Source organism: Archocentrus centrarchus, chromosome 5 (assembly GCF_007364275.1).
Source record: "Archocentrus centrarchus isolate MPI-CPG fArcCen1 chromosome 5, fArcCen1, whole genome shotgun sequence".
In the NCBI taxonomy this organism is placed as follows: domain Eukaryota; kingdom Metazoa; phylum Chordata; class Actinopteri; order Cichliformes; family Cichlidae; genus Archocentrus; species Archocentrus centrarchus.
In genome coordinates this window covers 12314200-12437842 of record NC_044350.1, presented here as the reverse complement: position 1 = coordinate 12437842, position 123643 = coordinate 12314200, and the positions used below count along the sequence as shown (strand labels likewise).

General features: G+C 40.9%; 5 protein-coding genes across 12 annotated transcripts; 4 read left to right on the top strand and 1 right to left on the bottom strand.

Annotated features, from left to right (window-relative positions):
- Positions 1 to 2232: 2232 nt before the first annotated feature.
- On the bottom strand, positions 2233 to 12930 carry myl9b (myosin, light chain 9b, regulatory). Of its 3 annotated transcripts, none has more exons than XM_030730029.1 (4): positions 12773 to 12930; positions 5114 to 5317; positions 3258 to 3419; positions 2972 to 3147 (listed from the first exon to the last, which is right to left on the bottom strand). In XM_030730029.1, the coding sequence occupies exons 2-4, from the start codon at positions 5295 to 5297 to the stop codon at positions 2972 to 2974; spliced, it is 522 nt and encodes a 173-aa protein (XP_030585889.1). In that variant the 5' UTR covers positions 5298 to 5317; positions 12773 to 12930. The 3 variants fall into 3 exon arrangements, with proteins under 3 accessions (XP_030585890.1, XP_030585889.1, XP_030585888.1); XM_030730028.1 differs by lacking the exon at positions 12773 to 12930 and adding an exon at positions 8461 to 8600; XM_030730030.1 differs by lacking the exon at positions 12773 to 12930 and having other exon boundaries at positions 2233 to 3147; positions 5114 to 5297.
- LOC115780688 (phosphatidate phosphatase LPIN2) lies at positions 11399 to 24389 on the top strand. 4 transcript variants are annotated; one of them, XM_030730025.1, is made up of 20 exons: positions 11399 to 11449; positions 14874 to 15074; positions 15176 to 15271; positions 15365 to 15606; positions 16409 to 16516; positions 16649 to 16757; positions 16873 to 17638; positions 17754 to 17847; positions 18184 to 18371; positions 18464 to 18557; positions 18707 to 18776; positions 18956 to 19048; positions 19228 to 19286; positions 19788 to 19938; positions 20054 to 20202; positions 20351 to 20437; positions 20617 to 20769; positions 21002 to 21116; positions 21506 to 21609; positions 23119 to 24389. In XM_030730025.1, exons 2-20 carry the CDS (start codon positions 14883 to 14885, stop codon positions 23267 to 23269), a joined length of 3021 nt encoding a protein of 1006 aa, XP_030585885.1. In that variant the 5' UTR covers positions 11399 to 11449; positions 14874 to 14882; the 3' UTR covers positions 23270 to 24389. The 4 variants fall into 4 exon arrangements, with proteins under 4 accessions (XP_030585885.1, XP_030585886.1, XP_030585884.1 ...); XM_030730026.1 differs by lacking the exon at positions 11399 to 11449 and adding an exon at positions 13377 to 13439; XM_030730024.1 differs by lacking the exon at positions 11399 to 11449 and adding an exon at positions 13454 to 13568 and having other exon boundaries at positions 19231 to 19286.
- An 80-nt stretch (positions 24390 to 24469) lies between these two features.
- trim107 (tripartite motif containing 107) lies at positions 24470 to 28354 on the top strand. The gene is made up of 2 exons (XM_030728666.1): positions 24470 to 24585; positions 26405 to 28354. Exon 2 carries the CDS (start codon positions 26416 to 26418, stop codon positions 27961 to 27963), a length of 1548 nt encoding a protein of 515 aa, XP_030584526.1. The 5' UTR covers positions 24470 to 24585; positions 26405 to 26415; the 3' UTR covers positions 27964 to 28354.
- Positions 28355 to 28489: 135 nt separating this feature from the next.
- tpra1 (transmembrane protein, adipocyte asscociated 1) lies at positions 28490 to 36230 on the top strand. Its single transcript, XM_030728667.1, has 11 exons — positions 28490 to 28678; positions 29436 to 29619; positions 29814 to 29946; positions 30242 to 30328; positions 31078 to 31150; positions 31337 to 31416; positions 31505 to 31615; positions 31701 to 31761; positions 33006 to 33108; positions 33530 to 33610; positions 34278 to 36230. The coding sequence occupies exons 2-11, from the start codon at positions 29447 to 29449 to the stop codon at positions 34546 to 34548; spliced, it is 1173 nt and encodes a 390-aa protein (XP_030584527.1). The 5' UTR covers positions 28490 to 28678; positions 29436 to 29446; the 3' UTR covers positions 34549 to 36230.
- Positions 36231 to 36372: 142 nt separating this feature from the next.
- Positions 36373 to 92346, top strand: chchd6b (coiled-coil-helix-coiled-coil-helix domain containing 6b). 3 transcript variants are annotated; one of them, XM_030728668.1, is made up of 9 exons: positions 36373 to 36599; positions 37292 to 37388; positions 37626 to 37680; positions 38540 to 38696; positions 52657 to 52677; positions 57851 to 57934; positions 66311 to 66381; positions 77669 to 77804; positions 92114 to 92346. In XM_030728668.1, the coding sequence occupies exons 1-9, from the start codon at positions 36516 to 36518 to the stop codon at positions 92135 to 92137; spliced, it is 729 nt and encodes a 242-aa protein (XP_030584528.1). In that variant the 5' UTR covers positions 36373 to 36515; the 3' UTR covers positions 92138 to 92346. The 3 variants fall into 3 exon arrangements, with proteins under 3 accessions (XP_030584528.1, XP_030584529.1, XP_030584530.1); XM_030728669.1 differs by lacking the exon at positions 52657 to 52677 and having other exon boundaries at positions 92114 to 92345; XM_030728670.1 differs by lacking the exons at positions 52657 to 52677; positions 57851 to 57934 and having other exon boundaries at positions 92114 to 92345.
- Positions 92347 to 123643: the final 31297 nt, after the last annotated feature.

The following is a 123643-nucleotide window of genomic DNA, read 5'->3' as shown; positions in this document are numbered from 1 at the left end:
TTCTTTCTCCTTTTTTTTTTTTTTTTTTTTTTTTTTTTTCCCCTTCTTTTTTGTGTTTGTGTTTTTTCACACTGCCTGTTGTTGTTGTTGTTGTTGTTGTTGTTGTTGTTGTTGTGTATCAGAGGATTTTGATTTTTGAGGCTTTATTTTGTTCAGGTACTCAGTAGTCTGATGTGCATTTATACCTCAATTTACAAAAGTCATGTCAGGCTTATGTCATGTCTTGGTAATTAAGTATTAATTGTGATATTTTTATCATCCGTACTAAATCATGCCACTGTGACTACACCTTAATGGTTGTAATACTGGACGGACAGCTAAGGTGGTTTTATTGTTTTGTCTCTTAATTTTTAAATGGCAGTGTTTTTATATTTGGTTGGTAAGTTGCATACTGACACTACTGTCAGAACATATGTATTTTTTTTTTCCCTCTTTTATGACTTTTAATGTATTTGCATAAGCTTTATATCAAACTGTGTGGCCTCTGTACAGCTACATGCATTCAAAATGTGATCATTCAAGTTCATGTGAATCACAAGTGACTGTTGGTAGTATGGCTGACTGTTGTGCCTTAAACCTACAACTGAGGGAAGATGTCCTTTTTATCTAAGACTGTGCAATATATGCCTTAAATTTAAAATGTCTTAAAATGTTTTTTTCTTTTCTTTTTTTTTTTGTCTTGTTTTGTTTTTGTATGAGCCTTTCAAAGAAATAAAATTTCAAAAAAATACTTCATAAATTTGGTTTCATTTGTCTCATTGTTTATGGTCATGAAAGGAAAAGATTTTTGTGAAGGTAGCCAAATGTATCATTTGGGGAAGTGTTTTTCTTCTTTTAGTAGTGGGGTTGAACTTGATGTCTTCCAAAATTCAAATAACTTTTTAGTAACGTTTAGACTGGCTTTTTAAAAGCTTTTTACATCTGCTTTTCAAGTTGTAAATATCTATTAGTTTTTAACTCTGTAGCAAATCTGTAAAAGAATAAAACATTTAGTGGGATGTAGCTGATGTTTCTTTGAAAAGCTGGTAAGTGGACTAGTTCTTATATGGTGTTTTTTCTACTCTGAGCACTCAAAGTTGCTTATGCATGTTTGCTTTCACCTGTTCACACAAGCACTTCCATCTATAGCTAAGTGCTTACGGTCTACCATTCACACACATTCACACTTGGGGTTCAGTATCTTGCCAAAGGATAGAGAGAGAAATCAAACCGCCAACCTTCCAATTGATAGGTGACCCGCTCTACCTCCTGAGCCACAGCCACCCCTGAAAGATCCGGGAACTTTTTTTTTTAACGATATACTGATTACAAAATTTTATAGGTCAATATTTAAAAGGTCTTGAAACTGTACTGTGTATTTTAGCCCACCTACTACAAAGTGTATGCAAATTATCCCATTAATTTTTTATTCAAATGATTAAAGGTTTCTTTAGAGCAGGTGTAGGATTCCATTTATGGAGGAACCTTTTGTGTCTTCATATACAGAATAGATCTGAGAAGTTTTATAATTTGTGAAGTGAATTTCTGATTAAAATGGGAAAAAGATTTTTGCTCTTGAGGAAAATCTCATTGGTGGGACCCATAGTAAATGAGCTAAGACACCTCTACTGGCCTGATGTTGTAAACAAAAATTGTGGAACTGGTGCATATAGATTTTTGTACTTTTATCTGATATGAGATGTTTAAAAATGCGTATAAGCAGCTAGAAGCTGACAAAAAAAAGCAAGCAGCTCAAGTTTTCTGTTAAACATGTAAGCCTTGCAAACATAACCGATCTCGTTCTGCTTCTCATTAAATAAATGTAGTCTTTTCTAAGCTCTCATTACAGTCAAAACTGAAAAATAAACATTTGTCCCACTCACAAGACTCAACAAGCAAAACTTTTTGATTTACATTTTAATCACAAATTTAATGTGCACTTAAAAAAAAAAAAGTGCAGTGTACCCACTGTCTTCAATTCCCTGCTAAAGACACAAAAATAACTGCAAACCATTACTGTCAGTGAAATGTAAATAAAACCTGTCAGTGACTGTGTACTTTAGTCATTGCTGCAAAGTGATGTGGCTAAAAGGAAATATTTATTGGCTGCATTCCAGCTCTGTTATTCAGGTATTTGGTAGTTACGTAAAGCGCTGAAACACTGGAGGTAATTTGCACATGTGAATAAAATGTGAGACACATTTCAGTGGTCTGGTGCAGGCACAGTACAACATTTTAAACTCACCCCAAACACACATATCCACTTACTTTATTTGCCTGAGAGGTTTCCAGACTGAATTCCTTCAAACAACACAGACATTCCTGATCCTTCAACAAATACACACAACCAGCTGACAGGAGGATGACCTCACTTTAGTCAATTCTAGTAACAATTTCATCAAGAGGAAACAGTTGCACCACATTTGATTGTCCAAACCAAATAAAAATGAAGAACGGCCAATTTCTTTATCCATTTTCATCATCACAAGGATGCATATATTACAGAGGAGAAGACATGTTGCAGCGGTTGCGCAGGCGTGGTCGCTAACTGGCAGGAAGAGGTAAACATGGCTGATAATGTAAGAAGCACTTCAAACAGCCCCTGCACACACAGATCTGCGCTTAATGCATCTCCAAAGTCCAACCAGGCTGTCGACAAATGCCAGACAAACTGCAGTCAAGGCAGATAAAGCCACAGTAGAGTTGTAAATATAAGGTGCAATATATAAATCTTGAATGATGATTTAAATAAAAAAAAAAAGAGTGGATCCCAAATTACTCCGGAGATGCTACCTTTGATAAACATGTACGTATCTAAATGTACAATAACTTATTTCTGCATTTTATAAAAGAAAAATCTTTGATTTACTGCATTTGTAAATGAATTCCTATTTTTTTCCCTCAGATCTGCAAGGTTCACAAAGACCGGACCTAGAGATAGATTTGTGGTGCAGTATGTGTGCAGGGGGCCAGAGGCAGTCGTTTTCTCCCTCTACTCATCATCCTTGTCTTTGGCACCATGTTTGAGGATGCGGGTGAACTCTGCGTAGTTGAAGTTGCCCTTCTTGTCAATGGGAGCCTCCCGAAATAGCTCGTCCACTTCTTCATCCGTGAAGCGGTCACCCATGGTGGTCAGCAGGTCTCTCAAATGGTCCTCATGGATCACACCTTGGACATGGATAATTGAGAGGGGAGGTTAATGATCCAAGCTCTGACAGAGTGAACCATGATCTGTGTGTGTGTGTGTGTGTGTATACACAACATGTGTATTGACCCACCAGATCCCTCCTCATCAAAGCAGGCAAAGGCATTGCGGATGACATCCTCAGGGTCTGTTCCATTGAGCCTCTCTCCAAACATGGTAAGGAACATGGTGAAGTTAATGGGCCCTGGTGCTTCACTCATCATCCCCTCCAGATATTCATCAGAGGGGTTCTTACCTGAGGAAGAACATTGTCACATGCATCTGTCACCTCTGGAGCTGCAGAATGCAAGCATGCGCTGCTTATGATTATTGTCTTGCTCTTTTATAATAAATAATAGGATCAAGCCTGCAAGTCTGGATGAACATTTAGGTGCCACATATAGTGAGTTTGTTTATTCTCTATTAGCATCGGCCTCGGCTTTAGCTGTTCTTCCTTACATTACAATTCATTCTTATACTTTACATTACCAAAAAAAGCACAACAGCATCACCGCAGTCATATTCTGAGTAAACACAATATTTTGAATTTTGAAAATTTGGTAATGCACTCAAATATTTGCTTACTTTTTAAAAATTATTCACAGCATTGCCCCTCCTCCTTTAAAAGAATCTGCATTTCTAAGGTCTGCAAAAGCAACACAAGCCACTCAGTTACGAGAGGAGCACGCAGTATTCAAAATGCAGGACTTCATTTGGGAAATCTTTTCCTTTTGTGGCCATACATCTGTGGAATTCAACGGAGCTGCTAACATGTACGAACTGTCATATGCTCTATACAACAATTGAAGGGCTGGCATGTTGTTGGGTCTTTAGGATCTGGGATTTGATAATTGACAATTTAGTAACTGTCATAATTTAGTCAGGTAGGGATGGATGTGGATGTGTGAACCTCCTTTCTGTTGCAAATTGTGTTTGATAAGTATATTGACTAAAATAGGAAAACAGCCTTCAATATAACACATTTGGCAATCTTTCCATGAGTGCATTTCTAATTAAGCCTAATAGAGTAAAGGCTGATCTCTGCACTTGGCCAGCCAAGATTACCACGTATCTCATTTACATGAGTTTAATAAGAGCACTGCAATGTACAGCATGCCGCTTTACTTTGAGCTAATTGTAACTTTCTTTCTTTTGTTGAAGCACTCGACCCAATTATACTGCAATAATCAAGCTGTGTCTGAACTAATGCATTTAGAACCTGTTTTATAACCTCAGGTGTCATTCATTTTAAACCTCTTCTCACCACTGACAGACCACCACTTTACTTGCAATACTGTCAATATGTTTGGACCATATTTATTTACAATCCACATTATCCCTTATATATTTATCTCCTGCATCTGTCCAATAAGAATATTATTAACAGTCAGTCTAAGCATTTGTTTCCTTCTTTGTTGATTCCTTGCTCATATCACTATACATGTTGTTTTAATAACATTTAGAATATTTTATTTTGAATTAAAAAAGGCACATTTCATTAACTAAACCCAGTCTTATACTACAGGCTGTTCCAGTGACTTGGTATTGCACTTCCGCAGTGCTGAAGAATCTATGTAACATCTTTCATTATTGCATCTCCATGCCATGTCTTTCAAACACTTTATTCCTAATTTGTTATTTGTTTCTCTCTCCTCTTTTCTTTCTGGTCTCCCTGCCTAACAGAAGTACCCCTGATGACAGCATCATCATCATCATCATCATCATCATCATCATCATCATCATCATCATCATCATCATCATCATCAGCTCTGGCCAATATCAGAAATACAGTTCTGCAAACCCTGCAGCTACAGCTTTATAATGTGGAAGAAACAGCTCCCTTAACTGAGTGAAAGTTACTCTTGGTAAACTAAAATGTCCTCTGTTTAAAAGGAGGAGTGGTGCACATTTGGTCATGAGCTACACGTCTACAGACGCAATGCTGTTTACCCAGAGAGGCCAGCATGTCATGCAGATCCTCCTTGTCGATGAAGCCGTCTCTGTTCTGGTCGATCATGTTGAAAGCCTCTTTAAACTCCTGAATCTGAGACTGGTCAAACATAGCGAAGACATTGGAGGTGGCTCTCTGTGGGCGCTTCTTGGTGGTCTTTCCCTTGGCACGTTTGCTCGACATGGTGACTTCTGGATGTGGCCCTGTGCATATTCATAGGTTAGATAAGGCTGTGGTTATGGCACGCTGTGATCAAGGAGAGTCATGGCTCCCACCCCAAAAAACATATTATGAAAAGGGAGTGCAGTATTTCTGCAGTGAATGAATTGTGAATTAGTGACACACTATTCAAGTCACCTTAGTGCTACTCACAGAACAAGATGTCGTACATCTTTGTGACTCACCAACCATTTATCTGCTCCCTTCCTGCACAAACCTGCCTGTCCCTCTATTCTCTGCGTCCTATTGCCCGCTGGGTCTGACACAATCAAACAATTGAACGCACGCGTACACAGACAAATGACAAACCCTTGCGGAATTTAATTCTGGAAGGAGATTGAGTTAGCTGCCACTTGTACTGTGAAGACATGTCATTTCACACTCATCTCAGCACCTGACATTTAGCGAGACTGTGTTTCCCTCTCTAGAGGAAGGGAGAGAAAGAAATTCAGCAGCATGGCACAAGCAAAGAAGAAGAAAGAGTGCACACTACCTAACACACATAATGCTGCAGCGTTGTTCTCAACGCTATAATCCAAAAGCTATTTCTTCATATGGTTTCCGGATGATGTGGATGATGGTGCGGAACACCATATAATTTGCATATAATTTGCATCATTTTTTAGACTCAAAGTATTTATTGACCTCTTGTGCCTTATGGATGGAGCCACTGTCATCCTGGAAGAGGCTGCTCCTTTATGATTAGAAGTGTTTCATCACAGAAGGCAAAATTCAACAGCGTTGTTGTCCTTTCCTCTGAGTTCAGGGTTCTCAGAGTGCAGCGAGCCCGTGACAGCTCTTTGTAACCTTTTGTGCAGCCCGTTAAAACAGAATGTAGCGCTGTGCATTTGATTCATCCACGTCATGTAGCTCAGAACAAGAGCAAGGGAGCATTTCTTCTGTTCTCGGTTTTATAGCAGACTAAATTTTCCTAACATTAACAAACACAATGCAAAAAAGAAAAAAGTCCTAAGTTTCAATCTTTTTTTTCTTTTAATTTCTCCTCACATGAATCTGTCATTAAGTTGGCAAAATTACTTTAACATTCAGTTTAATGTCTGTATTTAGCAACTCTCTCTCTCTCCTCTCTTTTCTAATACATGATAAAATACAATTGAAGAGATACATTGTTTGACTGGAAAAAGCACAAAATAAAGATTTTTCTGTTTATTACCAAAAAAGTGAACACAAGTCTGTATTTTTCAGACAAAATACACTACAATCCCTTTGTTACCTTGCACACTGCAATAAGGGCTATATGCCTTCTTCACTGTTCTATTTTCACAAAAACGACCGCCGCTGTAACACTGTCATCATATTTAATAGGCTTAAACTTGTGTGTCTGCTGCCTCTTTTGCCTGTGTGACTCATAAAGAGCTTCACAGAAAAGCGAGTGAAGGCAGGTTTGCCTATCTAAATGGCCCTTTATCTCCTTTTACTGAATATAAAGGTTCTTCCTCTGTTGATTTCTACACAAATGAATGCAGTAAAGTAGAATTTGGACTTTTATTGACAGTGCAAATCAGGAAGGCCAACCTAGGCTCTGCCTCAAGTTTCCAAGTAGCTAAATGGCTTGGTTGTCCTCAGTAGCATTTACATAAAGACTTAAAATCCAGATATGGATCTGCATGCTTGGGTTCTCAGTATAAATGGCACAGGAAGGGTGTTTGTGTAGCTGTGTGCCAAGTGAAGCATAGACAAGCAGTTTCTCTCATCCCTTCTTTCATCGCAGACACATGATGGATTTGTCTTTCCTTTCATTTGGCTAATGTTTGGCTGCTTCAGTCTCTTTATCTGCCAGCAAAATGAAGAAATCTGGAAGGTGTGCGCAGTTGGCCCAAAGCCATCCCATTCTCCATCTCACAGTCACTGAGGAAGCTGGAAACAAAACAGTGTATAGCTCTACATTAAGGTTTCAGGAACAGAGGAATTCCTCAGTCGATTACAGCTTCTCCACCCGGCCTAGATGGTAAAGTCCTCACACAAAACGTCTGGATTATGCAGACACTTTTTGTTAGGTCTCAAATGAAGTGGCTCGAGCGTAAATGGGCCAATGGGAGGCATGCAGTGGAATTAAGTTATCTGTATTGTGGATTCTTGTTTGGCTCCACCGATAGAGTGCACGCTGTCTAACGAGAGAGGTTGATTGGTGCTTATCTCTACATCAATATCGTGCTGAAATGAGATCTATGTAGACTTCTGACAGAGTCTCTGATAGTGTGATTATGTCACAGCTTACATTTTCAAGCTGCAAGAAGAGAGAGAATCTGATTTCAAGAACCAATGAATCTGGTGCTGTAGCAACAGCTAAAATCTCCCACATTCTGCGCAGAGTGAATCAACAATGATTCACAAAGAAGCTCAGAACACCTATTTTTGACAGCAACGTAAGCATTTGGCTGACACTGTCTCAGCTCAGCTTGTGCTAACAATTGTATTTGTTCTCCGGCTGCCTCAGCTCCTCCGTGGACCCTTTTATCCACCAGGGAATGGACAAAGCTTCTCTGTCCCTCTGCCCAATGAGGACAGACACCCACGCTCACACTCTGATATCATCAAACATTCAGGCTGTCATCCCGCAGCCTTACAGCAGGTCATGTAGGTCAATATCACTGAAGCGCAGACCAAGAGGCCAGTGGTCAGGAATTCCAAAAACAAACAGAGTGAAGAGAAATCTCATCGCCTATAAAAAGACATCATCAGGATTGTGTGTGTGTGTGTGTGTGTGTAAGAGGGTGTGAATGAGACGGCTCTAAATGGGTCAGCTACATTCAGAAATTCCTGTTTAATGTGCCGTGCTGATGAGATGGAAGTAAACACACATCCATACAGCTCATGTATACTGTTCATGCACAAATTCAGACACAACTCCAAGATAAAGATCATCTTCAGGTTTCTCCTGTATCATCAACGGATGAAAAAGTCTGTGCCGCTTCAGCTTTTTCTTAGTTCCCCATTTCAGCAGCTCCCTGTAACTGTATCCTCACTTTCACCGTCACCACTGACAGTTGAGTACTGAACCCAAAATTTACACATCAAATCCACTTAAAACCCACCAAACAGCAGCTCTAAAACCATACATTCTCCATTTGATCAAACCAGTGTTAAAAACAGCTTTTATTCTCACCTTGGCTTCAGGTAGAAATATTTGGGAGTACTTCAAACTCCTTTGATCTGGACCCGAAACAGCAGTGGGAAGAGAAGCAGGCACTGAAAAGTTTGCTGAAAGAATCACACTCCCAGTGGGTCCCTCCCCTTTCTATCCCGGCCAATGGAGAGACTGTTCTGTCCTGTACAAAGACATCCCAGGCCAAGCCATTTCTCCATACAAGGCAAAAGAATGCACAAGCTGCAGCTTGCTACTGCTACAGACGCTGTTCGGGATGTTTGGGGGAAAAGGGAGAAATGACAGGAACTACGATAAGGCTGCCTTATTTAGAGAAAAGGGCCTAAACAGTTGGAGGCTCTGTATGGTGGAGCGGTGGAAACATGGGGGAAGAGAGTTGTGAGCAGATGCAGAGCAGTCTGGGAAGAAGGGAGCGTTTCTGCTGAAAGACTATGGGTTTCCTTAAATAGGCAGTGTGGCTGGTCACTACAGAGGTTTGAATGCAAGAGAAACACTTTGAATGATGTCATTAAGGCAACGTCTGTTTTGTGGTTGCGCACCCTTGTCCCTGTCATCCGTGAACAATGTCTACTCTGATGACTATTTAGTCTGACAACCCCTTTTTCTCACTTTTTGACTTGCCAGAAAATTTTCAGCTCATTTTTCTACCAGGCTGTTGTCAGAGAACTCTATAAATCTATATGTCTATGTGTAGCATCTTAATGTTCCTTATTTGGTGGTGCATAATGCATTATATCTTAACTGCAATAAAAATTTTAAGCTTTGTTCATTATGAGGATTAATAAATCAGAGGTTTAAAGGATGATTTTGCCTTTTTAGTGTTGCTGCAGTGAAGATAAAGCTCTTTGACACAGTCAGGTTGGATAAGGGTTACAGCAGCCAAAACATTAAACACAGCCTAGCTTATAAAAGGAGAATAGCTCCATAAACTACAAAGCAACTAAAACAAAATAACAAATAAAATGCAATGGAATGCTATTTAAAATGCTGAATATAATAAGAAGCTCAGTAAGTGTAAATCTTAATAACATTCTTTTGCTTTACAGTTACTGTCTACTTTTGGGAATTTCACTATTTTTGTCTGTTTGTTTTTATGTATATTTTATGTTGTTATATATTTTAGAATATATTTCTTTATTTAGGATAAAACTACAGAGGGGGTCATTTGAGAGCCTGAATGCATGAATGATTTCAGGCAGAGCGAGGCTCTTCAATGAATCTCTGTTCAGGTGCATTGATGTCCTCTGCTGGACCAATCCAGTCATGATCAATGATAAAAATGAGTGTGTTCATTCACAGTGTTTGTATGTAACCGTGCTGAACTTGGCCGTGTATTAATTCAGCTCGGTCCAAATAATCATAACCCAGTTCTGTGTTTCCATTCGTCGTATAGTTTGTGTCTGCGTTGTGTTCAATGACAATCAGGAGACAGGATGAGATGAATGCTGACTTTATCTGCCTGCATGAAACGGAACATGTACTGGTCAGAATCATGGGCTCATCATCGGGTACAGCACCTCGTGCTCTTCTCCCATACACTGGCGACGAGGTCTAATACATTTATATTGAAATAAAATACAATATCATGAAATAAATACCTGCATGAAACGGAACATGTACTGGTCAGAATCATGGGCTCATCATCGGGTACAGCACCTTACAAGGAATAGCATTTTCCATTAACATCAGGCTAGCGAACTTTTCTAACTGTGTGTTATAATGTTATTAATCTCATCAAAGGTACAATATGCAACTCATTAGTGTCCTGGTTGCTATAAGTACATATTACAGTTAGCCAGTGATCATATATGAACATACAGCAATAATACACAACATTTTCCACAGTGCTAATATCAGCGAACCCACCTCGTGCTCTTCTCCCATACACTGGCAACGAGGTTCCTGTGTCCACTACCCTTATCGCGGCTAACCACCAAGAGATGGCGCCGTTTCACCCGCTATGCATAAACCCAAAATGAAAAATAATGACAAGTGGAATCCAATACAATATTAACTGTTACATGTACATAAAGATGTCAGCAATACACATGGCAGTTAAGGAACTAATTTATTGTACAAATGAAAATATAAAGTTAAAAAACAGTCATGTCATGTCTCCACCCATCCATCCATGTTCTTAGCCACTTATTAGGAGAGGGCTGGAGCCCATCCCCAGATGGAAAGGTCGCCAGTCTATGGTCATCTCAAAGTCATATATCAATATTTAAAAAAAAAAAAAAAAAAAACTTAAACACGTGCTGTTCACTGGCATAATCTTTTCAATTCTGTAAATTTTCAGGGCCTTAACTTCAGTAAAGTAGCAGTTTTATGAGCATCTAAGAGATATTTAGGCTACACAGCTGTACACCAAGCATTTCATGAATGCATCCGCGTGTATCTGCTTTCATGTGTCACCATCCCAGTCTTTTCCGGTTAAAGTCAAAGCTGCAATCCTAAGTGGGAATTTACACCTAAATCGACTCAAGGAAAACTGGAAGCCATAGGATGGAGCTGTTCAGCATCTGGCATACAGTTGAATAACGGAAGTCAGTGCAACTACCCAGATAGTAAGAAGTAAGTTTATATAACTGTATAAACGTAAAATTTGATCGTTTTGGCACGGACTTTGCACAGCTTCCAAGGCTTTGTAACTTTGTTAGACTGATCTTAGAGCTTGTGTCAACCAACACTCAAAATCAGCGTTTGCCATTAAGCAGCGAGGTAATAATGGAGTATTTACAGATTCTATCACTTTGATAAATTATTCAACATACATAGATACCTGTTCATTTCTTATTACGCTGAGAAATGAAATCTCCAAAGTAGTATCCAACAAACGGTGAAGGCTTTGTTTACTATTTAAAATTGGAGGCGGGTCATGTTTTATTTTCCAGATTTCTCATTGGCTGTTCCATTGCTTGATTTGTGCATGCGCAGGCGCAGAGATGGCTGGTCGGATGGCTTGTCAATCTGAAAGGCAACACGAAAGGTAAGCTGTTGTCTGTAATGCTCTCTTACTTCCAATACAGAACGAATAAACCGCCTGTAACCAATTTAGCTGTCGCGGGAGATGTTAAATAGTCAGCGAAGCAGAGTTATTTATTTAATTTGTGAGAATGTTTTGTGTTTTGTGCTGTAACTTAGACACATCGGTTCACAAGATGAGTGGTAAAGATGGTTCAGTGCTTAATTTCCGGTCAAGTTTAGGTGGGTTTAGAACTTAACAGTAACGTTAAGAGTAAGTGTATCTCTTTTTTTGTATTAGCACCTTTGAATTATGAGGAAACGTGTTTCTCAAGAGTTTGTGTGGCTATTGGCTGGACCGTACCTGACACCTTTGCGGAAGTTGTTTGACTTAGAGGTGTATCTCCAACTAACTAAATAAATACGCAGCTCAGCCTATACAAACTCAGTAAGAGCGTCTTTAAAATCTGTTTTTTTTGTTTTTTGTTTTGCTTTAGAAGACAAATAAATCTCTCCCTATGGCAGCTTGGATAGTTTCCAGCCTCCCTCCCATCCCGTAGGATCCACTTCCCCCAGGAATGGGATAAGCAGAATAAAATGGATAGATGAATAAATCCAACTTTCAACTATCTTAAGGTTTTCCTGCACCTTAGGTGACTGAATTTCTCATTTCAGTCAGTAGATATTATGTAATCATAAAATCTGACGTAATAGACGTCTCACTGTTTTTTGTTTAATGCAACACTGTTTAAAAAAAGATGACACATATGTGGAAACAAGTAGCAATAGGGTGAGGCAACCTGCGTGTCTGTGGGTCAGAGGTAGCAAAGGTCATTAAAAGCTCAAAAAAAAAAAAAGCAACTGATGAAATCATGTGCAAACAGCTGTGGTTTTGCAAATGTCAGAATTTGTTGTCTTGTTCTGTTAAATATACCTTTAAACAGTGTATCTTCTGCCTTTTGGACTCATGGTCAAACAAATCAAGACATTAGAGAAGTAATCATTGGCTTTTATGAACTGATCACAGTTTTTGTGCATGTAAAAGTGACCACAATAATAGATAACATTTAAGTTATTCAGTAACAAGAAGTTAATGCCAGTGATCTTTGGAAATATGCAATTTTGCCCCTGAGGGATAAGAACAGAAAGCTTTCGAATGAATTAGAAGCACCGTGAGCTGCAGATCAAGTGTATCTATTATTGCCGCTGAAGGCTTTAGTTCTTCCTCAGTGTGATGCCAGTTTTAGTTTTAAAGCATTAAGTAGTACAGGAAAAAAAAAAAGGGCAGTGTTAGTACACATTAGAATTATAGAATTATTTTGAATTAACATTTTCCCCGTAGGCCTACCTTTCTGTAATCTTTCCCTCCATAGGGAGCAAAGGCAGTGATGTCCACCCAAAGTCACACGTTATTTGCTTCAGTTCCTCCAAAGGCAGCTGGGATTATGAAGGGTTTTCCAGTGCTGTCAGAGCATGGCTGCTGGATAGTCCCCCTCATCTCTGATGGACCAGAGTGCCGTGGTCATGCCCAGAAACTGTGTGGCCAAACAGTTCGTGCGCGTGTGCGTTTTCATGCCAAGCGTGTGTGAATAGCCTGTCCGAGCCTTTTAGAAAGTGCTGGTCTGGCTGTCATGTGCACAGCCAGTGGGGAAGTATGAATTCGGTGTGAGAGGAGGGGCTGTGCGTTGTAGTGTGTGCTTGGGAAATTGTATAAGATAGCGGAAACAATAGTGTGTGAGTGAATATACTAGGACTCTCGCATAGATTGCTATATTTTGCTTTCAACCTCAGAACAGTGAGGACTTGATTGCTTTCATCTTTAATGATTATTGATAGAATCAGAGAGTCTGAGTCTACTTTGCAGTCATAATTGACTGTACAAACTTTAAGTAGTTACAAAGCTTAAAAAAATGTAGCCTGACATCCACAGGCAGATATGGGGTGGACAGCAGCCTCAAGAGGCAGTCGAGCACTGTGGGGAACAGAGCTGACAGGTTGCTCAGGTGGATGTGGAGGTAAACTGTCTTGACAAATTTTCTCAGTTCCTGGTGTTGTAAAAGTAATTGTTGCGGTGCCGTATGGCGGACGGGAGCTCAGGGAAACACAGCCTCGTGTTGAGGGGTCATCTGCATCCTTCTCTGTGGGTAAGACATGAGATTTGCCTAATGTGAAATTCAGATAAGTAATAGACAGGTGCAGGTGTTTGCTAGATGATAAAGTGGTGTTTTGTGGAATTTTTGTCTCTGGTATTTTATTGTTTTTCAATGTTTAAAACCAGGGAAAACTTTTAGATCATATTCAAAACTCTCTGAGCCGTGTGAGTCCGATGGATCTTGACACATCGTGGCTGTTGTGATCTATTTGTTACTTTGTTAACATAACGTAAAGTATCACAAGTTGTACAGAGTTGCATTATGTTATATAACACTAGGCATTGTATCAGCTTTTTCAAAAAGCTAATATTTTTGTCATTTTTGCCCTTCATTTTATTAGTTAATTACTTTGTTGCAGGTTCAAATTCAGCACTTCAGAGATTATTAAAACGGGGCAGGAAATGAATTACAAAGTGAACGGGCTTTAATGTCTTCCTTTGAAGTACTGCATTGACATTATCAGTGCTTTTAAGGCCAATTCAGGTAGAATTCCTGTTTACAAATCCCTACACAAGCTAATTTCCCAGCTCAGCGATGTTGATGCTGGCAGAAACAAAGCCAAAAGTGCTGTTTAAGTAGCTCTTGGCAAAGTTTGGATACCTTTCCACTTGTTGTCAAACATGTTTGAACCTGTTGCAAAGAGAATCATGTACAATGGAAGTCATTTTTTTAATATGTGATCATAATGACTGGACATAAAAAAGACTCCAGTGGTTCCCTTTTCTCACAGCGGCTTCTGCTTCTACAGTCATGGAACAAAGAAAGTAGTTTCAGGATGTAATGAAAATAATCTGGTCCTTTAGTTGGTCTTAAAATTAGGTAAATACAACCTCAGATAAACTGCAAAACATGACATGTTACACTGTGTCGTTATTTATTCAACAATTCAGAAGCAGTGTGTGAAACTAAGAACACCCCATGATACAATAGCTTGTACAACCACCTTTAGCAGCAATAATGAATAAGTAATAGATTTCTGTATGACTTTATCAGTCTCCCACATCATTGTGAAGGAATTTTGGTGCGCTCTTCTTTAAAACATTACTTCAGCTCATTGAGATTTGAGGGCATTCGTTTATGCACAGCTCTCTTAAGGTCCCACCACAGTATTTTAGTGTTTTGTTCTTTTTTTGTTTTTTCCCCCTGCTATACCTGGACTATACTGCTGAAAAACAAAACAAGAATTAAGGGTCAAAGTGCAGACCACAGATAGTTCCAAATGCGTAGTCAACAGTTTACTTGCAGTGCTATGACACATGGTCTCCCTAGTTCTCACTTCTTCCTTTTTGTTTCTAGTCCCAAACCATGAATATTGTGGGCCAGCTAGCAGAGACGGTGTTTGTGACGGTAAAGGAGCTGTACCGCGGTCTCAACCCCGCCACTCTCACAGGAGGGATTGATGTCGTCGTGGTGCGACAGCCTGACGGGTCTTTCCAGTGTTCCCCTTTTCATGTCCGCTTTGGCAAGCTTGGTGTGCTGCGCTCCAAGGAGAAAATTGTTAGTGTATTGGAATATTTGTGCTGTTTCAGTTTCAGTATTGTAGCCTTCATGCTCTCTCTGAAAATGATAAGTCCATTAATTCATAATTGTGACTGTAGGTGGACATTGAGATAAATGGAGAATCTGTTGACCTGCACATGAAACTGGGCGACAATGGAGAAGCATTTTTTGTGGAAGAAAATGAAAATATGGAGGTAATGGCCAACATTACTGGTTTCTTATTTAAACTCAGCAAATCACTTTTTATATTCATTTAAGTTTTTCTGTTGTTTCTCGTTCTGTCACAGGTCCCAGCCCATTTGTGCACCTCCCCGATACCCGTTGAGGTCGCAGAGGAAATGGAGGAGACCACTGAGGGGTCCTCCATCAGTGGGTCTTGTTCCCGCAGGAAGAAGCGGCGGCGGAAACGCATCCGCTCTGATTGTCACCTCAAAGAAGAGGCCAGCTCCTCATCGGATGAGAGAGAAAGTGATCATACTCAACAAGAGAGTATTCTATCAGAAGAGCTTGCCACACCACTGCAGCTCAGGTAGGTCATCAAAAAACAAATACAGTGTGGTATTTTTTTTTTTTTTTTAAGATGAATTGAGTATTTAAGACTAAGCTTTTTACAGCTTTTTACAAATGGCAAAGGGTTTTTCTCTTTCTTATAGGCAGTAAAATTTCAGTACTTTTAGATCTTCCAAGTGGGTGGTTAGTGAGATGGATTTTAGGACTGTTTACCTTTAAGATGCTTTTGGAAAAGGGACTCTTCCTAGATTCATCTGTAAGATGAGTCATATTAGCTTGAATGGTAATTTACTGATTGAGGTAAAGTCACCATTTAACACCCAAACTTATATTCTGTCTCTTGAAACAGAGGCATCTTATTAATGATGTAATTTTTTCTTTTCCTGACACATACCTGTTATCAAGCGGATTATTTCTCTTAAGTTGTAGTTGTGAATTTAAGGCTGCATGCTGTTTTGTTAAAGCTGATATGGAATTTGAGCATGCCATCCATCTTTAAACTCTGTGCAAGACCAAACCTGCCAAAAAAAAAAAGCACAAAGCAGCTGGAAACTCCACAGAGCTGTGAGGTGGATTTTTAGTATAACTGTCAATACAAGAAACCCAAAAGAGTAATTTAGTTCAAGATTTGTCTAAAACAAGAGTGTACTGGAGCTGTAATGACAGTCGAAGATGAAACAGTATTTTAAGTTAATTTTGCGTGTGTTTGCGTGTGTTTGCGCGTGTGTGTGTGTGTGTGTGTGTGTGTGTGTGTGTGTGTGTGTGTGTGTGTGTGTGTGTGTGTGTGTGTGTGTGTGTGTGTGTGTGTGTGTGTGTGAAAGTAAATCGGTGTACTATTCATTGTGTGAGGACCCAAGTGAGGAAGTGGGGGCCACACAGACCAGAGAGACTCATCCTCATTCAGATGGAGAGCAATCATCCTCAGAAAAGTGAGAAAACTCTATTATCATATTAATTTGTTTGCATCAAGCAGCTTGTTTTTCTTTTATATTTTTAGTGTTTTCTGTCTGTACAGTTATTGATCCTTTCCCTTTTTCCTCTGTCTTTGTGCTTCCCTGCAGCGTGTTCTTCAGTCGGTCGTCTTCTCCTAAGAGCGACTCCGAGCTCCTGGTTAAAACTCAGGAGTCACCTGGTCCTCAGATACAGTGGAACTGGGGAGGCTTTCCCACGGTAGGGCAACATGCACTTACACATGCAGATGTCCAGTATGTGCTCTTAAGCCATACCTGCGCCTGTCATGCCCACAGCCCGTCTCATATTTCTCATTCTGCTCTCCCTCTCATAGCTGTGCCAACCAGAGAAGACAGTAGTGGATTTGCAGGGTGGTTCGTCTTCTGACAGCTTTCATTTCCGCACCATTAAAAGACAAAACTCCTTTGACATGGCCTGTGATCCTGTGATCAGTTGTGGAACAGTAGGCAGTGTCACTGTGGTCAAACCACAACCTCTGACTCACTCACTTGATTTAGGTAGCCACTCCACGCAAACCACTGCTTTAGCCAAGGAAAACACTCACAATGCCATTTCTGCCTCTAGCGACATCTCCAGGTCTTCTTCATTATCAGTGAATATGCCTCTTACTCTTGGGGCTACACTGGAATGGGAGGGGAACAAAGACTTGTCTTCTAATTCAGTCAGTAATTGCACTGATTCCCCTACTACTACAGAAAGTGTTGTTAGCCCTGAAAATGAAAATAGTGTGGTTTATGTGGAACCACCAAATGATGCACAAAAACAACTCAATAAAGACAGCGATGACCACAGGGCCCTGGAGGCAAGTCCAAATAGTACAAAATCTTTTAATGTGCAACATCAGGAAGTCTTATCTGACACCAATAGTGCCCCTGTGAGTGAAGGTGACAGTGGAATAGATCCTTTTTCTGAGGGAGGGGAAGAGAATGGTGCATCTGGAGGGACTGAGGGGTCAGCAGGAGGTTCTGTTGTTGAAACAACTGCTCCAGGAACTGAAATAAGAGATGGTGGTGTCAGCCTGCCGGCTGCAGATGTCTCTGCAGCATCTTCCAAAGTGGAGCAACAAGACAAGAAGAAAGGTGAAGCATTTCTCTAAGCATTTATGCCGCTGATTTAGCACTGTAGGCATGATTCCAGCTACATTTTGTACTCTGTGTACAGCGTGTGATTGTTACTATTATCAACTGGCCACAGGTAAACGTAATCACCATCTAGGACCAACAGATATTTACTTGGATGATCTGACCACACTGGACCCTGAGGTGGCTGCACTTTATTTCCCAAAAAGGTAGGATGCCACATTATGGCTAATTTTTAATGATCACTGAGATTGTTGTTGTAATCTTCATTATTGAAAATGACAAACCAAAATTTGTGTGATTTTCAACACTTCTAAAGAAATTGAAAGGAACATGTTTAGCAGTTGCTGGTAGTGATGTGCCATTGTTACCTGTGTATGACTATAATAAACTAAACTAAATAGTAATGCCTCTGATTCCCACTGGGTCCTCAGTTATCACATGGAAACAGTCCAGCCATCCACTAGTCATGCTCTAGTATTGATTAAGTGTTGCCCTTTTATAAAGAACAGTTAAATTACTTAAACTGCTTGTGTTGCCTGAAGTGAGGCAGAGGGAGCATTTCACAATGGGGCAGAGCAGGGCTCCTGCTCAGGAAGCCAGTCGCCTCAGTCAGTGGGCAGTGGGGCGATGGACAGTGGGACTGAGTATCTGTCAGATACCACCTCCTACAGCATGGATGTCAGCATGTCCCTTTGCGGGCGAGAGGGCAACACCAGCCAGATCACCAAAGGTCAGTGTGGTTAAATTGGTGCTGTCGTCTGCAGCGTGTGCTACTAAGAGTCTTCCAGTCAAGTTAAATTAGTTTGTTTCCTTTTCCTCCAGAAAGGTTTATGGAGCACCTTGTGACATACCAGGATTTTGCCAAGAATCCAGGAATCATTGAGGATCCAAGTCTAGTCATCTGCATAAACTCTAAGTATGATTTAAAAATATATATAATAATGTATTTCTATAGTTACAATTAATTAATAACATCACAACATGGGCTTCTGGAGTTGCTCCAGTTGTTATTCTCAGTAAGTTTATGTACATGACACTTCATCAGCTGTTCTTTATTTTTCACAGTTATTACAACTGGGCAGTGGCTGCTCCAATGGTCTTGTCAATGGTGTCCTTTCAGAAAAACCTACCCAAGGTATTTAATTGTATTAAAACTAAACTGCAAAAATGTTACCTAAGGTTTTTATATCTCGGTACAAACTTTAACCAAGCTTATTGCTAAGCTGTTCTATAAATTCTAAAGCAATGTGATGCTATAAAACAGATAATCCCAACAGGAGGAATATATTTGTTGGCTTTTTTTTTTTTTTTAAGAGTACAGTAGAGTGTCTGGTGAAAGACAAGATGCCCAAAAAGTCTGGACGGTGGTGGTTTACTTGGAGAAGGAGGGACATGGACAGCAGCCAGGTAGATGCTCAGAAACCCATAATGGTTATTCATTAGGTTTTGACAGTGTGCCCAGAAGAAAAGGAGTGTTACATGTTTGGACCTGTAGAAGTTACACATAATAACTTGTCAGCCATGATTGTTTTTATGCTCAGCTCAGATAGACTGTTGCTGATAAGCTACGCTCGTGCTTCTTTCAGCAGAAACACTCAAAGGAGGAACAAGAGGAGCCACTGCCAAGTGTTTCTCCCACAGTAAAGTAAGCCACCTCTCTAACTACAATAACTACTATTGTCCTATTAACCGCTGTCTTTAAGAGTTCTCCCTATTTTGCTGGATTTTAAGTAAATAATAAAATTTAAAAATGGCAGAAATATCCTAGTGGAATATAATATTTTTGACAGTTTTATTCAAGAACAAAAACGTAAATAAATCAAGGAGTATAGGACAAAATAGATGGTTATCTAGTTAGAGTTGTTAGATTTTTCTCAAACTCAGTGACCTTATATTTCTAGCATGAAATTTCATTCATAAGTCACAAATTTTGACAGTTTGGTTGCAGAAAGCAAGCGAGGAATTGACTCTAGACTGTGGCAACAGCACAGGTGCTGTTTTATGTTAAATACATCAGTACATGTTTACTAGTTTCTCACATCAAAATCAAAGTAATCAGAGGATGGTTGTCTGTAAAACAGCCTCTGCATATCCTCCATGTCTTGCCAGTAAATTCAGACACTACATATTACTATTGTTTCTTCAGAGCCACGTTGGATGACATGGACAGTGATGAGGCAGCAGGCCTTGGGCGAACAGCTGTCATTCCTTCCAGTCTATCAGCAGAAGCCTTCTACACGGCTCAGTCTTTCAGCCAGGTGTACCGTAAATCATTGCGTCTGACTTCTAAACAAATAGTAAGAGAAATTCACATACATGTTCAAACCCCCCCCAAAAAAATCTAATGGTTCTGTAGATGATGAACAAGCAGTTTGCGTTAGGATGTATTTAACTGTTGTCTTCCACAACCAGGAGCGTTTAAACCTGCATGAAGGAGCTAACAAGGTGGTGTTTAGTGTGACCACACAATACCAGGGCACCTGTCGCTGCGAGGCTGCTATCTACCTGTGGAACTGGAACGATCATGTGATCATATCTGACATAGATGGCACCATCACCAAGTAAGAACAAACATCTTTTTGTACAAAATTGTAGTGTCTAGATTGACAAACCTTTTTTTTGTTGTTGTTGTTGTTGTTGTTTTCTTTTTTTTTAATGAGCCTCATTCTTTTGCGTTTTGAGTAGTCTTGTCTTTTTGGTCTCCTGCAGATCTGATGCTCTTGGTCATATCCTACCTCAGTTTGGAAAAGACTGGACACACAAAGGCATTGCCAAACTCTACCACAAAATACACCAGTATGTGAAATTGAAATACTGTCTCCAGTCAAATACAGAGTGATCACATTCAAAGAATGAAACGGTCTTGTGTATTAGTTTAACTTCCCTTTTTAAACTTTAGTACAAATCACTCAAACATAGATAAATTGTTCTTGCATTAAAGTGAAATCCTAACATGACTCTCCCTTTCCTCACAGAAATGGCTACAAGTTCCTGTATTGTTCAGCACGAGCTATAGGTATGGCTGCTATTACCAAAGACTACCTACAGTGGGTCAACGACAAAGGCATCGTCCTCCCCAAGGGCCCTGTACTGCTGGCTCCCAGCAGCCTTTTTTCAGCACTACACAGGTATCACATTTTCTATTTGTTAATACATAATGCATATCTTTTTTTCACAAGTCTTACTTAACTGATGTGAAAAGAAATGCATGATGAGGCTGTGTAAAATAAAATTCTTTGTGTGCTGATGACCCCTAGTGGCCACATCGCCTCAAGTAAATGTTGCCAAGAATTTACACACGTATGCAAGGGGACGATCATCTGAATGGATGTGTGTTTTAACTGTGAACCATCTGTGCAGAGAGGTGATTGAGAAGAAACCAGAAGTGTTTAAAGTTGCTTGCCTCGGTGACATCAGGGACTTGTTCAACCCACGCAGACAACCTTTCTATGCAGCCTTTGGCAACAGGACTAATGTAAGCAATGCTACAGGGTTGCTTTTAACACAGTAATATATTAAACCAACAAGTATATATTAAATTTCCCAGTGTTAAGCTGCATGTCTGGTAGTTATTTTAACCCCCGGGACAAGCCTGTATTTGTACATCATTATAAGATGCCATGCCTTTCAGTAACAGGGCAGAGCACACTAATGTGGACTTCGAATGAAATATAGTAATATACTCTAGCACATAGAAATGAATCATGGGAAATGTAGAAGTGGAGTTTTGCTTGTGGGGATGAATACAATATTGGTTTTTGATTTATAATTATTGATTTGTGTTCCAACAGCACAGTTTAGTGCACATAAATACTGCAGAGGTTAACCTGAAGCTCCTCTCTGTTACTGCCTTCACTTTTACAGGATGCATATGCCTATAAGCAGGTTGGAGTGTCTGAAACCAGGATATTTACTGTCAATCCAAAAGGAGAGCTCATCCAGGAGAAGACTAAAGGCAACAAGTCTTCGTAAGTATGCAGGAGAAAAGTCTGTTTTTGAAAAGGCAAAAAACTAAATACAACCAAAGAACTGTGCCTCTGATTGGTTGAGAATATCTTGGTGCATTCACCCCCCCCTTTCCAGCACACGCTGGATTGTTTAAGAATGTTTATGATGCATCTCATCATATTTTCCCAGCTTAAGACAAACAGCTTGTTTTCCTACCTCTCCATTGACATTACAGCTGATTTTAAGAACTGTTGTTTAAAAAAAAAAAAAAAAACAAATTCTAGTAGTGGAAGAAATCAGTGACCCCCCCCCCCCCCCCCCCCCCCCCCGCTCCTGTGAGAATTAATACACAAATGGGAACAAACTGCTTTAATGTTATATCCATCCATCCATCCATCCATCCATCCATCCATTTTCTTCCACTTATCTGGAGCCAGGTCACAGGGGCAGCAACCTAAGCAGAGAAACCCAGACCTCCCTCTCCCCAGCGACGTCCTTCAGCTTATCCGAGGGAACGCAGAGGTGTTCCCAGGCCAGTCGAGACACATAATCTCTCCAGCATGTCCTGGATCTTCCCAGGGGCCTCCTCATTATAGGACATGCCCGGAACACCTCACTCAAGAAGTGCCCAGGAGGCATCCTAGTCAGATGCTCAAACCACCTCAACTGGTTCCTTTTGATGTGGAGGAGCAGCAGCACTACTCTGAGTCCCTCCCGGATGGCTGCACTCTTCACCCTATCTCTAAGGGAGAGGCCAGCCACTCTTTGAGGAAGTTTATTTCTGACGCTTGTATCTGCGATCTTGTTCTTTCAGTCACTACCCAAAGCTCATGACCATAGGTGAGGGTGGGGATGTACACTGAATAAATGGACAACTTCGCTTTTATACTCGGCTCTCTTCACCATGAGAGACTGGTGCAGCGTCCACATCACTGCAGCCCCAGCCCCAATCCTTCTGTCAGTCTCCTGCTTTGCTCTTCTCCCACTTGTGAACAAGACCCCAAGATACTAAATGTCCTCCACTTGGGGCAGCAACTTGTCCCTGCCCTCACGTGAGCACTCAGTCCTTTCCCAGCTGAGGACCATGGCCTCAGAGGTGCTAATTCCCATGCCTGCCACTCAGCTGTAGCTCCAGCGTGAGCTGCAGGCTACCACCCGATGAAGCCAACAGGACTGCATCATTCACAAAAAGCAGAGATGAGATTCTGAGGCCACCACAGCGGAAGCCTTCCACCACTTGGCGACGCCAAGAAATTCTGTCCATAAAAAATATGAACGGAATTGATGACGAAGGGCAGCCTTGGAGTAATCTGACTTATTACCGGCCTACCAAGCTCTTGTTGCTAGCTCTAATGTTATGTATTTTATTTTAAGCCTATAATTGAAGGCTAAACAAATAACATGACAGTTCCCTATACAGGATTAGAATATGACTGTAATCTGTAATGAGAATATTTTCAGATTCCTCATCTTTCATAAATATTAATGGTGTTCTAATTCATGTTTGTACAATCCTGTGTGTTTTGCAGGTACAGTCGCCTCAGTGAGATGGTGGAGCATTTTTTCCCCTTGCTCACTGCTGAGGGCAGCACGTCCTCTGTTCTCGACTGTCCTGATTTTAGTAGTTTTTCCTATTGGAAGGAGCCTCTGCCGAAACTGGACCTGGATGCACTACTGTAGACACACAGTGCCAAACCCATTCAAAGCATACACAAATTAAGGCAAGCACATATATTCCCAGATTCTTCCCAGCTTGAGTGACTTTGACAAAGCTGCCAACTGGAGTGCCTGTTTATGAGCCGCTGAATAAACTGAAACGTAAAGAGGCTGCTCTCTCTCCTGCTGCACTCAAAGGTGGAGCCAAAGCAATGCACTGCTGACTGCGGCCGTTATATTTTGCTGTTTGTGTATTCAAATCCTACCATTAATATGCCAGAAGTGCAAAAAAAAAAAAAAAAAAAAAAGCCTTTGAACTGTTTTTTTGTACCACTGTTACAGCTGTTCAGAAATATAATTTTTAAACATAACCTGACAACTCGCATATCAGCCATGAACATTTACTGAAATGAACTTGATGCCGAAACGCTCCAAATGCCAAAATATTCAGTGCCCCGCTGGAAGCTGATGGCAGTGATATGACCAAGTAAAACAGATAGAGGCACACGTAGCAACAGATTAAACGTGTTGTCCTTTATTCCAAGAAGAGTAGACAGAATTTATGCCTGTGTGTTGCTGACAGAAAATGCAGACCTGAGTGTATAGATTTTGAACATGTTCAAAATGCTTTGGTTTATTTTAGAGTGAGTTTCCATCCCTTTGGATGGAATTGGTGAGGTGTAGCCTGATCTGTGATGACTGTTAATGGAGTGTTTCAAGTCAAAGCTGACAAAGGTGAATGCAAACCCTTTGGATGGGAATCTGTACTTGTATCTGTGTCAAGTCTAAATACAAAATAAGTAATTGGGTTAAAGGGTATAATAGCATTGTATTTGTTGTAATACATGAACACTGCACTATGACGTTTGATAATGTTTGTACACTATATGAGTGAGAGGACCTCAGACCTGTAAACATGGAGCTGGTTAAGCAGGCAGCTGCTCCGTTTTATGACACTCATATTTGTTTTTGCACATCTCTTGTCGTTAGGTTGTGCGGCAGTGCATTGAAGCTGAAGATATGGCTGTTACTTTGTAGACCAAGTATACAAAAATATACATGAATTTTTAAACAGTGCGTGTTATCTTTCATTTTGAATGATGTGCGTGATTCCAGTTTTAAACATACATTATGGCAAGAGTGAGTGCGCTGCCGTACAATACAATCTAATAAAGAGTTAACGCATACATTGGTAGCTGCGGTTTTATTAGCTCCACGTGGGTAGGTGAAGGCGTCAGTGTTTACTGAAGGCGTAGAAGATCACAGGACGTCTACTTACAGCGTTTTTACTGACGCACCTGATCAGGAAGACTCGACACAAAACGTTACGGTTGCTTGAGGTAAGTCTTTAAAGTTGGATCGTATCTTTTCTGTGCTGGTAGGTCTTTTTAAACATTAGTAATAATAATTACATGTTTGTGAATGAGCGCTTGTACGCGGTGCACCAGAAGTTTGCGCAGACATGCTTTTGAATCATGCAATATGGAAAAGCAAAGCCAAGTTAAGTTAGATCAGTTTATTTTTCAAGCACGATTCGTCCATCGACGCACATTTTGTAAACTAATGTGAAGGAAAGCAACCTTTTGGATTTCGCCCATGTCCGTGCTGTTCTCTGGAAATGGAAACTCAACAGACAGGTTAACAGCTTCCTGCTAGTTACCGTATCTGTAGACCTTTGTTTGCCCTTTAGAGCCATTACTGCAAGTTTCCATTTATAGTAGTATCCTGTCTATTCTGTGAAGCTGTTGGCATCTGATCTTACTTTCTTTTAAATGCACTTAAACTTTTAAGTTGTCTGGTTGTGCTTAGTCACTTATGCTAATAACTTCCGTGTTTTTTTGTTTTTTTTAACTCCTGCAAGAATTAATCTTTTTTTTTTTTTATATCTGGACTGTGTGAGACGTGGAGGAGAATGCAGACATTAACAGTTATGGGGAAATGGCTAATTATCATTTCATTGTAATGCGTTTGAGACAACGGTACTGTACTAAATAGCCTAATTCGGTTTGTCGAAATGTGGCATCATCTGTACACTTAGTTTGTTGTGTTTTATACTCAGCGCAACCCTGTTTGCAAATCTCTAGAAAAGGAGTTTGTTTTAAAGGTGATATTGCTCGAATAAAAATTAACCATTTGGAAGACGGGGAAATCAATATTATTTTATTATACATGAAATAGTTCAGTGAATACATGAGTGTTGTTTTTTTTTTATTATTGTAGATTATGACAAAAACATTGCAGCGGTATAGAGAACAGCTGCAACTCAATGTTATACTTTTCTGACAGTGATTCTAACTGAAAAAGTATCACTAGGTCATGGATAAAGTTCTATAAATAAACACAGGATTTGGTCCTTGATCTGATATCAGCAGTGGCCTCACTGGTGTCCTTTCTTCTGTGTTATGTTTTTATAGCTGTTTTTCTCCTCTGCCAGGTGAAATAGATTTTGGTACCAGGGTTACACACCTACCAGCACAGCTTAGTGCATTATAAAGCACGTGTAAAAGTTAAATTGTCCTGATTGGCTAGTTGCTGGTTGGTCATTACGAAGAGAAAAAAGAGAAAAATGTATTTTTAGGGAATGCTCCAGCTCTTGGTATGAGATCATTATAAACTATTTTTTTCTTGTTACTGTGCGTAGAATTAGGAAATGAGTGTATTTGTAAAAACAAAACCAAAAAAAACAAACAACAACTTGGGATTCTATGTAAAATGTAATAAAAAGATAAACGCAAATAATTTTACAATTTGTGCAAATGTACAAGTCATCTAAAAACTATATTTAAAATGGTGCAGAATCAGTGTTAAAACCAAGTAGTTCCACTGTTTCATGAAAAATCTGTGTGCCTCTCTTTCTGTGTAACCATACTGTTGTAACACGTGCACAATGCGTTTTGGCATTTTCTTGCTGAAATCATCATTTAAAAAGTGCATTTTGGATTTACTCGGTTTTCTTTGTCTGATATTAAAATTTGTTTGATGGTCTGAAACATGCAAGTGTGACAAATATGCAAAAAAAAGTAAGAAATCAGGAAAGGGGGAAATACTTTTTCACAGTACTGTATATTCATATTAATTTGTAATATTTAGATCTTAATGCAAACCCTGGCAAATAATTATATTAACTTTATATTATGCATTACTTGTCTTTTTTTTCAGCATCTGCCATCATGTCTGAGAGTGAGAATGAAGAGGCTTTCTCTTTGGAGCTTACATGTCCCATTTGCCTACAGCTATACTCTGAGCCAGTTTCTCTTCCCTGCGGTCATATCTACTGCTTTTCCTGTCTTGAGACCATGGGAGAAGGACTCGATCAACACAACTGCCCTGAGTGCCATTCTGAGTACCAGGGACCCAATGCCCTTGTGAAAAGCTTCAAAATGTGTAATACTGTAGAAGCCGACAAAGCCCCTACTGGGAAAATCATCCTTCCTGCAAGCCCTTCTGATGTCAGTCATGTAACAGTCAAAAGTGATCATAGCTCTGTCACGGAGGAGTCCAACGCGAAATACCACCAAGACCAAGCAACAGCTGGAGAGATCCAAGAGGAGAGTGGAGACTGCAAAGCAAAGGATGGTTTTCAGATTGGGTCTGGGTCCACAGAGCATCCCTTTTCTGTGGATCAGGAAAAAGGTGATGCCAGAGGCAAAATGGATCTGGATGAACCTAAGTTTAAACTGGCATCTCAAGTCACTGAGCTGAACCTGAAGTTAGAGGTGGCAGAGGGCGTCCTTAGGAAAGAAAAGGAATTGGAGTTCGAGGTAACCACTGCTAATGCCCAGCTGAGAGACAAAGCTTCCAGTCTGTTAGGGAAGATAAAGGAGTTGTCGCAGAACTACATTGAGGGAGTGACACAGATGATTGAAGAAGAGTTAGGTCCAGGTGAGGCCATCATATGCTCTCGGGTCAGTCAGGCCTCTGAGCTGACTGAGCAGCTGAGGCAGGCTTTGCAAAGAGCTGAATCCCTTCTCAAAGAAGAAGATGGGGCAGCATTTAGTGAAGAGCTCCAACGTTTGCAACCACAAATTGCGGGTTTGATTGCAACACAAGTGGAAGAAGGGGAAGGTTTTGTTGACACAAAAGTCAACCTTGCACAGACTTGCCCCAAGCTGGAAAACATGAATGCCGAGCTGAGGGAAAGACTCGGAGAAATTCAGCGCTCTCTTCGAAACACCCTCAACCCTTCTGAGATCACCTTTGATCCAGAAACAGCCCATCCTAACCTTGTTCTCTCAGAGGACTTGAAAACGGTCACTTTCAGTGCCGTCAAACAGAACTACCCATCCTCTCCTAAGAGGTTCACCAGCTTCTTCCAGGTCCTCAGCAACCAAAGCTTCTCTGAAGGTGATCATTGCTGGGAAGTGGAGCTGGAAGGAGCACCTTGGATCATTGGTGTGTGCTACAGTGGGAAACTAGAACGCAGCGGGGTGCCATCTGCTCTGGAAAGCAGCCAAAACTCTTGGTGTCTGATGTGGTTCAACAACCTGCTAACAGCCTTTGAGAAGAGTCACAGTGTGCCTCTGAAGAGGACAACAGTGTCACGCAGACTTGAGATCAAGCTGAGCTTCAAGACCCACAGGCTGAGCTTCTACAACATTAGCCCTACCAGTGGAAAAACTCACGTGTATACATTTAAAGCTAACCTGACTGAACCAGTGCACCTAGCCTACAGGATGATGTCAGGTCACCCAAAAGGCCGTGTCACAATTTATTCATAATTGTAACAACAATTTTACAAACTGTACATATAAAAAAGGAGTTGAGCGTTCAAGTTAAGACTCGTACATTAAAACAGTTTTGCCTTCCTATGATGACATAGGGATGCTTCTCAATTCAGTATTGATGTAAAATCATTGATATGAATGAAATACTTGTTGCAGAATGACTGAAACAGTGCACAAGTGCAGAGCTCAGAAGTATATGTGGAGAAATATATTCTTTACTCTAGGATAATGCATGGCTAATGTAATCTAAACAAGGAAAAAACGCTTTGAAATGAAAATGTGTTTTCAAAGATGTTTTTCACTTTAACATGACAAATAAACACCTTACAAAAATCGCCATCATTCCAGGTTTCATAATATATTATCATATAATTAGTGTTCACAGCCATACGCATTTGTGAGAGATTACTCTTTAGTACTTTGTGTTTATTTGCTTAACCCTCTAGTAAACAAACCGCCCTACTACCGCATTCATTTGATTCGTCAGTATGAGATCTCGCGAGACTTGCTCGTTTTGTTTGGTGGGTGAGAGTGTCAGCTGATCAGACGGGAAATTTGTTAACGAAAGTATCCGGCATAGCCATGTCCCGTGTTAGAGACCAGGGTCTCGGTCGATTACTACGCGTATGACAACTCATCTGCTCAAATTACATTACTGAATAATATATTTTACAGCAGTTGTATCCTTGATTCCGAGTCTTCTAAAAAGGTAAGATATCAGTATTTACTATTTCAGGTGGGTCGGCGTCGGTAACAGTGCCACCAGTTTGTTTTGTTGCTAACGCTAGTCCATCGGCTTTTAAGCTGTGGTGCTTCGTTAATTAAGCGAGCCGTATGTACCGTCGGTACTATCGTCATTCATGAATTTGTTTCTAAGGAATGCGCAAGGAGTGTCGTTTAATAAACTGCACAAATCCCGACGGGAGCCAACGAGCTAGCAGCTTAGCTAACGCCTGAAATTCCCCTTCACGGTAACTGAAAGTATTCTGATAAATAATACGTAGGAGCCCTGCTTCGGCGGGATTGACTGCACGTCTTCAGCTTTAGCCGACTCCAGCAAAAACTATTGTTTTTAGGCTTAGCGCTTGACATTTCTGTAAGCCGTGGACAAGTTTGGAAAGCTAGTGTAACTTGTTTCTTGTCCAGTTGTTGAGTAGGCGTTAAGTAAATGTTAACGAGATTAGTGTTACTGTTTGGCACGTCTGATTTCTCATTATGTAACGTTTAAGTAGAGAGATGTGCCTACTTGATACTCGACAGCAGTGCCTCCTAAAAAAGCGTTCCCACATATATATATATATATATATGACTTTATCTAGATGACCACCTGTAAATTCTCTCAAGGAGGATACAGCTATCTTCATCTGAAGCAACCCCCACAGTGAAGATCTTAAATATTTAACAATGCCCAACCATGTCTGCCTCACTTAATATTAGCTGACATAATCAGATATGTTTTTCCTCAGGCTCTGACACCATGCTAGCCACAGTGACAGCTGTGGTTAGTTTTTCTCAGTACAATGGCAGTGTTTCACCTACGCCGCTGGGAAACACAACAGCATTCTCCACCTGGCAACCTGATACCCAAAACAACATCACAAAGCCTCACAAATGCCTGCAAGTTCTGTATGAGGACATTGGACAATCCAGGTAATCGGCAGCCCTGATTGTGGAAAATACTGTTAAACTACTGAGCTGCTGTCCTTTAACGTACTAGAGATGCAAAACAAAGACTGTTCAAAATAGAAATCCAACAGATTATTGAGAAATGTTTATAAATGTACGGTCTCTGCTGAAGGACTTAACCTCTTCATTTATCCTTAACATTGACCTTTCTGCTTTAGGGTACGGTTCTGGGACATTTTACTGCTTGTGCCTAATGTGGCCTTCTTTGTATTCCTGATGTGGAAGCTGCCCTCAGCCAGGGCAAAGATCCGTCTCACCTCTAGCCCCATCTTCGTCACCTTTTACCTGCTGGTAGGATACAAACTGTTCAATCAATGCACCTGCTGGTATAATAAAACGTTTAATATATGAAGTGATATATGAATTTGTCAAAGAATATACGAATACAGCTTACTAAGCCATCTCAGCCGTGTGTTGCCTGGCAAAGCCATAAAGGAACTCTGTTGGTCAGTAGTGTTATCCAGTGCAGGATCATTATCAGCTGTACTTTGGCCTAATTTTGCCCCAGTAAATGACTTTATTATAACCATGTTATGTTGACGGGCTGTGTCATGTAGTTTAACATGTTGTATTCTGCGCTTCGTAGGTTTTTGTTGTTGCAGCAGTTGGAATCACCCGGGCTATAGTGTCCATGACTGTCAGTGCATCCAGCGCTGCCACCATTGTAGACAAAGTAAGGAAGCACGTGATCCACAAGCAAAAGTTGGCAGGGTTATTGTTACAAGTTATAATGGGAAGTAAAGTAAACAGATATTCTCTGATTGAAATGAAACCTGTTACGTAGCCACACCACAACCAAAAAGATCAGAATGATCAAAAAAGAAAACTTTTTTTTTTTTCTTCAAAAAATGTTACACAACAGAGCAGAATTTCTGCTGATTATCGCCTGGTTATATTTAATAAGAGAGTTTTCCCCATTTCTAAGGCTAATGCATTGCATATAGGAGCACACCTGGCATTTGTTAAAAACATCTTTTAATTATAGGCTCACATCTGTATAAGACAGACTCAAATATGCTTTTGTTTCCCCTAATTCTGTTGTGTACAAAAACACTTTGGGTTTCTATCAGTATAAATACTTGACTCATATTGAAATTGCAGGGACAATATCCTACCAGAGATGTCTTATTAAGTGTCCCAAAAAAAAAAAAAATGGCCTTTCACATTAATAAAAAAAAAAAAGGCATAGCTAACATTCCACACATACCAGGCAGATCCCTGTGGAGTTCAGAGTTATGGATTTGCTATTTCCATTGCACATTGTCGTGACTGTACTGTTAGAGGGGGGAAAAAAAGGATGAATGATTATATAACTCATTGGTGTGTCTGCTGACCTGTAAAGCTATGCACTTTAAGGTGGGTCGACATGTGTAAAAACACAGCTGCCACAGGAATTTCTCCTAATGTTTGCTGTCTCTTTAGGTGCTGTGGGAAATCACTCGTTTCTTCTTGCTGGCTATTGAGCTCAGTGTCATCATCTTGGGACTGGCTTTTGGTTAGTTTGCTCTCTTGGTTTCACTTCTCATTTTTTACTATGCTTTGCATTTTAAGATGTCTGGTGTTTTTGTCTTATGTGACAAATGTGTTTCAGGTGTTATTTTGATGTCCTTTTCAGTGCTGAATGCAGTTTGGTGAAAACAGTTGTTTTCCTGTTAAGCTTAATTCTTTATCTGTTCATTAGGCCACCTGGAGAGCAAGTCCAGCATAAAGCGCGTGCTGGCTATTACTGCTGTGCTCGCTCTGGCGTACTCCATCACACAGGTAACGGCAGCTGAGAGGTTAAATATTGTTTAAAATGATGGAAATGGAAATTCTGCATGCAGTTGAACTAAATAATACATTGTCTCAGGGTACGTTAGAGATACTGTATCCTGACAGTCATCTGTCAGCTGAGGACTTCAACATCTATGGTCACGGCGGACGACACTTCTGGTTGGCAAGCTCCACCTTCTTCTTTCTGGTCAGTAACCTGTAGCTCCAATAGCAGCATGAGCAAAAAGATATTCAACCTTATCTAATTTTTGTCTGGTTATACTTTTTAATAGGTGTACTCTTTGATTGTGATCTTGCCTAAAACTCCGATAAGGGAGAGGATACCTCTGCCGTGTAAGTTAAAAGTTTCATTGCGTTAAATACCAAAATGAAGATTTGAGATGTAAAATGATACAATTTTTCTTTACTTTTCACCCGATAAAAAGTAAATGTCAATGCACTTAATTTTTTTCAGTGACAGAAATATGTTAAACTGTGATGGTCTATGCAAACTGCGTTTTGGTATGGTTGTTCCCCTCCAAACATCAAGTCGTGTCTGCGTTGCCTGTTATCGTTAACTCTCTGAAACCGCATTGACACTTCCCTCATGCAATTGTGCTTCCCCTGCTGTGTCGGCATCGGCTTCATTTTCCTCAGTTGATTAGAAGAGCCGCTGTTGTTGATCTTTACTACAAAGTTGGAGGAGTTGGCGGATTTATCAGCTGACAGGTTCTAATTGTAGCTGCTAACAAGTTAAAGGGTTAGTTCAGTTTCTTTTTCTTTTTTTTTTTAAGTCAAGTTCCATAAAGGTTCTTATCCATCGTGAGTGCGTTATCTGCAGTAGATGGCTGTAGGGGAAGGTAACAAAATCTATTTTACCCACCAAAAAAAAAAAAAAGTTTGATTGCACATAATATTTTCATGTCATTGCTATTAGAAACTGGGGGCATTACTTTGCTCATCTACCATGCTCCATTGACAAAAGTAGTGTTTTATTTTTATTTTTTTGTCCTCCACTGGTGTATATTTATATTAGTTCATATGTGAAGTATCCAATAGCTAAAATGCACTAACATAGAGTTTTACTTTACATGAATGTTTTATGCTGTATAAATGTAAAAAAATTCATTGAATTCCAACTGACTGGGGCAGTGGTAGAACAGCAGTGTCCATATGCTGCCAGTTAAAATGACTGTTTTTGTTTACAAAGAGTATAGATCATTTTAATAGCTCCAGCTGCCTGACAGACAGGGCAGTCAAATTTTTTAATTATAGTCAAGCTTTTGCATATGCTGCTGGTTTTATTTCTTATTTTTTCGTGAAAAGTAACAGTGCATAACAATTGGAAGAAAACACTATTTTTATGCACATTTGCTATATTTTAATTAACTTCTTTTCACTGTAAAAGTAAACATGTATAAAATATTTAACATTGAACCCAATGTTCCCTAATTCAGATATTGTTACAGCCAACCATAGTACTTTTTTTTTCCCACCTATACGAATGTGGAAAGGTTTTAAATTGTATTTATGATGTATTTAATGTCTGAAGTTTACGTACAAAATCCTGATTGATCTGTTTGGCTTCCTTTGTCCAGCTAAGAGGAGTTTCTACGTCTATGCTGCCATCCTGTCGTTGCTGAACCTCGTTCAGGGCCTGGGCAGTGCTCTGTTGTGTGCTGAAGTCATCGAGGGACTCTGGTCAGTATTTTGTCTTGAGCAGCATTTTTTGCTTACTTTTACAGTATACAGATTTAAAAATCAATTTGGATTTTTGTGATTAAAATAAGCAAATCGAATCTCATATTTTATGCTTATGAGAAGAAACGATATCTACATTCAAAACAGCTGTGGCTCTAATGCTTTGTAAGCCTATTAGAAAATGCCCTTGATATGGAGCTGGGTGTCTGTGTTTAAACCTCTTAGCAATTTAATTTTGTTGGCTTAGTTGCACCCGCTGGGATGACTCACTGTTTTGCTGGCTCCTCCAGAGTTCAATGGAGTTTGTACGGGCAGATCGGAACATAATAGCCATAGCAGCAATCTGTTGGTCATGCTTTTTTGTGAAGCTGAAAGCTGAAAAAGCTCACTGAGGCCGTTTGCTTTCTCTCTTCTGAACCAGCTGTGTGGATGTCACAACGTTCCTGTACTTCTCTGCCTTTGCTCCGCTCATTTATGTCACATTCCTCAAAGGCTTCTTTGGGTATGTAGTCACACAAAATGTAGAGAGTAAGAGAGTGAAATCAGTGCTCTTAAGATCTCCGAAGGTAAGTGTCACATTTTCATTACATAGGTGTTTGAATGCTTGCTGACCTGGTTTAAAACAGTTGTGATGTTAATTAGAACCTAATCCATTTTTACTTACTATGGCAACCAGAACTGCAAAAAGTATGTAAGAAAGATAAATATCAAGTGTTAAAATATCAAGACTACTAAGAATAACTAAAGGCCATTAAAAACATATACATCGTAAGAGCTTTCTTAAGTGTAATAATGGCTTAACATTTGATTGTGAGAGGAAGGCCAATGAACCAGCACAGTCCCCTTTACCCTAACAGCTGAATGCAGTCAAACAGAGGCTCTTGGGGAACTAGTAGAGTAGCAGAGGTTTTCTAAAATATACCTATTGACCATCCATGGCATGATCATCGACCGTGCCAGGCTTTATAAATGGTCTTAAACAGGATAATTAGAGCCTGGAAGTACTGATATAAATGTTAATTAATGTACTGTACTGGTTGTCTGTCGATGTGACATCAGTTGTTTGATTTATTTGATGAATACTACAGGAACTTTCAGATTAAAAAAAAAAAAAAAAGCTGACTTTTTTCCACTCTTCTTTATGGCCAAACGTTTTCTCCCCTCTGCAGTTCAGAGCCCAAGATCCTGTTCTCCTACAAGTCACAGGTAGATGAGCCAGATGAAACTGACGTCCACCTTCCTCCAACCATCGCTGCAAACCTTGCCCGTAAAGAGCTGACCGACCAGGGCCTGTACTATTCCTCCACCCAGATTGATGGCTCTGGTCCGAGCAGTACTCGCATGGTTGGAGCGTACCTGGATGATGTTGCCTCCGGACCCTATGGGTCCAGCAGCATTAACAGCGTTGAAGCTGACCGCTGGAGACCTATCATTGTGTGAAAGGGTGGAGAATTGTACAGCTGGACTTAAAGTGTTGTGCATGTGTAGTGTTTTAAGCAATTTGCGGATCAGCGAAATCGGTGCAGTACAAAGCAGTTGGACACCAAGGAAGGTGATATTGGTCTTTTTTTGGAGGCCAGAAAGAGTGAACACTTAAAAACAAGCTTTTGCTAGCTTATTTCTGGAGGACTGTGAATTTAGCATTTGTAACATTGTCCAGAGTGCATTGCTGCTGCTGCTGCTGCTCCACACTGGGATTACTGCCCCTCATTGTGGCCCCAACAGGCTCGATATTCATTCTGCGCCACAGGCTCTTATTTCTGGGAGTTTATTGACTCGTCTCACCATATTTCCTGTCATTCCAGCGCTGAATGCAACAATGAATATTTCAGATCACACTGATGGTGTTTTAAACCTATTTTAAGTACAAAAGTTCGTCAAGTTGATCAAACGTTCTTGTGATGAAAACTTTACATCTGTACATTCCCACTGAATACTTTTCAGTAACAGCATCTCACCTGACTTCAGATTTGTGACCGATCAGGCTGATCAGTCCGTATTTGTCCCTTTGCTTTTCGGAACACTGCAAAGACTTGTGCTGATACATTTGGTGTGTTGACAAGTAAAACAGTGTTGTCATGATGTATGTCACTGCATTAAAATAGGGAACTGCTAAATACAGGCAATACATTAGTGTTAAGATCTCTGACATTTTAACCTTTAACAATTGAAGCCAAAACTTGTGCATAAGCGCTTCTCATTTTGTTTCATTTTATTTTGTGCTTTTTACTTTAATTTCTGATTAATCATTCCTGCCATCAACAGGCTTGACATTCATTAAGCAAGTTATGTGTTTCTGTGTGATTTGAACAAAAGATATGCACAAACCTGTTTGTGTATTCCACTTCAATCATGCATTTATAAGCAGCAGTTTTCCAGGTTTGCTTGCTGCCAAATGCTGCTGTTGCAGATTTAATTTTATTTTTTTCTGTGTTCAAAGTTTTCACAAATGTTACAATAAGTGATGAGATCAGATCGGAAACAATTGTTTATTTTTGTAGTATCCAATGGGAGTATTGATGCAGTTTCATTGCATCGTTTCAACTTTTGACTTCCTTCTGAGAAACAAGATCAGACATTAAAGGTGGATAATTTTATACAGTGATGAGTATAAAGCATACTGTTGCCAAGGAATAATTCTGGAGGAATTTTTATTCTTCCTCTATTATAATAAAACAATATTTGGTATGAGTTGATTCCTGTGTTTAAGCTATCGGTATTCATTGGTGTAGTGTTGTGACCTGTATGCAGAAAATAGAGGGTTGCGTTTTTTTTTTCATCATATTTCAAAAACAAATAATTATTGTGATTCATTTGCATTTTCCTCCTGACTTTGAAATATTTTATCCTCAAATGTGAGTGCTGGTGAAAATTGTGTTATTTGGGGTGATGGATTGGAATATTCTTTTTCATGACATGAGTTCACAAGTTGCATCACAACATAATTCCACTTTCCTAAAAAAAAAAAAAAAAAATGTATTTAATGGTGAAATCATTTGCAAATGTTGCTTAAAATTGCCTTTTTTTTTTAAGTGCATTTATTGTACAGCATTCCAGCCATGTTAATGCGATGTGTTGAGCGCTCCATGAACTAAAGAATAAACCGTGGACTCTTTGATTTATATGTGTGCGACACTGTTCCGTCGGAGTACAGTTGAACTACAATTCCCATCAACCCTTCGTCCATTGACGATAAGCTACCGCTACCCATTGGATCCGTAGGATAACATCTGACCAATGAGCTGTCAGGATACTGCAGCACTAAAATGACCTTTATTGGAGTATTTTGACCATCAGTCGCTGTGGCGGCGACTCGAGCCGCTCTCCAATTTATGTCTACTTTAGATAACAGTGGACTTGGCTTATATTTCTGCCTCTAACTGAGTGGGAACGGACAGCTGGTCAAAATGGGAGGAAATGGGAGCACGGCGAGGAAAGTGTCATTCGGACTAGACGAAGACGAGAAGGTCACAGTAATTGAAGGAGTGAAGGTATATAGTATAACGGTATCGCTATGGGGATAATTCATAACCACAGTTTGCGTTATTATTATTATGATATAGCGACTAATGCCAGAGACGGTAGTGGGATTTTGTGGTGGGATCCGTCTGTGCGCTGAAAGCCTGACAGGTCCGATGTCCTTAAATGAACCCCGGTCATAACTTCTTTCTCCACTCATGTCCAGATACTGTTTGCCCTCTTTCTGTGGTTATTAGGTTATTCGTTTAATAGTTTAATAATTGAAGTGATAAAATGTTAGCATAGCAGACATTTACGCAGTATTAAGGTACACGCTGGGGTGATATTTCCACAGCATTTTAGCTAAGACCCTATGCCAACAACAACAAACACGTTAATACCAACGCTTTGCTGTGCTAGTCGTCATTGTATTTGATGGCTTAGTTGCAGTAAGCGATATGAAACATGGGAATATTCATAAACATATATATTTGCCATTGTAAATCTGCAAATGGTACAGCAGGAGTACATGCTGTGATGTTTTCATCCATACAGGCAAATGGCTAGCTAGCCTTTGTTCCAGTATTTAGGGTGGCCAGAGAGGTGAGGTGCAGCTGTACAGCATCACATGATGTAGAGCTGGTAGGCTGAATAGGCTGGGTGATGGACTTCTTAACCGCTTAGCCTGTAATCTGCTAAAAATTTACAACACATTCCTGTCCAGCTCTCAGAGGATGTGCTCCGGAGGATGAGGGAGTCTCGGGGGTCTGACAGCAGCAAGCCGCCGCAGTCTCTGCCGGACAGTCAAAAACCACCACCAAGTATGTCCCGGTCAAAGGCCTTTCCTGTCTCACAAACTTCACATTGTAACCACACCAAAGATGTTCCCATGCACTGATTATTGAGCGCAGCATCAAAATATAGTATACTTGCAATAGATTGCCTCCCCATGATTAATGCCTGCAGGGATTTTGTTAGGGCACAGCCTTAACCCTGCTGCAAATCCTGAAAACTATTGTCTTATATGTATTAATAATTCTTACCCCATTGTGTGTTAGGTGCAAAACCATCAGGACCGTCTACTAAAGAAATGCAGGAAGAAATGCGCAAAAAGTAGGTGCTCATAATGTAAAGGACACTGTTCCCTTTTGTTCAGTCATGCTTGTTGAGAGGTTTATAATTCACCATGTAAATTTACTATGTTGCTCTATTTTGTACACACTATCTGTTTGTCTGTAGAGGGGTCCCTCCTCCTCTGATGCTCTTCCTGAGGTTCCTTCCATTTTTCACACTTACTGAGGAGGGCATTTTTAAAAAAAATCATGTTCACAGGTCTAGAGACGGGGATACTGCATGCCACAGATCGTTAAACTGCTTGAGACAAATTGAATGGAAATAATTAATATTACATCAGCTTGGTCAGCTGTAAAGAGTTGATCATAACTTTTATTCTTATAGGTTTATGCTGAACCGTCTGTGTTGACACAGTCAGCTTATAGCTAGTGGAGGTGACAGATATTTGAGATGGTGTGCACTCAGTGTACAGTGTTGTGCAAACATGCACATGCTGAGTGACCTATTGACACTGCCTGTGCTGGTTTACTTTGTGTAGCAGGCATGTTTCTGTGCTGTTGGAATGCTTACATACTATGCTGAGCCTCTGAAGAGTTACATATTGACATGTCCAGCAGGTCTCTCTCATGCTCACTGCAATGCCATTTCCTTCTGTGAGCAATAATATACATATATTTTTTTAAATTTTCCAGGGCATGACTATCACATTACAGTGAAAAACTATGCATAACATTCTGGAAGTGACTTCTGTGGGCTTTTTCCACATAATACAGTCATTTGTAGTTCTTTACATAAAGAACATCTGTAAAACCTCAGTGGCTAACTTCCTATGTGAAACTTAAGCAGACTTTCAGTGGCAAAAGAAAGTGTCAAAGGTTAACATCTTCCATTACTTTAGCTTTGAACGTCAACAGGCCATGGTGAAGGAGCAGTTGGCCAGACTGGCCCAGAGGGAGACAGAGACTGCAGCAGTCACTGGCCTGGATGAGCTGACCTCTGCCCTCATCACAGAGAAAGGCAGATCCTTTGAAGAGCAAGAAAAGGCCAAGATACTGGTGAGTGATGTTTTCTAGATTTATGCCAGGGGGTGCACGTTTATTTGCATCTTAATTTCCTGGATAATTACACTAGACCTGTCTTGATAAAATAATACTTTATTTACTTAGGCTTAAACTTGGCAATGCTCTAATATGAAGGTAAAGATGTGGGAAAACCTGTTTGCATTTGTTTTGATAGAAAGTTTCAGACTGTTAAAAAGATATTGGTGTTATCTTGCAGAAATATTTTAAGGTAATCACTGTTTTAACCACAATATGACATAATGGCACAGTTTACCATACCTGATTAAATTAGAAATGAGATTTCTGTTTCCTCACGTGTGATGTAGTGATAAACAGCGCCCTCTACTGCTTTGACTTTGAATACTGAAGCTTTGGTGAAGGGTGGGCTGTCATGTGTCTCCCTGTTTTTTGCACTGTGATGAATGAATAACACACTTTTTTGTTTGTTTGTTTGCCAAATCAAACATTAGGATAAAATTGATTCAAAATCAGATTTTCTTCTTGTTGTTCAGTTAGTAACATTTGAGTCTTATTTGTCATAGTTGGTACGCCAAAGAAAAAAAGGGGGAAAAACATGAAACAATTTTAATTCACTATATTGCAAAACTCAGTGGTCACAGGTGTTACTGTACTTTTTATGTACTCCACATTAAGGTCCTGGTGTTTATTTAAATTTAAGTAATCACTCTCACCTTTCATCAGTGGCCTGGTTTTAAAAGCATCATGGCAGCAAGAGACTTGAAAATTAGACTGATTGTTTGCATGTAGAACCTGTGATGGTTCAGCATTATACTGGTTCACAGCAGGCTTTCTGAAACAAACTGCTGTCAATGTTTAGAATTTGATAATCAGACAAGCCCTCTAAGGCACGGTGGGCACCTTATGCTCCCTCAAGGGGTGTTGGAGGACGCCCTATGGGGCTGGATTGTCCTGCGCCGCTGGGGCTATGCTCAGGTGCTGTCTGGTGTCCTTCCTGGGCTTTGGGTCTGTTCGCTGTCCCTCGGCTCGTGCGGTGCTCGCCCTGGTCGCCGGTGCTGCCTGGCCTCTGTTGGGTCTCGGCAGGGGCCTCAGGCACTGTTTCTGCGCTCGTGTAGGTTCTCATCACCTCCCTGTGTTTTCATGTTTGGATTCTGGTGATTCGGGTGACCTAGATGGGAGTGGGGGCGTCCTCACAACATATATCACCACACTGTCTGCTGTTGTTTCTGCTTGTTTCTTTATCCTCGCTTGAGTATTTGGTTTCTGGGTTTCATTGTGGTGCATTTTGCGCTCTTTAAATGGATATTAGGGATAGGATATCGGGGAAGATCACATGCACATGTTCACAATTTTTTTTTTTTTTAAAAAGGCCCTAGGAAGGAAAAAGAGAGTCAAGGCAACAGTGTGGTGAGTGTGTAGGGTTTCAGACATTAGTGAGTCAGATGTGTGAGGATTTTGATGTAAAATGGAAAAAAATGTTTAAGGCAGTATGCTTGACTCAAAGGCTGGAAACATTCGTGTGTGTGTGTGTGTGTGTGTGTGTGTGTGTGTGTGTGTGTGTGTGTGTGTGTGTGTGTGTGTGTGTGTGTGTGTGTGTGTGTGTATTTTAACCTTGGATGGAGTGTTTCTCTTCTTAGTGACATCTTTGTATAATTATGAGCAATGAACTACTGATGATTAATAAGCAATTCTCTCCCTGGTGGCTTAACTTGGCTTTGCTAAAGTTAAACATTGTGGATTTCCTACCACCCCGTCTCTCCCATTTTTCTCTCTCCCCTCCAACTGATTTGTCCTGCAGTGTCTTTTCAGTGCGCCAGCCAGCTGTAATGAATACTGAATGAAGCTGCCAGCTTAGCTTACGCTGATATGGGCTCCAAACATTTAATAATGTTGCATTGCAATGAGAAACTGAGCACTCTCCCCTCAAATCCTTGTTTTCTGCTTTTTCTGTCAGGACAAGTCAATACAGCCTGTCAGTGTATGTGCAGCTGTGTGTTTGCGTAGCAGCAGAGATGCACTAAAAGTGTTTTGTGTTGTAACGAGCAGAAAATAAGTGTAGAGCTGACTCTGTCATTGCCGATCGTGTGTTTGACAAGTCTGAGCATCACAGGTACAGGTGCAAAGCATTTAAGCGGAAGGAAAGGGGATGTTTTTGTTGCTTTTAGGTGATGATAGAGTTGCAGTAGATGCCTGTACAGCGAGTGAGAAGTCTAGAGAGCATGTGACTAGGTTCCCACCTTTTCCTCTTTCACACCTGTCTTTCTTTTTCAGTCTCACCTCTTAACTCTCCCTTGTTTCTGGTCAGCTGTCTAACATATTCATTATCCCTGAGCTTGATTTCTGTCCTGCTTGAAATGTAGTCCATCCTTAACTGAGACAAAACCTAGAAGAACTTATTTCTGAGCTAATAAAGAGAGATTTACCTGCTTGTATTGTATTTCTTCAGCATTTTAGCACAGTCAAACAACTGATTTATAAGCTCCTCGAGTAACAAATCTCTCTTCTTAGCAGGTGGGCATCCCCCTCTTCTTTGCATTTTCCATCAACCTTGCACTGACCGGCAAAAAACACAGCCGGAGGCTCAAAGAACAACTTTCTCAAGCCCTCTGTCTTTCCCCATTACACCTTCAAATGCTCCACTTTGAGTAGTTTATGAGCCTCCTGTCTTCCTTAAAGATAGATGCAGTCTCACACTCCTGTAACGCTCATCATGGTATATAGCCAACGCCTCTAGCCTGTTTTCCCCCCGGTGCACTTTTGGCTCCCCAGCATGCAGGCTGTGTGTTATGTGGAAATTATAGTTCAGCAGTGGCAGCCAGTGGACAGCTATGGGCTGCCCATCCACCTGTAGAGAGCATCTATTGTCAGATGGGGGCAGTGTCAAAAATATGTGGTACAACCGGTCTGTGGCTACTCTTGCTTGTGCTGTTATTGGTCCTTCAGCTAGCCACAGAGGAGAGCACAGTTATAACATACAAACAGCTGAAATGAAAAGTGTCCACTGCAGCCACTGTGTAGACTTTCCCTACTGCATTTGTTCCAGCCCACTTATCAACCAATCAGCATTTCCCTGGCATAAGGCATCATCCCCACAGTTAGCACTGACCACCAACACTGCAAGTCTGTGTGTGTCTGTGTGTGTCACTGCATATGCATACCTCTGCATTAAACTAGCTCCATCTGTCAGGCCACTGATAGTGTTGATTCTCTCCATCTATGACCCGTTAACTCTTTCACATTGAATATACAGTACTATATGAGTCTTTTCTTAGAATAGACTTGTTAGCGAACTTGTTAAGTTTTTCACACTTATTGGCCAAATGTGAAACACTTTCTCAAATTGTCTCTTTTTGCTCTACTCCACAGTTAACACCGTCTGTTTTCATTAATGATGTTGTATAAGAAATGTGGCTTCAGAGAAAAAGCACAGTAGTGCCACTGAAATTTAGGGTAAAGATTAGGGCTAATAATAGCTGACTGTCCCTGGATAGTCAGCTATTATTAGCCAATCTTCTTCTTCTTTTGGCTGGTCCCTTTAGGGGTTGCTACAGTGGATCATTTGCCTCCATCTCATCCTATCCCTCTTCTGTCACACCAACATCCTGCATGTCCTCTTGCACTACATCCATGAATTTTCTCTAGGGTTGTCCTCGTTTCCTCCAACCTGGCAGCTCCATAAATTCCATACTCTCACCTCCACACTCCTGTCTTTCCTTCTACCTTGCTGCCTTGAAAGACACCTTCCCCTTCATATCTTCCTTTGTCTTTGGCCAACAGTTGCACAGTTTCCACCGGCACCCTGCTGGCCAACAACACCGGAGGCAGTTGTTGTTAAGTCAGGCCTTAACCAATCCAGTATGGAAATCTTATTGGTGATTCAGAGGTTTGATTTTTAGCAAAGAATTTACACAGGACTTCCTTCCTGACCCAAGCTTCCCATTTATCAAGACTGGGAATGGCACAAGGCGTCCACTGGCTTGCCACCCTACCACACCTTACCGCACTGCACTCTTGTGGCTGGGTTAGTTGTGGTTTGGGTTTTTTTTTTTTTTTCTTTTGGTAGAGGAGGCTCTCAAGTTGTGTTTGGTTATTTAAAATGTATAATGGGTGATATAAATGTATAGTGGGTGATTATAGAGAATCTGTTTGCTCCTCCATAGTTTATTTTCTGTACGGTGCTGAATTCTTCTCTGACTCATATTTCTCCATGTCCAAGTTCTCACCCCACCTACAAAGGTGCTCTTAAGAAGTACATTCAACTTGGCTCTTGCAGTGTGTCATCCTGTCTCATCCTGAGACTATATTTAACTGTTACACCAGGAGTGAAGACACAGAAGAGATGACAAGTTACATTAACACCTAGTCCCTTCTCCTCTCCTTTCTTTCATTAGCACCTCCTGTGTTTGTTTTTTTTCCCCCTGCCTGTTCTCTCCACCTCAGAGGTGTCGTTTCTGCTGCAAGTAAAATGCAATTAGTATGCACAGGTATTCAGTGGTGAGCATCTAACACACAGAGACATGCAGACAACAACAAGCATCTGCTTTGAGCTACTGAATTTCAGAAGCCGGAAAGGTGTGAAGAATAGACTTTAATACGTGTGTGTGTGTGTGTGTGTGTGTGTGTGTGTGTGTGTGTGTGTGTGTGTGTGTGTGTGTGTGTGTGTGTGTGTGTGTGTGTGTGTGTGTGTGTGTGTGTGTGTGTGGGGTGGTGGTGGTGGTGGGGGGAATGTTTGTATTCCTGTATATTAAAAGTGTCCTTTTATCTGCTGTCTCCAGTGGAAAAAAAAAACATGGTGATAAACAGCAACATCAGTGGGTACACTATTTTAATTCATATCTGTTTAGTAGAGTTCCAGGTGGATCCATTTCAATGAAAATATTATGAAGGAACCGATAAAGACTAAAGGTGCTGATTCATATGAAGATATCTGAAAATAATATTACTAGAGAAGGACACATAAACCGAGTGCCTGCTATGAATCTCTTTTTATGAGAATTTACAGTTGACTAGTGTTGTAATTGTAACACTCATTCTTGAAAGTGTTGGTATTATAATTATGCGTGTTACAGTATGAAATGCATATTTGCACTAAAAATGTCAACTTGCATCACCTCCCTTTGGCTCAGTTCAATGCTGCTCCATCCAGAAGTTTATTAACCCTGGATTTTCATGTCAGCTTCAGTTTGAATCAAGTTGCTTCTCATTCTCATGTGCTACCTTCATACTTGTTTGTATTCTGTTCAAACCAAGAGGAAACCCTGCCCCCCCCCCCCCCCCCCCCCCCCCCCCCTCACAGCATTAACAGTAAAGCTGCTTTTGCTGAGCTTTGGTTGAATCTGTAGCCAATGAGACATAATGCGAATTCATGTCAAAATGTTGGTAGCACAGTTTTAGCTGAAGTGTGTGATGAGAAGTGATGCGCCCGGTTGGTCAGTCCTCATGTTCTCTCACACCTCCTCCTTCTTTTAACACTCTCGCCAGATTGTGGGTTGTACCTTTGAATCCCGTAGCAGGTAAATCTGTACATCCAAAAATGTAAACAGTGCTGTCAGGCGATGCTTCTTGGAATTTGTTGCCTTAAGTTGTTTTGTTTCTTTTGCTGTTCATAGCAAAAATAGCCTGTTTCTTTTTACCATATCCCATTTTACTATATATTTCTAGGTAATCCCCATTTCCAGTTATTAGTTGATATGCCTGCTGTTTTGACATGTTTGATAGTGTAAGGAAATAGGGTGTAAGCCAATAAAGGTTCACTAGATGGCACTGTTGATGCGTGTTTGTTTAGCCAGGGATTAAAAGAAGGATGAATGCACGCTCTGCACAGCAACATGTGCTCCTGGGCAACATGTTCTTCCAGCATTTATTCCTCCTCTGTCTCATCTTTTTATCTGCCCTTTCTGTCTCTCTCTCTTTCTGCGTGTGTGTGTGTGTGTGTGTGTGAGAGACCGATGACTCAGAGTGAGGCATTTGACACTGTCCAGAAAAAATGATGATGAAAACCAGGGTGAAAAACCCAGCATTCATTAAAGTCAGACCTGAGATGACAAACACTCAGACCACAGGGTTGATGCCACACATGTTAAGAGTATTGCCCAGCTGCTGTGTAGAAACACTTGAACACTTGACAAGAATGGGAATGTTGTGTTTCGCACTGAATATGCAGCCTTTCAGATACAAGATGTTCTCGCTAACCAGCAGGCCCCCCTGCTGTCTAAGTCTAAAAGACATTTGTCTCATTACAGAGTATAATTCTCTGCGCAAGATCTCTGTGCTGTTGTTTCAGCACATTGCTACACTTTTATTGATTACTTTAACCTTTATCTTTTAATTAACTGTTTCCATTATCTCTGTGATTACATACACTATAAGCTTTAGGATATTATTTATTAACATACTCATTTATATACTTGCCTGGAATTGTATACCTCCTTGCTGATTTGGCCTGTGGCTACATTATTCTGTCTGTTCTAATTACCTCGAGTATATGACTTCAGCAACAAGCATGTGGGTTCAGCTCTAATTCATTAATGGTGGGATATTCTTTTCATTAACACAAGATAACCTATACTGAAAATAAAGGCAAATTCATTAGTTTCAAAAGATGGCACGTTATGGAGCAGATTAACAGATCTGGTAGCAGCACAAGATAAGGTGATCGCTTTTTGAGGTTGTACATTCATTCAGTTTTTATCTTTCAACATTTATTGGCTCCAAGAATATAAATATTGATTCATTTATTTTATGGAAACACCAACATTTAATTCAGCCTGACATTTTAAATGCAGTCATATTCAGTGTAAACCCACTGAATATGACTGCACTGTCTTGAACCATCCATGAAAGTAGGTTGAAAAGTCATAGTCACCATTATGGTGGCAAAGTGGTAGCCGGAGAGGTTTCATAGAGCTCCGAAAAGGAGAAATATGGTTGGGGAAAGGCTGTAGTAGCTGAAAAGTAGATAGAAGATCCTTTAGTAAGTGGTGTAGTAATAAATCAAGATGTCCTACTGTGACTGTCAGCTGACTATATAGCCAGCCCTGCTTGTTGGCCAAAGACAGAGACAGGAGGATGACAAGAGAGGAGAAAATGGATATAAATGAAAAGAATGCTTAGGAAAAGCACGTATAGACGTTGCAGTGGAGTGAGAGAGGTTTGTGTTTAGATTGAATGGGTTCACCACAGTGAGGGTGTTTGAGTCCACATACTATGAGGGTGCACAACAGTGTCTTATAGAAACCGACTGAGGGTGAAGTACAAGCGATTCAGACACACACATTCACACACGGCTAAACCACTCGTTATCAGCCAGTGTAATCACAGACTTGACATCTTTTCTGCATGTTAAAGCAGCTAAGCCCTTTGTGCACACTCTCGCTCGCTCACACACTCACACTGTACATCGTCTAAAGCAACAGTAATTGCTGACGAGCAGAGCGCTCACCGGATGAGGAGATTTTGATCGGTGCCGTGCAGCGAGAGAGCGCCTTGCACAAATCCTGTCAGTTCAAAGGACAAATGTGTAGGACTGGAATACCTCTCCCATCGGAGAGCGGTTGTGATGTAATGAGACAGCTGGACAAGACCTGTTATCCACAGAAAAATAATTCTTCCCACACGGTTGTTCTCATAGAAGGATATGATGATTGATGTTTGAACAATCAAACTATGTATGAGTCAAGGGTTTGTTTTTTTTTTTTTGTTTTGTTTTAATTTTTAAGATTTATCACTAATTAAAGCAGATTGTTAGGCTGATTGGGTTGGAGTTACCGCAGGGTAAAAACAAAGGGCGAGGGTGTTACCTCTCTGAATTTGTTTAGTTTGAAAGCTTTCGTTTATTTTCTGTTTTTCATGTGGAATCAAGTCTCATATTTGCCACATAAGAGATTACACAAGGAAATTATATTTGCAGCTTAAACATTTCACCTTTTGAAAAGAGTAACAAGGTGTTTTGATTAATTTAGATTTCAATTGCCCATTAATATTATTGGATGTATGTATGATTATAAATATGATTATGACAGAGTAAACCTTGAATGTATTTGCCAGAGAAAAGGATTTAATGCAGGTAGTAAGACATTCTCTGATTTTAAGAGTTGAAGAAAACAAAATACAAAATTTTTACTTAATTAATATCTTTATTTAGACAAAACATATTGCTCACGAGAAGAAAAGACAAAAGATTTTGTTTTTTTCCCCTTCTTATTACTGCCTACTTTTTAAAATTCAGTTTTCCAACAAAGCCGCTTTCTCTTAGTCTAATGACATATTTTTTCTCAATCCTTCCTCTCACTGTCTTCCTTTTTAGTGTCTTTTTTGTTATCTGTCTCTGACAGTCTGTGGTGCAAAGCAGGCTGATGATGAAGTGTTAATTCATTTAACCTCCCCCAGCTATGTGACGACAACACACATTTAATGAGCAAACAGCTAGACTAACCAATTCATGCCTTTTGGTATTTGTAGTGTACTGTGTGTGCGTTCTCATGTTTGGTTTCATGTGTCTCTTGTGGGTGCATGCAACTCCGTACATCATAAACAGATGTTAGTGTGAGGATTTATGCTCATGTATGTAAACATTGTCCTGTGTCTATTATACTGACACCCCCTGCTGTTTGTTTTTGTGTATCAACTATGAATTTTCAATTTGATCCAGTTGTTGCAGAAGACGTATGCTCGCTGGCCACGTTGTTAGGCGGACCTGCTCAACTGCTCGTTAATGCAAATATCTAAGCAGCCAGTCACATGGCAGCAACTCAGTGCATTTAGGCATGTAGACATGGTGACCATGGTGACTAATGTGGCATAGTTGTTGTTGCCAGACGGGCTGGTCTGAGTATTTCAGCACAGTACTTTGCAAAATATGCAAGAAAACTGTTCCCACTATAGGTGGAAACATCAAACTTGTTTCATCACTTGAGGTAAAAACACACCATTGAGTACAAGCAGGCCATGAAAGAGGAGGTACTAGCAACTGGTGATGTGTGACCCACATGTAAACAAATGACTGTATCGAGCGTTGCTGGAGCACTTGTTAGTTACACTCTGTATGACAGGAAGAGCAAACGGTGGATGGAAATTATTGATGAGGTAACATGTTGGTAAAGCAGGACTTTAAGCAGCTGGTTTAAAAAGCTCGACCCAAGATGCAACATTCCAGGTAGAAAATATTTTTCAGTTTTATTATGTGACATTATTAGAGGGAAAATCACAACAATCAGACAACCCCCTTTGAGCAAGCGCTTGGCGACAGTCGGAAGGAAAAACTCCCTTTTAACAGGAAGAAACCTCCAGCAGAACCAGGCTCAGGGCAGCCATCTGCCACAACCAATTGGGGATGAGGGGAGAAAGGTTGAGGGTCACCTGATCCAGGCCTAACTCTAAGAAAAAATAAACATTTTAAGCCTAATCCTAAAAGTAGAGGGTGTCTGTCTCCTGACTACAAACTGGGAGCTGGATGTAATAGACGAAAATGTCTGAGGACTGTTTCCAGCACCTTGCTAAATCTATGCCACAAAGGTCCAACCCAGTACTACCAAGGTGTCTCTATAATGAAGCGTCCGGTGAGGGTATATTATTTCCACTTCAGTTATTAGAACAAAAAAAAAACTTTACCTATACTAGAATCATAGTATGGTAGCTAGGCACTGACTTAGGGAGCAAACTTATTAAAATGAAGGTGTTTATGGAGAAATGATGTTGGTGAAATGAGTTAGCTCTGCATGTCACATGGATGTCATACTCAGTAGCAGTAATGTGTCGAGACAGCGCCAGCGAGTTTTTGTAAAACAATGGGGGAAAATGTTTGACATGTGTCATACACTATGTCCCTGGGTTGTGTTACTCATTGTTTGGTGTGTCAGCTCTTGTCTGTTTGAGAGAGAAGGCAATGGTGCGTGATGCACTCAATACCTGTAAATGAAAGTTAACCCAATTATTGTTTGTTTTTCAGTTCACATTTTAAATTAGTGGAGTGTCATGCTAAATACAAGGAGAGAAACAATAATATAAAAAAAGCAAAATAATTAAAAATTTCACTGATGTATGAATACAAGTAAGTAAAATTTTGAGGGATTAATAGCTTTTCCATCTATCATCTCTTCTCATTAATTAATGAAAGTTTCCCGCTGTTCTTAAGCTCAAAGCTGAAAAACAAACAAAAAAACCTTCTCTGAACATTATCATAACTTATCTCTTTTTAAAAGTGATGGATATAGGCAAGCTCAAGTTTTGCTTTTCATCATTCCCTTTTAGGGGAAAAATCAGACCAGTACTGTGGAGTTTTAGCCAAGCTTCAGCAACAACCAAACAAGAGATGAGGTGACAGCACTTAGCTTTACCCGTGGTGTTTATTACTGGCACAAATGATGAATGTGCTTACTGTACTCATTTGAGATGGCAGGAAGAAAGCTGTCAGTGAATTAGCCCTTATTTTCTCCTCTCGCTCTCTGTGCTTGTGCCTTTTCTCTCCTCCTCTCCACCTCTTTCTCCCTAATTAAAAAGCCAAATCAAGAGTTAAACTGCATAAACTGTGTCTGCCAGTGACATTCTCCAGCCTAATCCTCATTTTAGCCCTCTTTCCTCATCTACTCTCTCTCCTCTCCTGACTGCAAGTATAAAACCACACCAAAATCTTTTCTCCCCAAACACAGATTTATTCAAATGTACCATTTGCATAATTCAGTATTTACATAATTGATTTCCAAGGAAGCATTTCTCACCATGTGAGGTGGCTTTGCAGATCAAAAGGTCTCATCTTGACACACACACACACACACACACACACGTTCTTAGTGAAGTGTCACATTCTCTGCCACTGTTTCTGTTTTTTCACTCCCACAGAGACCTGGAGACATGCACGCATGCACACACACACACACACATGCACACACACTGTGTTGTTGTAACATTTCAAGTCTAAATCAAGCATGAAGCATTCCCAAGCTGGTGCATCTGGTGACCCTCATGATACACCCAGCAAACATAATTCAGCTAAGCATAGATTAATCAAATCTATTGAGATCCATTAAATCTGTGTGCTTGTATCATTGGGGGGGGGTCATTATTTTTGATTCTTGTGTTGAAATGGTAGTCTTGGCCCTAGGAGTGCATGCTCTGTAAAGACGACCAAGAGCACAACACGCAAAACCCAAGAGGTGAAAAAGAAAAAAAAAAAAAGCATACATTTCTACAACTGTACAAAATTGTTCTGTACTGAGTAAGGGTAGTGTTAGTGGAAGGACACAAACAAAGAAAAACACTGCTTTCCACAAAACATTGCAGCACCTCTGTAGTTTGCAAAAGACCTGGATGTTCTGCAACACTTTCGGACACTTTGTTCTGTGCCCAGATGAGACAAAAACATTTGGCAAAAACGCACAGTCCAACATTTGGAGGATAAAAGGCAAAACAGACTAACTCCAAAATCTCATCCCCGCTGTGAAGCCTAGTGTATGAAACATCACAGTTCGGGGCTGCTTTGCTACCTCAGGTTCTGGATGCCTTGCAATAATTGAGGGAGCTTTGAACTGAAAACAGTTTAAAGAAGTTTTATAGGAGAATGTCAGGGCTAGAGAGGTTGAGAGACCTGAAGCTTAACAGTGGTTGGGTGACGCAATAACCCAAACCACATAAGTGAATCAACAACGAGTGATTAAAAAGAGGAAAATTCAGGTTTTGGTTGGCCAAAGTCAGATTTCTGACCTCAGCTCCGTTGAGATGCTGTGGCATGACTTGAAGAGGGCTGTTCAGTGGAGACATGGAACTTTTCAGGGATGAATGGTCCAAATGTTTGTTGTGCTAAAGATTGATGCAGCTGAAGGAGCAACTACAAAAAAAAAATATATATTTTTTTTCCCAGAACTGCAAATGTCTGACACAGCTTGATCGGACATTTAAATAAGCCCTGCCTCCCTGGCATAAACTCCCTGTGGCATCTGATTGTGTCCATCTGAGAATAGCGAGGGCAGTTGTCTGAGGAATTCACAGTGAGCGAGTGAACCTCATGTGTCCTGCCTCCTGCATTGTCTACACAGCCAGCATTTTTGCCTGAACCAAATGGATGAGTAATGAGAGCACATCTAAAGCAAACTAAATCTTGTTGTGTGCTGCAGGTGAGAAAGGACAACTTTATAATTTTTCACCCTGAATTTGAAACAGTTGTTGGTGCTGTTGCCTACAGTTTAATCAGCCTCTCTCTTATTTATTTATTGATTTTTTTATATATAATATATATATTCCTAAACCATTGACCTGATCTACCTATATAACATATAGACTGCTATGAACCAGTTGTATGTGGCCAGTTAAATGTACTTTTGTTAACTCAGGGATCACACTCAATGCTACATTAGCTTGATCTAGGTGAAAATCCCTGGGAATGAACCCTAGTCTAATTAGAATACTTTCTTGGCTGTGTTGTTGCTAGCTCAGTGGATTCAGACTCTTAATGTTCACATTGAGGCTGCTGACTGCTGGTCATCAGGGAGCTCAGAGCCTCAAAAACAGTGAGCGGATGTGCTTGAAGCACCATTGTCTGCTATGGCCCATGAACTGCACCAAACTGCTTGGGTGTATGTTTGTCTTCACCTATCTTCTAAGACTTTCATTTATGGAAATGGGACCCCCACACTCCTGTGAGCACTCTGTTGGAGTCTGCATATATACACACACATACACACACATTCACAACACAAACACACAGTCACATTCAGACACATAGTTGGTTTAGGGCCAGCCATTGAAGAGCAGGGAGGTTAAACAGATGGCATCAGCTGTATCTGTTACACAGATTACCCAACACACACACACACACACACACACACGCGCATTCTGCCGCGACTGGCTTTGTGAGTCCACCTCATTTAACTGAATGGTGTCTTTATGAGGCATGGCAACATTAGAGCCACCTACTGCTCTGATCTGTCCCTTTCTGTCCTGTGTCTAATACCAGACTGGCAGCACTTGGTAAGTCTTAAAATGCTTTAACTGAATGTTTTTGATTTGGTGATATTCGAGCATATGCTGTAATATAATATTTTATGGGTGTATTCAAGACTCATATATTGAGGCAAATAAATGATCATATAAACACAGTTGGTAAGCAGCTAGTCCTGGCTGGTCTACTAAGGGGTATTATAAGACTGGTAGTAAACATACACATGTAACATAACTGCAGTTTAAGTATTGTGAAAGCTAAAAATTAAAGCCTATACTAACAGTAAAGTATCTGTAGTTTTTTGTTGTTGTTTGTTTTGTTTTGTTTTGTTTTAAATGTAAGCAATATCTTCACTTACAGAACAAGCCCAAAGAAATTAGTCATCATTTTTTTTCCCCCACTTTTTTTTTTTTTTTTTTTTAGATTAATTTATTTTTCTAAGTCTGTGTTGTGCCCAGGCTGCCTTAGAAGGTCTGAAGATATTCTCTTTTGTGTCAACTGAAAAAAAAAAATTATCAAGGCACATCATGAGATACAAGGCAGTGAAGTGAAACAAGACATATAGGTAGTCAGGGCAGGGGGGGTGTGAATGGAAAGCTGACAGTGAGGTGAGGCTCATGAGACTTGCTCAGGTCCAAAAATGTCAAGAGTAAGGATTTTGCTGCCTGTGCCATCCAGATGACCAAAGTTACTTGCTCACAGAGTCCATGTTGAGACATATTGGGTGTATTATGAGTATTTGGAGGCTAAAATGACGTCTCAGGTGACATTTTTATATCTGGCACCCTAAGTTTAAATCTTAACAATTTGCTCTGCAGTGTGGTGTATTAACCTGTCCTTGATCCTCTATTTTATTTCTTCTGTTATTTCTTGCTCTTTGTTGCTTGTTGTTTTGTCTGGTGCCCCTTTTCTTTATATAGCCGTACCTCACCTTCTTTCGTCATTTTCATAATATACTTGTTGGTCTCTTTAACTATCTACTCCAACTCTATGCCTTTCTTATACCCTCTACTGTCTAACTCCTGCTCCTTCTCTCTCTCCTAGCTTGCAGATTTGGATGTCTGGGTAAGCAACGCCACCATCGCTAGTGCCTGCTTTTTAAAAAAAAAAAAAAAAAAACCCACGTTCTTCTTGCTCTTCCCCTCCATTCTCTCTCTCTCTCTCTCTCTCTCTCTCTCCTCTATTCAAATGTCATGTTTTCATTGTGCATTAAAGCGAGGCTGTGAGTATGCTGCTGCCACCATTCCACACAACAACACTTTGGGAGGTATTCAGCTAGAAAATTACACATCATCTGTGCTGCCGGCAGAGGTGATTTTACTCACAAACACATATATACACTCGCATGCCTTAAGCATCAGTGTAGAAAGGGAAAGCTCTGTGAGCACAGTATAGGGATTTACAGATGTGTTCTTTGGGAATACACGCGCCTGTTAAGTTAGGATGAGATTAGATTGGATTACAATAAATGTAATGTCAATCAGTGTAAGAGTGCGCGCCTGTATGGTCGTACCCACCATATCAGCAAAAAGCAGGGAAGATCAGTAGATCAGTCAGGGAAGATGCTGTTGTTCCATCTGATCTATATCACTCTCGCTAATGCACAACTCAGTACAGTAATCAGTCATCATTACACCATCATACTGTGTGTGTGTGTGTGTGTGTGTGTGTGTGTGTGTGTGTGTGAGATACAGTCTTTCTGTTTCAGTACTCTATAAATCCAGGCCTCATTGCTGCCTCACCCGCAGCCACTTTCATTGTGTTCATGCACCATGTCGTGTTCATACTGTTGTAGCACTGCTTCACTCATTACCCATATTGGTTAGAAATAATGTGCGTTCATAAGTGCCCTTCATGAACGCTAATTGACAGTCATTTTTAAAATGCACACACATACACACACTGTGTGCCCACCTCTATAGATTACAGGTAGAGAGAATTCAACCATTTTGTGCACACGTGCTCATTCAGCTATCTCCTCTTAAGGTGATGCAACTTGGCCATCTATATGCAATTAAGATTTTTACAGCTGTTTGAGTCTTTTTTTAAATTTTTTTTTTAACTGCTGTATGATGAAACTTTTGACATATGCTTGTAAACACTTAGGTCCTTAACAAACAGCAAGGATTTTCAGTTGAATTTCGTTAGTTCAGATCTGTTTTATTACTATATAATAATGCCTGTGTTCTGAAAATCATGTTTTCATAGAAAGAGCACCATACCTTATGCTGCCAAACACATGACTCAGTGACTGCCCAAGCAAAACATTTTCTTGCTTTTATGTTCCCGGCCATCTTTGTCCATTCAATTCAATTTATTTTTATGTTCCATTAAATTTTTTTTTTGATTAGACATTCTTAAATTGGCTCAGTGAATAATGGTCAGTGGTACTGGACACTGAGCTCGTGGCATGGCTAAAAAATACTGTTCTTGCATGCGTGGCAGTGCTTCCTGAACCTGCACCGTTCTTTTTATCGCTTCTGTCACTTGTTTTTGCACCTTTTGCTACAGTTAATTATTACTTGCATTCCATGTCTTTATAATGTTATTTTAATCAGTATTTATTATAAAGGAATTCTTTTCCGTACAATTTTTTTTTTTAATTATGAAATGATATTGGCTCACTTTGAAGTCTTAGATGGGCAAAAGATGGTGACGCCATCATAAAAGCCACAACACATGTTTTAGAAAGTTTCCTTTACAATAAGTCTTTTATTTACAACCACTATGCATGCATATTTCTGACTTGAAGCTGACTTAAGCTTGGCAACTCATTTTCAGTGTGTCTCTCTGATGTCTGCCTCCTGTCTTCCTCTGCTTGCATGCTGCTACGTCATTGCCCAAACTATGGGTCTTCCTACAGCCAATCTGCCATCTTGCTGCCTGTCAAAACTTGGCTAAAGCCTTTCACCTCATCTTAACGCCAGCGACGCCATGTCAGCCCCTGCCACAGCTGTGCCAGTCTCGTGCTACCTGAGTAGTTTTGTAAGGTTTGTTACAACGCATGGACACAACCTTAAATAGCTGTTTTGTTGTGTGTCACTTTGTGGTGTAGATGTGTATAATCATACTTTCATCAAACTTTATAAATAAAATAGTGGAAACATCAGTTCCTAGAAAAATACTGTTTTGAAAATAAAACTGCCTTTATTTTTTTTATTTTTTTATTTTTTTTGCTATAACCTCCTAGTACTGTCTGCTAAAAATATGTTGTTAAAGGACAATTTTCTATGTTTTGTTTGCTCACTGCTACTGAAAATTGGAGTGCCTTTGAGGGCCACTATAGTACAGCTGGCATTTTCTTGGTCCAAGTCTGGGAGGAGTAACTTTTGTCAGCTGATACAGGAGCTCGGTTGTGTACGCAGATTATGATTGATATACAGTGGTTGAAAACAGTTCCAGTAACTGCTAGGGAAACATAAGGGTCATCTGAAATGTAGACTCTGCAAGTACCTCTAAATGCTGTACTGTATAGCTACAGTATCAAGTGGCATGTGTGTGTAGTCTGTATTATGATTTGACAGGATTATTTTGTAATATTTCAAACAAAAAAAAATGTGCATGATGGTTACTGTCCCATATAAATGTAAGTTTAACAGTTTATTGCTACTTTGATTTATTTTATTTTTTTTAAATTGTAATAATGTATGAGATATGTAGGCAGAGTTGTTATTTTGCTATATTTCCAATTTAGCGTTTTGCTGAAATCTCAGCCTTTATCTTCATTTAGCAATTGTAAAATTCTGGAGCCGTACACTGTTTAAATGCAGATGCTAATGTTTTTGTTTGTTACTCCCAGCACAAATTATTAACTTACTCACAGTAAAATTCAACAAAGACATCTTTTTCATTCAAATAAATGAATAAATAGAAGTTTTAAGGCTTTCAGCTCTACACTGTTAAAAGAGTACACATTCAGTCCTAAAAATGTACAGTATGATGCAAAACTCTTGATCTACCCTTCATTTCTTTTGATTTTGCTAGGAAAATGGGTGCAGTGATTTATTGAAACGTGGGAAAATACATAGAAATACAGTATATAAGGGGAAAAAACAGAGTTTGTACAATTCTAACAAGCTTGAAAGTATGACCACCTTTTATTCTTTTATTCTTCTTTCTTTATTCACAGCCTGAACTCTCGTTATTCTTTAAGTAGTCTTCAGGAATAGTTCTGCTGGCTTCTTGAAGGACATTCAAAGCTGTTCTTTGGATATTTCTGCCTTTTATTTTGTTCTCAGTCAAGATGATTCCACACTGCTTCCATAATGTTGAGGTCTGGGCTTTGGGGAGGCCAATCCATGACTGATGTTTCATCATGTGTTCTCTGTCCAGGTGTGCTTTTACTGCATTGGCAGCGTGTTCGGGATCATTTTAATGCTGTAAACAAAGGCGTTGCCAATCAGACACTTTCCATGGTGGGATCTGACTGTACTTTTCTACGTTCATAATTCCATCAGTTTGAACAAGATCCTCAATACCACTGCCAGAAATGCAGCCATGACAGAGCCTCCACTGTGTTTAACAGATGGCTATAGTCAGTGTTGTGCCTCTCTCCTGACCACCTCTGTACATACTGACAAACATTTCACATTTAGATCCTTTACTCCACCGGACCTGTTGGCACTGATTTTCTGTCACTTCTTGAGTAATTTGGCATTCTTCAGCCTTTTCTCTTGTTTCCCTTCCTTAAGAATGGCTTTTTGACAGCCACCCATTTCTGATGAGGCTTCAGTGAACTGTAGCTGGATCAACTGAAAGGCCAGATACATCTTTCAGGTCCTGGGTCAGGTCTTTGCTGGATTTTTTTTTCTTCATATTTCTTAAAGACATGACTTTCAGGTACTGTTCATCTGCTGGAGATACACTATACTGACAAAAGTATTCACTCTCGCATCCAAATCATTGAACTCAGGTGTTCCAATCACTTCAATGACCACAGGTGTATAAAACCAAGCATCTAAGCATGCAGACTGCTCCTACAAACATTTGTGAAAGAATGGGTCGCTCTCAGGAGCTCAGTGAATTCCAGCGTGGTACCGTGATAGGATGCCACCTGTGCAACAAGTCCAGATGTGAAATTTCCTCGCTACTAAAATACTCCACAGTCACCTGTTAGTGGTATTATAACAAAGTGGAAGCAATTGGAAACAACAGCAGGCCATGTAAAATCACAGAGTGAGGTTAGTGGATGCTGAAGTTGCCAACTTTCTGCAGAGTCAATCACTACAGACCTCCAAACTTTATGTGGCCTTCAGATTAGCTCAAGAACAGTGCTTAGAGAGCTTCATGGAATGGGTTTCCATGGCCGAGCAGCTGCATTCAAGCCTTACATCACCAAGTACAATGGAAAGAGCTGGATGCAGTGGTGTAAAGTATGCCACCACTGGACTCTAGAGCAGTGGACACGTTTTCTGGAGTGACGAATCATGCTTCTCCGTCTGGCAATCCGAGTCAGCCCTTCTCGTACAACATCAGTGTCTGACCTCACAAATGCGCTTCTGGAAGAATGGTCAAAAACTCCCATAAACACTCCTAAACCTTGTGGAAAGCCTTCCCAGAAGAGTTGAAGCTGCAAAGGGTGGTCCGACATCATATTAAACCCTATGGATTAAGAATAGGATATCACTAGATGAGTGAATACTATTGGCAATGTGTAGTTTTGTAGGCCTGCCACCTCAGTTTCTTGTCCTTCTTTTGCCCAGTTTTCTCAATTTATTTTTTTTTTCAGTATACACTGTACACCATGCAGAGAGATGCCGAATTTTCAGCTAATCGCTCTTTTTAGAATCACCTTTATGCCTGTCAAACTGTGCTGTCTTTGTGTTATATTTTTTTGTAGATTCAGCTAAAGAAATGGCAACAAATTGTGTTTTTGCGACAGGGAGCAATGTGGCTCCTTGGAAGCAAAATATAAAGAAATGATGGGTAGCTTGAGACTTATGCACAGTATTGTATGAAACTGGATCTCAGGACTGCAATATTGATGGGACACAGCAGACAAACACAGGGCAGTACCATCCAAGAGTATCATTTTATTAGCCAGCAGACGGAGAACAAGGTGAAGATCAAAATTAAATATTTACACATTCATGTCGCGTATGCATGTCATATAAGTCACAGAATATCTGCAACAGCTGGACTTTATATTTTGCCATTTAAAAAGTGGTGTTTTTTTTAACAGCTCCTTTTTTTTTGTTTCCTTTCCTTCTCTCTCTCTCTCTCTCTCTCTCGTTTGAAGGCCAGAAAGTTGGAGATGAAAGAAAAAGAGCTTGCCAGCATATCCAGCTTCTATAAGGAGCAATTAGAAATACTGGAGAAAAAGGTAAAAGCCATTTCCCTGTCTTTTATAAACATGAATACTATAGTATACCAATGTTAGCAACATTAACATTGGTATACTGTTAAAAAGAAAAAGCCAGAGCTCATTTGAATGGCTTTTCTATTTGTCCATTAGTTGCTTTGTGTTTCAGTTTTATTTTCCCTCTGGAGATGTTTTCTGGCAGGTTAGTTAGGAGGACACACGGATTTACATTTTGTACGTGTATAACAGCAGACCTCACTAATGAGATGAAAAACATCCCGTAGACTTGGAATGAAAAGACTGCTTCAAATATAAGAAATATCAAAACAAATCCTTAAGTGAGATGCAGTATTACTCACTCTCCATGGAGATTAAAATCTTGTTGGAATAAAAGGCACTCTTTCATATCTCAGAAATGCCAAGCCCACATACCAGTGTCAGAATGTGAATGTAAATGAATTAAAAGTTTCAGCATGCAGATAAGAGGCGCAACTTTCTGTTGATGGACTTGCACTCAAGAGGTTCCTCAGACAGCTTGAGTTGCCTAATGAAATGCACTGAGCTTTGCTCATCACTACATTCTTTTGCCAGCAACCCTATGGTCTTTTTCACAGAATAGAAAGAAGTTTTTTTGTTTTTTTTTAATGCTTTTAAGGAATAATGTCTTGTTTTCCCTCAGCCTGAGTGCTAATTTGTCTTTGTTACTGTGCACAATAAAAATCACTAGAATGGTGGTTTGATAAAGCTGGCTTTCATTTTACACAGTAAACTTGGACAGAATTGTTAAGACATTGTGAGGAGCAACGTTGCACTAGGGTCGAATTTTAGCGCAAGAAAAACAGCTTTATACACTAAAGGATGTGCAAATACCTGAAGAACAAAAAGATGGGAGTAGAATTTCAGACTGAGGTAAATTTAGGAAGAACAATTCCAAGTTAACACAGGTGACAAATTACCCTGAAAAATTATGAATGATTAAATGTAAAGGAAATGGGGTTTGAATGGATGAGTTTCTTTTGTCTTTTCTCATGTTCAATATGACTGCTCATATTAAGCATGACAGAAGTTTTAAATAATCTCTTGTGAGCCAAAAGGTCAGGCTGTTCTGTATTTTCTACTCTTTGGATCTGTTTGATGCCAAACAGATTTTCCTGGGCATCTTCTGGCTGTGAGAAAAGCGGCCGCACCCACCTGCTCTGTCTGAGTCAATAAGTTGCCCATGGCTCTACACGGGAAATGTGTAATCAAATGTGGGCTATTTGTCTACATTTGATTATAATGAAAGCAAGGGGGTGGCTGTCACTCAGGAGGCTGAGCAGGTCTTCTGTTAATTGGAAGGTCGGTGGTTCGATCCCTGGCTCAGCTCCACTAGTATCCATGTCCAAGTATCCTCGGGCAAGATGCATCCATCCATTGGAGTGTGTGAAAAGTGCTTGGGCATAGAAAAAACCCACCTATATGAATGTATGTATGTGTGAACTCACAATTTGTTTTTCAAACCAAAGATATATTTTGTGCAGGGCAATTCGCAGAGAACTCAACTGAGCCCATAATGAAGATGCATTTTTAGCTTGGCTAATACAAAAAGACTTCATCAATTCAGTTTTGTTTATATAGTGCCAAATCACATTTTTTCCTCTCTTCTTTTTAGCTCCACTGTCAATGACAGACAACAGTCACTGGAGCTTATCCGATACCGAACCGTCTGCCGTCAGGTGTTCGGTATCGGATAACCCTAACCCTAACCCATTCATCGCCCGTCAACTTGTTACTAAATTCGCTACTCCTCTGTATTTTATATTCAAAATCTTTTGAAACTTGGCACAAATACTCTTTGGGTAAAGCTCTGCAAAATAGGGGAGACATATTTTCTCTTTCTGTTTTTTTTATGAATTTTTGACATTACCTTGAAATACTGTACATTGATGTTTACCTTTAAATCCATACTCCTCCCTTATTTCTAGGCCGACTCTTTTGAAACTTGGTATGAGTATTCAGTATTCAATGTTCAGAGATAAAAGTGGTGCAACATCAAGCGTTTAAGTTACGCTCAGCAGTTATGTAGCAGTCTAACACTGAGCCAGAGTGAGATGGTCAGTCTATGTGGCAGAACAAAGTCTAATGGCACCACATTAAAGTACCCTTTCCAGAAAGAGGAGGCGTCGTGCTTCAGTTAGCATCTCGGCCCGGTCAGGCCCCTCATTCGCGACTGTCTCAAGATTTTTGATGATGGTGACTGTGGTGGTTCTGCAGACACAAAACCATAAGCTCAGGTACTATTAATAAAAAGGTTTCCTTGATATTGAGCTTGTATTGATAATCAGACCAAATGGCTGCATTACTGCAGTTTATGTTAGCACAGTGGGCTTGTATGTTATAACTAAGATGCTCTTTATAATTCTATTAACTATTGCAAGCTGTTTTTATATGTGTTAAAGCACTAATAAGTAATGGTGCATGTCAGCATTATAGTGCATTTCCCGTATGAGCAGTTATTAACAGGGGCAGCTTATGATTGAAAGACTAAGTCCACTTTTATGTTCCACATTATGCAGGTACTTTTCTGCTGTTGATGTTCGTGCTGTCCACTCTCATATTCCAGATCTGATTCTGGCTCTGACATTTATGGATGTAACTGAGCAACAGCTAATTGCAATAAAGAATAAAAAGCTTTTCTTTTCCACCTTTTTTACAGCTCATTTTCAGAAGCTCTAGACCAGAAAACAGTGACGTAAATGCCCACAAGCATCTGCTTCTGCTTGCAGCGAATCAGGGGAACTCATAGAAAGTTGGCCTCGAAGAGACGGGAGTTAAAGCGGCTTGTTTCAGGCAGTTCATGAACTCAGGAACTGCATCAAGGCCCAGTATAAGATAAGGATTTTTCTGAAATGTGAATACTATAGCATTACCATAATAGAGTCCAATAAAAGAGACAATAACACTACTTTAAGGATACATGGGAATGAAAAGGTAACAGGTCCCCCTTTCCCATCCCCTTGTCCATCCTCTGTTTTTCTCCTTACATCCCAGCTTTCCCTCAGGTATTTGGTAGACACTCCTGGGGTCTTGACTCCTTCTCTGCCCCTCCACTCAGTCTCTCCCTCCCTGTAGCAAGACCCATCAGGCAGAGGGGGACCTTATCTACTCCCTGACACTCGCCTCCTTTAGGCCTGTGAGAAAACCTTTTACATAGCCAAGTTAAATGGGAGGGCCCCTGCACTCCGTGCAGCAAGCAACACACAGTGCAATACTTGACAGAAGAGACTGATTGGCAGAAGAGTGCAGGATGGTCTATCTTTCTCCGCTTGCCGCTGCAGCCCCGTTTTCTATCTTTTTTATTTCACCCCTCACTTGCACGCAGCTGACCTGCATTTGAATGAGGAAGCTAAAAAGCAGGGTACTGAGAGGGAGAGATAAAGAGGCTATATGGACTGTGCATTAAACAGACAGTCTATCCTGAGCCGGCATCCACCCACCTCCTTCTTTTTCTTCATTTTCCAGTCTAGCACTCCATTCATCCAGCCCTCCTTTCAAGCCTCCTCTCCATTTCCCATCCTATCTTTTTTCTTTTCACTCTCTCATACCTGCTGCAAATTCCAGTGGGGCTGAAATAAATGGCCACTTAAAAGTTGAATTGTGACTGACATAGGTTATATACATAAATGCAAAACACAAGCTAAAAGAGTAATATGTCTCACTTGTGGCAAAACCATATCAATCAAGTCTTTAAAAAGCTTTCCATACGTTTGCCTTTACATTTTCTATAAAGACATGTCAAATGTTAGAACTGAGAAATTTTATCAGTAACAGGATTGGGTATTGTTGGAGCTCAATGTAAAACTGAGAAATTGAAAAGAATCCAGCCCGTTATCGCACACAGTTCAAAAATCCATTATGTATGATTGTATGGAGGTCCATTAGTACGCATGGCATGGGTAACTTGTGGATCCGAGGAGGCGTTCTTGAGCTGCCTTCTGTTTTAGTGTGACAGATGACAATTTTCAGATTTAGATTTGTCAGCCTAATACACAGGGCCGCAGGGTTTTGTTTGTTTATTGATGCTTTTTTGTTTGTTTGTTTGTGTGTTGGGGGGGGGGGGGGGATCTTAGCCAAAGGTAGGAAGCACTATTTAAAAAAAAAAAAAGACAATCCACTGGTAATTTGTGTGTGACGTTCCATTGAATCAACATTTTACTTTGGCTTAGCATCACATTTCCCTAATAGGCTAATAATGGTATATGTAAGTGTGTGCACTTTTGTGTGCCTGTGTGAAAACACACACAAGCAAAGTCTGGTGTCCAGTTTGCCTTAGGGATGAATGATGATAACAGACTGTAATGTTTGTCTAAAGGCTGTGGATACTGTTTGAATTCACTCCTGACACAAATATGAAAACTGTGTGTGTGTGTGTGTGTGTGTGTGTGTGTGTGTGTGTGTGTGTGTGTGTGTGTGTGTATAAATTTGTGGGCACTGTGACAGGTTTGCGTGCGCTGTCATTTCAGAAGTAATTGTGGCCAATCTACTGCAGACTTTCCGCACACATACGTGTATCGTGTATACACAAAACAACACACAAAGACTGCAATGCCTGCTGAACATACCAGCACATCTTCTAATTCTGCTCCTTCCCAATTCTCCTTCCGTCCTCCTCCTCCTCCTTTTTTTTTTTTTTTTGGATGCCTCCCTAATCTCTCCAGTATACAGGTACTGTATATCTGTCTTCCTGTGGAAATATACCCTGTGACTCTGTAAACAAGTCTCACTTTAAAATTCACCTCTTTTAATCCCTTCTACCCCACTTTGTCGACTGCTTCCTCTCAGGGGAAAAAAAAAAAAAAAAAATTAATCTGCCTTCGTCCAAGCGTGGAGCATGAAACAACTTCTCCCTCGAAATCCTGACATCAGCCCATCTCTGTCCGCAGCTCCTGGAGGGTGTTCAGACAAGTGTACACTGAAGGATCATCTGAACACAACAATTCAAGTAGAAACACAGATTTAGTCACACACCTGCATGTATGCAAGGCAATACACAACCACTAATCCCCTCTGTGAACCTTTCCAGCAACCCCAAAACCTTACCTTCCCCCACTGAGGGCTGTCAGCCCCTCTTTCTGTCTCTCCACATTGGGCTTTTGTCCCCATGGGTGGAAATGACTTGGAAGAGCTCAGTGTGTGTATGCCAGTGATAGTGCTACCACCTCTCTGTAGTCACGAGAGCTGAGCTAGGGCTGTTGGCTTGGGGTTTGTTCTTAATTAGACACAAAGTAACGTGTGTGTGTATATATATATATACACACAACCACTGAACAGTCTCACAGCCCCCTAAAATTTCAGCTGGATTAGTTGTACCTGCCGGTCCAGATACTACCATGTTCACATATGTGAACATGGTAGTATCTGGTAGTATCTGGTAGTATTCTCTTCATTTTCCCCTTGTTTCCTTTTTAAGCTGGCCAGTTGTGTGATAGTTATAAATCTGCTGGTGCCTCCCATAACAATCAAATGGCTCATTTGTAAAGCTGCTTGAGTAGCCTTGTTTCTTTACTTTTGCATGTTTGTATGGGGAAAAACAGATAAGATGCTTAAATGAAGCATGAAAAGGCTCCAAACTGGAAAATTCCTGAGAATCTCTCAAGAGCACATTTGATGTGCAAGGGTAAAAATATTGCATTTTCAAAGTATATTTTACAATGAATGGCAGCATTATAACCACTGAAAACATTTGAGAACTCATTAAACTACATGAGTTCTGTGATTTTCTTTTTTTTTTTTCCCCCCAGCAGTGGTGCCTCAACCACTGCCTGACCCCTCTAAAATCTTCAAGATGGAGCGTTGGCTTAAGATACACCAAAAAAAAAAGGACCCTTTTCATGGCAGATATTGTGACCCAGTCAGTATTGAAAAGACAGGTGCATTAATGTCTGCATTCCCTTTAAGGGAGGTCCCGTTATTGTGCATGTTATACTGTTATGGCTTAACTTGGACACTTGATGGACATCAGTTCCAGTGGTGCTTTTCCTGCTCTTAAAAGTTCATATATATTCCAAAAAGGTTCATTGTCAGCATGAAGTTCACTTTACCTCTAAGCCATCTACTTGCTGCTTCTCTTTCTGGTGCCCAGCACTCTTTGTCCTGCATAATCAGAAGCACCCATGGGTTTAAGCCCCTGTGGAGACTTTTTTTTTTTATCTTGGCTCAGACACTTGATGTCCCACAAGGGAACCATAAACTTTCAAGTTTCAGCCCAGTTTTCCCCTGAGTCTGTCCATTGAGCCCTTGACCCGAGGCTAAGGGCTAAGTCACTAATGGGAGACTAACTTCTTACCACATATTCCCAAAGGGTGAGCCAAAGTAGTAGCTTTACTGCAACAAAAAAAAAAAGAAAGAGACTCTTTAATGTCCATGAATCCAGGGCCTGGTTTCTAGTACTGTCAGATTATGGCATTTATTAGTGATGGTTTATGCTTAGTAGATTAATAAAACATCCTAGCAGAAGTTCAGAGGTCTGTAACTGTCTCTTGTTCCAAAGGTACAGGATGGCGGTATGAAATATGCTTGACTTGAAACCTTTGGAGTTGCAGTCATTACTCCCCCATCCCTGTCAGGGTATATGGTATTTAAACCTAGTCCTACACTGGCAAAGGAGAGACATGGTGACAACAGGAGTCTAATCCCAAGTTCTGTCCTGGATAATCCAATATACCACAGCTAGGAAGCATAACTGGCAGGGATAAAGTCATACACCTGGGGATGTTTGGCATTTTCACATTTTGAATTACTGTGCAGCCCAAACATAAACAGAGATAGTTAGGGAAGGTAAACCTATAGTTGGACACATTTATTAATTACTTTTCTATATGTTGTCAGTAGCTTTTTTCCATATGTCTGAATTACTGTCCACATTTCTTTCCTAGCTACTGTTAGGTGTTTGAAAATGGTGTGGTTAGAAGAGAAAATCTGCATCCAGAATTGATTTATTATTATATTTATAGTGCATATTGTGGACTCACAGTGACAATCGCACACACAAACAGTGATCCTTGTTGAAATCTGGTGCCTACATTACCTACATTGCATCTACAGTACTTCAAAGTCGGCGCTAATTTTGAAATACCCTCCTTCATAAGAGACTCATGACTTTCTTTTACATCTTTCCTTTAAAGAACAGGAATGTAGATAATGGAGAGGCCGATTATTACACTGTAGTGAATACTAAAAGATAGGATTAAGGAAAAGATGCCTGCGACATTACTTGAGTCAGTTCCAACACCAGACATTCAGATCAGGAATTGCACGTCTGCACATCAGCTTGAAATAATGAGATGAGAAAATGACTGGGGGGCACTGGAGGAGTAGAGAACTAGGGATTGTGGGGGAGGTTTGTGTTTGATCCCATCTCTTCTTTATTCCATCACTTCAATTATCTTCCTCTCCTATCACCCCATCTTTTGGGAATATAGGGAATAATTAAGTAAAAGCCAGAGCACCGCGGTTATTGGTTTAAAATGGTGATTACTGCTCGCTGAATGCGTATGAGAGGTTTGGCTGCAGAGATTTGCTTCATCTTTGGGGTTTTCTAGACAAACTGTATTTCATACGGTATGACGCAAATCCTGCCAGGTGATCCTACGTCTCACTGAGCTGATGATTTTAAATGTGGACTTTTTCCACACCATCACATACATGAAAGTTTTTTTTTTTAGGTGCATGTGTGAATGCAAATATCCAGTTCAGAAATGTGTGTGTAACTTGTGTGAACGGCAACTGCGGTTTGTTTTCTATTAACTATTTCTATTCCTTGCGGCTCATTCTGTGAGCAGCTGAGACCATGATGCAGGGTGGTTACTACTGTGACCCCTGATTATAAAAAGGTGTGCTGTTTGTGACCCGGCTGTAGTTACAAGATCAGTTTGTGACGTAAGTTTATTTAAATGCCACCGTTTCTCACATGAGAGATGAAGTACCAGCGGACCATCAACATTCAGATTTGTAAGCAGGCTGCAAAATTCAAAGGTCACTAATTTAATGAATTTGACATTTTCCGATGTTGTTTTATGCATTTTTCTTATCATTGCTGGCTTTCAAAGCTTGAACAAAATTGGAAAAGGTAGTTGTAATTGTGGTAAAATTATGTAGATTATAATTCATGGCACTTGATTTGAAGACTTTAATGTAGTCTGTCTTGATTTTTATGTTTTATAATTTTGTGATCTGAAAATTAAGTTATATTAAGCCTTGGAAACAAATTCCAAGATCATTAAATGCAGCCTCCTGAGCAGCCAATTTTTATTTCAGTTTTTTTTTTTTTTTTTTTAATAACTCAAAGTAAAAAGTTCTGAGCTGTAAAATACTGTTGAATTCATCCTCATATTTCTTACTCTCTCTCTTTGCCCGCAGACTTTGGACAACTACAAGGAGGTAGCTGAACAGTACAACCTGGCAGCTTCTAAAGCTGAGGCTCGAATTCGGTAAATCCTCTGCATTACCTGTGTCACACTGTGTTTAACCAAAGAACACATTACACTGTTACTCCCTTGTTGCCTCAGTATTTATTTTTTTAATAATTTTTTTTTAATTTTATGGGTTTTTTTTTTTGTTTTTTTTTTTTTTAAATACTCCTGTAAATTGTCTACTGAGGTTCAGGTATGATTTCTTTGCTTTATGCTAACCCTCAAAGTCTAAATGGAAGACCGACATTATGTGCAACATTAGAAAAAAAGCTCCGAGCACAGTGGCTCACAGAGAAGTTGTCAGAAAGCAGATGTGCTTGTGTAAAGGTGTAAAGGCTATTTGCGACATTGGTATGCTGTTAATGTGAGCACTAGGCTTCCTGCTGCTTGGCAGTTTTCCACACATAGTGGAGAGACTGGGCGATAATTTGCTATTATCACTTCATGTTGCCTCTGTAATATTATTGTGACAAAAAATCTCTAATTAACATATCAGTTGATATTCCTCTCTAGATAATAAGTTAACTCTGGAATGTGTCCTTGTCAAAATACTTCAGAATATAATTGGATTTTTGAAAGTTAAGGCTTGAATCCTTAATTTTGAATGAAGGTTTTGAATCACAGATTAACTATTTCATGCAATGTGAGACAAACTTTTACATTTGTGTCATGTAACTTTGTGATGGGATGCATATGATAACAAAACAATATGTAGATAATGCTACGAGACGATGCCACTGCTGTTGAGCGAGTGCAGCAAAAATAAAGTGAATTTTATAAGAGCATATCAACATTATTTTTTTAACTCTAGATTTGGCACAGTGGATAAAGTTAACATATCTTTTGATACCTTCTGTGGCCAACTTTTATGCCTTTGTTTAAGCTTCTGGGGTTTTTTTTTTTTTTGTTTGTTTGTTTGTTTGTTTTTAAAATTCTGGCTTTTGTATTGCTGTGAAAAAATGTTCAACTGATTTCTGTTTTTGGTTGCGTCTCACACTGAGCTCAGATTTGGGTGGGGACGCACAAAAGCAAAAGCAGCCTGAATAAACAAAAAAATGTAAAAAAAGAACTGGTTGCAGCTGAGTAAGACACCAAGGCGTACCATCAGCCATGTTTGAATTATAACTTAAATGGATAATTTTTAGACACATCAACTTTTTGTCACACGTGTAGCGCACTAAGCCAACATCAAAAAAGACGAGAGTCCGGCAGCGTACAAAGCTTATTGTGAGACTCTGGGACCATAGGAGTGTGGGTAGGAAAAAAAATCACTCTTAATCCAAGCAGATGGACACAAACAAACAAACAAACACACACTTATTACCCTCAAAGCTTCTAGGAGGTGTTTTCTGATCTGATGGTTTGCAAGTAGAACTGTTTGGGAGCCGGGGTCCTTTACATCTAAACTGAATTCAGACAAACAGCTTGAATTGTTTGAATCCAGTTAAATGTTGAATAATACGTTCTTCACTGTTAATAGCTGGCTGATGTGTAGATTTGTACAAAAATATAGGCTCATTGGCTACTTTATTAGGTGCACCTTGCTAGTATGGGGTTGGATGCTCTTTTACCTTCAAAACTGCCACACACACACACATGGTGTGGATTTGTTGGCTGTACATCCATATAGTGAATCTCCCGCTCCACCACATCCCAAAGGTGATCTATTGGATTGCGATTTGGTGACTGTGGAGGCCATTTGAGTACAGTGAACTCACTGTCATGTTTAAGAAACCAGTTTGAGATGATTTTAGCTTTGTGACATGGTGTGTTATCCTGCTGGAAGCAGCCATCAGAAGATGGGTACATCTTCTGATGGCTGTTATACCGTTATACCACCACTAGCAGCCTGAACTGTTGATACAAGGCAGGATGGATCCATCAGATCAGGCAATGTTTTTTCAGTCTTCGGTAGCCTCAAAGTATTGCCTCAGTTTCCTTGTCTTAGCTGACAGGAGAGGCACGTGGTGTGGTCTTCTGCTGCTGTAGCCCATCTGCTTCAAGATTTGATGTGTTGTACACTTAGAGATGCTCTTCTGCTTACCTTGGTTGTACCAAGTGGTTACTGTTGTTCTATCAGCTTGAAGCAGCCTAGCCTTTCTCCTCTGACCTCTGGCATTATCAAGGCATTTTGGTCCACAGAATTGCTGCTTACTGGATATTCTCTCTTTTTCTTTGACCATTCTCTGTAAACCCTGGTCATGGTTGTGCAGGAAAATCTCAGTACATCAGCAGTTTCTGAAGTACTGAAATAAGACCTGGCACCAACAACCATGCCACATTCAAAGTCACTTAAATCACCTTTCTTCCCCATTTTGATGAACTTCATCGTGTCTGTCTGCTTAAATACATTAACTTACTTCCATGCAACTGGCTGAGTAGATATTTGCATTAATGGGCAGTTGAACAGGTGTACCTAAAAAAAAAAAAAAAAAAAAAAAAGTGTCCAGTGAATGAATTTACCCCCCAAATCAGGAATATCTCCTCTCAGTGTAGGCCAGTCTCATCACCACTTCCTTTGCATATGTGCAGTTCGGTGCTTCAGCTGGAGAGATTTCCAAAAACTGATATTTATAATGCATTCCGTAAATGAAGAGCCTTATTTTTGTTTTTGGATAGCGCTAGATCAGAATTTTATCAGGTGTCTTAGAGCCACCACCGGCTTGGTCATTGTGGCAGTTATCAACAACTTGGTCTCTGCTCTGCCTGGTCTACTCCAAGGCAAACAGAAATACTGTGACTTTGCTAGAAGCAGCAGTGCTCTCCTGGGACAGCAGAGTTAAGATTTCAGTGTTGTCTAAAAATCGTGTCCATTTTATTCAGCACTGAGTTGGCACCACACCTGCACTGTCAGAGAGTCTGAGCCTTTCCAATTTATGCCCCTGCATAATACCTGTTCTCACTTTTTTCCAATTTTTAGTCAGAGAGCCATTAATTTTCCTTTTGGTTTCCATTAACACATACTTTTCTATCCATACTCTGGTGGTTATTTTTTTACTAAACTTGTGAAAATGGACCATTACCACGACAAAATCATAATGTAGGAGTCCCTTGCAGCCAATACCAACAAGTTTGTATTTGAATGCGACTCTCATTTCCTACATTGCAAGTGATACATTCATCATCAGTGTCGCTGTTTTGTGGTACCATGAAAGCAAATTGTTCAAATGTTTCCATCTCCTTTACAATTATATGTTGATATTCAAAGGTAAAGTATAAAAGCTGTAGTACTATTAGTGGCAGCAGCTGTGGTGTTTGCTATTACATCGTATCGTGCAGCAGCACACAGTTTATTTCATTCTTGGAAACGTCAGAAAGAAAAAGTTGCTTGGTCTTTTTTCTAGCTTTGTACTGTGTAATGGGCAGTGACCTCATCCACAGCATTGCCATTTTCTTGCACCTGGTCCACTGAATTCAGCAGCATACAATGCAAGCCTAAAATTTTGTCCAACTGATTACATTAGCAGGGATTTGCTATTGTCCACGGCTGCATGGAAGAGGTCAGGAGATCACTTCAGCACAAGTTTGCCAAAGGACTAGCATTTAGTCCTGGCACAATGTGTTTCTATTACTTTTTTCAGTGCGCACACACAAACTTTCACTCCCTTTTCGCTTTTCTATCTCTGCTACCAATACAGGCACACTTTGTATTCAGGCAGCCATGTGCTCATCATGTTCTGTCAGCATTTGGGCAGTGTTTCATTGTGTTGTGGTCACGCTGTCATTTCACACTACACTGACCACCCAGTAATTATTCTATTTACCCACTGCTGAAGGGAGGGGCGAGCACTTGGGGGTGCAGCACTGTCTAACATGCTATGTAGTTACAATATGTCTTTTCTTTTTTCAGTCTTTGTGTCTTTGTCTCTGATTTAGCCTCTCTCTCCATCTAATTGCCTCATTTTCCTACTCTTGAAATGATTTTCAAGTTGTTTCTTTGTACTCTAACCTTCTAGTTTTTGATTGTTGTTTTTTTGAGAAAAAGAAGAAAACATACAGTTTTGTTAGTGGTTTTGTTAGTTTATTGTACTGTAAATAAGATGGATGTAGCCACTGTGACATTAACTATTTGTTGTTTGTGGACTTGTGTTTTCAAGCCGTGAATTGCTATTTAGCTAGCTAGTTTGGTTGGCAAGTTCCATTTGTAATTGTAAAAAATCTTAAAATATCCTAAATCATGGATAGCTGACTAAAGTCTGTTTTAGCTCAACTAAATGCAGAACAAGACTCCGACTGAGCACACCTGTTATGCACAGCATTAATCCTTAATGCAGTTTAAACTAAAATAGCCATACAAGGAACTGCAGTTTTTGGCACTTTATCCTGCTTTTATTTTTCAGCCCTTGGTCATAGGTTATTTAAGTACACTAGTAACCAAGGCGACAGGAGGAGTTTAGAGAGTCCCATAAACACACTTAGGGAGACTTAGTCTAGATAAGTTAGGGAGCAGCACCATTACAACTCTCTTTGAGTCATTTCAGTTGTTTGAAAGTTCAGCAGTCCCATTTTAGCTGTTTCCCAGCTTTGATTCCAGGAATGACCCTAAATTGTTTGAGTGCAAACACGGATGCTAAAAGCTGCCTGTCAAACTTGAGGTGGCTACTTTGTTAAAAGCAGGGCAACAAGGTGGAAGCCCCTGAGATGTTGATTCTAAAACATTATCCTCGTGTGGGGACACAGTGAGCGGTAAAATGTTATCTAGTGTCATTTTCTACTCTCTTTGCCCAACAACATGAGGTTATTTAGAGGAGTTAATCCATTAGCCTTGCCTTGGGGTATCTGACTACCCATATTCCTCCAAAATACTTTACTGTAGAGACCCACAACATTGCAGTCAAGCTTACCTTAAGATCTAAAAATCCATTAATCCTCTTAAAAAAAAAAAAAAACCTTGTTACCCTCAAAGTGTTAGCAAAGATATAACCTTAGCGAACCTCGGGGGGATGTCTGTAAGGATTCATCATAAAGTAACTGCTGGCAGTTTGCAGTTAAAAGCCTACTTTCATGTGAGTTTGTTTTATCTACTTTATTCTGTATATGTACCGTCTGTTGTGCGTATGTGGCTTCCATGTCCAATTAGTGAAACAGGCAGGTAGCTTACTGTAAAGCAGTAGACTGCCAGTCATTACAGGAGACAGGGCCTGTCGGCACCGTGAACGAGCAGAGCTTTACCACGAAGACAGAAGGCTGCAGTCACTTCGGCACGCTGCCTTTCTGACTGCCTCTAAAGAGTATATAATGAAACATAGTTCTGCAAGGTTTCAGGCCAGATTTATTAATCTAGTAAGTTTGATAGGCGAGGTTTTAGACAGGTTTATCTTAACAGGTCTCATCATTCCAGCCAGAAATATAATAGTTACAATTTTCACATTTTCCTAGGGTCTTCAAGAGTCCACTCATGTCCTAGAAACTTAAAGGGGCAGATTACCTCTAAATCAAATGTGCATATTCCTCTACTAGCCAGTGTTAGTTCTGTTTAGCTATCTAGGTTGTTTTGATAAAACGTGCCCAATGTGGGAAGAAGTGGCTGTAGGATTGAATATAATGGAACTAAATGGAATTTGTGGTGCTAAAAGTGTCAAAAAAGGAAAAAAAAGGAAACTCGGCAGCAAAGTCTCTTTTCAGGTATCGTGTTGTAAAGGAAAATATTTTCTTTCTGCCAAGCTGTACCCACCATCCACCCTGTACAGAAGAAACGTCCAACTAGCTGTGACAATAGGCTCAGCTAATGACAGCATGGCACAATAGCATTTTATCATATAGAATATAGTTAAAAAATAAGAAAAGGAAGATGAAGAATAATATTAGTAGCAGCATTAATAGTAATTTAATTTTTTTGTTGGATCAGCACAGGTCCCATTTATCTGCATATAGTACAGGCAATAACTTAATGCATGTATTTGATAAACAAAAATGTGTATTAGGTTTAGTTAATAAAATCTTTGTTATACTGATATAAAATCACTTTTTGTTTCTAGTGCTGAATAACTTGCTTTGGCTCTTTTTTTTTTACCCTGACCCTAAAAATTCCTGTATGCAGGAAAAAAGCCTGACAAGGCATTATCCTTCTGGTATCATTATTATTTATTTATTTATTTTTGGAATGATATCTTGTACAAGAACATACAGAACCAGAAAATTATGTAATGATCTGAACCTGATGCAAATGGAAAGGGAGCAAAGGATAACAACTCTATTGTGTGCAGCATAGTTCTCTCACTGAGAGGCAAAGTATAAAGCTGTATTAGATACTGTAGATATTTTTATGGTGCAAAAAAGAATATGTTCAGGTATTTTATTGTAGTTTGCCCTTCGTTAGTGTTCTAGGGTTAAGCACAGTCTTCACCCACGTGAAAGTGAGAGTGATGGTGTTACAAAACTCACATTAGTGTTCTTGGGTTAAAAGCTGCACTGTGCTTTTAAGAGAAGTATAGTTGTTAAAAGAAAAGGACAAATGACATGGCACCAAACTGGAATTGAAACTTGATAGAAAGGAGAGTGATGGAAGACGATAGCAGCCCCCTATCATTCCCAACTCGAGTGAGTCATCCAACCGCAAGTTTTCCTGATTGAAAAGTTATCAGTGATGAGATGTCACCCAAACACACGTGCACATGTGCCTCTTATCTTGTTCCCGCATGTCACCTGTTTTAATGAAACACTGTCCTTATCCCCTCCCATCGCTCTCTCCCTCTCTCTCCCTGTATTCCCACAAAGAGAGGTTGGCGGGGATCAATCAAACAGGCCAACAGAGTGCGAATTTTTATCCTACATCCTTATCTCCCTTCGGCATTTCATCTGTCAGCATATGAAGATAAAGGCAGAGTTCTGTCTGTCTTCAGTCTGTGTGTTGCTCTTGATTTGAGATGAAGACTTTGTGTTTCGGAGGAGTTAAGATTAAACTTAGTGAAGTTTTGGGGTGGTGTCATATTGTGTGAAGTGAGCTTAGGACTTAAGGATTGCTGCATCACTTAGCAAAGGTGGGATAAGTGATTATTGTGACTACCAGAATAATCAAAGGTACTGAATTTAGTCAGGCGTTAGACACCTCACAAGCTGTAGCTAAGTCTGTAGCTCTAATTTGATGTGATTGTAAAGTAAGATTTCTGCCGAACCATAATGTTGTGAATATTATCCATATAGCGGTTTAATAAAAGCTTGACAAAGCCTCCAACAATGCGAGATGCATGCTCTGTCATTTCTTTTGATCTCACCCCAGCCATGACATCTTTGATCCTCTCTTCTCTTCCTCTCCACTCAGCGTAATATTAAAAACCAAAAGTACAATGCCTTGGCTGCTGCTTTAAATGAAACCAAATCCGTGTCATCATACATTAATAATCATTTACACACATCACACACACACACACACACACACCAACACAAACAACACCATCTCAGACACAGAGAACAATAAAAAAAGAAAGCTGTGTCCTTATGATCTTCTCTTTTTCTTCTTATTGCCTAATTCCCCAGTGTCATGCTTTGCTGCAGACCAGAACTTGAGCTTTCTTCATAAAACCCGCACACTGCCAAGGTGAGACAAAAAAATAATGAGAAACTTTAACGATTTGAGCCTAATCTTTCCCCCTCAGTGCTGCACGTTTTTATGCAAAAAGCATCACAGACAGAAAGCAATTGGAGTGTTATTTTGCTTCTTTTCCCTGCAAAAGTTGGCTATCAAACTAGCTGGGGCAGCTAATGTGTGTGTTTTTTTTTTTTTTTTTTAATAAGAGCTCACCTTTAATTTCAGTCAAACAAGGCAGTTGGTGCAGATTAGCAGAGGCAATTTTCTGCTTCAGATTCCATTATTAAAACGCACACTATCAAAAAGTTTCTCTTGTTGAATAGAAAAAAGGATGATTTTCTTTTCTTGGGTATGGATTAAGACCTTGTGGCTATTGTTGCTGTTATCTGCTGTTCTTGGGGAGGAATTCAGAACGCCGGCCACCTCTCAAAATGCTCTCAAGTTAAATACCAACCAATCATATAATGTAATCAGGTGATTGAAAGCCCAAGCTGCTGATTTTTTTTTTTTTTTTTTTTTTTTTCACCACCACAATAACCATCTTAATTTTCTGTGCAACAAAACAGATATCCTGACAATTTCAACATCTCTGCACCAAATGAATGCATAACCATCAAACATCCATCCATCCATCCATTCACCTCCGCTTATCCTGTTCAGGGTTGCGGGGGGGGGGGGGCTGGAGCCTATCCCAGCTGTCATAGGGCGAGAGGCAGGGTACACCCTGAACAAGTCGCCAGCCTGTCACAGGGCTAACACAGAGAGACAAACACACTCACATTCACACCTATGGGTGTATTTAGAGTAGCCAATTAACCTAACCCCAGTAAGTGCATGTCTTTGGAATGTGGGAGGAAACCGGAGTACCCGGAGGAAACCCACGCAAGCACAGGGAGAACATGCAGACTCCTGGGCCAAGGTAGAATCGTACCCAGGCCTTCCAGATGGTATTCTAACTGTGAGGCAGCAGTGCTAACCACTGCGCCACCGTGCTGCCCATCAAACATATGAAACACAAAAGATTTACCTTCGTCCTGAGCACCAAGTGGCACGGCACCACATGATGTGACAGAGGTTAAATGCAGATTATGATGATTGCTACTGGGCTACAGTTCGTCCATGCACGCTGCAAGAGCTGTTTGTCATTTAATACATCACTGTCACATTCTCTCTCTTGCTCTCTCTCTCTTCCCCCTTCTCTCTCCCAGGTTGCATTCACTTCTCTTTTCATGAATATTCTCTCCACCAGTGATTTATTTAATCCTGTCTCTCTACCCTTCACTGCACACGGAAGCACACACAGCTACAGACACTGGCACTACACAATACACATACCAGTGCAGAGAAACTTCTCCTACAGTCTTGTTTGTGTGCACGGTTTATCTCATGGACACATGCACGCATTGCATTCACAAAGCACAGATCAACACACACACACGCACACACATGCACGCAGGCTTATTGTGTGTATTTGTCAGTGATGGTAGGGACTGCTGAGCTCATTCATATGTAAAGGATGCATGATTCTGTAATTGCTTTCTGTGATGACATGACTGCGGCTCTGTGCATGTGCACGTGCACATGCATGACTGTGTATGTGAATGCCAAGTGGTCAGCCCCCCCCCACCACCACCACCACCAAAAAAAAGCATGCACTGTCATGTCAGATCATTTATTTGGAGTGATGGAAAATGTGCCTTCTTATCAAATTCATAAATCGAACACTTTTTTTTTGTTGTCACGCTCATATTTTGAAGGCAGAAAAATTACCATCATACATAAGAGCATGTAGTTCATTAGACATTTATAGCAATCTTAAGCTGTGACAAGTTTTAGAAAAGTTTTAATTATAAATACCTACAGCAGGTCAGAGCTGAGAGAATTCCTATTTTAGTCGATTCTGTTTTGTTTTATTCTGTTCTATTCTACTCGAGGCTTAAAGTTTGTGCTTGATCTTGAAAGGAGCAGTGGGAAATAAATTTCACCTCAAGACATTTAAAAAAAAGAATTGGAAATGTAATAATCAATAAATCCATGAAATTCCACTGATGAAGATAATTTAACATGATCAAAAGTCCCAATGAAACTACTGGATTGACCTCGAGGTGAGTTTTTTTCCAGTCCCTAATCTGTATTTTAATCCCATTCTTTTCTGTTAAATTCCATTTCAGTCCTTTCTCTTAATTCTGGTTTCTTGTCTCCTGTTGTTCTGATCAGTTTTATTGTATTCAGTGCTGTCTGAAATATTGCAGCAAGCAGGGAGTCTGTGCACACATCTCCTTCCACACTCTGTTGTGGAAACAGAGTTCAATTATTTACAAATCATTTTAACACTATATTGAAACTGAAAAAAGGGAATTTGATGCCAGCAGCATGTTTCATAAAGAAGACTTCAGGCAGGCCAGTTTAGCACCTGTTAATTTTTTATTTTTTTTTTTTGTCTTGCTGAAGTAAGCAAGACCTTCCCTAAAAAGCATATGTTTTCCAGATGGTAGCATGTGTTCTTTCAAAACCTGTCTCATTGAGTATTATTAGTGCCTTCACAAATGTAATGGCAGCCACTGACAACAAGCCAGATGGCGCCTCTTCTCATTAGCCTGGAGGATGCAGTGTCCATGACTTTAAAAAAGAACTTCCAGCTTTAATTTTGCCTCAGGCACTCCTGATCTTTTTCTTTAAACATGTGATTGAGTTTTATCTTTGATTTGTGGATGTAACTACTCACTGTTTCAATTGACCGTGGATTCCAGGGTTTGCAGGGTTTTCCAATACAGAGTCCTGTCTGTTTTAATGCAGCGCTGTCTGAAAACAAGATCACTACCACTCAGTATTTGTTGCCATCATTGTCCCTTTGGATACTTTTGTGTGTGTGGGGGGTTCCTCTCCAAAACAGTAAAATGGGCATATGAAAACAATTAAGTGTCCTTGTGTTCATGTATTCCTGCGCGTGCGTGCGCGTGCGTGCGTGCGTGCGTGTGTGTGTGTGTGTGTGTGTGTATACATATCCATATCCCAGTCCTTCCAGTTGCAAGTTCTTGTCACAACAGCAGGTAAATTACCGCAAGCAACAGAGCACTCAAGGATTACCCTCTTATAGGATTAGCATTCGCTACCTGTATGTGCATTTGTGCATATGTGTGTGTGCGTGTGTGTGTGTGTGTGTGTGTGTGTGCATGTGCTGATTTTGTATTTTGTGGATGTGGATTTGACTGTGCGCTTTTGTCTACACACATGTACTGTATGTGCGAGTCAGATAAAAAAGAAAAGGGAAAGTTTGACTTTGACTCCTAAGCCGCTTTGTTGATGCATAATTCATCTCTCTCCACAGGCTGCACCTTAAAGCCTTTGAAACTATCTTAGCTACTTCAACTGCAACTAAAACAAACCACAAACAATCGCTCTTTTTTTGCTTGTTTGTTTGTTTGTTTTTGCTTTTTTGCTCCTTGTATGATGTACTTACACCAAACAGAACTTGTTATTGCCGTCCTGTTATTGCAGAAGCCAGCTCAACTTAAAGGGATCACACCTATCAGCGCTTATTTTCTTTAACCTTGTCTGTGTAGCTGTGGCTGGAATTTCCATTAAGGAATCACAGTTGGAAATAACAGTTGTTTTCGTAGTTCTATATACAGCTTTGTGTTTCTCATCTGGGACTATTGCAGCTGCACCAACATATTACTACCCTGAGTTACAACCTAGATTTTTGGTCTTGGTGGGGGTGTGGATGTTGGCCAGCAGATGTGAGCATTTGCTTCTCTGTGTGTGTGTGTTTTTCAGATCCCGGCATACTGCGTTTTTGTGCGCCGAGCTGCAGGCCAAGGTGCTCCAGTGCTACAGAGAAAACCCACAGCAGACTCTTCACTGCTCCAGCCTGGCCAAACAATACATGACCTGTGTCCATCAAGCAAAGCAGGTAGGACAAGGGAAACATGAGAAAATTCAAAAATATATCTTCAGTGTCTTTTTAGATGTGATATTTATGTGGAGGTTTGTTTATGTGGGTGTACTAGAGTGCGGTCCGTGTGAATGTTTGTGTGAGACAGGTGATGCTATTCTGCTCTAAATCATTTCTCTCACCATTATTATTCATTCCCTTTACAAAAACGCATCCAAGTTGAATTTTAGCAAAAATAAAGGTCAGCACAATGGCATCAGCAAACTCTTGTTTATTTTGCTTTATTCCATATTTGGAGGGAGGGACACATAAGGACGTGTTTATAAAGCTTTTTTCCCCCCCGTTTATTTATTTATTTTTAAAGAAGATGAGAGAAGGCTGGCTTGAGTGAGTCAGACCTAGAAGGAGCTTGACAGCCAGGCTGACAGTGGAACAAAAGGGTGAGGAGACAAAGAATCCCTTCAGTACCTACACAGAATCACTTAACTTCTGAGAATTGTCATCTACGCGTTTGTTTGTTTGACACTTCAAGTAGAAAGTTAAATCAATGCAACATGCTCATTGAGCAGATTTATAAGGCACCAGGCATGCACTGTGTTTTGGAACTTTCTGATAGGAAGATTACACCATTATTAGTGTATTAAAATCAGTTTTGGCATTCAGCGCTTTGAAATGCATTCTGCTTTCTGCTGATGCTTTTACAAATTGTGTTCAGACCCTATGCTTATCTACAAAGTGCTTATTTTACCCAATTTCTCGATCAAAAAAACAATAATGAATGGGCCAATTTGCACATTATTATCATGACAAAATGCACTGATATGGCTCCAAAGTAGATAAAAGCTACAAAACAACAATTGGTGAATTTGGCAGTTTAAAGTGTTGATAAAAGCAAGGCAACGGCTCACAATAAAAGCAATCAGTCTTTTTAAACTGGTTCAAAAGATCAGTTTGCTATTTGGGATGTTGCTCTGTGAGGAGCTACAGTGCGTGTGTGTGTTTGTATATTAAGACCAGTTTTTGTGACCGTGTGCCATATAAATTCTCATAGGAAGTGTTTGCAGAATAAAGCCAAGCTGTTCTTTTTCTTCTTTGAAGCACAAGTTTAATTCATATTCAATTAGGCATGTCTTTGACAGTGAATGCAAAATGACTGGAAAAAAAAAACACTGAAGAGGCAGAAAGAGGGAAGCTAAAAGAAAGAAGGCTCCAGTCTGTGTGAATCGCATCAACTCTGCGCCCATCCCTTTATAATGTTTTATTCTGAAGAGAAATAAGAAGTTCTTCATTTTCATCTGGGTAGAAAAAGGATTGATTTGACTGATGTCGATAAATGCAGTATAGTTCTTTTTGTCCCTTTTTTCCAGAGGCTCAGTATCACCAAATAGCTCTCTGAATGTGCCACTGCTGGCAAAAAATTTTTTGAATCACTGCATACTATATTGCAATATTTAAAAACCCAGATTTTGTCTGCCAGAATTTCATTTCATACTAGGCTGCTGCTTTTTTTATTTTTATTTTTTATTTCGCCATCTTGCTTTCTTTCTTTGGAAAAAAAAGAACTATTTTGATTCAAGATTCTTTATCACTGACATCTTCTCCGTCTAACCTTTCTTTATAGGGATAATCGAACAGATTAAATCTTTCTTTTAAAGAGTAACCTGCGCTACTGTTTTGAAGATTGCACGGTTTTCAGTCTGACCTTTAAGACTTCTGAGACTTCTATCCCAAGCTGAAGCTTAAAAAGTCATATAAATGTTTCTAGATTTAAAATAGAGAGGCGGAAACCTAAAAGATTCCATATTTAAGTGTGGCCTCAAACTATATCCATCTAATATTTTGTCCTGTACTTTTCTCTCTCTCTTATCCACCCATCTTCTGTATATCTGCTCATCCGTGGATCTTTTCGTGGTGCTGTTGCTACTGATCCACCCTTTTTCTTTTAGTCACTGTCCTCCTTCCTTCCCATATTAAGGCTTCTTTCACAGAACACATTGTCACATTAACTGATGTTTAGTTCTGAAATGCACTGCTGCCCATGGAGCTCTCTCACATCATATTGAAGTTTGACTATGTATGTTTGTTTCATCACAGACCCTCTGCTGTGGAGACACTTTGCATATTCCACACACGGAGCAAATCACCAATTTTGCTAATACTGCAAGTAAACTTTAGCAAGTGATTGCACATTGCATTAGGGTGAAATATTTACTAGTAGGGCATCTTCAGCACCAGGAGCATGGATTGAGCAGGATCTTGTGGAGCACAGTGATAATGGGCAGATGGTGCCAGTGAAAGTAGCGTGGAATGAAGCTACAGGGAAATTTAAAAAAAAAATTAGACACAAAGATCCTGAGGAGGGTTTCAAACAAAGATATTATGTGAGGGGAAAGGGACCAGTGTGTGCATGCAAGATTTCTAGTGGGGTTGATATTTACTGGACTCTGGGTTGCTTCTTTAGCCTGCTTGTTTCCAATGACAGCAGGTGCAGCAGCAGCTTTAAATGCCTGTAAGATCATTTGCAGCCAAAATAATAACCCCTTCTATTCAGACTCATAACATAGTTAAAATTTAACACATGATCCATCCATTTTCTTAACCACTTATACAAATCGGGTTTGCAGGGAATTTGGCGTGCCAGACACACCCTCGACAGGTTGCCAATCCATCAGAGAGACAGACTACCATTCATGCTCATATCCTCCTGAGAAGTGAGGGGAAAAAAGAGCACCTTTCAGTTTAATTTTTTGTATCCACTACAGAGGACATGAGGTCCTCTCCCATAAGATGAGCACAGGTATGTGGAAGTGCTTCAGTGCTGATTTTTGGCTCCACATGGGATTCAATCCAGTCTCCCACATGAAAGCCCTCAGTGTAACCTACTGTAAAGCCTGACAGTAAAGTACATGTGCAGGAATCTAGTTCTCTCTCAGACCGTTTCCTATCCCCAGCTTTGATCTGTTTTATAAATCACTAAAAAAAAAAACGAAGCCCACCTTATAACTGCAGGTTCTTGCCTTAGGATCCTCAGTTTTGTTTTGTTTTTTTGTTTTTTTATTCTTCAAGATTAAAGTAATCCTATCATAGCTGTCAGTACACAATGTTCACAAATCTAAAGAATTAAAATAATGACACTCAATTTTCACTTAGATAAAAAAATTTTGGATGCAGTTGCCAGTGGGTAGAGTGCAGATTCCAGGTGGCTTTGTGGTGTGTGTCTAGCTACCTCTTGAAAACTAGAGGGAAAAAAAATTGTCCTCTGTCCATGAAATGGTCAATTTCGTAGAACTTACTGTTTTTATGGAGATATTTTGTAATGCTGAGTTAAACTACATTTGTAATGATGCCCGAATTAAATATAAAAGTTAGGGGAGATGAGTAGATGTCCCACCGGAGCCTCCTGATCAGTCAGCCTTAATGAAAAGAAATAAGTGGGCTCTCCCAAGACCCCTCTGGACATGCACACAGCTGTCCAGTCTGCTTGTCTGTAAATGGATCTGACAGGGCAGCAGGGCCAGCAGCTTGGCAGAGCAGAGCACTTGGACTAGAGTTTCACTAGGAAAAGATTCAGCATTAGCTGCAGGTGGAAAAGGGTCAACAGGGAGCAATATGCACTGTAGATTTAGTCATTAGAGAGAGTATTGGATCATATTTCATTATGAAATATAATGTTCTATAGACCCTGGAGAAAATATTTTGTTATGGTTGAGACTGTTAATAATAGAGGTAACCTTCCACAGAGTAAGGTGCCTGTGTTTCTCCTGTTGTGCAGGATTTTTTGTTTTGTGTTTTGTTTGTTTTTTTTGTTTGTTTTTTTTCGGGGGGGGGGGGGGGTCTATAAATAAATAATATAAAAAGAGAGGGAAGGCAGTCAGAACTGAGTGGATTGCAATACCAGAAGGCGACATTGAGGACAGCTACAAGTACCTTGGAATCCCACAGGCAAATGGGAACCATGAAAAAGCCGCTAGGAAAGCTGCAACTGCCAGGTACCTGCAGAGAGTAAGGCAAGTCCTGAGGAGTCAGCTGAATGAGAAGAACAAGATCCGGGCAATCAACACCTACGCCCTGCTAGCTGTCAGATACCCTGCTGGGATAATAAGCTGGCCAAAGGAGGAGATAGAAGCCTGTGACATCAAGACAAGAAAGCTCCTTACCATGCATGGAGGGTTTCACCCAAATCCTGCACCTTGAGACGCTAAGTGGAAGGAAGGAGGCTGAGGACTAGTGAGTGTCAGAACCACTATCCTAGATGAAATAACAAAGATCCATGAATACATCAGGAAGATGGCCACAACTGATCATGTGCTTAGTGAATGCCTCAGACAGCAGAAACCCGAGAAAGAAGAGGAGCAAGAATAGGAACCATCATGGAAGGACAGGTCTCTGCATGGCATGTGTCACTGGCAGATAGAAGAAGTGGCTGATATCAAAAAATCCTACCAAAGCTGGGCTGAAAGACAGCACAGAGGCACTAATCGTGGCAGGACAGGAACATGCTCTAAGCACAAGATTGATAGAGGCTGGGGTCTACCACACAAGGCAAGACCCCAGGTGCAGGCTGTGCAGAGATGCCCCTGAGACAATCCAGCCCATAACAGCAGGGTGCAAGATGCTAGCAGGCAGGGCATACATGGAACGCCATAACCAAGTGACTGGCATAGTATACAGGAACATCTGTGCTGAGTATGACCTGGAAGTCCCGAGGTCAAAATGGGATACACCCCCAAAGGTGGCTGAAAATGACAGAGCTAAGATCCTGTGGGACTTCCAGACACAGACAGACAAACTGGTGATGGTTAACCAACTGGACATTGTAGTGGTGGGAAATCAGGGGAAGAAGGCTGTAGTGATAGACGTTGCAATACCAAGTGATGGCAACCTCAGGAAGAAGGAACACGAGAAGCTCGTTAAATACCAAGGGCTGAGAGAAGAGCTAGTGAGGATGAGGAAGTTGAGGGTAACAGTGGTCCCTGTGGTAATCGGAACACTCAGAGCAGTGACCCCCAAACTGGGATAATGGTTCCAGCAGATTCCAGTAACAACATCCGAGATCCCTGTCCAGAAGAATGCAGTCCTGGGAACAGCTAAGATACTGCGCAGGACCCTCAAGCTCCCAGGCCTCTGGTAGAGGACCCGAGCTTGGAGGACAAAGACCACCCACAGGGCAAGTGGGATAGGATCCCCCCACACCCACCCCACCCCATTTGATATATAAAATATATCAAATAAAATGTCTGATTTTATATTGTATACCTCATTTTTAGAAATGTCTTAAATCTATTATCCTTCATTTTGTAATTTTGAAAAGGCAATTTCTCTCCTTGAGTGAATGGCGGCAGTTATACACATGCATACAACATACTTTTGAAATGTTGGATTATAGACAGTTTTTTTAAGAAGCACAATAAATTATCTTTCATAGGCAGATAAAATAGAAATAAAAAAAAAAAAGACGCACAACATTTGGATGCAGTGATTTTTCTGCTGTGCAACAATAACATAACTGCTCAATAGGCAGCAAAGCTTTTAGCCTGGTGAAAACCTCCCGACAGCTCAAAGGCTCCGTTCTTTTGTTATCTGTATTTACTTGTAAGGATTTTCAGAAGCAGGCACATTCTTCCCTATGATTAAAGGGAGAAAGCTGTATTTTTCTGACAAATTACTCTTTGTCTGAAGTGGATACCTTATGGTTCACACATCATCTTTTTCTCTTGTGACTCTTTCTGTGTGTGAAGCACATACACTGTGAATACCATGTGTGTACCTAAAACCTAAATCGTAGTTATTTTTGTCCACCAGATACTCATGTAAAGAAAGTTCAAATTTGTGTACATCGGCAGTAGGCTCATTCTGGTTAGTGGTCAGTCCCGTCAGTTCCACTGAGCTAAAACTGACTCGTATGACGTTCCAAGAGTTTATTCATGTAGGCTCTGCCATATATTCCTGTTCCCTGTTCCCAATCTGAATGTCTGTTTGCCAATCAATCTGCCAATAAAACCAGCATCCTGCTTATCTGTCTTTTCTGCCAGAGTCAATGATCTGAACATCACTAGAGTATCTATCTCAATTTTTTTCTGTCTCTTACTTGAAGTCCACCCAACTCACTATCTGCAGTGGCACAGCCTTCCTTATGTCACTCAGAGGTTCTTTTATGTTTTATGATTCATGCATGCATGGATGCACACACATACACACTTTTCACACATTCTAACCTCTGCCATCCATTAAAGACAGTTGATTCAGGATATGGCCTTTCACCTCCTCTCTACTATCACTCCCCTGTCCCTCTCCTGTCAGTGTCTCAGCTCGGGCCATTGTCATGCATATGGAAACCCACCGTGTGAGTGTATGTGTGGGGAACACAGGGTAAATGTCAGCTCACCAAGGCCCTATGTTATCATGAAGCCTTGAGAGTTTCCTCTTTCGTTTGACGTTAGATCCCGTCTTTATATTGTCACTACTGCATACAGACATTTTCACTGGAAAATGTCTGTATTCTATATCTTCTGAGCATTTGGGTACCTAGTGTGTGTGTGTGTGTGTGTGTGTGTGTGCATGAGCATAAGCCCATAAGTGTTTGCCTTTCATCATCTAGTCTCACTTTCAACCTCCTGAGTGAAACAAAACACAGCCACCCTCAAAGTCATGTTCAAGAGCAAACGTTTGTCAACCCACCACTTGTGATAATTGTCATCCATCCTCTTCTACAATGCGCCAAGGTTTCAGTACCAACTAGTGCAGAATGCTAATATGATTGCTACACTATTTAGTACAATCAGCAGGAGCTAACAGTGTCAGATCTCCGAACTTTCCACTATATCTCACATACTTAATGCACTTGAACCTGTAGGTCTCCTGACTGGTATTTGTCTGCTCTGATGTGTTAGTGTGTATGAGCATGTCCTGGTCTTTAAGGCTAGAAAACCTATCTCCATCCAGCACCAATAGCCATGTCTCCTGCGTATTTAGGCAGTAGGAGCAAAATGCAGAATTTGGTAAAGTGCACAACAGCTACTAGCATCAACAGGTCCTAAAAACCTGTAATTTCTTTCTCAGTGTTGAATGAGTCAGTGGTAGTCAAAGCAGATGCTTTTTCTGGAAAGGGTCACATGAGGAGTGACAAATCAGAGAGGGTCACATAGTGAATGACATGATATACACTTACTGGCCACTTTGTTAGGTACACTTGTTCAACTGCTTGTTAACACAAACATATCAGCCATTCATATGGCAGCTGCCCAGTGCATTTAGGCATGTAAATATGGTCAAGGCGACCTGCTGAAGTTTAAACTAAGTATCAATGGGGAAGGAAGGTGATTTAAGTGACTTTGAACAGGGTACGGTTGTTGGTGCCAGACGGGCTGATCTGAGTATTTCAGAAACTGTTGATCTACTGGGATTTTTCCCACGCAACCATCTTTAGGGTTTACAGAGAATGGTTTGGAAAATGAGGAACTATCCAGTGAGTGGCAGTTCTCTGCGCCACAGTTGGCACGGGCTCACAAAAATTGGCCAATAGAAAATTGGAAAAAATTGCCTGGTCTGATGAGCCTTGATTCCTGCTATGACATTCAGATGGTAGGGTCAGAATTTGGCATAAACAACATGAAAGCATGGATCCATCCTGCCTTGCAATAAAGGTTCAGGCTGCTGGTGGGGGATATTTTCTTACCACACTCTGGCCCCTTAGTACCAGTTAACTAGGTTGTGGCATTTAAACAATGTTTAAGTATTATTGCTGACCATGTCCATCTGTTTACATCCCTAAGATCATCTTACACTGATTTCTTTCCAGCACCTTTTTGAATTTATGCCACAAAGTATTAAGTCACTTCTGAAGGCAAAAGGGGGTCAAAGACAAGCTAATAAAATGTACGATGAGTGCATATGGATATCACAAGTCTCCGCTTCTAAATGATAATTTAGAAGATTAAAGCCTTAGTATTATCTGGAGACTTCTATTAATTTGGAGCTTAAAGCTGCATCCACACTGAAAGCGATTCGCAGCAGTGTGGCAACCAGAGAAAGTGAATGACTTCCAGAGACTATGGGTAAAACAAGCACTGTTGATGCAAAGTGGGTGGGACCCGAGATAAACTTCTCAAATCTGAGGTGAGCGTTTGAAGTGATTATCAATGAAACGCTCACCTCAGATTTGAGAAGTTTATCTCAAATCTGAGGTGAGCGTTTGAAGTGATTATCAATGAAAGTTCAAGATAGTGGTGATTGGCATATGACCTGGTAGTAAATACATTTGAAGGTTGACTAGGCAACCAGAGCCTGGAATGTCCACAATACAACCAGCCATCAGCTTCAAAGTGATGTGCGGATGTTGCATGCTTGCGTGTCTATTTTCACCTCTATCAGATTTGCTATCTGTGTGCTTATTTGGGTTGGATATTTGTACATCTTGTGTATCTGTGTAACACGACCGACACCCCCCCCCGTCCAAACATACCAGTTTGAACCACAAATTCACTTTCTTGAAGGAGCTGTCCATTTCTAAATGTAGTGCCAGCAGCATCTTAAGTACCTCTCAAGACAACATTGAGTGTAGACCTCCACTGCCCGTGAAAAAGAACAGAATGGCAGACCACTTCTCTCTGCTGCTTCCTCGGCTTTCTGCTGCAGGTAATTCTGGCAAGAAGAAAATGTCTTTCAAACATGTTCAGGTTGTCGTGACGAAACCTAATGATTGGAAGTTGAGTTTGTCTGTTATTTCCAGCTAAAAACAACAAGAAGAAGAAAAGGAAAGAGTGTGGATGAGTCTTAGAGATGAAAAGGAAAGGTACCTGTCACTGGGGCAGTGGATGGAGACTGATGAAAGAAAGGGAAACTGGGAGAGAAAGGGGCTTAAGCATGTTTGCCAGTGAGAAAGGGTTAATTGAAAACTGTAAGAGAGAGATACAGAAGGAAAGAATGGATGATTGAAGAATTGTAGATAGGATGAATAAAGTGAAGAGGCTCTGTCAGTGGAAGGAATGGAAGGGAATGACAGTGTGTTAACGTAGGAAAGGAGGAAGCTGTGCCAGTCACTATTGTGAGGGTGAGACAAAATATAAGGATGGTAAAATAGAAAGCACACAAGGAAATAATATGTGTGGATTTTTTTTTTTTTTTGGCGTGGCTATCAGTGGTAGCAGGTGGTGAGCCCCACTGTGAGCCTTGGCCTGCCTGCTAACTCTAATCTGATAACGCAGCCACTCTTCAGTAGCAGTTTGCGCCAGCGTGCGCACACACAAACACACTTTTAAATGTGCACTCATGCAGACACACTCATATATAGACCCAGTCAGTTCATTCTACTGTAATATCCCTGTTATTAATATCATTTTTATAGTGTGCTAGTTTTGTTCCTATACTGATTATAGCTCCTGTGTGTTTGACAAAACATTTACATAAATGTGTGTGTGTGTGTGTGTGTGTGTGTGTGTGTGTGTGTGTGTGTGTGTGTGTGTGTGTGTGTGTGTGTGTGTGAGAGATATACTCATACACTCATGCTAGCACATATTTCTGTCTTTTTATGACTCTCTCTCTCTTACCGCTTTACCTCCTTCCATTCCATCTCTCCTTCACATCCATCATCTCCAAGGCGACCACCCCATGAAGGCACATGCCACATAAAGATTAGCTGGTCTCTCTCATGTCCCTCCCCTATATCCCCTCCACTCCCCACCTCCCCACCTGCCGTGCGCCTGTCTCTCAAACCTATAGAACACTCCATCTGTATCCAGCTAAACACCAGGTTCCAGCCGGTAAAGGTAATGTGTTAGTGTAAATTGTGACACAGGAGACCTGCTATGCGAGGACTGAGATGCTCTTTAATTTCAGTATCATTATCACCTTAAATAGCCACTATTTAATGTTTGCAGTCATTAATCAGTGTCAAAGATATTGGGTTAAAAAAAATACCAGAACAATGTTGGCATGTTTGCTTCTTATACACTATTTTTCTGTATTGCAGTGGGGGGGAAAAAAATCATTGAATGAATTCAAAGTGTCAGTGAGCTTGTTTCTTTAACAGCTGTAAATAAAATGAAAGCAGAGTGCCTTTTAGGGATTCTATACTCGCCCGTGAAGTTCACCTTGAAACTCTGGTTATTTACTAAAAGTAAAACTGGCAAATCTTTTCAGTGATCAGGTTGCAGTATTGAAAGTTATTTTAAACATCACAATAATATCTGCATATAAACTACATTCTCAGAGTTCATCATGGTGCATTTATTGACAATATCATAATTATGATTGGTTTCTTATTAAAGCTCCTGAAGGCTTTTATTTATAATGCAACCTAATTGGATTTAGGACCCTTTAAAGTCTGCGTGTATGTCATGTCACTTCCTGTTGTATTTTGACAGTCCCTTGTCTGGTGTGCTTTGTGTTCAGTTTTGCTTCACTTGTGTCATTAGTCTAACTTGGTTCACCTCTTTTTTTTCCTAATTACCTTGTGTGTATTTAAACCCTCACTTCCTTGTTGCGTCATCATCGTCGTCTCCCACAAGCTGTGTGTCTCGTCTTTGAGTTGTCCCTTTTGGTTATCCAAGGTGGACTTTGTTCCTGCCTTGGTTTTGGGGATTTTGTATTTTTCTTGTTTTTGAAACTTTGCATTTGGTCTCAGCATTAAAGCTGTTTAAGCTCAGCTCAGTCTCCCCCGTCCTGCGTTTGGGTCCAACACCTTTTTGCTTGGCTGCCAGCTTTGCTTGGCTTTGGGAAGCTGTATACTAATTCCCAGTTCATTGATTAGCTCTACAGTCTGTAAGTTAAGCATTTTGCATAGTGGCAACAGGTAACACTTAAAAGAAAAATGTTTTTTAATGAATGAAAACTCATTGTAATCTGCCTTCCCTCACCACTCTGCAGACACAGTTAACAAACACAGCACAGCATAGTAGAGCCTTTAGCACCCAAAGAGTCCCACTTTTCCCATTTAAAATTATATGGCACAAATGTGCCATATAATTTTAAATGGCATAATCTAACTATTGTTTTTGCAACTTGTTTCTGGTTCAAACCCCTCTGACTACTGCCAAAATAAAATAATTTATTGCCAGGTTTAATGTTCATGTGCATTTAACCAACCTGGCCTAGAGGCTTCCTGGATTGACTAATGGAGTGTCTGGCTGTTGTACTGACTGCGTAATGAGTGAATGGCCGTGTGTTTATAAAGCAGTCATAGCCACGTCCACTGTGAGTATCTGATTGACAGTTCTGCCTGGCAACTGTCTCCGTCCCTCCTGAGAGAGGGAGAGAACTGAGTGCTGTTAGCACTGAGCAGAGGAGACAGTTATTGATTTTCTGCTTGTCTATTATTTTTGTTTTTCACATCGAAAAAAACAAGCGAGCTAGGCATGCGTGTGTGTATGTGTGTGTGTGTGTGTGTGTGTGTGTGAGAGGCTCCCCTTCAGTGTGCTGCAGATGTTTACATGTGTGTCTGCTGTCTCTATGTTGCCTATTAGCTTAAAACTGTGGAAGTGTGAACATGCGCATGGTGTGTGCACGCTGTTGCTTCTGTGGTTTTTGACGTTCAAAGTTGATTCCCAGCCAACAAACGCAACTATCTACTCCTCAAACTGCACACTAATTGGATGGAAACTGGCAGGTGGAAGAAAACATGCATTTGTGTGACTGTATGTAGTCTCTGTCTTTGTGTGAATCAGTGTTTTTGTGAATATTAAATCTAATCATAATGGACAGATTTACAGTGATGGTGAAATTCTGCAGCCATAAAAAAAAAAAGTTTCAATGCCTGTGAATAGAAAGCATAGTCGTGTTTTGATCTTAAATTAAAATTGAGAGTGCTCCATCAATAACATAACATTAAGATTTCTGTGAGGGTAGGATTAGTACAGCTGTATTAGAATAGCTCAGTGCACCTAATAAACTGGCAGCTGAGTGTATGTCTAAAACTCAGTGCAGACCTTGAGCTAGAATATTTGGCTGCCCTTGCTGCCCGCAGTTTTGTGCATAAAAAGCTTTTCCTGTCTTTAAATTATCCAAGTGAGGATGGCGGCAGTCCAAATTTAGACCTGGGGCACCAAATTGAACTGTGTGTACTGTGGGGGGTGCCAGGGGTCAGTTTGAAATTCAGGAACTACTTCATACACTATGCATTAGGCATAATGTTCCATCACGCTGCTGTGTAAGAGTGCGGCAACACCTACACCCCTGTTGCCACGTACTCCCACAAGGATGCACGTGCACACACACACACACACACACGCATGCACACACATTGATGTATGCATAAACTCCTGCTCGCATAAACAGCCGTTTTCACACAAATAGTGAGTTTTCACGCACACATGCAGACACACACTGTCCCCCTTTATATCTCAGAACGTGAGTGGAACAGTAAAGCTAAATCCCCTTGTCACATTTGCTGCTCATCTCCAATTCAAAGGCACAGGCTGCGATGCCCTCGGATGCACTTGGCAAGTGAACGGCTAACCTGCCCGCCAGCATATCTGCCTGCCAGCCGAGCACAGGGGTAGTTAGCATGCCAACTAGCCCACCCAGCAGTGTCAAGCTAATGCTTCACTAACCCTGCGTTGCCCCGTGTCTCTTCTTGCGTCTGTGTGTTTGGATGTGTATTTACACTAGAGGAGCTCAGCTGTACCCCATAGTAAATTGGCTTTCTAAAACAAAATTAGCTACAAGTGTTACATTGCATAAACATATAAAGACAGTACTTAATAATCTTGTTTCAAAAGCCTGCCAGGTCACTTGGAAGGTATGTTGATACAGAGTAAATCCACAAGGCTGCTCTAAAGGAGCTATTTTTCATCTCCTCATTTAATCTGTGCACTGCTTGGTTCCAAAATGAGGTATCCTCTAAATTATTAAAGCATGAGACTGGATCTTAACTTGGCAACTATTAAGCACAGTAGCTGTACCAATATTGCAATATATTGTTCTGCTTTTACATGGATATTTTGTTTTTTTTTTGGAATAAACCTCACCATCTGGTACCAAAAGTAAGAATCCAGCAAGAAACCAATCCCAATTCTGTAATAAAGCAACAGAAAAAATCTGCTTTTGATTTATTTGTGTATGTGATGCTGTGGAATAGTTTATAATAATAGTTACCGAGCAAATATGATACAGTACGATTAACGACAAATTAACCTCTGTTGAAGTGGTTTGTCTCAGAGGTTCACAGTCCGCTGTTGTTTGAAGGGTTGGTCTGTTGCAGCTGTTGGACTGCACAGCAATTCCACACAAAAAAAAAAGAGGTCACCTTGGTCATGTTATGAGTGTGGCCAAAATATGTCAAGTGGTAGCAATAAACCACTTCAGACCTTCCCTGGAGCTACAGTGATTCACTGGATTATAACCTAAGTGTGTGTGTGTGTGTGTGTTCTTGTCCAGCTAGCTTTGTAAGGACCAGTTTAGACTTCAATAGTAAAGGCATTTTCTGGAGCTGTGTTTCTTTATTTCTGTGTTTTGTCCTTACTCTAAGTAGTTTCCCATTTTTCCAAATATAGTTTAACAGCAGTTGTAGTAGCTACAGGCTAAATGAATTCCTGCAGAGGTCAGACTTTTTGTAGCAGCTTGTCTTAGTGTTAGCTGACTTTCCTGAGGGCTGCTGATATCTCCAGTCCAGTTAAGCGAGAAGTAGAAGTAAGTTAGGTTCTACTGACACCACAAAGTGATCAATTTTTACCCTCACAAATTTATTAATAAAAACAAAATCATCATCAATTTAATAATAAATTACCTTTTGAAAGAGGCTTAAAAATAAACAGGATATAGAATTTGCTTGTGTAATTGTAAAGCTGTGCCTACAAAAACACAGATACAGTAAATTTACATTTCATTTAATACTTTTTGTGCATCATAGTGATGATGTATAGTTGACACTATTTGGGACACACTGACTTAAATCATTAATGTGTTGTGGTAGATGACACTTAGAAATCTAATTTATAATAAAATTGGATTGTTGTTAAAAGAAAATTCCAGGCAAAGCCATAGCTCAGGGTAATCAATGATAATCTCCTGCAAAAGAGAACCACAAATACATAAAAGACAGCTCTGATCTAGAAGGATGATGGCGTGCCCTGAGTTGCTTGCTGGCCCTGTAATTTTGTAAGTTTCAGATATTTATATATTTCAAGATGTTTAAATGTGGTACTTTCTTTGTGTACTGATCATGTGCAATGTCACTCTTAGGTTGCTGTGTTTGTGTGAGGAGATGGATTTCCCATGATGCATCTTGGCTTCTGTTACTTTCCTCTTAGATTCTAGTGAAGTAAATTTATAATTTGACAGTTGTTCTCCCCCCCCCCCCACCCTTGTTACTCTCCCCCTCCTTTTTCTTTCAGAGCGCCCTGACGAATCATGGCTGAGAAACTCAAAGAAAGTCGAGAAACGGAGAAGATCTGAAGGAAGAGAGTGCATGTCAAATCTGTCCTTTTTTTTGTGCTTCCCTTTCTATCAATCCATCCATTAATTTAGCCATATCAATAATAAAAAAATCTAAACTCAGCCTACTTGGTTTTTGAGTGTATTATCTTGACTTGTCACTCCAGAGTGTAAAATGTGTTGATTTATTGTCAAGTTGTGCCAGCACATCCCTGCTGTCACTGAAATAAATCCCAGTGATCCAGTGGTGATGAAACTGCAGGTTTTGTGTCTCGTGTGTGTGTGTGTGTGTGTGTGTGTGTGTGTGTGTGTGTGAGCAGTGTTGTGGTGAATGGCTGTCTCTTGTCACAGCATGCTAATAATGGTTCCACTACTGGAAATGGGGTCGTGTGCACCCTTCTGACAATGCTGTGCAGGCCCAAGGGCTTGATTGTGCACTGTGCGCATGTTTCATTAACAGGGAGAAATGAAAGGAGAGTGAAGGAAATGAGGGATAAATGAATTGGAGGACAGATGAATACTGAAGCATGCACCCATTAGTGTGTGTGTGTGTGTGTGTGTGTGTGTGTGTGTGTGTGTGTGTGTGTGTGTGTGTGTGTGTGTGTGTGTGTGTGTGTGTGTGTGTTTCATGTGCTTTTCCACTATACTGAACCTGTATGTGTCATCACATATAGGTGAATGTGTACACATGAGCAACACACCGGACGGGGCTCGTATTGTCCCTGCTAGCTGTGTTTCCATGGTGACAGCAGGGGTTCGTGCTAGCAGCAAGGTGCGGAGGAACCTTCCAGATAACCCTGAAGGTCAGCACACAGAGCTACAGCTCACAGAGCCACTCTGTACTCACACACTTAACCCCCTCCCTGTGTGTGTATATATGAGTGTGTGAAGGAGAGGGACTCTGTCAAGATGCATTGCCACTTATATGTGGACATGGTTGGCCACCCTCGGAATGACAGAGGCTTGTTATCAGACGCACACTGTTGCACATCCACAGACATTGTGCACACAACATGCACACATTCGCGCAGCAGAGACATAGAATATTAATGGACTTACAATGTACCCACACAGCTCTTCCTGAATGTAAGAGTGCATTCACACAAGTGACAGTCGATGTGAATGTAGTGGAGTGTGTTTGCTAATATCATCGGTGAGGAGTGAACTATTGATCACAGTTTAGGTCCCATTCATCACTATCCCAACATGATATCCAACAATACAGTGGACCAATCCATATACTTTACAGAGGCAAAGTGCAAAGTTTTATACTCCACAATACTCCGGTGTTTAAGTGGATAGCTGTTTACACACACGAATGTCAGGACGTTGTCCAAAGTCATCCTTACTCACCTGTAGCACACAACAGGAGAGAGTCTGCTTCAGATGTGTTCTCACTCCTGAGAATATTCATTTGGTTTAGACAAGGGGGTCTTCCTGGACAGAGCGTTCAGGAGGCAGGACTTTTACCTGCACTATTCTCACATCATTTTACCTTTTACTGTCTAATTGAACATTTACATTCTCACGTGCACCTCTGTCTAGTTATTTCTAGGAAAGTTCATGGCTGCAGTGCATGTGTGAGAACAGCTTAGCCCTCAGTCACACAGGCCTAGAGACTGGAAACCTACGGTCACTAGGGAAAAGTGTGTATTCCCCAGCTGGTTGGCGAGTGGTTGCTAGAGGTTGCTCGCTGTTGCCAGGTGGAACTGGTCGCAAAGAGGTTTCTGTACCAAAACCTTATGATTGCTTAGGATGTTGACAGATTGCCGCAGTCGCCATTTACTCTTTGAACTGTAGTGAAATTTGAAAACGTGCAACGCAAACTGGAAACAGAACACTCGCCTTCAAAGTAAAAGTTGTGCCCTACTTTTACTTTGAAGGCGAACCATTTCTGGTTTGTATTGCGCTCTTTACAGTTTTACTGCTGCTTGGTGAGTAGGTTGCAAATATTTGGATACAAGTTGATGTCTTCCATGCAAATTATTGCCGACCATGGCAACCTGCTAGCAACTATATTGCTATAGTCTGGTAATGCACTTGCAAAAATAATGCATAACACAAGTTGCACACTGTAAAAAAAAATCTTTAGCCAAACCTAAAAAAAGGTAGTTGCCTAAAACTAACATATGGTCATTTGAGTCACAAAAAGTTTTCAGCACATACTGAGTGTGGGAACCCCACAGTCTACCTGGAAATAGGCTTTACTTCTTATTGCCAGGTTCCAGTTTTGTATCCTGCAGTGTTTAGGTTGTATGTATGTGTGTATGAAGGCTTCTCCAGGGTTCTGCACCCTGTTTGGCGCTAGCACAGAGAATAGACAGAGAACTTTCACACAGAAAGTTATTCAAGGTGGAGCCGTGAACTGTTTTGCCCTCTGATGTAGGCGGGAGTTAACTGCCCACTGCCTCTTTGCTCTGTTACAGAAAGTTAGCATTAAATAGTGACAGCAAGTCACATGTCAAAGAAATGAAGTCCATCAGTTTTATCTGTCCATCAGTTTTATCTGTCATTGCCTCCATCTACAAACTCCCTCAACAGGGATTAGGCAGCTCTAACCCAACAGACATGGCACACATATTACCTATATTAAAGTCAGCACCATATTAGAGGTTTCAGCCAGTGACTCTCATATCCCTTCTCTCTCCCTGACATTTCTTTACAAATACCAGCCTCTATTCACTCTGTTATTGCCTTCTTCCATTCAACAATTCTCTGATTAAACAAGCTCTCGAAAAGCCCAGGCACTGCTATCTGCCATTTGGCTTTTATTAGAAACCCACCCCCCCTTTAATTAAATTGGTTGAATTACAGAAATATCAGGGATATTTTGCCAATATATTGGATAAGAACGCACAATGGGTGACAAATAATGGAAGAATGGGCTTTATGAGATGTTTTGAATGTGGTTTGGTGATGAAATGAGATAAACACAATCTTGATAGTGGGGGATTTTTATTTTATTTTATTTTAAGAAACTGAAGTTTGTACAATCAGAATGAGTCTCATCATTAAATTTACGTCACCGCTAAAACTCGAGTTGTTTATTTTTTTGTATGTTCCCCAGAGACTGGATTTATTTTTCACCTCCTCCACCTTCTCCTGCTCCATTTCAGCCACACACCCTCTCCACCGTGCCTTTCTTTTCCCGCCTTATTACTGTGGAAGACATGGGATTGAGGTTGCTGTGGAAACCAGCCCGGCTTTGATTGGGGGAGGCAGCTGCTCGGTGCAAGGTTAGAAGATGGCTTCTCACGCCTCGCAGTGTGCCACTATTGATTTCCAGTCTTTACCAATTACTGGGCCCAGCTGAATATGAGTTCCAGAAACCGTGCATAAGATGCAGCAGAGGGTGTGTGTGTGTGTGTGTGTGTGTGTGTGTCGTGGAGGGTGGTGTTACTGTAATGCTCATTTTGCAGCCAGCATGCAGTAATTGACTTGCTTTTTTTCCACCCACTTAAGTGCATGTGTTTGTCTGAAAAGCGATCCTTTAAGCTGTTCCCACAGTTTTGACCTCTCAGACATCCCGTAGCTTTAGCTGGAGATGTGTTTGACAGTCAGCCACGGAGCCTGATGTTATATGTTTTATCAGCTCTGCACCATCTCCTTTGTTCCGTTCTTGAAATGCTGTTTGTCGGCTGTTCTTTCTCATCCAGCTGAAGAGGTGTCAGCAAATGAGAGGTGGTGTCAGGCTTTGACAAACTGCTGCCCTTTGAAAAGACTTAATGGGGATCAATTCAAGTAAAGTTAGACACTTAGAATTCACATGCAGTCAGATAAAAATGCTTTTTCACACACACACACACACACACACACACACACACACACACACACATGTATCTACTTCTTTCTGGAGTTAACGCAGTAGTAAAGTTATTTGCTCTACACTTCCCTCTCTCTCACTCTTCCCTGCTTCTCTTTTCTTCCGTCTTCGCTCGGCCAACTTGGCGTTGCATGTGTGAGAATTCGACAGTGAGCCTAATTGGAGTGTGTGGCTGCATCAGTGACAGTCACCATTCTGTTTCTGCACACACTCGCATGAGGTTCTTTAGCTAATTTTAATAGTCTTTTATTAAACTGTGTGAATGTGAACTGGAACTGTCTGCTGGTGAATTTAATTAGACCCCCCGTCAACAACCATATGCATAAACATGCAGCTCAGTGAAACAGTAGGATGGATGGAGAGGAGGAGAATACAGGAATAGAGCAAGAGGTGAGTGTCGAGTTACATTTGTCGCAATGTTTGTGATTCAGAAGCTCTTTAAAGAGCGATAGTGTTGTTACACTGGTGCTTTATAGAAGGAGGGTGATTTGAACCTTCCTGTTGGATGGGGCCTTTCTGTGGAGCTTGTGTGTTCTCCCTGTGCCTGCATGAATTTCCTTTCACAGTCAAACGATTAACAATGAGGCTAATTGTTGATTCTGCTGGTATATTCAGTAATTTTAGATGGATGGATGATGCACACACAAATGTAGGGTAACCTATCATAAAAATACATACATTGGTACATATTACAAATACAGTGCTTTAAGTGACTTACCACAGCCTCCAAAGATATCACACATGGTTTTTACTTACTGTCCGGAAAGGACAGGTCACGCAATGCTCAGAGAAACTGCAAAAAAAAACAAACAAGAGCTGCATCTCAGATTCTACAGGCCTCAGCTCCTGTAGCATTTTAAAGTTCACGAGAGTACAGTCAGAAAAAGACTGAACAAGTATGGCTCGTTTGGAAGGGCTGCCAGGAGAAAGCTGCTTCTCTCTAAAAAGAACATGTCAGCACAGCTTAGGTTTGTAAAGTTGCATCTGAACAAACCACAAGACTTATAGAGCAATGGACATGTGAGGCCAAAGTGTAGCTGTTTGGTCATAATGCACAGTACTACGTTTGCAGAAAGCCAAACAAAGTATATCAGTTCAAACACCTCATATCAACTGTCAAGCACGGTGGTGGAGGGCTGACCCGGGCACCTTGCAGTCATATTCTAAAATCAAATGTGATGCCATCTATCTGACTGAAATTATATCATGCAGCAGGACAATGATCCCAATCACAACAGAAAATCTACAACAGAATGACCCCAGCCTGATGGCTGTGGTGGGATCTTCAGAGAGCTGTGTGGTCTGTAGTTCTAATATGAAGCGAGAGACTGATAAAGTCATACAGAAAATGATTACCTCAAGGTGGTTCTACAAGCTATTGAATCATGGGGTGTACTTTTAGTTTTTCACAGGGCTGCATACAGTCCTGTGAAAACGTTCATCTTCACATGACTGTATCTAACCATGATCCCCAACACCTTCATTGTTTGCACAAGTTATCATGCCCCAGACCAGTCTGTCCACCAAATGCTGCAAACTAATTTCTAGTCAAAGCTAAATTTCACATTGTAATCATTTTACTTCATGTCTCACAAAGTGAGGCAGTATAATCCATTATCACTCATTGCTGTGACCAACCTCAGTTGGAATATCAAAACCCAGACAAATGAAAACAGGGAACACTGTATAATTTCTTTAAAATCTGAAGGAAATCTCAGAATCAAAAAATATAATTTCTGTTTCACTCTAAAGGTCAGATAATAACATTTGTGCTGCAAATAACAGAACATGTTATTTAAGTTTGTCCGGTTTTCTAATACTAAGATTATGAAGTATCTGCCACCAACTCCGAAGTGTACGATACATAGGTCCCAGTTAGGTAACACTTGAGCTAAGCTGCAGTGGAAATTTTGTCTCCATTCGTCCCCCAGGGAGAAGCACTGTCTGTCTCATCCAGTATCCGCTGACAGAGAGCAAGGATACAAAGGATGGTATGGCTATCTAAAGGGGGTAGAGATAACCAGAGGGTCCTGTAGCAGCAGGGAACCTGACCCAGGTGTCTGGAGTGAAACAGCATGTGACTTGAGTGTGAAGCAGTTCAGGAACCCTGCACTGTCATATGTGACACTAGAGGAGTAGGGAAGCTTGGAACAAAAGGGAAAACAGAAGGCTGAACAAACCCAATACACCAGTGAAGTCAAAGAGTAAGGGAGGAGAACAAGGGAAAGAGGTCAAGGTTAGGAAGGACAAAAGATTTCATCTGGGACCAGAGGGCGGAGAGAGAGAGAGAGAGAGAGCGATGAGGATGGCACAAGTTAGAAAAGTGAAAGAAAGAGAGAGACCGGGTAAGAGAGTCCACTGAGGCCAGTAGAAGCAGTTTGAAGAAGATAGCTCCCTCCTTTCTGCTTTATTATATTACACTGGTGGATAAAAAGAATCTGACATCCTCTAAAGTCATTACAGCCCAGTAAGACTGGCTCAGAGGGCAACGCAGCTCCTTAACCCCTCTCAGCACATGCCTGGATGCGCGTGTCTCTCGGAGGGTGATTGAATGAGAAAAAGGGTGCACACATGCCTGAAAGACTGATCAGGCCTGTTTCTGTGCGTGTGTGTGTGTGCGTGCACACACACATTCACCAAACCAAAGTGGCACATCACTTAATCCTTTCCCAGTAACTGGGATAAGCCACCAGTCTTATCTTTCCTTCCTCCCCTCTTGTTCCTTCTCTCACTCTTTCTTTCCTCTGGAAACTATTGTCCCTTTTCTCACCATACCCTCCACACTCCCACCCGCTCTTTCAATCTTATTATTACCCTCCTCAGCCCTAGACTTTAATGCCTCATTATTCTGTATTTAGGGCCTGGAATCTTCATGGATTCCACATTTCTCTGGTTCTTTATTGCCAGGCTGTGCACGGGATTTGAGAGCAGCTTTCCAGAAGAAGAAAGATTTCGCTGTAATCGGCAATCGCCCCACCTGCTCCTGGAAAGGTGTGATGTAGTGATATTATTCCAGGAAGTGTCACGACAACTGCCTTTATGAATGGAGCCACTGGGCTGAGAGTATGTGATGGTATGTTGAAATGTAGGAACTAAAAATATGAGGTTTGTTTTTGAAACAAGCGGCCAAGTGTCACCAAACCTGTATGTGACTTCCTGCCCTTCTCTGCTCGTTCAGGTGAGCGGGTTTTGTGTGTTTACACTTAAATCTTAACATCCTGCAGGGATTAAAAAGGTGGTACATTCAGTGCGGATAGCTGGGCTTTGGATAAGTCTTCTTTTTTTTTTTTTTTCTTACTGTCAGCAAGTCCTGAAAAATGCGCCAAAACCAACAACTTATTGATCCTACAAATATTATCTGTGCAGTCTAAAGTCTGTTATATCTTCATGGAACTTTTCAAATGATCTACACACTTCCATTGACTCTGACAGTGTAAATAGGTCCAAGATTTACAGTATGTGTTAAGCGGTAACCGATGAGCTGGCAAGTGGGAGGTTGGAAAGCATTCACAGATGGACTGATGCATTTTTGGTTTATTTCTGTTTATGGGATTTGTTGACAGTGAGATAAAGAGAGAATGTTGCCAGCCTCGTCTTTAAGGCCAACTGTCTAGAAACTGAGCTGGAAAAATATATAGGTTTTAATCAGCTGAAATCTGCTCGCCGCTTTTTCCAGAAATATTTGTGAGTGGCAAACTTGATATAATGAGAACAAACACATTCTGGCAGCCTTGCTTGTTGTGTAATGTGCAGTTGTTAAGCGACTCATTCCCCTAAAGGGCCCACTATATAAAGCTATTATACCTTATTAAATTTCCCTTGATAAGAAAGAAAATAGAAAATGATAAGGCAACATGAAAGTTGTCCTTAACAAATCCAATTTTAATTCTCTAGCATCCCTTAGTTCCCCCTTTCGCCCACTGTTGACATTTATATTACGTGATTAGCCTAAATCATGGTCTCATGCATAATCACCTAAAATAGGATCAAATTGAGTGAATGTGCCCATTGTGCTTGCATTTATTGTCAACGTCCAAATGATGTTTAGTGTGTGCTTAAATGAGCCAGTCTTTCTGATTTATTTATTTGACATTTTAAAATTATTTATTTTCAGTGGGTGCGTATTGTGCATTGATTGGTTCTTATTGTGAGGTCTGGGTTTGGAAGATTTTTATTTATTTATTTATAACAATACAGTGAAAGACAGTAGGCGGAGCTGGAGGTGGCAGAGTTGAAGATGGTAAGATTTTCACTGGGAGTGACCAGGAGGGACAAGATTAGAAATGGAGTACATCAGAGGGAAACGTCGGGTTGAGCAGTTTGAAGACAAAGTTACGGAGACAAGGCTGAGATGATCTGGACATGTGCAGAGGAGGGACAGTGGGTATATTGGACAAAGACCACAGAGGAAGCTGATGGATGTAGTGAATGAGGGGATGCGGAGGACAGGCATGACGGAAGAGGATACTACAGATAGGATGAGATGGAGGCAGATTATCTGCTGTGGCGACCTCTAAAGGGAGCAGACAAAAGAAGCAGTCGTTTTGGCGTCTTTTGGGACTCGAGCTTCAATTTGGAACCAAAGCCTCTAACTGTGAGTGCTCACTTAAAATGTTAAGTGAACACTCACAGTTAGAGGGTGCACTGTGTAGATGGTGGTTCGATATGCTTGGACTGTGGACCTATCTACAGTACATCTTCAAAACTTAATTGCTTGTTTATTTCTTAACAAATGGGGCCTATGAGCACAGTTGGTAGGTCAGTTACTTTCTGCTCTTAAGCTGGACTCAGAGTTGTTGTAAAAGCCACGTCCCTCTCACTCACTCCCAAAGTCCAAACAGACATGCTCATTAGGTTCATTGATGATTTTAAATTAGCTGTGAGAGTATGTGGTTGCCTTTCTCTGTGCGTCTGACCTACGATGGACTGTCGATCAATCCGTGGTGTATCCTCCCTCTGAACCTATGGCAGCTGGGATAGGCTCCAGACCCCAGTGACCCTAGGTCGGATAAGTGGTTGAATAAATTGAATATCTCGAGTAGTTATAAATACTTACATATTTTACATGCTTGCAACATACTAACACTCTCTCTGTGTCATTCATGCAGTCACACAAACGTAGTGTCAATAATGGCTGGGTGACGTTTGTATAATGATCCTATCTTCCCAGATAGACAGGGTGCTATCGGCTTTGTCTGTCACACAAAGGGAAGGGAGGCAGTGAGAAAAGTGGATCACCCGTCAACACACACACACACACACACACACTCGCCAAACCCCACTATCATGGTGTGCGCCAAAAGACTTCCTGTGTCAACAGAAGCTTTGATTAACTGGGGACAGGCACAAGCCTTTGTATCACTTGGACAAAAGCAGCGTTACATGGTGAATTTCTGTTGGAGATGGCTCGGTGCAAGTCGAGGCAGTGAAATTATGTTTTGCAGTCTGGAGCAGTATAAAAGCACTGATAAGAATATTTGATTTCAATACATCAAATCGTTTTCAATTTTCCTTTCAGCCCTGCTGCTTTGTTTTTCCGCTTCTTGTTTGTTATTAATACTCCAAAAGCAACATAAAAAAAAAGCCTATATGTGCTGACGCTCATCTTGTAACTTCAGCCAGGAGTCATTTAGAGAGCATAAATTAAACACAGCCAATTTCCTCTCCTACTGACAGCGTGATTTTACCTTAAACTTCCAATTAGCCGCCTTCACTTTTGCTATCAGTCACTCTCCAGAAAGGCTTTCTCGATCTGCTGCACGATGCACATCAGCCACACTGTGATCAATTTGACTCTGATGATAGGCATGTAGGCTGTATCCATCAAATGCAGCGAGTTATGACAGCAAAGGGAAATTGATATTTAGCTTCTATCACGTATGGAGCCGGATGAGACGTGATGCCATTGAGTGCACGTGAGTTTAGATGCTGTGTGTGAGAGCTCAAACCCTGAAGACAGGAGGTGTGTGTGTGTGTGTGTGTGTGTGTGTGTAGCAGAAGATAAGTGACAGGGTGAGGGACCTCTCAATGAAGCTCTCTGTGTCTTTACCTGCTGGCAGGGTGTCAGCCAGGTTGAGAAGCTGGCCAGTGCCAGCAGGGCAACTGAATGCCAATCAACATTCCTGGAGGTCATATGTGGTCAACTTTAGTTAGAGGGGGAGGGTGATGAGGTCTAGTGGGGACTTTGTAATGTTTTAATGAGTTGTGTATGTGTGTAACTGCATAATACTGGGTGATGTGTATTGTGAGGGTTGAGGTGCAGGCAGGAGATAAATTCTGACACACGCTGAGGTACACTACTCAAAAAAATTAAAGGGACAATTTGAAAACACATCAGATCTTAATGGGAAAAAATCATGCTGGATATCTAGACTGATACAGACTGGTAATGTGTGATGCTCAGTAGTTTGTATGGCCCCCATGTGCTTGCATGCATGCCAAACAACATTAGGGCATGCTCTTAATGAGACAATGGATGGTGTCCTGGTGGATCTGCTCCCAGATATGGACCAGAGCATCACAGAGCTCCTGGACAACCTAAGTTGCAACATGGTGGCGTCAGATGGACCGAAACATAATGTCCCAGAGGTGGATCTATTGGATTTAAATCTGGAAAGTGTGGGGACCAGTCAGTGGTATCAATTCTTATCCTCCAGGAACTGCCTGCATACTCTTGTCACATGAGGTTGTGCACCAGGAGGAACCCAGGACCCACTGCACCAGCGTAGGGTCTGACAATGGGTCCAAGGATTTCATCCTGATATCTAATTGCACAGGGTGCTGTTGCCTAGCCTGTAGAGGTCTGTGCATCCTTCCATGGATATGCCAGCCCACACCATCACTGACCCACCACCAAATCGGTCATGCTGAACAATGTTACAGGCAGCATAATGTTCTCCACGTCTTCTCCAATCCCTTTCACGTCTGTCACATGTGCTCAGGGTGAACTTGCTCTCATCTGTGAAAAGCACAGGGCACCAGTGGTGGACCTGCCAATTCTGGTATTCTATGGCAAATGCCAGTCGGGCTCAACAGTGCCAGGCAGTGAGCACAGGGCCCACTAGAGGATACCGGAACCTCAAGTCACCCTCATGAAGTCTGCTTCTGATTGTTTGGTCAGAGACATTCAGTGGTCTGCTGGAGGTAATTTTGTAGGGCTTTGGCAGTGCTCATCGTGTTCCTCCTTGCACAAAGAAGCAGATACCAGTCCTACTGATGGGTTAAGGACCTACTACAGCCATGTCTGGCGCTCCTGGAGTAACTGCCTGTCTCTTGGATTCTCCCCCATGCTACTATGGGCTGCTGTTGGCCTGGGGGCCGCACTTTGAGAGCCCTGGTTTTAGAGGAAGAGGGAGCGTATGTGTGCCGTTTGCTGAAATATCAGTGGAAACTTACTCCTACCTATAGATGGCAGCATTATACTCAGATTCATGCTGCCTGTGTCACACCCGTTTCCTTGCAGCACAGCTCAGAGCTTCATTTTCACACCTTAATGGGGGGGGCTCGTTTTTCGCTTCTAGGTGATCATCAGAGGTTGTACCCTCCTGGATGTAAACCCTGGGTTTGTTGTTATAACAGTCCTGATTAGGACACCAGGTCAAACTTGGTTTCATTAAAATTACGATGGCAGTTCCAATACACCATTACACTGTGTATTGCTCCTTGCCCTTTGAAAACAAGTTCCTTTTCGGCACAGTAGGTCACCTGACAGGAATAGATCATCCCACTACTGCCACCACCTTCCTGCTACTGCGGGGGCTGACTGCACATAAACGCACTTCTCATTTCTGCTTAATTTCTGCTGAGCAACAAAACTTAGTTTCAACTCTGTCTGTCAGCACGTGACAACCTTTCTGATCAGCATACTTCCTGCTGTCAGCCACCACAAAAAAGACACCGTCTCATTGCAGATGTGCTATTGATCGTTCCTGCTATAGTAAATTAGTTGTGAATATTCCTAGATTTATCCCAGAGTCAAGAATTTAGCTAATATACATACTAATCAAGCCTGAGTTTCACCTTTACACTTTTTAAAAGTAAAGTTTCCTCTTTTTCTCTCTCAGCTGATGCTCTCAATGGTCCTGACACAGTTAATGAAGAATGAACATATTTTGGTGAAGAATTAAGATTTAAAACAAAAAAAATTAATCTTCATGATATAATCATGTTTAAGTTACTAACTTAACACTGTTTCCTTTTAAAAGTATCAGCGTAGAAAAAGATGCAGATCATATGTCCAGCACATTAGAGTAGTTCTAAACTCTGCAATTCTTCAGTGTGGGAGGAAAATCAGACAAATTATTGCATTTTTTTATTTTTTTAATTTATTTTTTTTTATTAAAAACGTGCCTGGAGAAAATCTTCTAAAGTCAGCCCCCATCTGGAGGACTGCAAGATCTCTTTTTGCTGGCTTACTGGTCCCCATTCAAAAACCAGATTGCTGCGCACACCAGCCCACTAACCCCCATAAACTGGGTCATGCAATCTGTTGTACAGATGCCTCAACATTCTGTTTGCTATCACGACCCATGAAATTGATTCTTTTTATCTGTATGTTTTGTAAGCATTTTCACAGTGACTCTGGCTGCTCACACTCTCTCTCCCTCCACGCTCTCGCCGTATACTACCTGGTATTTCTTCGTTGTGTGCGAGAGACTCATTTCATGCTTCATTTGTCACCTCACAAGTTCCTTTAATAAACAAGATCCTTTGTTGCTGCTGTCTCTGTGCCACTTTTTAGTGTGTGTGTGTGTGTGTGTGTGTTTGTGTGTGTTTGTGTGTGTGTGTGTGTGTGTGTGTGTCCACTGCTGTCAGAGAACTTCTCATCAGCACCAGTCCTGGATTAGGTGAGGCGTCATGCTTTGAGGATGATGTCTTTTGTGGGAGAAAATAATGTCAAACTCATTACCAGCTTCAACGCCATCGTCCACTCTGGGATTTTAACTCCTCCCATTTATAAATCAGCGAATCAGATTGTTCTCTAATTTTGTGACGATGACGTTTTTGTTGAAAAAAGGCGTTTTTTTTTTTTTTTTTTTTTTTTTTAATGAGCGCACTCAAACAGCAGCTTGTTATCTGTCTGTCCTTGTGTCCATCTAGGTGCTTGTGTATCCCTGAAGGAGAAAAAAAAAAAAGATATTGCATAAGAATTGCTCAAAGGCAAGATTCATCTCCTATCTGCCCAAAATACACCCGTGACGTGGGAGAGCACTTTTAACACCCGACCATGGTCCATCCTTTCCATTCAACCTCTCCTCTCCTAGTGTTTTACATCTTTCAAAGAAACTCAGCGAGGCTGCTGCAGTCTTTCTTTTTTGAAACACTTTCTTTAAAACGATTCCCTTTAACAACGCGTCTGTTGAAGGCTTTGAGTAAGTTGCACAAAAGAATTGACTGTAATAGTAGCCTTTGTGATTTTTCACAGTAATGTAGGTGTTTATTAAAATCCTTTTTCTGATTTGTTTAATAAACTAAAGTAGACATTTTCGGGGGATATGAAGCGGATATCGCAGTAATTCATATTGTTTTCACTTTGTGCTGCGCTCTATTAAAAAGCAGTTTCCTTGGAGCCTTGCATTGAATTTTGAGTTTATTTTTTTCCCACTCAGACAGCATGAAGCAGTGTTTATATGTTGTGTTATTAAAAGAGAGGGAGCTCAGACAGTGACTAATCTATTTCCTTTCACACACGGAAACCAGTAATCACTGTTCTGTGAAGCTGTTCACTCATCCATTCATAATGTTATCAGGACACATTATCTGTGCATATGTGTCTGCGTGCACTTGTGTGTCCGCATACTTGCTGGATTTTCAGGGGAATTGAAAGAAGGTGTTAAAAGTGTTGGTGTGTGTATGGACTTTCAAAAATGTGGATACATGTGTGTGTGCGCGTGTGTGTACGCTCCTTTATGCCAGAGCTCTGTGCACACTGCAGATCCAAACGCAACACATCTTCCCTGCAGCCTGTGGCTCGATCTCACATTGTCAACCGATGGAGGTCACACACTAATGTGTGAACACAGGTCCCTCGGCCCAGCCCTGAAAGGCAGATGAAGCTTTTTGCTGGGACAGGGCCACAAAGACGACACCCAGCTGGTTTTTACAGGGCCTAGCTGCCAGTCTCTCTGCATTATCATTAGAAAGCTATTCTGTGCTTTGGATACAATAGACAGGTACATACCGTGCTGTGAAAAAGTATTTGCTCCCTTTCTGATTTTTTTGTTTATATTTGTCACACTAACTTGTTCCAGATCATCAAAACAAAAAGAAAGATAACCTAAGTGAATACAAAATGCTGTTTTTCAAATGATTTCCTTTATTAACAGACAAAAACGATCCAAACCTACCTGGCCTTGTGTGGAAAAAGTAATTGCCCCCTAAACCTAATAACTGGTTGTGCCACCTTTGGCAGCAAGAACTGCAATCAAGCGTTTGAAAACTGGCAATGAGTCTTTCACATCACTGTGGAGGAATTTTGGCCCACTCTTCTTTGCAGAATTGTTTTAATTCAGCCACATTGGAGAGTTTTCCAGCATGAACGGCCTGTTTAAGGTCATGCCAAAGCGTCTCAATCAGATTTAAGTCCAGACTTTGACTTGGCCACTCCAAAACCTTTTTTTGTTTTTGTTGTTGTTGAGCCATTCAGAGGTGGGCCTGCTGGTGTGTTTCAGATTGTTGTCCTGCTGCATAGCCCATGTGAGCCTGACCTTCAGGGCACAAACTGATGGCTGGACATCATCCTTCAGGATTTTCTGGTAGAGAGCAGAATTCCTGGTTCCATCAGTTACGGCAAGTCGTCCAGATCAGGTCCAGGTTGAATTACGAACTCTGACCTTAACTGAGGAAAGTGAGGCCTGCAGTTCTGTTTGTGACCTCCTGGATAAGTCGTCGATGTGCTCTTGGAGTAATTTTGGTAGGCCGGCACCTCCTGGGAAGGTACACCACAGTTTCAAGTTTTCTGCATTTGTGGGTAATGGCTCTCAGTGTGGTTCACCGGAGTCCAAAAGCCTTAGAAATGGCTTTGTAGGGGCGCCACATACACACGCTGCGTTGCGGTGCGGGCGGCCCGGGTTCGCGTCCCGGCCTGGTGCAGATTTGCCCGCGTGTCTTCCCCTGTATCTTTCCCCCATTTCCTGTCTCTCTCCACTGTCACAAAAAGCAGCTGTGGCCCAAAAAAAAAAAAAAGAAATGGCTTTGTAACCCTTTCCAGACTGATAGATGTTAATGGCTGTTTCTCACCTGTTCTTGAGTTCCTTCAGATTGTAGCATGATGGGTTGCTTTTTGAGATCTTTTAGCCTGCTTCACTTTGTCAGACAGTTTCTATTTAAGTGATGTCTTGATTCAGCAGATCAGGCTTGAGTGTGGCTGGTGAAACTGACTCAGCTTTCCAAAAAATGTGATTGATCACAGTTAATTCATTTATCAAGGAGGGCAATTACATTCTGCCATAGGGTCAGGTAAGTTTGGATAACTTTTTTCCCTTAATAAATGAAATTGTCCTTTAAAAACTCTTGTCTACAGTGTGCCACACAGTTCTGTTTTGGGGTGCTGTTTCTGTTATATCTGCGCCCTCTTCAGAACATTATTGCTACTTTTAAGGACATTTCTCATCACTGCTACACAGATGACATTCACTGATGTATCTCTTTTATGCCCTAAGATGTCTAAGGTACAGACATTGCATAGATGCTTAGGCTCTTTTAAAAGTTAGATGGCAGACAATTTTCTCCAACTTAATAATGAGAACATATGAGCCCTCGCTTGTGCCCCCAACAGATATGCGCCTGAGGTGATGGAAAATCTAGGTTCCCTTGCTACTTTTGCTAAATCTTCTATTAGAAAGAGCTTTATTTGTCACATACATTTACATGCAGTGAAATTCATTCTCTGCATTTAACCCATCACACACATGGAGTATGTAGTACACACAGCACAGCATGGAGCAGGGGGCAGCCAAAGGGCGCCCGGGGAGCAACCTGGGGGGGTGGGCTTGCTCAGGGACCCACAGTGATGCCAGCCCGAGGATTTGAACCAGGGTCCTCTCAGTGATGAACCCTCTTCTTCTCCCCTAGGCCACCACTCCAGGAACCTCTGGGTAATTTTTGACACCCTTCAATTTGGATGCTCATATTAAATCTGTGGTTCACTCTTGCTTTTATCACTTCAGAAATAGTGCCAAGTTGAGTTCCATTGCATCACACTGTAAATTGGAAATTATTAATGTTTTTATTTCATGAATAACATGAAATAAAGGTATGAATTGCTGTAATTCATTGTTCACTGGATTACTGTAAGTATGAAAAAGGTGCCTAACTCAAGGAATCAGTGTTTTTTCTGCACATTACAGACAGCTTAGCAAAGAAGCAATTTTAAGAAAGGAAAAACACAATGGAGCACTATCAGTCAAGGATTGGCCTCACCAGAGCCCGGACCTCAGCATTATTGAAGCAGCGTGGGATCATCTTGATAGAGAATGGAACAAAAGGCAGCAAACATCCAAAGAAGAGCTTTGAATGTCCTAAAAGAAACCTGGAGAACTATTCCTGAAGACTACTTCAAGAAATTACAAGAGAGCTGCCTGAGAGAGTTCAGGCTGTGTTGAAGAATAAAGGTGGTCATACCAGATATTGAATTTTAAGCTCATTTCAAGCTCGACTTTCAAGCTCGTTAGAATTATACAAACTCTGTTTTTGCCTTATGTAATGTATTTCCATTTATGTTTGCTCATGTTACAATAAATTGCTGCACCTATTTCCCATTTTCCTAGCAAAATGGACTTTGGCACAGTACTGTAGACTGCAGAAAGTCTATGCTATAGGGATAGATTGGATATAATTTTGGACATGAATGATACACACTTTATACATATATCCATGCTCAAGATATATTCTGAATGACGACAACTTTAAATTGAAAATAAACAATAGAATTTCCCCCACAGAAAATACCATATTTTCTTATATTCATAGATGGCATATAAAATATGGACTTAGCTGCTATTATGGAGCCCACTGGTTTGTAAAGTTTTGTTCTGAAGCCTGAGTTGCAGCTGAATAGTCAGTTTTGCTTAGGAAGGCTCCTAACTGAGTGAAGTGACCTGGAAATATCTGTGTGGCAGCCATAACAAGAGCTGCTCAAATTCTCCAAATACTAAGGAAAAGTGCTTCAGTGCTTCCTTTATTACCTCCTTCGGCAGAGGACGCACTGGCCCATCTTAAATGAAAGAAGATGAGATAATTCCATCCCATAATTAATAGGGGCGCACCATCCGACATGTCGTGAAAACAGTCGGACAGTGTAGATCATGTAAATGTTCATTATAGTTGTGTTTTCAATTTAAATAATCTGCTGATACATTTTGGATTTTCAACAGCAGGTTTGCTACAAAGATCACACTGCTGAATAAAATCAGTCTTGTTGTCGAGGTGTTGCCTTGCTAAATTCAGATTGTGAGCTATTTTAATCCATCAAAATGCATTCAAGGTTCACTGTAGTTCACTTTGCATTAGTAATGTCCATTGTATTCCCAGCCTTTATGGGCTAACATGAATTAAATTTTACTTCAGTCACAGAAATCCTAACCAAGGAGTTTGATATGTGTTACACTGGATTGCTTTCCAGCGGGGAAAATTTATATATATATACATATATATATATATATATATATATATATATATACATATATATATATATATATATATATATATATATATATATATATATATATATATATATATATATATATATATATATATATATATATATATATATATATATATATATATATAATATAAAGATTTATTTCATATTCTATGATATATCTTCCTTTTTCTTTATAATTCCAACTTCTGTAATGATGCTCTGATGGTTCTCTTTTATTTGACCTGAGCAAAAACAACATGGTAGAACACAGTGTGAAGTAAGATGTGCATTTTGTAGTCAATCTTCTCAGTATTGTATCAATGGAGCATCCATCGCACGATTAAGGAGTCTAGTATAAGTGCAGTTGGATTCTCTGCACACCAGGCTTCTCTTTTCTCAAGTCCGCATCAATTCTCCTTCACACCTTTCCTTGACTTCATGACACTTTGTGCTGAGGTCAAGGAAAATGAAGTAAGAGGTAGGTGGGGGGGTGGGGGGTGGACTATTCGACAGCACCCCCAGACTTGACCATTTTGACTGTTGCCATCTTTTTTTCTGAAGACATGATGATGAAGGGGTGGTTCTAAGTGAGAACCTGAGGGATACTGCACGCTCAGATGACACCTTTAACTACAACTACAAACCATAAGCTTGTAGACGTCGTTTCTCAGATTGGTATACAACTAAAGCAGTTCATATGGAGGTTTATGTATGTATATAATACAAGGTAAAGCACATAGAGCACACATCCATACATCTATGTTATGTTACTGTGGTCACTCTCAAGTACTGATCCTCGTGGGAGTGTTTGGACCCCAACCTCTACCCAGCTCTCCTTTACTGTCCTCAGGCTTCTTCCACCTACACCTGTCAGCACCCATTAGATGTTATAGCACACAACACCACAGGATGTGCTCTCGTTTACTCTTTGACCTTTCTCTCACCAACGTATACATGATGTAGAGCAATCAATCAGTAAACCTCTCCCCTTCAAAGACTTGTGTGCATCTCTCTCTCACTTCCTCTTGCAGCAACATGACAATTTATGTGGCTAATTGATGAAGCACAAGTTGCATGTGCAAATATCAAATTTAATGCACCGCTGTGTGATAAATGCAAAAGCTGCCCTCAACCTAAAATAGGGATTTGAGGAGGAAAATCATATTTCAAACAGAGGGTCACAGCAGCAGGCAGGTGTTGGATAAGGTGAAGAAATATTTAGGCAACTGGTGAGTCATATGGTTCTGGTTCTTTTGGAGCTTCTCTGTACATTGGAAAGCAGCCTCGGTGCCTTGACTCATTCCCTTCTCCCCGGGGAGTCCTCTCTGTCAGACTGCAGGGGAAATTGACCTGTGAGTAAAATGAGCATTTTTGGGAACGGTTATTTATTGAGCTGGTAGAGAGGAGACTTGATGATTCACCGACAGATTCACACATGCCCACGGACACAGACACACAAATACTATTTTATTTTAGGGCACTTTTATGAAAAATATCAAGGTAACTTCAAGCAAGCAAGGATCCCTTTTGCTCTGCAGTCAGAACATTCATGCCACTCTTGTTCTCTGACTCACAGTTGAGCTTTTTTGTAGGGACAGCATTATCCGGTCTAGTCAGTATAACTGACTCTCAGGTCTGTGCAACACGATTTTATCGGCCTTCATTTAACCTAATTCTGTTGTTCGATGAAAATATTCTATCACCTGTCAGGAGTTATGAAGTCCATTACTCACGTTTATCCAGTGTGACTTGAATGCAAGGAATGGAGATGTGAAATGATGTGTACAGTGTGCAATCTTTCAATAGACATAAAAAAGGCATTACTAGTGATTTCTAAATGATTTCCTACTGTTACATAGGACTCTGCATTCCTGAGACATGCTGCTAGACTCTGGAGGATGGCAAAGTGAGTGATGGCATTTCTGGGTTATCAAATGGGTGCTTTCTTTCCTCAGTGTCCCTATTACTTACATGGAGGCCCAGGTGGAGTCCTTTCTCTTCATAAAGAACTGCTGACTACCATTTTTCAGCAGGTCTGGAGACATGTTTACTTGCCTGAGATTTTTGCCTTAAATATCCTGGTACCTTGATGTTAATATAGCTCCAAACCCTCTGAATGCATAAGCTTAGTGTACCTCACCTCCTTGTGTGTGTGTGTCCTCCAGCGCATCATCCCAGAACCCTGAAAGGTCAGTGATGTAAATAAGATAGTATAACAAAGGCTGGTCTCAGTTTGATGCATTTTTAACTGAGAAGCACAACCTCTAGCCCAAGTCTGCCACTATCTTCCAGCTCCGTGCTCCACCTAGCTGAACAATGCTCAGTCTCACTGTGGGGAGTCTGGCTTCACCCTCACCTTCCTAGACCAAGATAGATAACATGATTATAGACCACTTGGGGTGAGTAGACCATGCTCTAAGTGCAATGGAGAGAAGAGAAACACGTTAGCACACCATTGCTTGTTTACAAAGCTAAAATTATAATTTATGTGGGGCTGCATATTTGGTCTCTACCATTTCCTGAGAGAAATATTTGCCTCGTGGCAGAAACATCCAGATATTTTAAGTGTCACCGTTCTTGTCCGAGCTCTGCATAGTTTGCACGTTTTCGCCCCTGCATCTTTTGTTGCAGCCAATGCACCCACCGGATATCTGCAGCCTGACTCACATGCTTGCATATCTCCAGTTGCCATCTTGCCCTAGTTTCTTGTTTGTTTGTTTGTTTGTTTGTTTTGGTCTGTGTGTCTGTTGTTCGATTCCTGGTTGTTTCTTTTTTCTGCTTGAATGCTTAAAAATTTCTCTTAAATAAACCACTAAAACCACTTCCTGCCTGCCTTATCATGTTTGCGCTCCTTTCTGTTCACATCATACTAACTGTGTGATCACGAGCTGGGTGCAAAATTTTGATACTTGATATTTGTGGGTTTGGTCAAAAACCACATCAACTGATTAAAGTTGATTAAAACAAAATATTGGACTGGATTGTGATGAGCACAGGTAACACTCACCTGATGCTCTTATGTTATTTACTGGGGAAAAAAATATCAAGCCTAAATGATGATTACATGATTATCTTGGTGGAGTTGTGTGTTTAAAATATTTCCAGAATCCCACATGAAAAAGGAAAAGGACGGTAACTGCCATACTCTAAAAATGAACTTCTTGCTCAGCCAGCCAAACTGAACCGAACGAACAAAGAAGCACTGAGATGCCTCGAGAGCATTTCATGATACCATTCTTTAAGAAACACACAAAGGCACCACACCCAGACCAGCAGCCCACCTGATCTGATGCTTAGCGACATGACCTTCACGTCTCGGCCAGCACAATGGAAAGCCCCTCAGGTGCTCTCTCCCTGTCTCTCGCTCTACAGCCCCACCACCCCACCCCCACCTCCCCACCATGTTGCCTGTTTGGGGCTCTCCCTGCTATGGTCTGGTACCAACTGTCACTTGTATTCACCAGCAACACACGGGCACAACAACCAACACACAGATGCAGCCAAGCATGATTAAAGGCGCTCACAAAATCACATATACACACTCAAGCATGCACCCAAATGACAAACACAGACAACCCACACACAGGTTAGACGAGAGCTACCATCTAGGACAGAAGGGTTGGAGGAGGGTAACACAAGCGTGTCACTCGTTTATTGGTGTTTGCCGTGTGAGTCTCTGAAAGTTTCAAAGTTGTTCTAATGTTGTGATTTTTATTTTGTAATTCACTTTGAATGCTCTGTCTCTGACGTGATGTGAATCAACAAGACGTGACCTGGAATTACAGCAGGACCTGCCACACCCTGGTTTGAAGTAGGTGGTCATAGTGTGTGTGTTTGTGTGCGTGCGTGCGTGCGTGCGTGTGTGTGTGTCTGCAATACAGGCAGGGTTGTAATCAAGCAGCACGCTGTCCTGTCCTGACATGAACTGGTCACTTGCCATCCCTGAGACACACTCACTCTGACAGCCTACATTATAATTCATGAGGTGGACGCAAGTCTCCTGCACACACACACACACACACCTTATTTAGCCTTATGGTGTTCATCAACACAGCAGTAAGCAGAGAGAATTTCACTGCTGTCATTACACAGTGTAGTCACATCTAATTAAAGCCTTCCTGTTTTACTGTTGCAGATTATTTTGCCTCGTCAGGTAAGCAACATAATCAGTTGATGTGCTTTGCTGGTGTTGTGACAGACTCCAGCGATATCTGTGGCGTTGCAATCTTTGACCAAGTTAATTGTGAATCTTTTGCACTTTGTACCATTTTTCAAACAGTACTTTTATCTGCTAACCCTTTGTGCAAAGAGAGCTGTGTTGATTTGTGTGTCAGTGCATAGCTTGAAATATCTCAAGTAATGTATTGCACATTATTTCTTACTTGCAGTATGCCACTTATACTCGTTACACTACTTTTGCGTCGCCCCGTAGCATGACCTGAAACACACTGTCACATAATCATCAGTTAACAGTATAAACCTGAGGCTACAGTCCCACGCACTGACACAAATTCCTTTCCTAATGAGGACGTACACACAATCTTTCTTTTTGCCTTTGAGTTTGAACATAAAACTGACAACAAAAAGCACATTTGAAAACCAGCCCAAAGAGACTTCAAAGCAATATCGCCACAGTGATTCTACTTTAGTAACATGCACAGGTAGAAAGCTGCAATGCCACAAACCTGACAGCTCATCGCTGCCTTTGTAACCTGTTGAACATCAGACTCTGGCTGCTGGGGTCCGCAAACACTCAGCTTTAACGTCACTCTGGGTTCTTGGCTAGCTTTGTGTTAGCATGTTGTTTGTGCAGATGCTTGCAAAGAGCCATATTGTGCTGGTAGCATCATGCAGTTATTTCTGTCCTGGACGCAGTCTGCATATTGCATGTTACAAAAAGGTTTTGTTTGAGTTCAGCAGCAACCATAAAATAAAACTGTCCTTAAATAACAACCAAGATTCTTTCCACCTTAGTGGCAGGCCTGATCTATTTGTGACTCTGCTTGCAAGGAAAAGTTAAACACCATGTTGCTGCTTTTCGATTCAGCCATGAGAACATTGGGTTTGTGCCAATAAGGGTATATAAATATTCAGAAATTCAGTCAGTATAAATGAAGGGACAGATGTAAAAAGCCAGCAGTGGTATGTGAGGTTTTGGCACTAGAGAAAGACAAACAGTGCGTCACACCCAAATACAACCTTAGAACATGCCTGCTTGCTTCATCCTGTGCGCCCCTTCTCCTTTGCTGTCTGTGTTTCCTTTACCGAGTAAACACACTGAAATGCTGCAGTGGAGACAGGAGAAGTCTGTGTTTCCGAGGGATGTGTTTGTGTGTGGTGTCCTCTGAGGGCGTGTACGTTTGAGAAAAGAAAATGCGCGCTCACCCTCAAGCTGATTAACACGTCACCCTGTGACACACCTGTCAAGCTAAACTCCAGGTTAGACTCACACAGATTCTCTCAGTTCCTCTTTTAAGCATATAAAAACCAGTTTGCATTTTGCATCAGGGTATGTCTTTTATTTAGGAGATTCGTAATTTGCAAAAATTCTATGTGCGCTAAAGTGTTATTGTTCCACTGCTGCATTGTCTCCTCCCTTTGCAGAGAGAATGAGGCCAATGTGACGAGATTCTTTGGGTTTGTGCCTTGCTGGACTAGATCCTTGGATAGCTGCATAACATCTGCGCTATGAACATCTCCAATATGACCTGAAATGACCCAGCACATTATGGTGTGTTCTCACACCCTCACACCCACACAAAGTTGAACTGTTCAAAAAACACGGTCCAGTTCTTACAGACACAGATGTGCCAGACACCGCCAGTGGGCTCAGGAAAGTGTGCCTGTGTGTGTGTGCGTGTGTGTGCGTGTATCTATTGTGTGTCTACATGTCTTATCTATTTGTCTTTTTTTTTTTAATTCAATCTGGGCTTTATTTTCCTACATCTGGTCAGTTATGGTAACATTTTAGTCCAGTGTGGCCTGGAAAACTGAGCTTATTTCATAACAAGCATCAAAAAGATGGACATTTTTAATGACTGTGCAACGTGGCTTTGCAACTAACATTTCTGGAGTGCTTTCACAGTATTGTTTTTTTAAAAATCTATGATTAATTGATTGATTGTGTTTGAGTGTTCACTGCCATAATCTCAGTGCTTCATCCAGGCGTCATATGCTGCAAGTTCAAAGCTAGTGCCAATACTGGTGCACACTGAAACTCACCTGTTACATGTTTTCTGTATGCAGGATTTGCATCTAGATGATGATATGTGCTCATTTGCATTACAGTTATAAGTTCTTAAACATCTATCTACTTCTAATTTAAATTAATGATGCATTTATTTAGTTATTTTATTCTTTCATTTTGCACACTTGGTGCTCCATAAAGGTATGCCCTCTACTGATTTGTCTAAGTTTGAAAAGCATTTAATTCCACTTGCAGTTTTAAGGATTCTGCAGATTCAAAGAATTTCATTTGGACTGTGCATGCCTTACCATCTCCTGCTATATAATGCCTGCACATATAATGGTTTAGTCAGGAGTAGATATGAACTAAAATAGAAAACGTGATGAAAGAGATGAGCTGAAGGCACTGGTAGGTTAGACTAATGCCAGGTAGCATGTATTAGTCGGTGTGCTAAATATAGAGTTCACATCACTGCAGCGAATGAAGGAGAGACTCAACTTCATGAATCCCCACATCTTTAAATGTCTGTTTAGCAAACTGTGTTATCCCTAGACAACCAGCAGGAGATCAGAGAGAGGTTTTTCAAAGGTTCTTTATATATGAGGAGGTTTAGAGTTACCTGGTGGCCCCTCTGAGCAGGTAAATGACACTAGTTGCACTGATGCTTTGCCAGTTTTTTGCCAGGCTTTATGCAGGTATGCTAGGTCTGAGGTCAGACCAACTGCATGACTGACCAGTATGTGTGTCCTTTTCCCAATCCAGATAGTAAATGACAGCACAGAAATAGAAGCAGACACTGTGCATCTTTCCTTCCCCTAAATCTATGCAACACAGACTCAAAGGATGGCTTAACTAGGCTGTTAAAGTGGAGACTGGCTGAGCTAATTTACACATGAAAGCTGCTGCCTGTAACATCATGAACTCTGTTAGAACTCACTGAATTCAAATCAGTGTCTGAAGCCACGTGTACTCTGGCCTGTGATTCTGATTGCCGTGCATTTTCCCACCATTTAAAAACGCATTTCTGAATTTCATTTTCTTGTGAATTTGTCAGCAGACAAATCAGGCAGTGACACATCTGCAATGTGCAAATATCAGCCAGGCTAATTTATGGGTGTAAAGTGTAAATTAGGTATACATGTCAGTTCTAATTTACACCTTTACCTTAACATGTATTACATGTAGTACAGATTACATACGAATACCAAGTTTAAATAGGCTATTTAAGTAAGGCTGTATATAGGGATTTAGTTTATCTCAATTATTACCATACTATACTGTAGCTGTGATTTGGCGAAGTAATCCAATGAATAATTACTGAACATTCAAACTACCAATTATACACTATATTGCCAAAGTATTCGCTCGTCTAGGGTTTAATGTGATGTCGCCCCACCCTTTGCAGTCATAACAGCTTCGGCTCTTCTGGGAAGGCTTTCCACAAGGTTTAGGAGTGTTTATGGGAATTTCTGACCATTCTTCCAGAAGCACATCTGTGAGGTCAGACACTGATGTTGGATGAGAAGGCCTGGCTCACAGTCTCCGCTCTAATTCATCCAAAGGTGTTCTGTCGGGTTGAGGTCAGGTCTCTGTGCAGGCCAGTCAAGTTCTTCCACACCAAATTCACTCATCCATGTCTTTATGTGTCATGGCCGGGGAGGAAACGGGCGAGGAAGGGCAAACACGAAGGACTCCAGAGAACGACATAACTTAAAAGGGTATTTATTTAGGTAGGGGAGGAAAACAAATACAAAAAAAACCCTGGAAGGGAGACGAAGGGCAGACACAGGGAGCACAGGAACACACGGGCACAAAACGTCAACGACGCGACAAAGAACACATGGAAACTGAGGGCTTAAAAACACAATGGGTAATCAGGGTAAGAGGAAACAGCAGGGCACAGCAGGTGAGGCAAATGAAACTAATACACAGAGGAAGCAAAACTACACACAAAGCACAGGGAAAACCAGACTGTCAAAATAAATCAGAAGTGTCAAACCAAGGTACATGCTGACTTAACATGGGGAACCAGCACACAGACTCAGGACAGAGACGCAGACCTAAATACAGGGGAAGACAGGGACACGGGGAACAAGAATCAACATACTGGAAGACAGACTCAGGAATAAGAACTAACTCAAAACGCTGGGCAAAAGGCCCAGGACATGACATTATGGACCTGCTTTGTGCACAGCTGTGCAGTCATGTTGGAACAGGAAGGGGCCATCCCAAACTGTTCCCACAAAGTTGGGAGCATGAAAGTGTCCAAAATGTCTTGATATGCTGAAGCATTAAGAGTTCCTTTCACTGGAACTAAGGGGGCCGAGCCCAGCTCCTGAAAAACAACCCCACACCATAATCCCCCCCCCCCCCCCCCCTCTATCAAATTTACACTTGGCACAGTGCAGTCAGACAAGTAACCGTTTTCCTGGTAACCACTAAACCCTGACTTGTCCATCGGCTTGCCAGATGAAGAAGCACGATTGTCACTCCAGAGAACATGTGTCCACTGCTCTAGAGTCCAGTGGCGGCGTGCTTTACACCACTGCATCCAACTGTTTTTTCCATTGTACTTGGTGATGTAAGGCTTGAATGCAGCTGCTTGGCCATGGAAACCCACTCCATGAAGCTCTCTACACACTGTTCTAGAGCTAATCTGAAGGCCAAAGTTTAGAGGTCTGTAGCGATTGACTCTGCAGGAAGTTGGTGACTTCAGCATCCACAGACTCCGCTCTGTAATTTTAGTAGCCTACCACTTCGTGGCAGAGTCACTGTTTTTCCCAATCGCTTCCACTTTGTTATAATACCACTAACGGTTCCACAGGTGGCATCCTATTACTGTACCACACTGAAATTCACTGAGCCCCTGAGAGCGACCCATTCTTTCACAAATGTTTGTAGGAGCAGTCTGTGTGCCTAGGTGCTTGGTTTTATACACCTGTGGCCATGGAAGTGACTGGAACACCTGAGTTCATGATCTGGGTAGGTGAGTGAATATAGTGGCTTGCAAAAGTATTCATACCCCTTGAACTTTTCCATATTTTGTCACATTACAACCACAAACATAAATATATTTCACTGGAATTTAATGTGAAAGACCAACACAAAGTGATATACAATTGTGAAGTGGAAAGAAAATTATACATGATTCAAAACATTTTTTACAAATAAAAAACATTTGGATCCCGCTTATGCAAAATCTTTCAAACAATATGGTTTACAGTGCAGCACAATATAGCACTATTTATACAAATGTCTGTGAAAATATCTCAGTTTCTTTGTGACATACACATTCATAAAGGAGACCGTGAGCGTGAGCAGAAGCTTGTGCTTGGAGACAGGTGCACTCATCTTCAAGACACTTCCCCCTCCTTCTAATATCTACATCTGCATTTCTTCCTTCCCCTCCTCTCAACTCTTTTCTCTCTTTCTCTCCCTCTGCAGTGCTCAGGTGGGATGGTGATGCATCGGCTCAAGCAAGCGTCTTATTAGCTGAGTGCTAACAGGCAGACTGTGTTCCCGTGGGGGCTGAAGGCTGCTGAGTCATCCTGTAGAAGCTGAACAGTACAAGTCTTCTTCACACACACGCGCGCTCATACACACACACACACACTCTGGCATCTGGATGGAAAAGACACTCACCTGCACATACACAAAAACTTCTGATTTGCTGGATTCCAGAGGGAGTGTTACGATGTAGGTGTATCAGGTTCAGTGTGTGGTGTGTGTGTGTGTGTGTGTGTGTGTTGGGGAGAGACACAGAAAGAGGAAAGATTTTTACACATAGCCACTGCTACTAACCTCCACTTGCACACACTTTTTTTCCCCCCTCTACCTGTGCAGCTTGTTAAAGCAGCAGCGTGAGACCAGATTTGTTGACAGGCCCTCTTTTCATCTTATCTTATCTTCCGTTTTAGTCTACATTTCCTGCTTACTCAACACAAAGTCTGAACACACAGAACAGAAATGGAAGCTGCTCTGAAAGACCATTTCCTGTTCTCTGTTCTATCAGTTTCAATCGCTGTATCTAAAATATCTAAAAGAATCTAATGTTTTTAATGACTTTTCAACAGGTTGAAAGTTGCTCTTTTGACTTAATCTTTCTTGAAGTTTCCCTCTGCTTGGAGAAATGATCTTGGTTGCCCTGTAGATCTGCCCTATAAAAAAAATAGATCTGCCCTATATATGGGAGACTAAAAGGTAAAAGTCTTAGTTACAAAGCAGGACTTACCTCTGTGAAGAAACTTTTCCTGTGGTGGGATTGCGAAGGTCACCCACAAGAGGAGTCTAGCAGAGTTCCTAGTTAAACCATTATATATATGAATGCAATTTGATACAGCTGCCCCAAAGCCTGCCGATTGTTTTGAATAACCCCAGCTGCTGAACAGTCCCAACCGTTCGTTAAACAAGGTACGCGTTGTCTCTTTTGCACCTGACAAGTTTTTCAGGCCCAGGTGCTGCTTACGATAACACATTCATAGTAACGTTTGAAACAAGCAGGCCTCTCATTTTTAGCTTACAACCATGAGTTCGGTTCAGCGCGTGCTTCAGTATCTGCTGTTTGAAATAGTCGCAGAAAAAGCAACTTTCAGCTGCACGCTTATTCACAAACGGTCGCCACAGCAGGTAGCTCCGAATGTTTGATTTGGCATTTTCTTTACACCAGATGCCCTCTCACACAGCATCGAAGGAATTTGCGTCTCCTCCCCGGATCGAACCAGGGAATCTTTTGCTCATTCGTGAGTGCGTAAACCACTGCACTGTGGAGCCACCCCACACTCACAATTCTACAGAATGTTATAATAGAATTCCCAAAAAGAAGTGTGAAGCACTTCCAGGAAAGCACTACTCAAGATCCCTATCAAATCAAGATGTCACAAGCCTGCTTTATACCAAAACAGATAATTGGCTGAAACCAAACTTACTGGAGAAATGAACCTTTCCCCATATATCAGCGTGATAAAATCGTTGGAAAAGATGAATCTGTCTTGACTTTTTCATTTGGCTTGCATCCCGTCTGCTAACATGGAGGAGGCTGGGTTTGTGTTGGAATCTGCAGAGGGCCTCCGAGGGGATGATTGAGCTGCCGCGTTGTCCATCTTCACGCGTGGCACCTTACGATTACTAACCCATGGCTGGTGAACAAACATGAAATTTTTCTGAATAACTCAAGCAAACAGGGACAGAATAAGGTTGCATCTACAAGCTGAAGTCATTTGCTGAACTCACGCTGCTGCTGCATTTTTCAGATGGAGTTTAGTTCTAATGTTCTCCACTTTCACAAATATTGCCAATCCTGCCGTTACACTGAGGAAAAGCTTCAGCTGCCTGAACACTTACAGTTGTCTTGGGTTGTGCACACTAGATTTTGTCAATGAACTTACCTAAAATGAATCCCAATATGTCTTCCAAGGTGTGAATATTTTTAAAAAAATAATAAATTAATTCCAGAAATAGAAAAAAAGGAAATAGGAAAAGAATGGAAGAGAAATAAAAAACAATAATAAAGTGGTGTGATGTCATACTGCACAGGAGAAATAGCAACAAAGCGAGGGACAGCTAGACAGCAGAGTGAAAGAAATACCGAACGAGGGAGTGAGAGTAACAGTAAACAGTCGAATGATCGATGAACGACTGACATGACTCAGCTCTCGTTGCCGGCCAGCATTTCCATGACTGGCGAGCGGCCTGCTCGACGAAGACAAACGACCGGGCAATGAAGGAAAATGAGGATTTTATCACCCATTTCCCTTTCACGCCGTTGCCGACCCACACTCCCCCAGATTGCTTGTGTGTGCACGTGTGAGTGTTTCTGCACTGGGAAGTTAACCAAATGTGCGTCCTGCTTTCTTGACAGGCTGGCTTATGCTTATACGCTGGCCCAGGGGTGCAGTTTAGAGAAATGTCTGTGTAGATTCTCAGTTATCCAGGTCATAGTAGTCTCTGGAGCTTGAAAAAGGCGACTGGACTTCTTTTTGTTTCTTGAAGACGTTTCACCTCTCATCCGAAAGGCTTCTTCAGTTCTCAACCAAATGGTGGAGAGACCCAGGTATTTAAACCCCTGTGGGCGTAGTCCCCTGGAGGTGGTTATGACCCTCTATTGATCATGTGCGTGAACACATGTGCCCAGGTGTGAAGAGGGCGTGGGTCATATTTAATCAGTGGTTTCAGTTGAAACCAATTTAGGACTCCGCTCCATTGTTTCCTGTGGCCTATTGAGGTCACTGGAACAAAGGTGTGAATGGGGGTTGAGACGTCTGGGAAGGGAGCTCAGGACAGCACTGTAAGCGGGGGAAAGTTGGTGACGTAATCCACCTCCTCTGTTCAATGATGGTTGTTCACAGTGGACATAGATGGCTTCTTTCACTCCTCTTTCAAACCATCTGTTTTCCCTGTCCAAAATGTGAACATTGGCATCCTCAAAAGAGTGCCCTTTTTCCTTCAGATGCAGATGTACTGCTGAATCTTGTCCTGTCGAGGTGGCTCTTCTATGTTGTGCCATTCGTTTGTAAAGAGGCTGTTTGGTTTCACCAATGTAGAGGTCTGAGCACTCTTCACTGCACTGAACAGCATACACTACATCGCTGATCTTGTGTTTGGCGGGTTTGTCCTTGGGATGAACCAGTTTTTGTCTTAGGGTGTGACTTGGTTTGAAGTATACTGAGATGTCATGCTTGGAGAAAATTCTTCTGAGTTTCTCTGACAAGCCTGACACATATGGGATGACAATGTTGTTCCTCTTGTCCTTCTTATTCTCTGTAGTTTGTGTTTGGCCTTCATTCCTGTGCATCTTAGCTGATTTGATGAAGGCCCAGTTGGGGTAACCGCATGTTTTGAGGGCTTTCTTAATGTGTGTGTGTTCCTTATGCTTCCCTTCTGCCTTAGAGGGAACACTTTCCGCACGGTGTTGTAGGGTCCTGATCACCCCAAGTTTGTGTTCCAGAGGGTGGTGGGAGTCAAAGAGGAGATACTGGTCTGTGTGTGTGGGCTTCCGGTAAACTTCAATGTTGAGGCTTCCATCTTCCTCGATAAGCACCGCACAGTCCAGGAATGGTAACTTGTTATCTCTGGTGTCCTCCCTGGTAAAACGTATGTATTTATCCACTGAGTTGATGTGACGAGTGAAGGCTTCTACTTCATGGGTTTTGATTTTGACCCAGGTGTCATCTACATATCTGTACCAGTGGCTAGGTGCCATCCCTTTGAAAGAACCAAGAGCTTTACTTTCCACTTCCTCCATGTAAAGGTTGGCTACAATGGGAGACACTGGGGAGCCCATGGCACATCCATGCTTCTGTCTGTAGAATCCATCATTGTATTTAAAATATGTTGTGGTAAGGCAGAGATCTAAAAGTGCACAAATCTGATCTGGGGTGAGGCTGGTTCTGTTCAGTAAGGAATCGTCTTCCTGTAGTCGTCTTCTGACGGTCTCCACTGCCTCAGTTGTGGGTATGCAAGTGAAAAGTGAAACCACATCAAAGGACACCATGGTTTCATCTGGATCCAGTACAAGATTCTGGACCTTGTTAGTAAAATCTGTAGAGTTTTCAATGTGGTGGGGTGTGATGCCAACAAGCGGTGATAAGATGGTGGCGAGGTGTTTGGAAATGTTGTAGGTGACCGAGTTTATACTGCTGATGATGGGTCGAAGTGGGACTCCTTCTTTGTGGATCTTTGGGAGTCCATAAATGCATGGAGTGGCTTCTCCAGGGTACAGGCGGTAGTAAGTGGGGGCGGTCAATGGCTTTTTCCTTTCAAGTTGTTGCAGGCAGCAAACAACTTTTTTCTTGTAGTTGCTTGTGGGATCACGTCTCAAGACCTCATAAGTATTGTTGTCA

What these genes read in the sequence shown, in the direction of transcription:
- myl9b (XM_030730029.1), bottom strand. Translation starts at nt 5,297, where the DNA reads ATGTCGAGCAAACGTGCCAAGGGAAAGACCACCAAGAAGCGCCCACAG. An exon ending in TGACATGCTGGCCTCTCTGG is followed by an intron (nt 3,420 to 5,113) that starts GTAAACAGCATT and finishes GTTCTTCCTCAG; the next exon opens with GTAAGAACCCCTCTGATGAA. An exon ending in CTTTGATGAGGAGGGATCTG is followed by an intron (nt 3,148 to 3,257) that starts GTGGGTCAATAC and finishes TCCATGTCCAAG; the next exon opens with GTGTGATCCATGAGGACCAT.
- LOC115780688 (XM_030730023.1), top strand. Translation starts at nt 13,503, where the DNA reads ATGGCGGACGGGAGCTCAGGGAAACACAGCCTCGTGTTGAGGGGTCAT. An exon ending in TTCAGAAAAACCTACCCAAG is followed by an intron (nt 18,777 to 18,955) that starts GTATTTAATTGT and finishes TTTTTTTTTAAG; the next exon opens with AGTACAGTAGAGTGTCTGGT. An exon ending in AGTGTTTCTCCCACAGTAAA is followed by an intron (nt 19,287 to 19,787) that starts GTAAGCCACCTC and finishes TTGTTTCTTCAG; the next exon opens with AGCCACGTTGGATGACATGG.
- trim107 (XM_030728666.1), top strand. Translation starts at nt 26,416, where the DNA reads ATGTCTGAGAGTGAGAATGAAGAGGCTTTCTCTTTGGAGCTTACATGT.
- tpra1 (XM_030728667.1), top strand. Translation starts at nt 29,447, where the DNA reads ATGCTAGCCACAGTGACAGCTGTGGTTAGTTTTTCTCAGTACAATGGC. An exon ending in CTGCCACCATTGTAGACAAA is followed by an intron (nt 30,329 to 31,077) that starts GTAAGGAAGCAC and finishes CTGTCTCTTTAG; the next exon opens with GTGCTGTGGGAAATCACTCG. An exon ending in TTCCTCAAAGGCTTCTTTGG is followed by an intron (nt 33,611 to 34,277) that starts GTATGTAGTCAC and finishes TCCCCTCTGCAG; the next exon opens with TTCAGAGCCCAAGATCCTGT.
- chchd6b (XM_030728668.1), top strand. Translation starts at nt 36,516, where the DNA reads ATGGGAGGAAATGGGAGCACGGCGAGGAAAGTGTCATTCGGACTAGAC. An exon ending in CAGTCAAAAACCACCACCAA is followed by an intron (nt 37,389 to 37,625) that starts GTATGTCCCGGT and finishes ATTGTGTGTTAG; the next exon opens with GTGCAAAACCATCAGGACCG. An exon ending in TAGAAATACTGGAGAAAAAG is followed by an intron (nt 57,935 to 66,310) that starts GTAAAAGCCATT and finishes CTTTGCCCGCAG; the next exon opens with ACTTTGGACAACTACAAGGA.